The 121,896-nt window shown below is 48.7% G+C and overlaps 8 protein-coding genes across 19 annotated transcripts in view; 6 read left to right on the forward strand and 2 right to left on the reverse strand.

Moving 5' to 3' along the window:
- The window catches only part of SLC22A7 (solute carrier family 22 member 7), a gene marked incomplete at both ends in the record, with an annotated part of 18,218 nt that extends 7,122 nt beyond the window's left edge, over positions 1–11,096 (forward strand). Inside the window, 7 exons of the mRNA XM_082048917.1 lie at positions 1,028–1,196; positions 5,006–5,123; positions 7,435–7,544; positions 7,632–7,846; positions 8,337–8,445; positions 9,917–10,123; positions 11,033–11,096. Of these exons, the coding sequence (XP_081905043.1) occupies positions 1,028–1,196; positions 5,006–5,123; positions 7,435–7,544; positions 7,632–7,846; positions 8,337–8,445; positions 9,917–10,123; positions 11,033–11,096 (992 nt within the window). The remainder of the gene's footprint in view (positions 1–1,027; positions 1,197–5,005; positions 5,124–7,434; positions 7,545–7,631; positions 7,847–8,336; positions 8,446–9,916; positions 10,124–11,032) is intronic.
- An 8,067-nt stretch (positions 11,097–19,163) lies between these two features.
- Positions 19,164–40,883, forward strand: TTL (tubulin tyrosine ligase). 2 transcript variants are annotated; one of them, XM_082049644.1, is made up of 7 exons: positions 19,164–19,522; positions 25,222–25,300; positions 30,414–30,646; positions 34,657–34,792; positions 34,888–35,157; positions 36,134–36,277; positions 40,542–40,883. In XM_082049644.1, exons 1-7 carry the CDS (start codon positions 19,366–19,368, stop codon positions 40,657–40,659), a joined length of 1,137 nt encoding a protein of 378 aa, XP_081905770.1. In that variant the 5' UTR covers positions 19,164–19,365; the 3' UTR covers positions 40,660–40,883. The 2 variants fall into 2 exon arrangements, with proteins under 2 accessions (XP_081905770.1, XP_081905771.1); XM_082049645.1 differs by lacking the exon at positions 25,222–25,300.
- Positions 40,884–45,203: 4,320 nt separating this feature from the next.
- POLR1B (RNA polymerase I subunit B) lies at positions 45,204–67,199 on the forward strand. The gene is made up of 15 exons (XM_082048827.1): positions 45,204–45,351; positions 45,436–45,603; positions 49,370–49,516; positions 50,503–50,635; positions 51,653–51,789; positions 53,537–53,760; positions 56,060–56,231; positions 57,886–58,057; positions 58,531–58,812; positions 59,682–59,815; positions 60,247–60,417; positions 61,013–61,169; positions 62,742–62,938; positions 63,353–63,606; positions 65,472–67,199. Exons 1-15 carry the CDS (start codon positions 45,220–45,222, stop codon positions 66,352–66,354), a joined length of 3,363 nt encoding a protein of 1,120 aa, XP_081904953.1. The 5' UTR covers positions 45,204–45,219; the 3' UTR covers positions 66,355–67,199.
- A 322-nt stretch (positions 67,200–67,521) lies between these two features.
- PTCRA (pre T cell antigen receptor alpha) lies at positions 67,522–71,118 on the forward strand. Of its 3 annotated transcripts, none has more exons than XR_014183718.1 (5): positions 67,522–67,708; positions 67,860–68,248; positions 68,376–68,417; positions 68,789–68,920; positions 70,320–71,118. XR_014183718.1 is itself a non-coding variant. In XM_082049150.1 (5 exons), exons 1-4 carry the CDS (start codon positions 67,648–67,650, stop codon positions 68,896–68,898), a joined length of 525 nt encoding a protein of 174 aa, XP_081905276.1. In that variant the 5' UTR covers positions 67,522–67,647; the 3' UTR covers positions 68,899–68,920; positions 70,320–71,118. The 3 variants fall into 3 exon arrangements, 1 of the variants encoding a protein (XP_081905276.1); XM_082049150.1 differs by having other exon boundaries at positions 67,860–68,171; XR_014183719.1 differs by lacking the exon at positions 68,376–68,417.
- Positions 69,148–73,619, forward strand: CNPY3 (canopy FGF signaling regulator 3). Its single transcript, XM_082049149.1, has 6 exons — positions 69,148–69,618; positions 71,778–71,901; positions 72,080–72,176; positions 72,592–72,714; positions 72,896–73,013; positions 73,129–73,619. The coding sequence occupies exons 1-6, from the start codon at positions 69,468–69,470 to the stop codon at positions 73,335–73,337; spliced, it is 822 nt and encodes a 273-aa protein (XP_081905275.1). The 5' UTR covers positions 69,148–69,467; the 3' UTR covers positions 73,338–73,619.
- Positions 73,620–73,891: 272 nt separating this feature from the next.
- LOC309438157 (glycine N-methyltransferase-like) lies at positions 73,892–76,173 on the forward strand. Of its 2 annotated transcripts, none has more exons than XM_082049147.1 (6): positions 73,892–74,146; positions 74,294–74,421; positions 74,783–74,896; positions 75,380–75,522; positions 75,667–75,788; positions 75,885–76,173. In XM_082049147.1, exons 1-6 carry the CDS (start codon positions 73,941–73,943, stop codon positions 76,054–76,056), a joined length of 885 nt encoding a protein of 294 aa, XP_081905273.1. In that variant the 5' UTR covers positions 73,892–73,940; the 3' UTR covers positions 76,057–76,173. The 2 variants fall into 2 exon arrangements, with proteins under 2 accessions (XP_081905273.1, XP_081905274.1); XM_082049148.1 differs by having other exon boundaries at positions 75,639–75,788; positions 75,885–76,022.
- Positions 76,174–77,440: 1,267 nt separating this feature from the next.
- On the reverse strand, positions 77,441–94,468 carry PEX6 (peroxisomal biogenesis factor 6). Of its 8 annotated transcripts, none has more exons than XM_082049135.1 (17): positions 93,752–94,468; positions 92,980–93,140; positions 92,097–92,180; positions 90,744–90,846; positions 90,413–90,549; positions 90,217–90,328; positions 87,105–87,313; positions 86,388–86,580; positions 85,935–86,011; positions 85,708–85,840; positions 83,057–83,262; positions 82,903–82,964; positions 82,349–82,457; positions 80,859–80,975; positions 80,036–80,113; positions 78,788–78,927; positions 77,441–78,094 (listed from the first exon to the last, which is right to left on the reverse strand). In XM_082049135.1, the coding sequence occupies exons 1-17, from the start codon at positions 94,208–94,210 to the stop codon at positions 77,958–77,960; spliced, it is 2,517 nt and encodes an 838-aa protein (XP_081905261.1). In that variant the 5' UTR covers positions 94,211–94,468; the 3' UTR covers positions 77,441–77,957. The 8 variants fall into 8 exon arrangements, 6 of the variants coding, with proteins under 6 accessions (XP_081905261.1, XP_081905258.1, XP_081905257.1 ...); XM_082049132.1 differs by having other exon boundaries at positions 93,470–94,468; XM_082049131.1 differs by having other exon boundaries at positions 80,859–80,927; positions 93,239–94,468.
- A 4,502-nt stretch (positions 94,469–98,970) lies between these two features.
- VSX1 (visual system homeobox 1) lies at positions 98,971–103,035 on the reverse strand (the record flags this gene model as incomplete). The annotated part of the gene is made up of 5 exons (XM_082049128.1): positions 98,971–100,152; positions 100,741–100,921; positions 101,824–101,947; positions 102,195–102,273; positions 102,675–103,035. 5 exons carry the CDS (start codon positions 103,033–103,035, stop codon positions 99,881–99,883), a joined length of 1,017 nt encoding a protein of 338 aa, XP_081905254.1. The 3' UTR covers positions 98,971–99,880.
- Between the last annotated feature and the right edge of the window lie 18,861 nt (positions 103,036–121,896).

Consider the following 121,896-nt stretch of genomic DNA (forward strand, 5'->3'; position numbering starts at 1 on the left):
GCAGGGTGTTTCTACCTCCCCAGTCTTGAGTTTGCTTACAATTGTTTCCATATGTGCCCAATCTTTATTTTTAGAAGAGATGAAGGGAAAGAACCACACATACATGCACAAAAACAAACAAACAAACAAAACAAAACAAAACCCAAACAAACAAAAACAGAGCTAGGCAAAACTGATGCTGAAAAATTTAGGAAATTATATAATCAAAACAAGCTCCAAACTTCAGTGTACCACAGAGAGCTCTGGATTAGTTTTGTAGATACAGTTGGGACATACTAGGCAAGGCTCATTGTACCCAAGAGCAAGTTACGGGTGCAGCAAAATTTTCCAGGATTTTTGCAGATACAGCCAAAATCAAGCTAAAATGGCTTCAGTACTGGAAAAGTCCACACAAGACCTGACAAATCCCAAGGCCTGCTATGTTTTTTTGTTGTTATAAAGGTTGATGCCTGCAAGACCAAGTAGAGCTTGGGAGGGACATTTCTGATTGTTAGAGGTTGTAGGAAGATGACCAGAGCTATGGAGGAAAACTGGCTTCCAGTTCACACACAAAAACAAGGAGACGACCATCTATTCTGGCTTTACATGTATCTACTCCAGGTAGATTCCACATGGATGACAATTCATCTGAAGAGATTTCTTCAATCTGGAATAATGAATGAGCAGAGGAATGGGAAACTGTGCAGGCAAGATTTTTAGAGAAAAAAAATCTGTTTGATGAAGAAGACTATTTGAATGCTACTGAATAGGATTTTTAAAAAAGTATCACCTGAGGTGTTTTTAACATTGTTTCTTACTATATGTCCAGTATTTCTTATTTATGGCTTTATTTTTGTTGCTTACAGCTTTGCAAGAGGCTAGGTATTGCAGATGAACATTTTTAAAGTGTCAGATGTTGGTCAAACAGTGGAATTCTCACAGAGATGACCAGAGATGTTACCTCATGTTGCTTTTGTTAAAAAGCCCTGCAGACACTTTTCTGGAGAAGTCCTCTGTATCCCAGCTCAACACTGCCTCCCTCTTGCAGGGATGGAGTGGGTGGACACACAGCACCGCACCTTCTCTGGGATCCTGACTAGCACCTTCTGGAGCATTGGGAACATGCTGCTGGCCATGGTGGCATACTTGGTGCGAGAATGGCACTGGTTATTAGTAGCCGTAACGGGACCCTGTCTTCTGAGCTTTGTCTGCCTATGGTGAGTGCAGTGACCTGCAACCAGATGGCTGGTGGGGATGGGAGCAGGCTGGGATTTGCCTCCTCTGCTCTGAGAGCATAGCAAATGTTGCATAACTAATCACAGCATCACAGAATGGTTGAGGTTGGAAGGTACCTCTGGAGATCACCTAGTCCAACCCACCTGCTAAAGAATGTTCACCTACAGCAGATCACACAGGAATGAGTCTAGGCTGCTTTTGAATGTCTCCAGAGAAGGCGATGCCACAACCTCTCCGGGCAGCCCACTCCAGTGCTTCATCATCCTCAAAGTGAAGAAGTTTCTCCTTGTGTTTAGATGGAACATCCTATGTTTCAGTCCGTGCCTGTTGCCCCTCATCTTATCATCTGGCCCCAAAAGAGTTTGGTCCCATCTTCTTGACACCAACCCTTGAGATATTTATGAGCATGAATAAGGTCCCATCTCAGCCTTCTCTTCTCCAGGATGAAGAGACCCACCTCTTTCAGTCTTTTTTCATAAGAAAGATGTTCCAGACCACTAATTATATTTGTAGGTCTCTGCTGGATTCCCCTCAGTAATTCCTTGTCCTTCTTAAACTGTGGACCCCAGAACTGGACACTACTCCCCAGATGTGGCCTCACCAGGGCAGAGTAGAGGGGGAGAAGAACCTCTCTTGACCTACTGGTCACACTCTTCCTAATATACCCCAGGACACCATTAGCCTTCATGACCATAAGGGCACACTGCTGGTTTATTGTCAACCCATTTTCTACCAGGACTCTCGAGCCCTTCTCTGCAATGCTGCTTTCCAACAGGTCCTCATCCTAGAATCAGATCCAGCAACCCCAAGAAGAGCAGGCCTCCTCTGTGTCCCACCCTTGGATTGCCCAGGCATGGTAGCTCTTGAAAAATAGAGTGGCTTGGGTTTCATCTCCTCACCTCCAACAAGGCCAGGAGCCAAGGTCTCACCACAGCTTTGGGGACAAGGAGAAGGCAGGACTGGGCCAGGCATTTGGGGGACAGGTTGCATTTCTGTCCGTACCTTATTGGGGAGGTTACCTTTGTCACCAGTTTTTCCATATGAGCCAATGACATTTGCAAAGCAGGTCAGGAGCATTTACCTCTGTGCTTTCCATTGCCATTCTCAGCTGTGTATCCATCCTGATGGACCAAATACATTCTCTTTCTGTGGGCTATTTCCCTCCTGTAGCTGTATTTAAGAAACACCTGACATCTCCTAAGCATGACAATGGGAGAGGGTTCATTTAATCAAAGAAACTGATTTTCCTTTTTGTTTTTTTAACATGTTGTAACACAGAATAGAATATAGGATGGATTCACTGATCCTGTGACTGTAATGTGAAGTGTACTGGATCAACTTATCTGATGATCCAAAGCAGTCCTTTGTATAAGAAGCTCCATTTCCTGGATGGACAAAAGTCCTGTGTTGCAATAAGCATGCAGGTATTCCCACAATTGCCTCTTTGAAAACATTCAGAAATGGAGATCTGAGGTGTCCCCTACCTTATGGTGGTGGTTTAGTGCCTCTTGGACAATGGTGTGGTGCTGCACCACACTGCAAAAATCACAGACGTGACTCTCAGGTCAATGGGTAGCTCTTGCTGGAAACCATGCAGAATAAGCTCTGATTGTTAGACACACACGCCCAAAAATCATATGCATAATTGCTGAGCATAAAGAGTGATATCTGAATGCTAAAAGTGCCTTTCAGCTGCCATCAAATAAGCTTCCAGAGACTATGGTTTTCCTGCTTCCTAAGTCTGTCCATCAGCATGAAGCAGCAGGTTAAATAGCTGCACAGATCTAGCACAAAAATCTTAAATAATACTTATGAAGAATGGGATATAAACTGATGTTGTTAATCAATGGCTCAAAAAAGATATGTGGTTTCACTGGTGATGAGGATTTTCTGGCAAAAGTAACAGCTGATATTTCACCGTACAAGTGCAATACAACAAAAATATGTGTTCTGCTGACTTTTTTAGTTTGAGTTGTTTTGCTCTTTTTCTAGGACTACAAGCCATAAAAAATGGAGTCCCGTGAAGTGCTGAAATTCACAGATACGTTTGGATCCACCTTTCCCACAATAGCTGTTGGGATTTTTTTTCTCTTATGTTAATGCCTTTAATGGAGATTAGTTTTCCAACAAGTCATACTGTAGTTTGATCAAACTTCAAGCACCCAAGAGGTGGATAATAGAAGTCCCTAAGGTGTGGAATCAAAAACTAATTCAGCACACTTTGTAGATACTGTTGACAAAATGTCAGAACTGAGTTGAGAATTTAGACAACCAAATGACATAATATTATACTCTGGGTGTGGTGGTAATAAGTGCAAAATGTCATATTTCATTCTTTATATTTCCCAAGGTTCACTGGGTGCCTTATGGGAAGGCCTCAAAAAACTTTCCAGAAAAACAGTTCTGCAAATGTTTTTTATCTACACCTCCTTTTGAGCTACTGCTTGAATAGTGACAGCAGTTGTTCTTTAGTTTTATTGTAATCTGATTTAGGGCACATTAATCACCAACAGCTTACAGGGATCTGGTCTTGGACTGCTCCAGTGGGAGACTCCAGTGAGAGATTTTGATAACTGTGTGACCTCAGTAGACATCATACCCATATTCAAGGTTGTAATCTTTCCACTGACTGAAAGTCTCCTCTCAGGGGACAGACTTGGGTAGCAGAAGGTAACCACTGTGGGAAATTTCCAATGTCTTCTAGGCTCTCATCCTGACAGCTTCTGGCCTGGGAAACTCTGGGCCAAACAGGGTCATGTAGCAATGAATTGCAACCAGATGCGAGATGAGAAAGAAGTCCAAGGAGAGGGAGTGGCAGATGCTAGCTTATGACAAGTGCTGGGTCTTTTGCTGGAATAGACAGAAAAATAAAAGTCACAGAACTCCTACCCTACGCAAGTCTGCTAAGCAGACCTCTCTAGAGCTGCTACTTAGCTCTAGAGCAGCTCAATGAGTAACATAGATACTTCTCTGGGGGTCACAGCCACAATGATTTAGGCCCCAGCTGACTGTCTTGTGCAGAAGGCTTTGATTATTGTGAAAAACAAACCATTTTAGCAATTAACAAAGTAAGTATAGAGCCCATTAAATCCTTTCTACATAGTAATTTTTTATATCACAGAACCATGGAATGGCTTGGGATGGAAGGCACCATAAAGATCATCTAGTTCCAAGCCCCCTGCCATGGGCAGGGACACCTTTCACCAGACCAGGTTGCTCAAAGCCCCATCCAACCTGGCCTTGAACACTTCCAGGGATGGGGCATCCACAGCTTCTCTGGGCAGCCTGTTCCAGTGCCTCACCACCTTCATGGCAAATAATTTATTTATTATATCTAACCTAAATCTACCATCTTTTAGTTTAAAGCAATTATCCCTTGTGCTGTAATTACACATCCTTGTAAAAAGTCCCTCTCCAGCTTTCCTATAGGCACCCTTTAGGTACTGGACAAAGTTTAAAGAGTCCCAAAAAGCACGAAACACTCTGGGGCCAATTTTAATTGAGGAGTGTTTGCAACTTCAACCTGCTCAGAAAATTTAAGATTTGATCAAAGGTCTCATGATAAAAATTTTGGCTAGACATACTTCAGTTAGCACACTGTACTCCTTTAAGGGTAGAAGAGCATGTATTTGTAACAAGGGTCTCCCATTACTCTTATTTTCATGCACCTCATTTGCTATTTTTAGCTGGGGTTGAAGTCTCATAGAGGAGACTCTTTGGCCAGGGCCATGCATGTAGGGGGGAAAACAAGGAGCACCAACAGGAACACTGTTTTCTCTCCTCATACCAGGTGGGTCCCTGAGTCTGCCCGGTGGCTGATTGCCAACAGCAAAGTGAAACAAGCTCATAGGCATCTGCTTAGATGTGCAAGAATGAATGGAAGGAAAGACTTCACTGTCTCACCCGAGGTGAGGAACTGAAGATACAGACATGCTCTTCCTCTCCCATTTTCTTTCCCTTCACTTCTATTTGATATCTGAAACAATGGTCACCTTGCAGTGTGAACTGTGTGGCACTATGGTCCACAGGGTGCCGTGCTCCATTTTACTCTAGAAAGCAGCTACATCCACTCCTAGAGAGAAAACAGCAGCTCAGCACCCAAAGGCCAGAAATTCCCTTCATTAAGTGGAGTGTCTTTCCATTCATTATTGCCATGACGAGTGTTAAAGAAATGTTCTTGACCCTAGGTTTCCTGTAGGATAGTCTTCTCAGATGTCTGTGCTTAAAAACTGTAATTTAATAAAAAAATGTAAAAAGCAAGTTACAGCAAAGAAACAGTCTGGACTGGGTGCCTCTCCAGGGAAGGGACCCTGAGACAAAAGAGGTTCGGGCTTTTAAACCCATAGTTTCCTTCCAGGATTTGACCAGGACCCAGGCTGAAACTTGTAAGCTGCCAACTCTAATGGCAGAGTTTGTGCTGGAAGCCCTTGGTGCCTGAGAGAAGATAGAAAAGAAGACAATCCAAGTATACAGTTTTTGAGAAACATATCCTTGGTTTCAAACTCTCTGGGTCCATCCATTATTTCTGCCTAGGTATGGTAGCCCAAAGAGCATTTCTTAAGGTGAAATTCCTATATCCTTGTAAGAAGCAGTTCTGATTCTCAACAAGGCTATAGGTAGACATCTAGTCCAAGATAATCTAGTTTCTAACATTAATTTTGCCAATTGCTTCTTTAAGGCCTGGTTCATCCTTTATACTTTTCCAGGTGAAAGGGGATACCAGGGGGTGTGAAAATCCCAAGATGTCTCCAAACTGTCCATTAGTCTTTGCAGTACCCTTGAGGTAAAATGTCCCCCTTGGTCTGCGTCTGTATTTTCCACTATTCCGTATCTAAGAATAATTTGTTCTAAAAGATCACTTTTGCTACCACTGCCGCCATGGCAATGCTCAGAGGGAAAGCTCTTAACCACCCGGTAAGGTGATCTACCAACACTAGCAAATATTTAGTTCACCCAGCTGCAGGTAATTCCATGAAATAAACTTGAATATTTTGAAAGAGTTGTAAACTTGGACTCTGCCCTCCTGCAGGCTGCTTTCTAAGTCCCTCTTTATTTATTTTTTTACAAACCACAGATCTTTCACAAATTTGCTTGGCTATAGTATAAATTTCAGTACACCCATATTTTCATAACACTATGTCACACATTGCTTGTGTTCCCCAATGACTCTTCTGATGTAAAATTGCTAATACCTCCCTCATGGTGTGCTTATTTAACATTTCTCTACCATCTGGGAGTACCCATTTCCCATTCTGTTCCCTGGCTCCTAATTCTTGGAGGACTTCTTTTTCTTTTTCATTGAAAACTGGAATTTCTTGTGACGCCAGGACCTCAGGCGTGAGATAATTTATAGTTATTACTTCAGGTTTTAAGGCTGCTTCTCAGGTCATTTCATTTGCTAAGTGATTTGCCCTGCCACAAAAGGAGTTTCCCCCGTGATGTCCATTAATGTGTTCTACAGCCACTTCTATTGGTGACATCAGGTTACGTAACACTTGTCCAACTCGTTCTTCCTGAAGCAATTATTTCCCTTTGCTATTAATTAGAGCCCGTTCTTCCCAAATTTTCCCACCTAGCTTAGGTATAGCTGACTGCATTGTAGACCTACAGTTGTGTGAATCTCTTGCATCTCAGCTAGTGAGTAGAACTTACCAATTCTCCTGGTACTTACCCCTAATTCAGTTGCTGAAAGACTTCGTGAATAAGCACTCTCTTCTTCCTTATGGGCAGGGCACACTTCTCATTGTGTGACTGTTTCACATATTCTGTATTTATATAAACAGATGTATAAGTAATTACACTTCATATAAATGCACTCAGAATAAAGCATGCAGCTCACTGTTAGCTCCTGCCTGTGACCTGAAACAACAGCAGACAACCACCAGGGGAAGAGGCTGGAACTGGTCAATGCTGACTTTGCTAACATCATGATCTGCCGTTTTTCTGCAACCCTCCCTGCCACATGGGTTATGTCGGTAAGGCAGGAGAAGGGGCCATGGGAAGAAAAAGAGGTCTAAAACAGTAGGCAATTTATAAAGTTGTAGGAAGACATGCCTCTGATAATGTATGCCCAGAGAATGGTTCTGTAATAAGAACATATCGAAAATGCAAGGTGGAGCTGGAAATGGCAAGGGCACAGGCCTCAGCCTATCTAAGGTTTCATGTCTGTTTCCTAAATGTACAGCAGCTGAGCTATTTCCTTCTTTCCACCTCTCCCAGGCCCTCAGAAAGATGGCAACAGACAAAAAGCCAGGAGAGAGTTACTCCTACATCAGCTTGTTCAGGACACCAGTTCTGCGGAAGATCTCTCTGTGTTCTGGGTCTGTCTGGTAAGCAGTGTCACTTTGCACAGGGAAGTTGTCCTGCAGTTCCCCATCTGGATTTCCCTAATCCCCATCTCCACACACTCCTTGCAGGTTTGGTGTTGCCTTCTCTTATTACGGCATGAGCATGAACCTAACTGGCTTTGGGCTCAACATGTATCTCTCCCAGTTTGTCTTTGGCATCATTGAGATTCCAGCTAAGATGATGATGTATGTGCTGGTGAATAGAGTTGGACGACGGCAGAGTCAGGCGTGGACACTCATCCTGACCGGACTATGCATAGGAGCCAACATCATCATTCCCAAGTGTAAGCCGCTCTTCTGCTATATGCAGTAGATGCTAAAGGGGAGTTTCCATTTTGTGCGGTGCTAGAGAAGGAGAACAGTAGATCTTATCCATAGGTAACTCTGTATGGAGGTGTTCTCCTCCTAGAAGAGCAACTGTGAGACAAGGTTGCTAATGTGGGCTAGCCCTAATATCCGGTAGAAACAAATAGTCTTCAGCCACTGTGTCTAGTAAAGGTCCAGTGATGGCAAGGTGAGGCAGTTATTTTTATTATAGACATTGTCCAATAGGAAATGTTGTGAGTTTTTCTTTCATCAGTTTAGCTCCCAGTTGCGCTAATGGTTGCCAAACTTACTGAACCAGACTTTGGAGACAACAGCTCCAGGACTATGAAGCTCCTTGTTTTGTCTGTAAGAGCACTGAACCTTCTTTCTTGTAGCTGAGGCCACAAGAAGCTTCTTCCTAGAGGCTGCTTTTGACCATTGTCATAAATGTCTTTTCTTTCCTCCTAGCCTTCACCTCCTTGCGCTCTGTAATAGCCATTATGGGCAAAGGTTTATCAGAAGCTGCATTCACTGTTGTCTTCTTGTACACCTCTGAGCTCTACCCCACCGTCCTGAGGTAAGAGATGCCACTTGCCTGGGTACACAACCAGAACCTCAGTGGGATGTCATCCTCAGGCCTTCCACATCCACACAGCAGGGTGTGCTGCTGAGTAGACTGCAGGACTGATGCCTTCCTTGACTCTAGAAGCAGCAGGTTGTAGGGATTACACATACTCACAAGAAAGCTACACCTTTTTTACCTGAGTTTTGTGTGGTTAAGTTACATTGGTAGAAAGATGTACTGAAAAGAGAGGAATATTCCACATGCAAAGATTTTTGAATTCTGTAAGGCATCTGTGCTTAGTGAAGTCTTAGCTCCCTGTGATAATCTGCCAATAACTGTTAAAAGACCCCAGAACTAATAATTTGAAATATCAAGTTTTATACAGGAGACATACTTCTACGTGTTTGAAAGTCTTCTGAACATCAAATTATATTAAAGCAGGAATTAACTCGCCTTTCAGAAAAAGAGGGCTTATTTGAAATATCTGGGTAATTGTGACATAAAACCAGATTTACCATCAGCATAATTCGGCATACAGCTAACACTCATGAATGCAATTGTCCCACTGTTCTTTACGGGGTTTTTGGGTTGTTGTTTGTTTTTTTTCTTTTTGTGAAAGTCTGAAAAAAACCTCATGGATAACAGCAGGGTTTGTGGCTTACTCCACCTCTTTTCCTCCCTGCCCAGAGTACCCTTCTTTGCCATATAGTCCTTTAACTTCCACTGGTCTGTTGTACGTGGGTAATGATGCATATTTAAACTGGAGTGGGCACACTAATCTGCTCTTTTCTTCTCAGATATGTTTCTTTCTTTGCATGCTCAAAGACATTGACAAGTAAACACAAAAATGTAGGTTCCTTCTGCAGTACTTTGCATATGCACAAGTAGGTCCTCAAATCCCTCTTGTCAGTGTGAAATACTACCACTCCCTGAAAATGAGTAAGTGAAATAGGTCCCAGATCTTATTATTGGCCTCATTGTGCTCTCACAGGCTTGCAGCTACAGCAGGATCAAAAATATCTCTACTGCATGCCACCTGCCTAGAAGTACATGGGAAAAGGAGAGATTGAGGTTTGCTCTCAGCAGATCGGAGGACTTATTAGGTGATGGGTAGAAAATGCACTCAGGGTTTTAGACATTAAAAGCAGAAACAAGTTTAGAGCAGGTATTTTTAGTGTGTAACTGTAGATTCTTTCTCATAACAGACACAAACCTATTTGTCACAGCAGCTGTGGTTGCTGCCTGGGAAATATAAAATTGGAGAAATACATGAAGTAAACAAACAAATAAACAAAAACAAAACCAAAATGACAACTTAGGAAAAGCCTGGTAGGGGAAAAACCTGAGAGGAAAAAGACCTCACCACTCAGAGAAAAATAAGGGGAAAGGTCAGAGGGTTTGCACTTTTTCCCAAGGTCTGATATGAAAGAAGTACCTATCTCTCACGGTGGTCTGCATCACCATGGTGTCCTACCTTTTCCAGGCAGAATGGGATGGGGTACACCTGCTTCATGGCACGCATTGGTGGGGCTTTGGCCCCCCTCGTGTTTCTGTTGGACGAGGTATGGAGATCTCTGCCCGAGGTGACGTACTGTGGTGTAGCAGTGTGCTGTGGGTCAGTGGCCTTCCTGCTCCCGGAGACACTCAACAAGTGCCTGCCCGAGGGCATCGAGGACATCGAGAAAACACAGTAAGTCAGCTCCATCCTGCCCTGCACATATAGTCCGTCAAAAGAGGCAGGGGATCATCCTTCTCTGCTGCCTGTAATTCCCTGCCTGTGGGTGGCAGTGGAAGAGGGAGAGCCCAGTGGGTATCTGCGCTGTCAGGCTTCCTGTTCTTCTGTCCAGCAGCCCAAATGTGCCTTCTTTGCACATCTTGGCTTGGGGAAGAGTGGCTACAAAGCTGCCTGGAAGAAAAGGAACTATGGCTGTTGGTCAACAGTAGCTGAACATGAGCCAGCAGTGTGCCCAGGTGGCCAAAAAGGCCAACAGCATCCTGGCTTGTATCAATAACAGTGTGGCCAGCAGGATTAGGAAAGCAATCGTCCCCCTGTGCTCGGCACGGGTGATGCTGCACCTCGAATACCGTGTTCAGTTTTGGGCCACTTGCTACAAGAAAGACATTGAAGTACTAGAGAGAGTTCAGAGGAGGATGATGAAGTTTGTGAAGAGTCTGGAGCACAAGACTGATGAGAAACAGTTGAGGGAACTGGGGCTGTTCAGCCTGGAGAAAAGGAGGCTGGGGGGAGACCTTATCGCTGTCTACAATTACCTGAAAGGAAGTTGTAGCATGAAGGGTGTTGGTCTCTTCTCCCAAGTAGCAAGTGATAGGATGAGAAGAAATGTCCTGAAGTTGCACTAGGGGAGGTTCAGATTGGATATCAGGGAACATTTCTTCCGGAAAAGGGTTGTCAGGCATTGGAACAGGCTGCCCAGGGAAGTGGTAGAGTCACCATTCCTGGAGCTGTTTAAAAGACGCATAGATGAGATTCTTAGAGACGTGGTTTAGTGCTAGAGTTAGGTTAACAGTTGGACTTGATGATCTTGAGGGCCTCTTCCAACCAAAATGATTCTATGATTCTATGATTCTTTTCTTCCAGAGAGAAAGGGCTTCCACAAATCAGCGGTCCTGAGGGCATGCCACTACAGTCTCTGCTGAAGTGAGGGGACTCCGTGGGACAGCCACTGTGTAGGACTGCAAAACTAAGCTGTGCTCTGACCTGCCAATAAATGAACCTTTAGTGTTTTCCCAGTATCTCTCTGCAGGGAAGTAGGGCTGAGGACACTGGAGGAAGGAAGCAAATTACAAAACCAGCTGGAAGGAGCTAACCCCATGTTGTAGCATGGCCAGGAACAAGAATGCACAGGTCTAACAGGGTATGGAAATAAAGGCACCCTGGGCTAAGCTCTTGCAGTCTTTGACCTTGTTGGACTAGCAGCACCTTTCAGATCACTACACAGCTTTCCAGAAACTATAATCCATTGGTTTACATGCCACAAGAAATGCAATGCAGCAATAAAAAATACCAAGTGTGAATCACACAAAACCAAATAATTTCAAATAAATCTAACTGGATGGTGGATAAAACATATACTATAGCTACAAATATTTATTGATTTTGGAAATGGTCTGAAGGTTTTCCACAGTGAGGCTCAAAGCCAGCAAAAAGTACATGCAGGATTCTCACTGAGAATGGGACAACTGCAAGCATTTGTCCCATGTAAATAAAGAAGAAAAAAGCTTTTGTGGATTATTTAAATCAATTGTGTATGCAAGAAGTATCCTTTAAGATAAAAAAATATATAACAACAACAACAAAAACCCAAACAAACAACTAAACAAAAAATCTTGCTACAGGAACTCTTGCATGGAATATTGAATAATTTATTACTGGACTTCATTCTGCTTAATGGTCTAACACATTGATCTTAAAGTTAGGGGATGCCTTTGCCTCTTGCACTTCTGCAAACAACAGTGATGAGCCACCAAATTATTTATAAATTTGGAACCACTGACAAACAGCACTTTCCTAAACTGGGAAGAGGGAATGGCCTCAGCATCTGAGTCTCAGGCATATGACTCCCTGGGCTGTGAGGTTGTTTTAACTAAGCCATGCAAAGCCCTGTGAGGAGAACACAAACTGAGGATGCATCTGACAGCAGGTGAGGTGACTCCAGATGCAGCCTCACCATGGCAGAGTAGAGGGGCAGGATAATCTCCCTCAGCCTGCTGGTCACACTCTTCCTAATGCACCCCAGGTACAATTGGCCTTCTTGGCCACAAGGGCACATTGTTGACTCTTAGTCAACCTGTTGTCAACTAGAACTCCCAGGTCATTCTCCACAATGCTGCTTTCCAGTAGGTCCACCGTTAACCTGTACTGGTGTGTCACAGAGGCACACCAAAATTAGTTTTAGGCGGACAACAAGGTCCAAACCAGACTTTATTTTGGTTGAAAAAGTACAGCAAATCAACCAATTAGAAATGGGATTTATACAATTAGTTAGCACTCCAGTAACATAAAATAGAGGTTCACATATCAGTTGAGGAAATTATTGGGGTACAGCAAATAAGAATAATGGACATCCACAGTGTGCATGCACACACTCACAAGAAACAAAGCCAGAGCTGTCTGACTCCAGGATATTACACTCACCTGAATTAGGCAAGGACCTACACTTGCTTAAGCAGCAGGGACTTATACTTGCCTGAATGCAGCAAGGAATTATTCAAGGATATATCTAGTAAGTTATCACTCACCCACACGAGGAGGTGAGGCGCTCCCAGTCCTAGGAATTTACCTTAGATGGCGTCCCAGGCTAAGGGGACGGCTCCTGGCAGCCGACCCGTGGCTCCCAGAAGACCACGTAAAGGGAATCCTCGGCGGACAGCCCGTTTGGTAGTCTGATCAGATCTGGCTGTGGGCATTCCAGAAGCTTCTTGGCTGCTCTGCACCACCCTACTCTGGCTATGGGCACCCCAGAAGCTTCCCGGTGAAATAAATAACTTACGCTTTTTCTATGGATAAACAACGTTTAATCCAATTCCTTGTATTCCTTAAACACGTGTTCATTAGAGCATAAGCAAAACAGCACTGGGTGCGCGGGGGATTCGCTCCGCCCAACACACACTCTTTTAACAATAAGAACTGTGCTTAAATACAGTATGGTATTACATATTCATAATGACCCCAGAAACGCCTATACATATTCATAACCTTTCCCCGCTTCTGATTAAAATGAATCTCAGATAACTATTTCCATAGACCCTCCCCTGTTGCGCCTGCGCAGTGCCACTTGGTGAATTTGAGGAGGGGTCTTTGGATGAAGGCTCCTTCAGCTGCATCACAGTGAACTTTTTACCTTTGGCTCATTATGTTGAATTGACTGGGACCCAAGCTGCCAAGTCGATTGAAAACAGACTGGCGCTCCCTTTTGCTGTAAATCTTCGTTTTCTTGTCTCCTCAAGTTTACAGCTAGGTGCAGTAAAACTTCTTATTTTAGCATTCAATGGGGTTCTGTTCTTCTTAACATAAAGCTCTAAACTAAGCATTTATTGTGTGGCTAAGCCTTAAAGTGTTAGTTCGTTAGTAGGCACCCATTATATGTTTAGTTAACCCTTAAAATGTTAGTTCCCTCTGACAATATAACTTCATAAGCAAGTTTCATAACTTTTTACATAGAATTTAACCACCTTTTTCCTTTTCCAAGTTCAGAGTCCGTGCCTCATTTGGTTATACCTGTAAACATTAAACATCTTAGCACGAATCACAACTGCATTTTTCACACCGGCTTCTCTGCTGCGCCCCCCCCCCCCCCCCCCCCCCCCCGCCTCTCCTAACGACCCTGTCTAATGGACTCGGGGGTCTCACAAAAGAAGCCATTAACTGCCCCATTGAAGGAGAGGGGGATGTGTTGAAGGAGAGGGGGATGTGCATGCAACTGCCATATTGAGGGAGAGGGGGATGTGCATGCAAGTGCCACATCAGTTCTCAGGGGACTGGGGGGAGAGTGCAACTGCCACATGGTGCCTGGAGTTATTCCTCCCCAGGTGCAGGACCCTACATTTGCCACTGTTGAATTTCATCAGGTTCTTTCCTGCCCAGTCCTCTAGCCTGCCCAGGTCTCTCTGAATGGCAACACAGCCTTCTGGTGTGCCAGCCCTTCCTCCTGAAATAAATAACTTACACTTTTCCTATGGATAAACAACGTTTAATCCAATTCCTTGTATTCCTTAAACACGTGTTCATTAGAGCATAAGCAAAACAGCACTGGGTGCGCGGGGGATTCACTCCGCCCAACACGCACCCTTTTAACAATAAGAAGTGTGCTTAAATACAGTATAATATTACATATTCATAATGACCCCAGAAACGCCTATACATATTCATGACCTTCCCCGCTTTTTATTAAAATGAGTCTCAGATAACCATTTACATATTCCCCTCCTTGACCCCCCCCCCCCCTGCTGCGCCTGCGCAATGTCACTTGGTGAATTTGAGGAAGGGTCTTTAGGGGTCTTTGGATGAAGGCTCCTTCAGCTTCGTCACAGTGGACTTTTTACCTTTGGCTCATTAGAAGGAACTGGCTGGAATCCAAGCTACCAAACCAACTGGAACCAGACTGGTGCCTCCTTTTTGCTGTAAATCTTGGCTATCTTGTCTCCTCAAGGTTGCAGCTGGTGCTGTAAAACTTCTTATCTCGGCATTTAATGAAGTCCTGCCTCTTTTTTTTTTTTTAGCACAATTAGTTACATACAGCTCTAAACTAGATATTAATAATGTGGTTTAAAATGTTAGCTTGTTAGTAGGCCCTTATTATATAGTTGCTTAACCCTTAAAATGTTAGTTCCCTCTATCAATATAACTTCCTAAACAAGTTTCATAACTTTTTACATAGAACTCAACCACCTTTCCCTTTTCCAAGTTCAGAGTCCGTGCCTCATTTGGTTATACCTGTAAACATTAAACATCTTAGCACGAATCACAACTGCATTTTTCACACTCCCAGTTTGGTACCATCAGCAAATTTGCGGGGGGTGCACTCACTCTCTTCATCCAGGTCATGATGAACAGGTTGAGCAGGTCTCGACCTAATACTGACCCCTGGGGAACCCCACTAACTACAGGCCTCCAACCAGACCCTGCACCGTTGATCACAAACATCTGAGCTCTGCCATCCAGCCAGTTCATGCATCTCACCGTGCATTGATACAGCCCACACTTCCCGAGCTTGCCTGAGGTTGTGAGAGATGGTGTCAAAAGCCTTGCTGAAGTCAAAGTAGACAATGTCCACTACTCCTCCCTCATCTACCCAGCCAGTCATACCATCATAGAGGGCTATCGTGTTGGTCAAACACGATTTCCCTTTGGTAAACCCATGCTGACCACTCCTGATAACCTTCTTTTCCTCCACATACTTGGAGATGACATCCAGAATAAGTTGTTCCATCGCCTTTCCAGGGATGGAGGTGAAGCTGACTGGCCTGTAGTTTCCTGGGTCATCCTTCTTGCCCTTTTTGAAGAGTGGAGTGATGTTGGCTTTCCTTCAGTCCCCAGGCACCTATCCTGTTCTCCAAAATCTTTCAAAAATGATGAAGAGCAGCACTAACATCTGCCAACTCTCTCTCAGCATGGCCCATCCAGTTTGTCTAAACGATCTCTAACCTGATCCTCCTCAAGCAAGGGAAAGTCTTCCTTTTGCCAGACTTTCTCTCCTGTCTCTAGGGCCTGGAATTCCTGAGGGTCGGCCTTAGCAGTAAAGACAGAAGCAAAGAAGACATTTGGTAACACTGTCTTCTTTGTACCATCTGTCACCAGGGCACCCTCTTCATTCAGCAGTGGACCCACATTTTCCCTAACCTTCCTGTTGCTGCTGATGTACTTGAAGAAACCCTTCTTGTTGTGCTTGACATCCCTGGCCAGATTTACTTCGAAGTGGAGCTTGGCCTTCCTCACTGCATCCCTGAATACTCTAACAGTGTCCTTGTATTCCTCCCAGGTGGTCTGTCCCTTTTTCCACATTATATAAACACCCTTCTTCCACCTGAGTTTTGACTGGAGCTCCTCACTTATCCATGTTAGCCTTTACTCTCATTACTCTATCTCTTCCTCATAGGGATGCATTGGTCTTGAACTTGGAGGAAGTGATGTTTGAATATTAGCCAGCTCTCTTGGACCCCCTTACCTTCTAGAGCGTCATCCCATAGGATTCTTCCAACCAGGGTGTTGGAGAATGGCTGAGAGAAAAAGGGCATGAGTATAGAGATCCTCTCTATAAAGAGAGTCTCTTCTAGTTAGCATAAGTAGGCCTCAGTTAGCATGAGTTGAGCAGTGCCAGTGGATAGCACTGGCTGAGAGTGGCCTTGGTCACTCCCGGGCAAGGGCAAGTTTCAGTAAACAAGTTTCAGAAAGTTGCAACAGAGTATGAGTAAGTGTCTGAGCGTCCCACAATGGAAAGTACCGAATTTTCCGTGGAAAGTCCCAAGGGGATGGTCAGGGGAGTGGATTTATTATGTATACTAACCAATTATCACTTGACTAGTGGGCATAATTAACAGCAGGGGATGGGCTCATTATGTATGCTATCAAATCAGTATCTGATAGGTAGGCATAAGTAATAGAACCGCTATAAAAGTCTGTGCTCTGTATCAATAAATTGAAGTATGCTTATCATTCACACTGAATTGGCTGCATTTCTTCCTCCGTCGCCTCGGATCGAGAACCCACGCTGGGGTTACCCTGCCCGGCACCAGGGCCATGAAGAGGCCTAAGTTCACCCCGCTGAAGTCCATGGTTTTAGTCCTACTTCTTGTCCTGCTTCCTCCATGCAGGATCTTGAACTCCACCATCTCATGGTCGCTCCAGTCAAGACTGCACCCAACCATGACATCTCCAAACAGTTCTTTTTGGTTTGTTAGGACAAGGTCCAGCAGCACACCTCTCTTTGTCGGCTCCTCCACCATCTGTGTCAAAAAGTTGTCACCAATGATCTGTAGGAACCTCACGGACTGTGCGTACTTAGCAGATGTCAGGGTGACTGAAGTTTCCAGTGAGAACCAGAGCATGTGATTGTGACGCTACTTCCAGCTGTCTGTAGAAAGCCTCATCAACTTCCTCTTCCTGATCAGGTGGCCTGTAGTAAACACCAACAAGTGTCCCCTTTGTTAGGTTGTATGTAGCCTTCCGTGACAACATTGCAGTCCTGTGAGTTGTCCCACAACATCTCCATAAACACACATAGATGTCTAATTATTTCTTTTTATTCCCCACGCTACCTGCATTGGTGTACAGACACTTTAGAGAACTATTCAACAAGCATGCAGGTTTCTCATGAGGGGTGCAGAAAGATCTGCTGCAGCTGTGTGTACCCTTAAGGTGGTTGCATTTCTGGTTTTCATCTTGAGAGGCATCTAAGGAATATTTGTCACTGCTCTGATTGGTCTGGCATGTTCCCCAGTTGGATGTGATGGCGTGAGCATGACCACTTTGGACCCTAGCCCCAAGCTCATCAGTTTAGAGCCTCCTTCACCTCGCCCCTCTATGCTAGGTGTCTCATCTCACAGCATGTCATAGGTGAGCCTAATATCATCCCTCCTCCCATCATATCTAGTTTAAAGCCCTGTCAATGAGCCCTGCTATCTTGTGTGCAAGGACCCTCTTTCCCCTGTATGAAAGGTGAGCCACATTCAATGCAAGCAAACCTGATGCCATGTATGCCATGCCATCATCAAAAATGCCAAAATCGTGGCAGTGACACCAAGCATGGAGCCACATATTAATAGAGCACACCCGTCTGTTTCTTCTAATGTCACTGCCCACAACTGGAAGAGGAGAGGAGAAAATATCCTGTGCTGCCAATTCCCTAATCAACCATCCCAAGGCCCTGAAGTTTGCCCTTGGACTATCGGTCACAATTTCATTGCCACCCACATGGAAGACCAGTAATGGGTAGTAGTCCAAGGGCTGTACCAGGCTAGGAAGCTTCCTGGTGTTGTCCACTGGCAAGACCAAGACTGTGGCTGCCAGACTCCCACCAGGCCTGCAAGCCCATGCTGACCACAGAGCAACCAACACCTGCCTGTGCCTCCAGGTAGCAGCAGCACTTCGAGCAGACTGCGGCCCCAGGGCATTTGTGCACAGAATCATGGAATCATTTTGGTTGGAAGGGACCCTCAAGATCATTGAATCCAACCCCTAACCCAACACTGACACAAAACCTTGTACCTAAGAACCTCATCTACATTTCATCTAAACACCTCCACGGGTGGTGAGCTCTGCCACTTCCCCGGGCAGCCTGTTCCAATGCCTGACAACCCTTTTCCGGAAGAAATGTTTCCTAATATGAACCTCCCCTGGTGCAACCTGAGGACATTTCCTCTTGTGCTGTCTTGCTACTTGGGAGAAGAGACCAATACCCTCCACGCTACAACCTCCTTTCAGGTAGTTGCAGACAGTGATAAGGTCTCCCCTCAGCCTCCTTTTCTCCAGGCTAAACAGCCCTAGTTCCCTCAGTTGCTCCTCATAAGGCTTGTGCTCCAGATCCTTCACCAGCTTTGTGGCCCTTCTCTGAACTCTCTCCAGCACCTCAATGTCTTTCCTGTAGTGAGGGGCCCAAAACCAAACACAGTATTCAAGGTGTGGCCTCACCAGTGCTGAGTACAGTAGCACAATCACTTCCCTAGTCCTGCTGGCCACATTGTTCCTGATACAAGCCGGGATGCTGTTGGCCTTTTTGGCCACCTGGGCATACTGCTGGCTCATATTCAGACGGCTGTCAATCAACACCTCCAGGTCCTTTTCTTCCAGGCAGCTTTCCAGCCACTCTTCCCTGAGCCTGTAGCGCTGCCTGGGGATGTTGTGACCCAAGTGCAGGACCAGCACTTGGCCTTGTTTAACCTTACTCAACTGGCGCCCAGGGATGGCTGCTGGGTAGAGGCGGCAGCTGTAGGCCCACATTCTGTGTAGCTCTGCACCCTGCAAGGGGCTGAGCGCCAGGGAAGCACCGAGGGGCCAGCAGCAGTGCTCATACAGAGCCCGTGCGGACGCCGCGGCCCGCTGTGCAAGCACGGCCGCAACGGTGTGCCAGAGACGGCCCCGGCACACTGTGGGGGTGCACACAGGCGAGTAGCGACGCGGCACAAACCCCGGAGTACGCTTGGAGACGAGGAGGGCACAGCTGCCCCGCCCCCGGCCGGCCTCCGTGACGTCACTACCTGTCGGGGGGTGGTTCTGCTTCCGGAAACGCCCCCTCACCTCCTTCAGGGCAGGTTCGGGCCGTCGGTGCTGGGGGCGGTGGCCCTGGCCATGCGGAGCCGGGCCGGACTGCGGCGGCCGCGCAGGGCCGTGCCTGGGCTGTGGCGGGACACCATGGGCCTGGGGCGTCCTTCGCGCTGCCGGGGGTAGGATGGGGTGTTCCCCCTTTCCCCGTCGCCATGTACACCTTCGTGGTGCGGGACGAGGGCAGCAGCGTGTACGCCGAGGTGAGCCGGCTGCTCCTTGCCAGCGGGCAGTGGCGGCGCCTACGGAGGGACAACCCCCGCTTCAACCTGATGCTGGGCGAGAGGAACCGGCTTCCCTTCGGCAGACTGGGTAAGGATCCCTCACGGCCGGCCCCGACACCCCCCACACCCACCTGCAGTCCAGGGCTGCGGCTGTACCCTTCCGGCCTCGGGTCCTCCTGCCGCAGGGTGGGTTTCACCCGCGGCTCGCCGGACATGGGGGCCGTGGGTGGGGCGTGCCCCGGCGGAGTCCCCCGCAGTTTGGGACGGCGTGCCCCCCCGCCTCTGTCACCGGGCCTCCGGCTGGCAGCTGATCGTGTGCTAGGCTCCCTGTCGCAGGGACACGGCGGCCTCCCTAACCTACATCGCCCAGAACAAAAGGTGGGAACCGGGGGGCTCCTTGGAAGCCGCTTCCCGGCTTCCGTCAGGGCGCTCTGCAGAAAGTGACGTGGCCCGGGGACCGGTTGTTGCTTCCGGGGACTGCTGCCACCAGCCAGGGCTCGAAGGATCCTCCTCCCGAGCTTACGGAGGATGGTTTCACCGATGCCTCCCAAAGTACGTCGTCCAGCTCAGGCGCTGTGCCGTGGCACAGCAGCGGGGGCGGGGAGGGCAGAAGGCACCCGATGACCCCCCTCACCTGTCGCAGATTCTCAGGATCCTAGCGCCCCCGGGTGCAGTCTCCACCTCCCAGCCTGCCTTGTCCTGCAGCAACGCACTTGGGGCTGTTTCCACTGTTGCAGGAGACTCCAGTCACCCAGCGTGGATTTGTGGGGAACACAGTGGCACCAGTGGCATCCCCTGCCTGCCACAGGGCAGGGATGTTGCAGTGCTGAGCATGCATGTTAGTTTCTATAGTTTGGGACAGGTGAGGGGACAGGTCTAAACCAAGCACACTCAAACCCTGACACCAGAGCTAAGTCTGGTAGGGATGTACCTCTGCAGGGGTTTGGTGGGGGTAACAACATTCCTAGCCCCTGCTTGGAGCAGGGTGACATTCCAGAGGCTCTGTGTATGTATGTAGGGCTAGGACAATGCCCCACACCCCCTCACAGCTTTTTTGTCTTTGCCTGATGCCCTCTGTTTCGCTGTCAACACAAAGGGCCTTGAGATCTTCCCTGTGCAGATTTGTCTCCTGCCTGTCCCATAGCAAGCAGGGCTGTAAACACAGCCACCCCAGCCCCACCAGGTGGGAATGAGCCTAAGAGCAGGGAAGCAGAGTGCCACACGCTACCTGTGAGCAGGGAGAGCCAAGCCAGGCGCTGGCAGTGCTGCAGGGCGTGGCATGGAGCAGAGATGTACCATCACTGCCAATGGCTGGGGACAAGCTGACAGGAGCCGCAAGGCTGGCAGGGCTCCCCATGCATGGTATCAGCTGCTGGGCTGGCTCCTGTCACCAGGCCTGTCAGCAGTGTGTTTCTCTCCTGTGATCCTGCAGGACAGAGAGGACCCTCCTGGCCTTCCTCCCTGCCCTTCGCCCTGGTTTCTTCCATCCTGGGGTGATTTTGCAGCACTGCTGCTGGATGCAGAAACGTTGAAGCAGGAGGAGCCCCTTGCTCTAGCAGCAGGATGGCTTTTGCAGCTCCTCTCTTGCAGTGGAGACCCAGCATTGCTGGATCACCACTGACTGCAAATCACCATCTCCACCACTTCCACCCTTGTCTCCACGTGTGTTCGTGAGTGGAAAGTCCCCATCACATGGCAATGCCATCTGGTCACCTCCCAGCGCTGGGGTGTCTACAGCAAGCAGAGAAACACCAGGAGAGGCTTAAGCAGCAAGGATGCTTGCATACACTATAGCCAGGCACTGCAAGCAGACCTGTGCTTTAATGTGGCCAGCAGGCAGGATCTGTGAGCATCGGTCTTCACTGCAGAACAAGAACAAGCAAAGTTCTTTGATGGAGTGGGCCTCCACAGCACGTCCAGCCATGGTGGCTTGTGGCCATCTCTTATCATCTTGTGGCCAACCCCTACCATTCTTGAAAAGAGCCCAGGGTGATGGAAAGGCTTTAGTGAGCTCTTCAGCATGTGTTGCCATGCAATACCCAAAAATTCAAACCTTTTCTCACAGCCATGACATGTCTATGACCAGTGGAGAGGTACTACGCTTTGGCACGAACTTCTTTAACCCATCCTTGTATATAGTAGGAGCTGGTTGCCTGAATTCAGCAGATTCAGACCAAAAATAACATGGTTATTTTGGTACATCTTCCAAAAAGCTTTCTCTTCTCTGTTACATCTTCCTAAAGCTGTCCTCCTGAGCAACTGTTGCATCACAGCTGGCTTGGTGCGGTTTTCCTAAAGGCTCTACTCAGTGGAAGTAGACATTAATTCAGGGAACTGAAGGGATTTGCATTACTCAGGGGCTAAGCTGGATCATTTAATGTGGGAGAGGGATAGAAATGGGGACTCTTTCCAGCTGCAGGAACTTCTGTTGCTCTCATCAATACTCTGATTCTTGGGGGAATCATGCCCTTAAGCAGTGAGTGTCTGCATCTTATCTAATGGAAAAGCAGTTTGTGCTAAGGGAAGGAGGAACAGGCTGCAGGGGCTTCATGGTGCAGAAGACACTGGACTATGCTCTGCCAGCCATGGGAGGATCACCAGTTTGTTCAGTGCCTTGGCAGCTTTTTAACCCTGCAAAATGCATGGTGCAGACCTCACAACATGCCCGAGAACCTGTTCCCCTTCTTGCCTTGTGGTCCCTCCTTGCTGACCACCAGACTCCACATTGCAGCCCACTGCTCCGTGTAGATGTTCAGGAAAGCAGCAGAGATGTGCCTCCCTGTGGATCAGATTTATTAGGTTGGTGCGAAAGTAATTGCAGTTTCAGTCCATGAATATTATAACCATGAATCATTATAACTAGGCTCAAACACATCTTTAGCAATCAAAATAGAAACCATTGCAATCAACACATTTTTGCCAATGAGAATGACCTTTTTGGGGCATTTGGCTTTTGGAAGTGCTTGGGAGGTTCTTCTTGATTCAGCCACTGAGCTCATCGTTGCCAGTTGTCGTATGCAATCCACTTATCATCACATGTCACAATCTGACCAAGAAATGATTCATTGCTGTCGTGCAGAATTAGAGAAGACAACACTTCAAAACAAAGATTTTTTGGATTTTCAGTCAGCTCATGAGGCACCCACTTATTGAGCTTTTTCACCTTTCCAATTTGTGTCAAATGCCAAATGACCATAGAATGGTTGACGTTGAGATTTTCAGCAACTTCTCATGTAGCTGTAAGAGGATCAGCTTTGATGGTTGCTGTCAATTGGTTGTTGTCAACTTCCAGTGGCTGGCTACTACACTACTCATCTTCAAGGCTCTCGTCTCCTTTGTGAAAATTCTTGAACCACCACTGCACTGTAAGTTCATTAGCAATTCCTGGGCTAAATGCATTGTTGATGTTGCAAGTTGTCTCTGCTGCTTTATGACCTATTTTGAACCAAAATAAGAAAATCACTTGAATTTGCTTTTTATGGAAATAAATATAAAATTAACAGCAAGTCACAGTAGCAAAAAAAAAACATAAAGTGAGAAAAGCGAATTAAAATTGTGTATAACATATTCACATTTATTTAACAATGTATTGCAATATCAGACAGCAAATTTCAAAAATGCAAAAACTGCAGTTCCTTTTGCACCAACTGGATATCCAACAGCAGTGGTTTCAAAGCAGGTTTCAGCTTTCCCGTCCTCTTCCTTTCACCAGCCCCATTTCTCTGTCACTGGTGACAGGGTGGAATGACCACTGCAGGGCAGAGCCTGCCCAGAGTGGTGGGATCTCCTTCTGTACCTCAGTTCCTCCAGGGGCCAAGCAAAATCAGTAAACTGGAGACAGAAGGAAATTTGACATTTTTTCATAATTTCTTTCAGTAAATAAGTGCCTGGCAGTGCTGGCTATACACTGAAGTGCCTGAGCTTACAGATCATTTCTGGAAGATGGTTTTCAGCTATCTTATATTTAAAGATTTGTGAATAAAATAGTGATCCAGGTCAGGGCTTTGACTTGAGGATTGAAATAGTTGTTCACTTTCTGTGATCTTGCAGCTGCCTGGTCTTCAAGGTAATGTTTGCTCCAGGCCTTTTTTCCTAGGCAAACACCAGAGAGAATAACTAAAACTCTTGAATTCTTTTTCAGGGTCTAAATCACTCCCACAAGTTTTGTTTTTTTTTTTTTAAAAAAAAAAAGACAAGGTGAAAGTAACTGCTGTGCTTGGGGGGTCCCTCTAGTCCTAGATAATTTAAAACCAGAGCAGTTTTCCATCAGGTTTTTCCTGTCAATGCTCTTGTCAGCTCTTGCTACCGGTGACACAGGTATCACCCCAGGCATCACTTGCCTCTTGCTCATCCACCATCAGCTGCACTGGTTGTTTGGGAGAGGCTGTACGATGTTGTCCAGATCTGAGTTACCCTTTGGACAACTGCTGATGTGCTGTGCCCTCCAGAGCAGTTCCAACTGAGCACAAGTGTTCATGTACTGTGAGAGGGTGAAGGAAGGCAGGCTGTGGTGTGAAGTCCAGTATTAGTAAGGAGATACCCATCTATTTGGCACTCTGGTACTTGTGAGGCTACAGTTGGATACTCGGACCAGTTTGGGATTATTCTAGTACAAGAAAGGCATAGACTAGACACCCTGGTGTGACTTCAGCAGGTGCCATCAGGATATTTAGGAGGACACATGATGGCAGTCAAGCACTGGGACTCGGACCTGTAGAAGCAGTAGGATCTTCATCCTTAGAGCTACTCAGACTTTGAACAAGAGGTTGGTGCAGAGAACCCGAAAGGTCCCTTCCCACCCCAACTATATAAAAGAGCTTGCAGCAGACTGCCAGAAGGAAGCAAGACTCCACATCTTTTAATGTTTGCCAGTGTTTTGTGATATGATATCAGGCCTGACAGGGAATATTGCTGTACATGAAAAAAAAAAAAGCAACGCTCTTTCCTAAGCTGTAATCATAGAATCATAGAATCATTTTGGTTGGGAAAGACCTCTAAAATCATTGAGTCCAACCGTTAACCCAACACTGCCAAGTCCACCATTACACCTTGTCCCTAAGAACCTCATGTACATTTCATTTAAACACCTCCAGGGATGGTGACTCCACCACGTCCCTGGTCTGCCCATTCCAATGCCTGACAACCCTTTCCCGGAAGAAATTTTTCCTAATATCCAATCTGAACCTCCCCTGGTACAACTTGAGGCCATTTCTTCTCATCCTATCACTTCACACCTGGGAGAAGAGCACCCTTCATGCTATAACCTCCTTTCAGGTAGGTCTAGACAGCAATAAGGTCTCCCCTCAGCCTCCTTTTCTCCAGGTTAAACAGCCCCCGTTCCCTCAGCCGCTCTTGATAAAACTTGTGCTCCAGGCCCCTCACCAGCTTCATTACTCTTCTCTGAACTCGCTCCAGTAATGTTTGTATCATGGTGTGCTTCCCTGCATCATGCTACTGCATGTAAGAATAACTGAAATCTTTGTTTTTAAAAACTGCTACCAGCAAATGGAAAACATTTCTGGGTGGCACTGCCAGTTCCCAGTATGAATTAGGAAATTATTATTTTCCTTTGGAAAACTGAAGTGTAAGATTCAAAACAGACTTCGGCAAATGCATGGTTTTTCGTAACTTAAAGAAAGGAAACATGGGAGACAGCACAAGCTTAGAGCCTGTTTCTGTGATGCTGGGCAAGGAAATGGCCTGCTTTCTTTTCTCAGCTACACAGGACCCTTGCACCAAGCAGATTCATTGAGAAGTTTGTTTGACCTCTTTGTTTCCCCTTTTTAGGCCATGAGCCTGGACTTGTGCAGCTGGTGAATTACTACAGGGGAGCAGACAAGCTGTGCCGCAAAGCATCTCTGGTGAAGTAAGAGATTCATTGAAATGTTACATGGGATTGACAGAAATTTTTCTTCTAACGGTTACTCAGTGTTGAACCTGTTCTGAGGGTATTTCACAGAACAGCTGCTCTGGGGGAGTCCGAGCATGTGCTGTCTTCAGACTCCTCTGCTGGTCTCTGCAGCTATCTGTGTGCACAAAGGCCTCTTTAAAACTTCAGGGGAAATGCCATTTCAACTGAATTACATCTGCTTGAAAACATGGAGTGTATCGAATCAGATTAGAGCCAAACCAAAAGAAAAAAATCCTATCTTTTTCCTTGCAGACATTTAATTAAAGCCTTTTATTTTCTGTTTTGTACTGAGATGGGACACTAGTATGCCTTTAGCTAATCAGATTTGTTGGTCAAACAAATGCTTGAAGACATCTCCAGGAACACCTCTGGGAGTTATTTCTGCTTGACCAGCTGTGGCAGGGTCTCCTGGGAAAAGATCGATGAGCTTTCATTGCAGATAAGCCTTGTCTCTGTGTAAACTCTGTGGTCATTAAGGGGATCTTCATGTCAGAGATCTTGATCTCCTTGAAGCATTTGATTCCACATTAGTGTCTCACAGAATCACAGAATGTTAAGGATTGAAAGGGACCTCAAAAGATCATCTAGTACAATCCCCCTACCAGAGCAGGAACACCTAGATGAGGTTACACAGGAATGCGTCCAGGTGGGTTTTGAATGTCTCCAGAGAAGGAGACTCTACAACCTTCCTCGGCATGTGTTCCAGTGTTCTGTCACCCTCATTGAGAAGAAATTTCTTCTTAAATTTAAGTGGAACCTCTTGTGTTCCAGTTTGAACCCATTACCCCTTGTTTTACCATTGGTTGTCACCGAGAAGAGCCTGGCTCCATCCTTGTGACACTCACCCTTTTATATATTTGTAAACACTAATAAGGTCACCCCTCAGTCTCCTCTTCTCCAAACTAAAGAGACCCAGCTCCCTCAGCCTTTCCTCATAAGGGAGATGCTCCACTCCCTTAATAATCTTTGTGGCTCTGTGCTAGACTCTCTCCAGCAGTTCCCTGTCCTTCTTGAACTGAGGGACCCAGAACTGGACACAATATTCCAGGTGTGGTCTCACCAGGGCAGAGTAGAGGGGAAGGAGAACCTCTCTGGATCTACTAACCATCCCCCTTGTAATACACCCCAGGATGCCATTGGCCTTCTTGGCCACAAGGGCACAGTGCTGGCTCATGGTCATCCTGCTGTCCACCAGGTCTCCCAGGTCCCTTTCCCCTACACTGCTCTCTAATAGGTCATTCCCCAACTTATACTGGAAACTAGGGTTGTTCCTGCCCAGATATAAGACTCTACATTTGCTCTTGTTATATTTTATTAAATTTTTCCCCTCCCAACTCTCCAGCCTGTCCAGGTCTCGCTGGATGACAGCACAGCCTTCTGATGTATCAGCCAGTCCTCCCAGTTTGATGTCATCAGCAAACTTGCTGATAGAACACTCTATTCCCTCATCCAAATCATTTAAGAATATATTGAATAATACTGGCCTCAGTACTGACCCTTGAGGCACTCCACTAGATACAGGCCTCCAACTAGACTCTGCCCCATTGACCACGACTCTCTGGCTTCTTTCCTTCAGCCAGTTCACAGTTCACCTCACTGCCCGATCATCCAGACCACACTTCCTCAGTTTAGCTGTGAGGATGCTGTGGGAGACTGTGTCAATGGCTTTACTGAAATCAAGATAGACCACTGTCCTGGTTTTGTTAAAAACAAGACCAGTTCTCTTTTAGTGATTTTTCTTACAGCTAAGTTCTTATAGGTGGCTGTACTTTTCTGAGCTTTAGCCTGCATATTTTTCCCAGGATGCTGTACTTGGTGCTGATAAGAGACCAATGGAATGCTGAAGAAGCTCATATTTAGATTTATTAATTTGGTAGCTAAGAAAGACTGATAAGTTTTCCCACTTTCCGTTGTGAGAGGGGCATGTTTGAGGAGGGGTGGATGGAACAGGTGACTAGAACTAACCAACGGAAGTATTCCATCCCATAATCGTCATTCCCCCTATATAAGAGGGTGATCATGAGGGTCACGCTCTCTTCGACCATGGCCGGCATCTAGAGAGGCCCCTGTCTGTCTGCCTGTGATCTACAGGCCTCAGGCCCTGCATCCTGCAACCAGGTTCCGGTTTGCTGTGAAGTCCCGCCCGTGACTTCCGGGGGCCTGAGCTGCACCTGCTGGAGCCGCCAGCTCCGCACACCCAGCTCCTGCTGCTGGAGTGATGCCAACACCACATCGAGCATTTGAGATTGGTTTTGTATATTTTGTATATATATTCTCTATTTATTAGTAGCATTAGTAAAACCCTTTAAAAGTCTCCAACTTGAAGTCTAAGTCTCTCTTCCTTTTCCCTGATCTTACTTACCATCTTTCCGTTCTAAAGGAAAGGGGTGGCGAGAGGTAGAGGGGATAACAGGGAGCGTCTGCCACAATTTATTGACGTCTTGCCTTAAACTGTAACAAACACATCCACTGCTTTACCATCATCTATCCACCTGGTTATGTCCTCATAAAAGGCTATGAGGTTGGTCAAGCATGACTTCCCCTTGGTGAAGCCATGTTGACTGCCCCTAATCACCCTCTTATCCTTGATATGTCTTGAGTTGGCACCAAGGATAAGTTGTTCCATCACCTTCCCAGGAATGGAGGTGAGGCTGACCGGTCTATAGTTACCCGGGTCCTCCTTCTTGCCCTTTTTGAAGACTGGATTGAGATTTGCTTTCCTCCAGTCCTCAGGCACCTCTCCCGTTTCCCAAGACGTGGCAAAGATGATGGAGCGTGGTCTAGCAATGACTTCAGCCAGCTCCCTCAGCACCCGCAGGTGCATCCCATCCAGACCCATGGATTTATGGATGTCCAGATTGCTTGACTGCTCCCTAACCCAGTCCTCATCAACCAAGGCAGACTCCTCCATTGTCCTGACTTCCTCTGGGGCCTCAGGGGTACAGGGCTCCTCAGGACAGCCCCCGGCAGTATAGACAGAGACAAAGAAGGCATTCAGTAACTCTGCCTTCTCTGTATCTTCTGTCACCAGGGCACCCACCTCATTCATCAGTGGGCATACATTGCCTCTAGTGTTAGTTTTATCTGCCACATATTTGAAAAAGCTCTTTCTGTTGTCCTGGACCCTTCTAGCCAGGTTTAATTCTAAGGAGGCCTTAGCTTTCCTAGTTGCCTCCGTACATCCTCTGACAACAGCCTTATATTCTTCCCAACTGGCCAGCCCTTCCTTCCACGATCTGTAAACTTTCCTCTTCCACTTGAGCTTACCCAGCAGTTCCCTGTTTAATCATGCAGGTCTCCTGGCTCCCTTCCTTGACTTCCTACATGTCGGGATGCTCCGATCTTGAGCTTGGAAGAAGCAGTCCCTGAATGCTAACCAACTATCTTGGACCTCTTCACCTTCAAGTACCCTTGCCCACAAGATTTCCCCTAGCAATTGCTTGAAAAGGCCAAAGTTGGCCCTACTGAAGTCCAGGGTTGTGATTCTGCTAAGTATTCTGTTCCTGCCACACGAGATCCTGAACTCCACCATCTCATGGTTGTTGTAGCCAAGGCAGCCCTCAACCTTTACCACTTCAGCCAGACCCTCCTTGTTAGCGAGGATGAGATCCAGCAGTGCTCCCCTCCTATTTGGCTCATCCACCATTTTCATCAGGAAGTTATCATCAAGGCACTGGAGGAACCTCCTAGACTGTGGCTGGCTAGCTGAGTAGTCCTTCCAGCAAACATCAGGGAAGTTAAAATCCCCCACGACAAGCAGGGCCTGTGACTGCGAGGCTGCTCTCAGCTGCCTGTAGAAGGCCTCATCAACTTCCTCACCCTGATCTGGTGGCCTGTAATAGACACCCACAACAGTATTACCCCTGCCAGCCTGCCCCTTAATTCTCACCCACAGACTCTCAACTCGCTCCTCATCTGCTCCTGGACAGTACTCAATACATTGTAGTTGCTCTCTCACGTAAAGAGCAACTCCACCACCTTGCCTTGCTGCCCTGTCTTTGCTGAAAAGGACATAGCCATCCATGACCACATTCCAGTCATGTGAGCTGTCCCATCATGTCTCTGTAATTGTAATCCCCTGCCCGAACACATGTTTCTAACTCCTCCTGCTTATTCCCCCTGCTGCATGCATTGGTGTACAGGCATTTCAGGGAGTGAGCTGAGCACACTGATTTCACCCTAGGGGGATGGGAGGCCTCCCGGTCTTCATCAGTTCTACAGTGCTGCCTCACTGGTGCAAGCCCATCTGCCACCCCTCTCGTACTGATGCAGTCCTCCAGAGTCTGTGTTCTCTTCTGGGGTCTTGCATTCCCCTGCAAAGAATCTGGTCCCAAGTGTTTTCTTTACAGTGGTGATGTTGTTTGTCAGGAACTAGCAGAGTATTTTTTAAAAAGGCACTCATGGCACTCCCCAGCTGTGTTTCTCTGTGGCTCATGGTCTAGAGGCAGTGCTGAAAGTGCTTGCACACCTGTTTTTCTTTGCTGACGCTTAGCTGACCTTTCTAACTGTAGGGTCAACCATACATTGAGCTGCTTATGAACACAAGGGACTGCAAATTACATTCCTCAAGGCTCCCAGGGTGTCACTGTCTGACTGACATTTCAACAGAGGCACAAATGCACAGAGAGAGTCAGCAATTCATGAGCTCTGCTCTTGGCCTTACACGAATGAGCATTCAGAGAGGCAGGCAGCAACCTTGACTCTGAAAAACAGGCCTGGGCTCTGCTAAAAGGAGATCACTGGCATCAGTAGACATTACTGGTAGACGAGATGCTCTGTCATGGAAACTTCTCTACTGTTTATTTCATGATACCCATAGTATCCACAAAATATTTAACAAAAGCATGCCGGTCTGGTTTGGCTGCAGGTTGGGCTTGCTGTGATATCTTTAGGAAAACCCTGATTTCAAGGGTCTACGGAAAATATAATAATTTAGCACGGACTATCTGCAAGTTGGTATTCTTTACGAAGCAAAAGAGCCCAGTTATTGATGATATTTACTTATTAAATTACGTCCATGCAGGTGGGGACACACTCAAGATTAACAGCCTATCTCTCTTTTACCCAGGCTAATCAAGACAAGCCCTGAACTATCAGAGTCCTGCACGTGGTTCCCCGAGTCGTATGTGATTTACCCAACAAACTTGAGGACCACCGTGGCTCCGGCACAGAATGGAATTTGCCATCTCATAAACAACACAAGGACAGATGAGCGGGAAGTCTTCTTGGCAGCTTACAACAGGCGGCGGGACGGCAAAGAGGGCAATGTGTGGATCGCCAAGTCCTCAGCTGGTGCCAAAGGTTCATTCTCCAGCAAAATGAGCCACCTTCTCGTTATTCCTTACTCTTGATCGGTAGAGTCCTGGGGTTTAGCTGAGGCCAGCTTATATATAGTGTATCTATGAAGGGCTTCACCTACCAACATCATTCCAGTCAAGCCAGCACAGGGCTCTCCTTTGTCTGCTTGGTGGCATGAGGCTTCTAACAAGCACTGTAACATGCACATGTTACCTAGAACATGGTTGGCAGTGAAATGACTCCTACTTTCCTACTTATGCTCTTCAAAATAATGGGAAAATTTGTTGCAGGGAGAAGGCAGCAGGGAGCAGCAGGCGAGGGGAATGTGGAGAGCAGGAGATAACAGGGAGCAGAACAGGAGGATATGGGGAGGAGGACAGCAGCAAGGGCTAGGAGCCCAGCTCTCCATGGTGCAGTTAAGCTTGCTTTCACCTGGGCAGAAATATCGCTGTTTATCTTTGAACCAAACCCAGGTGCCTGCCTAACTATGGTTGCGCTGAGAGACTGGCTGAGCAGCCGTGAGCTCAGTGCATCGAAATTACACCCAAGCCTCAGGGGAAGGTACCAGAGCAAAGAACAGCAATGCAGTGTCTGTATGTCCCTTTCATTTGAATGAGGCAATAGATACCTAAGTGATAATATGTCCTTCCTTGTTCCAGGGTCATTGCATTGCTCACTCTACATAAATAATGAGCTAATAGATGAGGTAGCTGGACACAGCTATAGATGTAATGCTTTGGTGCAAAAGTAATTGTGGTTTTTGCATTGTTGAAATTTGCCATTTGGTATTGCAATACATTCTTAAATAAATGTGGAAATGTTATACATCATTTTAATTTGCTTTTCTCACTTTATGTTTTTTTGATACTGACTTGTTACTTGATGTTCATTTTATATTTAGACTATGCAATGTTAGACAAAAAGCAAATTCAAGTGATTTTCTTATTCAAGTTCAAAATGGGTCGTAAAGCGGCAGAGACAACTCACAACATCAACACCACCTTTGGCAACGTTTCACAAAGAAGATGAGAGCCTTGAAGATGGAGAGCCTAGAAGCCAGCCATTGGAAGTTGAAAACAACCAATTGACAGCAACCATCAAAGCTGATCCTCTTACAATTACATTAGAAGTTGCTGAAAACCTCAACATTAACCATTCTACAGTCATTTGGCATTTGACGTAAATTGGAAAGGTGAAGAAGCTCAATAAGTAGGTGCCTCATGACTGAAAATCCAAAAAATTGTTTTGAAGTGTTATCTTCTCTTATTCTACACAACAGCAATGAACCATTTCTCAATCAGATTGTGACGTGTGATGATAAGTACATGACAACCGGCAATAATGAGCTCAGTTGCTGAATCAAGAAGAACCTCCCAAACACTTCCAAAGCCAAACTTGCCCATAAAAAAGGTCATGATAACTGTCTGGTGCTCTGCTGCTGGTCTGATCCACTACAGCTTTCTGAATCCTGGCAAAGCCATTACACCTGAGAAGCATGCTCAGCAAATCAGTGAGAAGCACCAAAAACTGCAAAGCCTGCAGCCGGCATTGGTCAACAGAAAGGGCGTGATTTTTCTCCACAAGGCCTGACCACTCATCCACCATTTTTGCCTGATCTCTTGCCAACTGACTACCCCTTCTTCATGCATCTCAACAACTTTTTGCATGGAAAATGCTTCCACAACTATCAGGATGTGGAAAATGCTTTCCAAGAGTTTGTGGAATCCCAAAGCACATTTTGATGCTATAGGAATAAACAAACTTATTTCTCATTGGCAAAAATGTGTTGATTATAATGGTTCTTATTTTGGTTGATAAAGATATTTTTGAGCCTAGTTATAATGTTTTAAAATTCATGGCCCAAAACTGCAATTACTTTTGCACCAACGTAATATTTGCTGTCTTTCAGTTATGACAGTATCATGGGCACATTATCAGAAATCGCTTTATGAAATCTTGCCTTGCCATGTGTGCAGACCCCAGGCTGCAGAGCCCAGCTTGGGGAAGGTCCTGATCTTTTCGAAGAGAACAAGCCTGCATGTATTACTCACATTTGCAGAGTCACTTTTGATGCAGTCTTACAAAAATCAGCAGGGAATGTGAAAGCCAGAGGTGGTTGCAGGCAGGCTGCATAATAAAACTGGCTTCCTTCACTGCTCAGCTCTCTTGGCTGTGTTAGCAAGAAGCATCAGATCAGTGCGCTTAATTTTCATCAGGGAGGAAGGGGAGATGAGTGTTTTGTTATGCTAGTGAGGGAATGTGTTTCTGTGTAGTATAACTGTCTGGCAAAGAATCAATCTGAGCAATTGAAAGGGCATTACTGTGTTTTGCTGCAGGATGGGAAGGTTTAAACTCTCCACATACTTTATTCGATTGTGATGCCATCTTTTCTGCATTAGAGTGCACTAACCTTTCAGGTTCATCAGTGTGCTGCAGAACTCAAGCTAAGAATTAAAGTGGAAAGCAGAGCCTCATGTTAATCTTCTAGAGGGAAGTTATAATGTCTGGGGATTACTTCTGATGAAGAAGCAAGCTTGTCAAAGTTAATTGCTGAGGCAGATCCAGCTGAGGCACAGCCCCTGACTTGGGATAGGTCTACTGGAGGCTTGGGTGTCCATCAGTAAAAGGAAGATGAAAGCTTTAGGATGTCCTGACTTAAAAGTTGAGAGGTTGCTCAACTGTGGCTAGGGGTTTTGATGTTTTCTTTGAGAGAGGGTACAGCTGCCCCACATAAACTGCTTTGCTACCTCCCCAGGTTGCTGACTAGGTGCACAGTTCAGCTAACCTTCCCCTTGATTCACCATCTGTCCAGTGCAGAATGAATGCCTGCTGATCTTCCCACTGCAGGGGCTTTACTGGCTTACAGAGATATTGTTTCTCTTCTCCTCCCAGTGCACAGCCCTTTGATTGTTCTAATGCAAGTTTCTGCCTGGCTCTGCTCTGATCAGAGGACTAAAAATCTTGTCCCCTGCATAAAACATGGATGAGGAAGATACTTCTGATGAAAGTATTTCCTTTCAGTGGAGGACGCTAGAAAGGATAGGGGGCCAGTGGTCCTGGGAAGCTGTGCCTCACAGGTGTGCAAAGCATGGAGCATTGAAAAAAGTACCTGCAGGGCTGTGCCAACAGCAACCTTCAGAAGTCACGGCCAGGACTGTTTTCCATGGGATGACTCTATCAAACCCTCCATGTGCTCCAAACCTGTGTTCTTCCCCTGCTGCTCCCTTGTTTCTTTCCACTCGGTGTTTCCTCAAAAAAAGTTAGTACAAAATTAAGACTGAGTCATCAGCTTTTGTACAAAAAGGTAACTAAAGGCCTGAAGACTGAACATAGTGCCAGAGAAGTGTTAGATAATTTTACCTGAGTTGGTTTATCCCTCATGTGGCACTGTGCCACCCCTTAATCAAATCCCAGAAGGATAGTTTCTCTTTTCATTGCTCTGCAACAGTGGTTTCATATCTGGACTCTTGCTTCAGCCAAAATGTGGCAGTATTTAAAAGGCACAGCTATCTTTAATGAAGAGCTTCCACAGCAGGGGAAAACACAGACCACATGGATTAATGTTTTGAAACAGTTCTTTTCCTAATTCAGCAATTATTTTAACAGTAACTTAAAGGAGCTCACTAAGCAGGGCAACATGCACAAGTGTGCATGTGTGAATGCCTTTGGCAACCAAAGGAGCTAGGCAAGGGGAGAAAGTCTGAGTCTGGGATAAAAAAAAAACCAAAATCCTCTCTCCCCAAATAAAAAGTTTTTAAAATAAGAAAAATCTCAGGTACCCTTGGTTCCCGTTTGCGTTGGCTCCAGTTACTGGGGAGCCAGAGGCCCCATGGTGCGATAACAGGGAGAACCCTCTGCAGATTCACCACCTGACCCTGAGCAAACATGACACCACTTGGGCATGTCGCCTGGCTTTTTGGGCGAGTGAGCTATGGTCTACTTGGGCCCTGAAAGAACTCCAGCAAAGGTAGGAGGATCCTCTGCCTAACTTGTCTTCATCTTTCTGTGCTCAGGGGAAGGGATCTTGATTTCTTCAGAGGCTGCAGAGCTTCTGGACTTCATCGATGAGCAGGGGCAAGTGCATGTGATTCAGAAATACCTGGAGAAGCCTCTGCTTTTAGAGCCAGGGCATCGCAAGTTTGACATCAGGTAACCTTTTCTGCTTCTGTAGTAATATCAGTTTTCATTTTCGTGCTGTTTCTTTTTAAGCCACTGAGACTAGAGTTTGTTTTCTTGCCTCTCAGGAGCTGGGTTCTCGTGGATCATCAATATAATATCTACCTCTACAGAGAGGGTGTCCTGCGGACCTCTTCCGAACCGTATAACAGCGCTAATTTCCAGGACAAAACCTGCCACTTAACCAATCACTGCATTCAGAAGGAATATTCCAAAAACTACGGGCGTTATGAGGAAGGGAATGAAATGTTCTTTGAGGAGTTCAACCAGTATCTGATGGATGCTCTGAACACAACGCTTGAGAACAGCATCTTACTGCAAATCAAACACATAATAAGGTAGCCACTGCCTAATGTGTAGGGAAATTTAACCCTTCAGTTACAGGGAATGTTTATGGACACATCTGGGAAAGCAGGCAGACCAACAAGGGAAGGGTATCAGTTGCATGGATCAGGGGTTGCAACTCAGAGATAAATTTAAGATAAAGCCATAAACACTCCAATGTCATTGCTCACTGAAAATGGACCCCAGTGTATGCTGTTCTTTCAAGGGTCAATGTGTCTGCATTTTGCCTGCTGTGGCTGGAGAAGGGTGGAGTGAGATCACTCAGTAAGGGAAGGTCAAAAGACAGGGCTGGGGGAGGTTGAGGTTAAAAAAAGTTATAAAGTGTAAGAGGGGAAGTGAAACAGGACTCAGGTCTGCAGGATCTCACTGCCTCCCCCACCATCAGCAAGCAGCAGCACATGTCATTGGTGTAGGTCGTCTTACTCAGAACACAAAGTGCCTGGTGAGAGATCTCAGAGATCACAGTGCTGCAGAGAATCCAGGTCTTGACAAAGTGATCCTTTATGGTGGAATTCACTTTGCAAGTACCTTGTTGTTGTTACACCAAAAAGACGTGACACGATCTTTGATGGCCTCAAAGGCAGATGAGCTCTCAATGGCCATTCCTTGGGGACCTGCTGCAGCCCTTTGTGGCTCTGTCTTCTGCTCCAGGCACATCATCTTTTTCGACTTGCCTAATCCAGTAGCGGGGGTGGATGCTGCTCTCCAGCTCTTTGGGAGTTAACTCAGGGGTGTCCCCAGGTGTATTTTGATGGCTGCACAATCTCATTTGGAGGTATTTGTTTACCATGATGTGTATTGGATATAGCTTGTAATTTGTGGCAGTCCCAGGGCAACAGGAGACCCCTCCACTTAACTGCACTATGCACGTGCCTTCAGAAGCTGCAGTACAACAGATATGTCCACAGTGCAACAAATATATCCACAGGGCTTTTAATCTTGGGTTTCTGATTTTTTTGCCGTTCACAGAAGCTGCCTTATGTGTATAGAGCCTGCAATCAGCACAAAGCATCTTCACTACCAGAGCTTCCAGCTCTTTGGCTTTGACTTCATGGTGGATGAGGAGCTGAAGGTCTGGCTGATAGAAGTCAATGGGGCCCCAGCCTGTGCCCAGTGAGTAACCAGTTTCTGTCATACCCTTACGATCACAGATTCACAGAATGTTAAGGATTGGAAGGGACCTCGAAAGATCATCTAGTACAATCCCCCTACCAGAGCAGGAACACCTAGATGAGGTTACACAGGAATGCGTCCAGGTGGGTTTTGAATGTCTCCAGAGAAGGAGACTCCACAACCTTCCTCGGCATGTGTTCCAGTGTCTATCACCCTCATTGAGAAGAAGTTTCTTCTCAAATTTAAGTGGAACCTCTTGTGTTCCAGTTTGAACCCATTACCTCTTGTCTTACCATTGGTTGTCACTGAGAAGAGCCTGGCTCCATCCTTGTGACACTCACCCTTTATATATTTGTAAACACTAATAAGGTCACCCCTCAGTCTCCTCTTCTCCAAACTAAAGAGACCCAGCTCCCTCAGCCTTTCCTCATAAGGGAGATGCTCCACTCCCTTAATAATCTTCATGGCTCTGCGCTGGACTCTCTCCAGCAGTTCCCTGTCCTTCTTGAACTGAGGGACCCAGAACTGGACACAATATTCCAGGTGTGGTCTCACCAGGGCAGAGTAGAGGGGAAGGAGAACCTCTCTGGATCTACTAACCACCCCCCTTGTAATACACCCCAGGATGCCATTGGCCTTCTTGGCCACAAGGGCACAGTGCTGGCTCATGGTCATCCTGCTGTCCACCAGGACTCCCAGGTCCCTTTCCCCTACACTGCTCTCTAACAGGTTGTTCCCCAACTTATACTGGAAACTGGGGTTGTTCTTGCCCAGATGCAAGACTCTACATTTGCCCTTGTTATATTTCATTAAATTTTTCCCCTCCCAACTCTCCAGCCTGTCCAGGTCTCGCTGGATGGCAGCACAGCCTTCTGGCATTAAAGCCACTCCTACCAGCTTGGTGTCATCAGCAAACTTGCTGACAGTGCACTCTGTTCCCTCAGCCAAGTCGTTGATATACTGAATAGTACCAGTTGCAGTACTGACCCTTGAGGCACTCCACTAGATACAGGCCTCCAACTAGACTCTGCCCCATTGACCACGACTCTCTGGCTTCTTTCTTTCAGCCAGTTCACAGTTCACCTCACTGCCCGATCGTCCAGACCACACTTCCTCAGTTTAGCTGTGAGGATGCTGTGGGAGACTGTGTCAGTGGCTGTACTGAAGACAAGATAGACCACTGTCCTGGTTTTGTTAAAAACAAGACCAGTTCTCTTTTAGTGATTTTTCTTACAGCTAAGTTCTTATAGGTGGCTGTACTTTTCTGAACTTTAGCCTGCATATTTCTCCTAGGATGCTGTACTTGGTGCTGATAAGAGACCAATGGAATGCTGAAGAAGCTCATATTTAGATTTATTAATTTGGTAGCTAAGAAAGACTGATAAGTTTTCCCACGTTCCGTTGTGAGAGGGGCATGTTTGAGGAGGGGTGGATGGAACAGGTGACTAGAACTAACCAACGGAAGTATTCCATCCCATAATCGTCATTCCCCCTATATAAGAGGGTGATCATGAGGGTCACGCTCTCTTCGACCATGGCCGGCATCTAGAGAGGCCCCTGTCTGTCTGCCTGTGATCTACAGGCCTCAGGCCCTGCCACACAAGATCCTGAACTCCACCATCTCATGGTGGTTGTAGCCAAGGCAGCCCTCAACCTTTACCACTTCAACCATACCCTCCTTGTTAGCGAGGATGAGATCCAGCAGTGCTCCCCTCCTATTTGGCTCATCCACCATTTTCATCAGGAAGTTATCATCAAGGCACTGGAGGAACCTCCTAGACTGTGGCTGGCTAGCTGAGTAGTCCTTCCAGCAAACATCAGGGAAGTTAAAATCCCCCACGACAAGCAGGGCCTGTGACTGCGAGGCTGCTCTCAGCTGCCTGTAGAAGGCCTCATCAACTTCCTCACCCTGATCTGGTGGCCTGTAATAGACACCCACAACAGTATTACCCCTGCCAGCCTGCCCCTTAATTCTCACCCACAGACTCTCAACTCGCTCCTCATCTGCTCCTGGACAGTACTCAATACATTGTAGTTGCTCTCTCACGTAAAGAGCAACTCCACCACCTTGCCTTGCTGCCCTGTCTTTGCTGAAAAGGACATAGCCATCCATGACCACATTCCAGTCATGTGAGCTGTCCCATCATGTCTCTGTAATTGTAATCCCCTGCCCGAACACATGTTTCTAACTCCTCCTGCTTATTCCCCCTGCTGCATGCATTGGTGTACAGGCATTTCAGGGAGTGAGCTGAGCACACTGATTTCACCCTAGGGGGATGGGAGGCCTCCCGGTCTTCATCAGTTCTACAGTGCTGCCTCACTGGTGCAAGCCCAGCTACAACCCCATCCCCTTTTGAATCTCGTTTGAAACTCTTCAGATGAGTCCTGCTAATTCCTGTTCCATCATCCTTTTGGCCAGGAAGCCACTATTCACTTGCCTCTCCCATATGGCTGTGTCCCAGCTCCAAGTGAAAAAGGTAGAAGGAAGTGAACAGCAGGGGAGTTGGCTAGCCCATACCTGACACTGCTCTAAATGCCAGTTGATTTAAGTTCATTGCTCCTGTCCCCATGTTTGGTATACCCCGGTTTCTTTCCCATGTGAGATAGGGCACTAACCTCAGTTTTTGGACAAATGGGTTTGAACATAACTTGGATCATTTTTATTGACATTATTGAGTTGAAGTTATGTTGCAGAATTAAGGCTTTGGGGGTCAGGTGGTTTCTTAATCTCTCTTATGGAGCCATTTGTGGCTGTTTTTTAACTGAACACATGATAAATGAGTAGTGTCATGGACAGCAGCTGGAAGTGAGTGACTGATTTTGCAGGCAGCAGGACCTCAGAGAACACTGTGGATGCTGAAGATGCTGGATCAAAGCCCCCGCCAACCCCAGGGAGGCTGGGACAAACAAACAGCCGTGGCCATGAACATCTCTGCATAGGCACAGTGGGAGGTGCTGTATTATGTGATTGAAACAACTGCAGGAGACTAGAAATCTTTGCTAAATGGGAATCTGTGTTATATACAAGCCCAGCAAAACAGAACAGGCTGTACATCACTACATTAGAATTAGATTAGATTGGATGTAAATTAAATTAAATTAAATTAGGTCATCACTAACAGTTGACAAAAAAATACAGGTCAAACCTACCAGACAGCCTGTTCAGCAGCCTTTTCAGGGCTTCAGGAGCTTTCTGTGTCCAGGATGCCCTGTTCACTACATGCAACGTGCTGTGATACTGCTTTGCATGTCTTTGTTTTGCCATATGGTTAGAATTTAACTGTTGCTGGATGGATTTGGGTTGCAGCAATGCCCTGTTTGCTTTGTGCTCTGTGGGCACTTGGAAGCCATCAAAAGCAGCTGAGGTAGATTTTGGTTATTTGTGGCTTCTCCTCCTCAAGGTTATTCTAATTTATAGCATCCATACCACACAGTTCTCATTTTAGAGATAAAAATTGGCTGCTGAAAGAAGTAACATTCTCAGGAGCTGAAAAAGTGCCTTACTTGTCATGTAGACCCAACTACAAAAGGTGAAAGACAATCCTAGTATGGACTATGTTGATACTAAAAATGTCCCAGATGCCAGCATGATCAGGGAGGTGACAGGTGTATTTCCTTCAGCAGAAAGTCAAGCTATTGTTAACTCATTTCTCAAACACCTTGTCTCTCTTCTCCCTAATCCTGCTTTATTTGAGTGTGCCATGGAGAAACACATACCCCACTTCTGGAGGGTCCTGTGAAGTATCTGTGCCTGGTCACAAGCTCATGTGCACAGCTGCACCTCAGCGCAGCATTTCATCAAATTGTGAACACATCAGAGCAGTCCCTCTGGGGCACATCCCCATGTGAAGAGGGTTCAGTGTGATAATCACGACTCCCTGAGTTGGAAGGCCGGTACAGGGGGTGCTCAACTGTTGTCTGCCCCCGTGCATCTTGCCATGACTCAGTTCTGGGGCCTGAGAGTGTGGAGACTTTCCTCAGGAACCTGTTCTGACAGTAAACTTAGGTAATGGGTTTTGTGGTCCTGTCCTGCGGAGAGCAATATTGGGAATGGGAGTACCATTTAAAAAGATGTTTGCTGGGGTAGGTGGAGAGGAGATGGAAGAGAAGCCACCTTCCTCCTGTTTGCCACTCTGGAGCTACCTGTAATGGGAGCAGGATCTTGTAGATCCTTCTGGGAAAATGCATGTCTATGTAAAAATCGTTTGGGGGCCAGCTGGTTTGTCCTGCCTGGGCATCTGATTCTCTCTCTCTCTTCTCTTAGGAAGCTGTATGCAGAGCTCTGCCAAGGAATTGTGGATGTAGCCATCTCTAGCGTTTTCCCCCTCAATGACACTGGGCAGAAGACAAACCAGCCATCATCGATCTTCATCAAGCTGTGATGACAACAAGAATGCCTCTGCTGTGCACAGGGAGAGACTGCACCCCTAGGGTCAGCACAGTTCAGTGGCTTCTCTCAGTACCATGCCAAAAAGTGGGACAGGCGTCTTATTTTCTGGAAAATCATGGGGAAGAATCAACAAAACAGGTATCAACACAGAGCTGCAATGATCCAGAGCTGCTCAGACAACTCTGCCTGCATTCACTAAAATTCACTTCAGAAACAGCTCGTGTGACTTTGGTATCTGAAACAAATCTCTCTGGGAGAACAACAAAATAACCCTAAAATGAAGCCCCAACAGGGATACTATAATACTGTATTAGCTCCTCCTTTTCTATAGAGATAACATTGGGCTTTTTAAGGAAATGGAGCAAAAAGTACAATGATCTTCTGGGGCATCATGACTGGGAAGTTATCCTCCTGCTGTGTTTCTTCTTTCCTCACCTACTCCATCATTAGTGCCTTAGCTCAGCTCTTAATAGGTGACTCCTTTCCTTTGTTCTTGCTTTGTTACATATAATAGAAAGGAGCAAGCTCTCTTGCATCGCAGGATGCCTGAAACCAGGAACACTGAGAATCCAGTTTCCTTAGGTCATTTTCCAAGTTGGTTGGCTGAACACCCAGACAATGGCTGGCAAAAGGGTGCTGAACTGCAGGTGATGAATTAACTCAAACAAGGAAGACAATTTTGTTTATATATAGCTATCCCTTTTCCTAATGAGATTTGGGTCAGTGTCCATCCCAGTCTGATGCAGTTGGTTTCTGTTTAAAGGAGATAGAGACACCCCCTTGGGGCTCACTGGCAGGCTACAGGATTTCTAGCATCACTTCTGTGCTGTGTTTCAAATAGCAGAACTTTAATCTCCTCAGTTTCTTCTGAGACACTGCAGCAAATTTACGCTCTTCTCTCAGCTTTTACCTTCATGCATTTGAGGCTTGAACCTGAAACCTTTCAACCCAAATTTTTATCCCATTTGATCCAGCCAATATTATCCTCCTCATTTGACAAACACTGAAATTTTCTGCCCTGAACACAGTCCACAGCTCGGTCCCAGCTGTGAGGGAGGTGGGTGAGGTTTTAGAAACAAGGTGTGCCACACAGCTGGGAAGGCAGGTGTTTTTTGAGGAAGGGGAGGTTAAATTCTTTGAGGTCCCTGAATTTCAGAGCTAACATCTACTCTGAGTATAACCTAAATCCCTGGCATATCGCCCAGCCTGTGAAGTGTATCTGCATTTTCAGTATGAGCCCAGAAAATCCCTCCTAAGCTAGAGCTCTTTGGAGGGCACAGTGGCACTTGTAACAGCAGTGAGTTTTGGGCGGGTGGGGGAGGCCCTGCTGCCTCTGGTAGGGAGATATGTTTGTCACCTAAATAAACTGGTTCCTGTTCCCAAAACAAGCAAACAAGAAGAGATTGTGGAGGTTACAAGTTTCTGGCTGCCTGTGTGTAATAGAAAGTGAATCAAGCAGTGGGATTTCTGCATCCCTTAGAAGATCCTAGTGCTTTGGTGTATTAATCTCTGCTTGTGATGGAGATTTCAAAGGCCTTCATGCCAGCAGATAATCCTCACACCTTTCTGTAGGCGGGACTGAAGTGCCCAGGCATCCTTGGAGTGATTAATTTTGATTGTGCAGTCATGGGATGATCATTCATTGTTACATGCTGTGAATCCACAAGTGGCACCATTTCACAGTGGGCCACTAAAATCCAGGACTGATCCGAGTGCTTAGCAAAACCACATGGGAGCATTGCAGAGAGGGCACATCCCAAAGAACCACACAAGCACCTCTGAAGTTTTCAATGCCCCAAAAGGCAGCATGAATCTGTCTGCGGGGGATGTGGTGGGTGCAGGGTGCACTGGCGCATGCTGAGAAATGACAGGGAGCAGTGAGAAATGACAGGAACTGTGAGAAAACAGGACTCTGGCTTTGTTCCATTGTGCTGCAAGTGCTGGCGGGTGGCTTCACTTCCAGTGAGACTGTGAATACCAGGTCTGGTCTTGGGATCTGGGCCTTGTGGGTGTTCAGAAGAGAGACCATGAATGCGTCAGTTTGTGAGATGGGAAGCACTGACCGATAAGCTGGAAGACAGGTGTGGAGGAAGGACTGTTTGGGTATTTTAACCTTAAGATAGCACACAGGTATCAACATTTCACTGCAGGCCAGGTAAAGCATAATGGTAACACTCCAAGGCAAAACGTACTTTGTAATGGTTGTTATTCAACTTGCACCACGTCTCCTTTGGCATTTTCACATGTTAGGTCATGTCAGCTTATTTTTACACCTTTTTGCCCAGCAAAGGGAAGATCTAATAGCAACTGCCCTGAGGTGACAGAGGAGACGTTGGGCTCTCACAAGCTCTAGGGCAGATGAGAACAGAGCGCAAAGTGAAAAGAGAAAATTTTCCCCATCATAATGAAATGAGAAGTTCTCATGTTCTGGGGTGCCAGACCCATCCTTCTTTTCCCCTCAAAAGGGAAATTAAACTGAATCACCCACTTACTGCACAGTAATGTGAGATTCCTGCTGATGTAGTGGGATAAGGGCAAGAAAGCTGTCTGGATGCAGGCAAAAGCCATGTGCCCGATTGGAGGACCTGGTACCACTGGAAGGAGCAGTGACTCGGGAACCTCTGCCTGACTCCGAGGCCTTTTCATCCCCTTTTGCCACTACACAATCTGGGGTGAAAAATCAGCAGCTGGCCGTTTTTGCTGCTCAGCTGAAAGTGGGGCTTCAACTTGATGGCAGAGCCATGACCATAGACAATGCAGTTATTCATACCCTGCCTTTTCAGCTGGGCTTAGGGGAGATAGTGATTCAGGGATGTTTTAATCATTGGTTTGTTTGCTGAATTATTCAGAAATAAGCAACATCCTCTGGAGGAAAACAGCAGGTATCGTGTGTATTTAGCATGTGCTCTCAAAGTGCTTCCCAAGGTAAAGCACAGGAGGTAGATGGTGAAGGACAGACAGCACAGTGCCTAAGGTCTTGCTCAAAATATTAGCTATGAGGTGGAGATGAGGAGGTGTGTATGCCTGAGGCCTAAGCATTGCAGCTGTGAGTGTACCTTGCAAGTGATGCTCACAAGGTCTTATGAGACTTTTTTTTAGGCATACACAACAATAAATGTTTTCTAGCTTACTTCAGCTAAAAGGACAATAGAAAAGGTCTTACTCTCTTTCCTGAGCTTTCACGAAGGATGGTGCTGTGTTTCCAGGTGACACCTAGCATATTGCAGAATGTCTCTAGTCTTAGTTGTATCCCTTCATGTCAGCCATGAAAAATTTCAGGCCCAGGTGCTCTGGCTGCATTTTCCAGCAGGGTGTGGTCCTGCTGGGCTGTAGGTTTCAGGTAATTCCCATGTGGCTTGTCATATACCAGGTTAGTCGTGATTATCGTGCAACAGCTGTTGTGCTCCTGCCAAAATCCAGTGGCTGGCCACAGCCCACGGAAAATGCTGGAGAAGTCTAAGAAAGGGTCAAAAGCTGCTTCATGCAGGTGGCCTGGCTTCTCAGCCCTGCTGTGACCAGCACCCTTCAGGACTGCTTGCATGTCACTGCTCCCAGGATTTCTTGTTCTCCACAAGCAGCTCTCCCCCGAGAAGAGCAACAGTGTGCCATACGTAGGTTCATAATCATGTCTTGGAGTCCATTATGGCAGCCCTCAGAAAACCTTGGTGTTGAGACGACAGTGGTTATGTATGGTGCTGCCAAGCTGGGAGCCTGACAGGCTCTGTATCATGTCCCCGACTCTGGATTGTGTCCTCATCTGCCTTCACGTCAGCATGTACATGCAGGCCATCAGATGCCTGAGCTAGTGGATCTCTGGTGACCCTATCCACATCTCTCCTAAACCACCATTAAAACATGCAAACCTCATAGCCTGCAGTGTTTCCTTGGGGCAGCGGGCCCTCAGGGTGGCAGGTCCCCCAGAAAACCTACCTGTGGGTACCTGTCGTGAGTGTCCCTTTGCCACGTGGGACTGCGGGAGCTGCCCAGCCCAACAGAGAAGGTTTCCTCACCTTCAGGTGACAAATGCAAAATGGCATGGCACAAGGGGCACCGGCTTCACATTCCAGTGGTGTCCCAGCACTGGTGTGAGCTGGGGGAGTGGGGAGACTGTTTTGGAGCCTAGGGGTGTGGAGGTGGCAGGGAGTGATATGGGGGGGGGGGGTTGTCAAATCTTCCCTATCCCTGCTGGGGTGCACGTCTCTTTGGAAGGGTTGGGCCCTGGCAAACACGGGTACAGATGGCTGGGGACACGGTGCTGGGAGTCCCTGCTAGGGGGAGCACAGCTCTGGGGAGCGTGGCTGGGAGGCACAAGGCGAGCACAAGGCTGGGGGAGGCCGTGGGTCACAGTCCCAGGAGTGGCACTGAGGCGCGTGCCAGGGGCGCGCGGGCCGGTGCCGGGGCGGCCCGGCACACACGTGCTCTCCGCACATGGCAGCGAGCGCTGCAGCGCCTCCCTCCGGCGGCGCGGCAAGCCCTGCACGCGGTCCGGCGCCGCGTGCCCCCGCCCCCGCCGCTTCCCGTGAGGCGGTGCGCGGTGCGGCGTGGGGCTGGCATGGCGGGACGCGGCGGGGATCCGCACCGGCTGCGGCCGCCGGGGCGCGGCGGGGCCCGGCGGGATCTGACCGCCGCCCACATCGAGTCCTTCAACTACGCCGTCAGCGAGGGTGTCTACCGCGCCGTGCAGGTTTGGGGGGCGGAACGGGGGGGGTAGGAGTGGCGAGGCCAGTTTCCGCCATCTCCCCGTGGTGTTTCTTGCGTGCCGTTGCAGGATCTCTCCCCGGTGGAGTTCGTGCTGAAGGACAGCCGGGTGACTTTGGCAGTGGCGGGGGTGTCCATCGCTCCCCCCGCCGTGCCGGCGGGGACGGTGTGCCAGGAGAGGAGGGTGTTCCCAGCCGAGTGCCGCGGCCTCCGCAGCACCTACCGCGGCCGGATCGCTGTAAGTGGCCCCCACGTCGCTGCACCTGTGGGCAGCAGAGCCAGCTGAGCCCCTCCCGCATTTTTCTGTGCGCTTTGGTTAAAAACCCCGTCCCGGCTTCATCTGCCGTGGGGTGGTTTCTGAGAGGTCTGTCCCTCGTGGAATGTGTGGTGTCGGTGAACGATGAGCTCACTGTGGAAACTTCCTTTCAAACCGAGTTCCCTACAGCTCCCACCTCTGCTGCCCTCCTTTTCCTCGGGACCACAGCTGTGTTATTTGCTCTGCTGTCAGACTTGCCTTGCAGTCAGCCAGACAGCTCTGAAGACCTTGGACACAGACCTGTGTCATCCCAGAGACCATGACTTGGTGGTCCTTGTGGGTTTCTTCCAACGCAGGACATTCTGTGACTCTATGAAATCTTGTTTCTGCAGGAATCCAGGTTTCAAAAGCAGTGTTGCTCCAGTACAGAATTCCAGAATTATAAATCCCTCTTGTTCACATCATATGTTCATAATTTTTCTGAATTGCTCTTAAATTTGCCTAGAGAAGAAGCAGCATCCCCAGCAAATATTTTCCTTTGCACTGTGACAGGATTGCGCAGCCATTGCTGTTTTCTGTTCAAATGGTGTAATTGTGTCTGAACTGTACATTTGTATGAGGCACCAGGTGTGAGGGAATGCTTGCTTGCAGTTTCAAGTTTTTTTTTCTTTGTCCAAAGCATTACAACTGACAGTGATAAAAGCAACTGTAAGTGCTGTATCTTACCTGAACGTGAAAGTAGGGAAGTTGCAGATTCTTCACAGCTGTTTTCCCAGTGGCTCTTGGTTTATCGTGAGCTAGAGATGCTTTTATTTTTCATACTTGAATTATTTCCCATCTTTTTTCGAGCATTTGTTTGCTTAAGGATTTTTTGAACCTGTGTAAATGTCGGGAACAAAACATTTTTCTCTGCCTTGTGTGAGAAGGTGTTGCTTTGTGCTTGGGACAGGTTGGTTGGTTTCTCCCACTCCCTGCCCTTGCACAGCAGCATGTAATAATTCTGTTTCCACTGTTCTGCCTTTACCCATGTACCCCTCCCTCAGATTCTTGCTGCAGGTCTTGCTTAATCAGGGTGAGAAATGAGCCCTTGTCTGCTGAGCAGCTGCTCCTACAGAAGCCACTTTGTACCTTTAGTCATTGCTGAAGCTGGAGACCAAGAATCACAGAATGTCAGGGATTTGAAGGGACCTCAAAAGATCACCTAGTCCAATCCCCCTGCCAGAGCAGGAACACCTACATGAGGTTACACAGGAATGTGTCCAGGTGGGTTTTGAATGTCTCCAGAGCAGAAGACGCCACAACCTCCCTGGGCAGCCTGTTCCAGTGTTCTGTCACCCTCACCGTGAAGAAGTTCTTTCTCATATTTAAGTGGAACCTCTTGTGTTCCAGTTTATACCCATTGCCCCTTGTCTTACCATTGGTTGTCACTGAGAAGAGCCTGGCTCCATCCTTGTGACACTCACCCTTTACATATTTATAAACATTAATGAGGTCACCCCTCAGTCTCCTCTTCTCCAAACTAAAGAGACCCAGCTCCCTCAGCCTTTCCTCATAAGGGAGATGCTCCACTCCCTTAATAATCTTCATGGCTCTGTGCTGGACTCTCTCCAGCAGTTCCCTGTCCTTCTTGAACTGAGGGACCCAGAACTGGACACAATATTCCAGGTGTGGTCTCACCAGGGCAGAGTAGAGGGGAAGGAGAACCTCTCTGGATCTACTAACCACCCCCCTTGTAATACACCCCAGGATGCCATTGGCCTTCTTGGCCACAAGGGCACAGTGCTGGCTCATGGTCTTCCTGCTGTCCACCAGGACTCCCAGGTCCCTTTCCCCTACACTGCTCTCTAACAGGTTGTTCCCCAACTTATACTGGAAACTGGGGTTGTTCTTGCCCAGATGCAAGACTCTACATTTGCCCTTGTTATATTTCATTAAATTTTTCCCCTCCCAACTCTCCAGCCTGTCCAGGTCTCGCTGGATGGCAGCACAGCCTTCTGGCATTAAAGCCACTCCTACCAGCTTGGTGTCATCAGCAAACTTGCTGACAGTGCACTCTGTTCCCTCAGCCAAGTCGTTGATATACTGAATAGTACCAGTTGCAGTACTGACCCTTGAGGCACTCCACTAGATACAGGCCTCCAACTAGACTCTGCCCCATTGACCACGACTCTCTGGCTTCTTTCTTTCAGCCAGTTCACAGTTCACCTCACTGCCCGATCGTCCAGACCACACTTCCTCAGTTTAGCTGTGAGGATGCTGTGGGAGACTGTGTCAGTGGCTGTACTGAAGGCAAGATAGACCACATCCACTGCTTTACCATCATCTATCCACCTTGTTATGTCCTCATAAAAGGCTATGAGGTTGGTCAAGCATGACTTCCCCTTGGTGAAGCCATGTTGACTGCCCCTAATCACCCTCTTATCCTTGATATGTCTTGAGTTGGCACCAAGGATAAGTTGTTCCATCACCTTCCCAGGGATGGAGGTGAGGCTGACCGGTCTATAGTTACCCGGGTCCTCCTTCTTGCCCTTTTTGAAGACTGGATTGAGATTTGCTTTCCTCCAGTCCTCAGGCACCTCTCCCGTTTCCCAAGACATGGCAAAGATGATGGAGAGTGGTCTAGCAATGACTTCAGCCAGCTCCCTCAGCACCCGCAGGTGCATCCCATCCAGACCCATGGATTTATGGATGTCCAGATTGCTTGACTGCTCCCTAACCCAGTCCTCATCAACCAAGGCAGACTCCTCCATTGTCCTGACTTCCTCTGGGGCCTCAGGGGTACAGGGCTCCTCAGGACAGCCCCCGGCAGTATAGACAGAGACAAAGAAGGCATTCAGTATCTCTGCCTTTTCTGTATCTTCTGTCACCAGGGCACTCACCTCATTCATCAGTGGGCGTACATTGCCTCTAGTGTTAGTTTTATCTGCCATGTGTTTGAAAAAGTTCTTTCTTTTGTCCTTGACCATGCAGAGGTCTCGGTGTAAGGCTGTACCATGGATCTAGAAGGTCACAGTAACATATACCTCTTCTAGTAGTTTCTAAGACTCAATTTACTCATTTAGCTGTTGCCGGGTGTTGAACTGATGTCTTTGTATTGCAATGCCCGTGTTTCTTTACTGCATGGCAGCAGCTCTTTTAAAGCCAGTAATTTTCCGTATAAATTGCAGTTGTTTGCTCCCACATTTTATCACCTTGTTTCTTACAGTCAAGGGGTCCTTCTGTAGACCCACAACCAGATCTTGTTTCGTAAATAAATTATTTTCTTTCACACCCACTTTTCCTTCTCACTTTTCGGATCAGTTCTGAACGTGGCAAGTGAACAAGTCTTTCGAAAGGTCTCTGCAGGCTTGTAGTGTGAATGTCCTTGCATTGAGCAGCTTCTGTTTTCTTCAACTTTTTCATTTAGCTGTTTGTTAACGTCTGAGGTTTCCTTTCATATCCTATGGCTGCCTTTTTTACTTAGGCTGCTCTGTTGAAGGGTCTGGAAGGCAAAGTAGACTCTACTAGCAGCTTCTTTACCTAGTTCTAGACTTGTATGATTTTATTCTGTAAACCCACGTTGACTGTTTTCCGTGGAGTAATCTTTATGCATGTATCTACTAGTTCTGCTTTTTATTATCATTATTACCATTTTGCAGTGATAGCATTTTGTTGAACAGATTGTCGTTATATTAAATGTACGGTTAATATAGCAGGAAAGATTAAAAGGGCAATTTAATGTGCTCACTGTTTGCATTGTGTCATTTAGGCTGATGTCAGCTGGCTGGTGAATGACGTGCCCCAAGGGACTATTAAACAGCCTCTGGGGTATATTCCAATCATGGTGAAGTCCAAGTTGTGCAACCTCTATAATCTTTCTCCACAAGAGCTCATACAGCATCATGAGGAGGAAGAGGTAACAGGGATTTTGTGGGTCAGGAAAATCTACATTTTACATGAGCAGTATCTCAGGCCAGCTTGTCTTTACAGAACTGGAGCATTTATGTTTTGTTTCAAGTTTAACTTGTTATTTTCTCTGTATGTACCCTATTTATGGTGGCTTCATACAGCACCTTGAAAAGTTTGCAGTCACAGCTATCTTTGGATACAGGGATCTGTTTGGTGCCGGTACCGACAGTTCCAGTATACGACTTCTCAACTGCTAACCAGCAGCTGAGGCTATGCAGCTATGAGTATGCCTCTGTGGAGAGAAAAGTTTGGAGAACAGGCACTGAAAGAGGTGTTTTCATTCTTGGTTGTCTCCTGAAGCTTTTTCCTCTTTTCCCCAGTACCGTCAGCTGTGGGGATTTGAATACAGATTTATTTAGTGCTGTATTTTGCACTCACAGAGTGAGCAAACTATGAAAGAAGAATATACAATGGCATACTATTGCTGTCCCCCTAGTGTCCCACTTGTACCTTCATTCATAGTATTACTTGCTGTTGAAACACTTTTTTGTCTAATGGCGTACAGTTTAGGGAGCTATAAATTTATTTGTGTTAAGCTTGTATGTCACTAGAAAGAGGTTTTCTGCACTGAAGAACCCTCTGGTTTATAAACTCAAAATGAGAACTGCAAAGTATTTATTAAAAAAATAGTTATTGAGAGCTCTTCAGAGCCATTCAGTCAATCACAAAGGGTTGTTTGTTTGGTTTTTTTTTTCTTTAGATTGTGGAACATGCATCCCTTCCCTTGCACTGTATGTTACATTTAGACTTAATAATCACTGGCAAGGACTGCAGCCTTCCCAAATGCAGTGCTGAAACATATGTCTTGCTATGGGTTTCATAGTTAAAACATTAAATACTTGTTAACATAAAATACAGGCATTTTTGTATTTTACTTAAAATGCTGGCTTACTAATTTCTAAGCATGTTATTTTTTTTCCCTTGTTCTGCCAGGAAATGGGAGGCTACTTTATAATCAATGGCTTAGAAAAAGTTGTTAGGATGCTGATTATGCCCAGGCGAAATATCCCTCTTGCAATGGAGAGACACAAATGGAAAAACAGAGGCCCTGGTTTCACAGAGTATGGTAAGCTGAACAGTTTCCTGTGGCATCCTGCTAGTAACTACTTGAGGACAAACAGGAGTGAACATCTATAGGTGACTTTTGGTAGTTTGTTTTGATGTAGATCTTATATAATGTTTATATTTTTTACTACATATAAAAATGAAGGGTCAGCACCACCAGAACAGTACAAGCGTCAGGCTGATGCTGGCATTGTGGGAGCTGCCTGAGCTGCCCAGGGTGAGTGAGGAGATTGTATTCCAGGCCTTGCAGTATGTCACCTTATGTTATGTGGAAGGTGTAACGAAAAACCCTACTTTCAGTACAAGTCAGTGTAAACTGCTGAACTTGTTTAATTGGATTTGTTTATCCATACTTCATATTAGCAGATTGAATTTACATGAAGCAGATTAACTAGATTCCTGGCTGTCCTTGTCATGTATACTGAGTAAAATGAGTTTAAAACTGAGCAGAAAAGTTGCAGTTTTAAACTTCAATGTTACCAACTGCTGATTTGACTGGACTGTGGTGCTTGAGCACACACTGTCATTCCACATTAATTTAGAAGCAGTGCCAGTTTAAACAGTCTCATTTGTTTTATTTTTTGTTGACCTGCAGTGGATAGCACAGGACAGGACCGGAAAACACTGCTTCAGCAGTTACCACCCAAACACAGATATGTGAAAACTTGACCTAGAGTGCTATTAGGAAGAGTACTTCTGTGTTGCTGTATCTTACGACCTAAGGTTACAGACAGGATAGTTAAAGTTTGGGGCTTTCCTTTTCTTAAAATCTGTATGCATCTTCCAAGCCTCTCAGCAAGTGTGCTGAGACAATTGTCCACTAGGAAATGCATTAAGCTGGTGTATTTATTTCAAGTGGGAGATTGATGCAGAAACTAGTGATCTGCTTCGTGTTGAGACAGGAAATACTGAAGTTTCTCCCGTGAATTCTCTCAGACCTGCTTGGACACATTACAGCAATGCACCCAATTGGTTTTGTAGAGCTCATGTTGGTCTTTGCTTGTCTTAATTTTTGCAGGAGTAGTGATGCACTGCGTTAAGGATGAGCACACTGCAATAAACATGAACCTTCACTACTTGGAAAATGGTTGTGTCATGCTGAACTTCATTTTTCAGAAAGAGTTATTCTTCCTTCCCTTGGGATTTGCTCTGAAGGTAAACAACTTATGCTCATGCTTTCTGAACGAAATAATTACAGAAGTTTTGCTAAGCATTTTTAAGTCATGAAAGGAAGCTTATTCCATATTTTCAGTCATTCTTATACTGGCTGAAGAACTGTAGTCCAAACCAGGCCTTTGCCTGTAATGTAGCACTTCACTGCAGCAGAGGACGTGTGTGCAGGGTCAAGAGGGGTGGGGAGAGTTACTCAATGGTTTCATTGGTTTTGCTATTGAATGCTCTGGATATATAGCTCTCAGAGGCTGTTAGAGTTTGTCACCTAATGTGAAAGACGTCGTGAATCTTTTTAAAATAGAATGATACGTCAGTGTTAAGTGAGTAAACAACATTAGTTGTTAATGTCAGGTTGTCCTATCTGAAAGTAAACCAGTGAACTGGCTTTTTTTTTTTTAAGGAGAAAAATAAAATGTTGTTTCTGATTGGAACAGGAAGCAATGAAGATCTGGAAGGATCTATGTGAGCACATTTGATGGTCGTAAACTTTGGATAGCAGGCTAAGGTTTTACCTGAGCCAAGACTTAAAATTCTCCTCTAAAATCATGTTTTCTCCAGTAGCAGAGCCTGGGTACTTCAGCCGTGTATTTTACCTGCAGCAGCTAAGTGTTGGAGCAGGTTGGAGGCCCATGACACTACATGGTGGAAACATGATATATATCAGCCTCAGTAAATTTGTATCTTCTTCTTTCAGCCTGCTGTATTCACATTGCTGTTGCACAATGCATTTCACTTTTTCTTCAACAGTTTCAACAAAAGCAGTTAGCAAAAGCAGCTGATTACCTGTTTGTTTAATATGACTTTCTGGTAGCTCATTAGATCTCAGGATAAGCAGGCCGTGTTGCATGAAGTTCAGATTCTTCCATAAGTAGTCACTCTGTGGTTTTACATCCCCTCTTGCATCAATCAGGCTTCTGTTCTGGCTGTAATTCTGGTTTCTTCTTGCTGTGTAATCATCCCAGTGCTCTCCTCTGTTGGACAAGGGGCAGGGCATGTGCTGGCTACTTCCAAATTGTATATATCATGATTACCAAGCACTACATTGCCTCCCATAAATAAATCTTCCTTAGCATCTTTTTCATGCAGCCTTCAATCTTTCCTGAACTTTTTGGAGCCTACTTAAATGTGGTTAACAAATAATTCACTTAAAGATGAGGCACATTTGTCAGTAAATACAGAAGTAATTGGTGGACAACATATTTGCTTAACCCCGACTTAAACAGATAGAAAACCATTATAACACCAAGAGTTAAGAATATTGGATTCAAGTGTGAGCTTTAGTATATGAAGTGCTGAAACTAAAGTGAATTTGTTCTAATAGCTTTCATCAAAAGGCTAAATTGCCTTTGGGTTTGCATGAGCAGCTTGAGACAATGGTGAATTAAATTCATGTTTCTAAGTGAGCTCATTCTGTAAATATATTAGTAAATCCTAAATTAGTAAATACCTAAACAAGAGAAGCCTATTAGTTTAGAGGGTGCAAGTTTGTTTTTTTCCAAGAGTTTCATTGGATTGGTAGTACTTGTGATCATCATCAGGGTATAAACATCCCCTGTGTTACTCTCTGAACACCTCAACCCCACAGTATTTTTCAGTTTGCATGGTGGAAGGTTATTTCCAGAGCACCGAAAACCTAAATCACTGGAGTTCCCTAGATATTTTGATGTATATTATGGACAGATATTACTATGACTTTGTTTTTCTGATCTCATACACTTCTGTATTTCAGGCATTAGTGAATTTCCCAGACTACCAGATTGTTGAAGAGTTGGTCAAAGGAAAGGAAGGTGATACCTTTTACGTGAACTGCATTACTGAGATGATGAGAGCGGTAGTGGATGCAGGCTGTTTGACACAGGAAAATGTCCTCGAATACCTGGGAAAGAGCTTCAGAATAAAACTTAACCTTCCTGAGTGGTACAGTGATGAACAGGCTGCAGATTTCATTTTGAAGTATGTATGCATACGTGTAGGAGTTTGTGATTCAGTGTAATTGTGTTGGAATTATAGGCAGAATTAAGAGTACTCACCATATTACATCACACTTTGTTATGGTTTTCACATGCACTTATGAAAAGATAGCCAGTGTCTAGTTTTTGATGGGACCCTAGGATATTATGATAATCAGTATTTGTGGTGTTGAGGAATATGTATTTTAATGGATTGACAGAAGTATCCCCAAAATGGTTTCAGGAGAGGGTATTAGTTGTTATTTAGATGTGATTTTCTGACATATTTGCTAAAGGAAGAGAAGGTTAAAGCTAGGTCTGTGACTGCTCAAGGTTTTATCTGTTGAGCAGAAATACTGCCGTTTGTGGAATTTCATCAGTTCCACACAGTTGTTGGCAACTATGATGGGAATTACATTTATCTTTTAAAATGGTAGAAACTGGATGTTTTTAAATATTTTTTTTATTCCATGGAATAAGTTAGAAAGGAATGGAAGAGCTGGCTTTGAGACTGTCAGTGTGACAGCATCTATCTGAATAATTTATTTTGCTGGTAAAATATGTGTTTGCTATTTGAGAAGTTTTCTTAGAACATGAAAAGGATCCTTTGGGATGCCCAAGTCCTTGAGTACTTATAAATAGGGGGTGGTCTGGCTGGAAAAATAAAGGCGGGTGCCTCAGAGGGGCACTTGAAAGTCCACTCACAGAGCTTTGTACTGAGAAGTATGAATGGATAATTTCAAGTTGGAATTACTCTGATTTGCTTATTTATAAATATTCTGGTGGGCAGTTTGGTCGGTTTCCTCTGTTATGTTCTGTACACCTTATTTTCCTCAACTGAGGAGGCAGAAGAGGAGGAACACTGAAAACATTAATTGGGACATACTCTGTATGTAAGAGTGCTGGAACTGCAATTTTTCTGGACAGAACTTGCCTTCAGAGTTTTGTCTTGCTTTGCAGTGAAGTTGTGAAGCTTCAGTAGAGTTCAGTAGAGTTCAATTTCCAGTTGAAAGCTGGAAATACCCTTGAGTGCTGATGGAGATGTTTGTGCTTCTGTCTTGGAAACTAAGTGATCTCAAGTCTCTTGGAAAGCAGTTGATCAGCTTTAGTGGAAATTAGGTGTAGCTTTCCTTTTTATTGTGCTAGACTGTTGTTCAGCCCACAGTTTTCCACATATGTGTTGGTAGCAGTGGAGATTTAGATTTTCTGTGGCAGGACACAGAAAGTGGCAGGACACTGAGAGTGTTAACACAAGTGTTTCATGGTTTGCTGCTAGCTTCCAGCTCAGATTTTAGGTGAGGTGCATGTATGTGTATATGTGTGTGTATATGATTGGAGTCATAGCTACTGTAAAATAACATGCAAAGCTCGTTTGTTGACTGGTCCTGACTCAAATATCTGTTTACCTAAACTGTATACTTATAGAGACATCTAACATGGGAGTGTGTAAAATCAATCTTTCAAAGTTTTCACCTTAATCTAATCAGCCAGGTGTATCCTTGTACTGGTTTTGGCTGGGGTAGGGTTGATTTTCTTCATAGTAGCTGGTATGGGGCTTTTTGAATTTGTGCTGAAAACAGTGTTGATAATACAGGGATGTTTTTGTTATTGCTGAGCAGGGCTCACACAGAGTCAAGGACTTTTAGCGAATGGGCTGTGGGTGTACAAGGAGCTGGGAGGAGACACAGCCAGGACAGCTGACCCCAACTGACCAAAGGGGTATTTGAGACCATATGACATCATGCTGAGCTTATAAAGCTTGTGGAAGAAGGAGGAAGGAGGGGATGTCTGGATTGATGGTGTTTGTCTTCCCAAGTAACAGTTATGTGTGTTAGAACCCTGCTTTCCTGGAGATGGCTGAACACCTGCCTGTCCATGGGAAACCGTGAATGAATTCCTTGTTTTGCTTTGCTTGTGTCCACAGCTTTTGCTTTACCATGTCTTTATCTCAGCCCACAAGTTTTCTCACTTTTACCCTTTCAGTTCTCTCCCCGATCCCACCAGGGGGGCTGAGTGAGCAGCTCTGTGGTGCTGAGTTGCTGGCTGGGGTTAAACCACCACAGTCCTTTACAAAACTAGCCCCTTAAGATGACGAGTTGATTGTTTTTTCAGTTCGGTCTCTGGGGTTTTTTTTATTATTATTTGTTAGAATTATCATGTAATACTAACGACAGCTGGAAAAGCTTGTGCCTTGTCAGGCTTTTTAACCAAAAAAATTGGTTTGCGATTATTTGGGAGAAACTTTAAGAACAGCTAGCATGAAAAGATGGTGTTATTTGTCCACCTTCTTTCTCTTCCTTCAGCAAGTGTATCTGCATCCACCTGACAAACAGAACTGAGAAGTTCTACCTGCTCTGTATGATGACCCGCAAGCTGTATGCTTTTGCCAAAGGGGAGTGCATGGAGGATAATCCAGACAGCCTGATGAATCAAGAAGTGCTTACCCCAGGACAGCTTTTCCTTATGTTCTTAAAGGTAAAGTCTTAAGGAGTTTAAGCTCGTGAGTGTAGTGGTCATCCAGTCAAGACCCCACAGTGCCCATGGGGATGAAAGAAGAGCAGGAGCCAGGCTGAAGAGTGGTGAGCCTGGATATGCTATGAAGGCTGAGAGAGTGCTGGATGTAGTGTAACCAGCCAGTGTAGTTGAGGAAGGCTTGGCTATCTCAGTATAGTGTACTAAATATGTTGCAGAAAAGCCTGTACAAAACCTGGAATAGAGCATTTCATAGGTGTCCAGAGAAAATGCAAGTGCCCCAATGAGAGTGGGAATCTGATGAAGTAGGAATACTGATCCTTCTGGTGTTTGAAGAGGGATTTGAAGCAGCATTCTTCTGTTGGATCAATTGATACAGGAGTGGTAAACATCTGCCTTGTGATGTTGCTGCTGTTTCACATGACAAGTGTACAAGAAAACAACTGCCCTCTCCATCTTCCAAAAGTGAAGATTCATGATGTTGTCATCACTCTCTCATCTTTAAATTCCTTTATGGATCAGGAAGTTTATAGCATGCTTCTGACTTAAGCAGTTAATTTATTACTGGTGAGGAAAATAATGCAGTTCCCTAATCTATTCAAATTCAATATGAATTTGATTTATTTATAGGGATTCCTCATTTTAGGATTCTGGGAGGAAATTATTCCTGTTCAGAATCTTGACTATCCCATTAAAATCATTGTGGAATAGTAGTTCCTATCCCCAAGTAAAGATACTGCCCTGAGTTACTGGATAATTATTTTTAACCTTTCTTTTCCATTTTAGACAAAATTTTCTATAGCATTGTTTTGTTGAAAGACTGCTAAAACCTCTCTACTTCTTGAGTGGTTTCAGTACATTTATAAATAAAGTAAAATAAAAAGTGAGTTCTGTGAAGCATTTTAGTGCTATGTGGAACTGCCACCAGGCACCATAAGAGGTTGATTTCCTGCCTGTCCCTGTCAGATCACCAGGGAAGTGAGTTAATAGTGCCTTTTTTTTGAATGCAAAGATCCCAAATAGACTAGAGTATACAGTAGACACAGTGTGGCTGCACACAGTGGATTTTTACTAAGAGTTCAAAGTGTTGTTGGGTATCTTATGTCCTTTTTTTTTTTGTGTGTGTGTAGTATCTTAAGATCAGGGCAGTGATAAAATTACAGTTATAATGAAAATCCAGTCCACTATCTCAGATTGTCTCAGCAACATTTAAATAACGTGTGTCCATGGCCTTCAAGTTTTGCTATCTAAACTTAACTTCATAATGTGGCTTTACTTTGCCACTGTTTTTAGCAGGCTAATCAGTGGAGTTATTCTTGTGGTCAGATTATAGGTACAATTTCAGTTTTGGGTTTTGTTTGTTCTTTATGAAGTTCTGTTGTACTTCATTTGCCAGACTCCTCACCAGTCTGGGTGATAGTGATTACTAAGCTGTTGAATCGGTATTTTCCTCACAGGTCTGTGTTGATGTGATACTGTCAGCATTTTGATAAAATTAAGTCAGTGTGGGAAATATGGCTGGAAAACTGTCAGTTAATTAAAAGCTGTTTATCCTGCTGATTTCAGAGGATTTCTGTAGTACATGCAACTAATGCGAATTTCTAATTTGAGGCCCTATTTTCCTGTTTTAAATTTAAATCTTGCTTTTAAACCGTAGGAGAGGCTTGAAAGCTGGTTGCAATCTGTTAAGTTCGTTTTGGAGAAAAGAGCAGAAAAGGCAGATATCAGCATAAATGCAGACGGCTTGGTGAAGGCATTCAGCCTGGCAACAGACCTTACCAAGCCATTTGAATATCTTCTTGCAACTGGTAACCTGCGATCTAAAACCGGTAAATCTTCAGGCTCAAGAAGCCTTTTTTTTTTTTTCCTGCTAAACAGAATAAGAAGTAACATAAAACTTAGCTCTTAGCTGAAAACAACTGCTTGTATGCAGGCATTGTACACTGTAATTGAATTAATGAAAGTGGTTTGAGGAAAAGGATAGTTGAGGAAAAAGTCACAGAATTTCAGTAAAAAGTACCAGCTGCAAATCCCCAAGTCACTTCACTGAGAATGACTTTCATGTGTTCTAAAAGGAGTTTGATTTTAAGCAAGATTTTGGAATTTAAAGTGTCTATGCATCTTACAGATCACTAAGTTGCCTGTGCACACGCAACAGCACATTTGCCTTCTGTTATTGGGATCCTATGTGAGCATCTTTAGGGCCTGTCAGTGGAAAAAATAAGAAGCTGCCTTGTAACATCATCCTTTATTTGTTAAAGCTGGACAACATCCTGACATAAATCTCCATTTTGTTCCCAAGGCCTGGGCATGTTACAGGACAGTGGTCTGTGTGTGGTGGGAGACAAGCTGAATTTCATTCGCTACCTTTCCCACTTTCGCTGCATACATAGAGGAGCAGCATTTTCCCAGATGAGAACAACAACTGTCCGCAAACTGCTACCTGAATCCTGGGGATTCCTGTGCCCTGTGGACACCCCAGATGGAGAACCCTGCGGTCTGATGAACCACATGACAGCTGTGTGTGAAATAGTGACAGAGATGGTGCCCATGACAGACATTCCACCTTTATTATGTTCCTTAGGTATGTTTTACTGGCTATTTAACTTAATGAAGCAATTCCTTTTACCTTTCTGCCCTGCAAACCTATATCTGGGAAAGGTTCTCCAGATAACATCACTGTACACTGTTGAGAAGGTAAAATCGAGTTAAACTTGTACTTACTGTGCTTCTGCATAGTGTTAAGCAGCACATTGCTTATACAGACTTGTCAACATTTTGGAGAGTGTGAAGTTCCATGTAAATGTATTTTAGCTGTGTGCTCTAGAGTGAAGATGTTCAGTTAAGCAAAAGAAATTGCACAGTACACGCTCTAAGAAACTGGACCAAGCAGTGACCTTCTAATGCTGCTGGTGACTTCAATTAAACTGTAGCTCACTTGCGGTTACAACAATAATCACAGAATGTTAGGGATTGGAAGGGATCTCTGGAGATCATCTAGTCCAGTCCCCCTGCCAGAGCAGAAACACCTGATCAGGTTACACAGGAATGTGTCCAGGCGGGTCTTGAATGACTCCACAGCCTGTTGCAGTGCTCTGGCACCCTCACCGTGAAGGAGTTTCTTCTCATATTTAAGTGGAACCTCCTGTGTTCCAGTTTGCACCTATTGCCGCTTGTCTTATCATTGGTTGTCACTGAGAAGAGCCTGGCTCCATCCTCCTGATGATAAAAGTGGGAATCCTTATTTCAATGTGAAAAATGGGGAGGGGAATGGCATTCTTAGTTGTGCAGGTTTTATATTTTCCATTAAGTAATCTACACTTTTGCCCTGTAGGCCTGAATTTTGATGTCTTAGAAAGCTTTTTGTTGTGGATTGAGGCTTTCTGCAGAAATAACTGATGTGTTTTGTATGCTTTTTTGACTGTTCCTTCAACCAACTCCCTCTTCTCACAGGTGTCACCCCCATTAATGTGACTCCAAGCAAGCCTTACGCCGAGTGTTACAGAGTTCTGTTGGATGGCTCCGTGGTGGGCTGGGTAGAGTGGGACCTGGCTCCTGAGATTGCAGAAACCCTCCGCCGTTTCAAGGTTGCCTTGTTTAAAATGCTTCTTAGCTAAACATCCTCAATATGCAGTGGTCAAAAACATGCATGTTTGGATCTTTCTTAAACTTCCATTTATTTTTTTTAATCTGACCCAGTAAATTGTCTGTGGCTGTACATTAGTATTAGAGTACGCTTTTCTGGTTTTTCTTGTTTATATCCATATATTGGGTCTGTTGGTTTATGAAGTCATCATTGTTCAAATAACTTTTTTTTCTTGAAAAAGGTAAGATAGCCATATTCTGTCCTTTTCCTGGTTGAGATTTTTCTAGAAGTATTTTAAAAATATATTCTCCACCATTTTGTATTAGTAAGTACACATGTGGTTGGCATTTTTGTTGTCTACACTGTTGGATGCATCTTAAGTAAACCAGTGTTGGTTTGTGTTTCTAAATTGATATTTCTTTGCACAAACAGATAACACAAGAGAAGAGGTTTCCTGCACGGGCAGAAGTTGTCCTTATCCCAATGACAGGAAAACCCAGCCTGTATCCTGGGTTGTTCATTTTTACTACCCCTTGCCGGATGGTGCGGCCTGTCAGAAACCTGTTCTATGGAAGGAAAGAGTGGATTGGTACACTGGAACAGGTGGGGTTTGCATCTTTCCTTTATAAAGTGCTGACTATTACAGAGGTACCCAGCATCAAAAACAGTGCTTTGGAAAATATTTGTGAAAGGATCTGAGGATAGGACATAGGGGTGGCTTGTGTTGAAGGGCTAGAATAAGTGGCAAAAGGACTTTCTACTTGTTTTTGTGGTAAATGGATTGTAGGGATCTTTTTGAGATATTGAAATCTGCTCTCAGTATTAACTTAGTGAAGCTTTTGAGGCGAGTCCTGTGTGTACTGTCTCATGTTCCATTGAGTTCTCCAGATTGCTTATGGGCAGCAAAGAAGTGGATTCCCAGGGAACTTGATAATTTAGAAAAATTAAAATGGGAGACAGGAAGGAGGATGTGTTAGTGCAGTTTTGTATTTCCAGACTTGCTTTCCTTGCACGTGGTCTGTGATTGTGATAGGTAGTTTAACAGCTGTCTGTTATTTTTCTTGTCTGCTAATACACTAAGGTACAATCACCACAGCTAAAACTGAAATGGATAAGAAGACACCAGAGGTGGCTTGTTTTGCTTCCTTCCCTTTCAAAGAAGGGAGCAAATGAGAATTGTCCAATTTGATGCTTGCAGGTGTTCATGAATGTGGCCTCACTGGAGTCAGAGGTGGTGCCTGAAATGACCACTCACCAGGAGCTCTTCCCTCACAGCATTCTCAGTGTGGTGGCAAACCTCATCCCTTTCTCTGACCACAACCAAAGTCCACGAAACATGTACCAGTGCCAGATGGGTAAGTGCTATAGTACCTAATACTGCAAGGGAGAGGGGAAAAAAATCTCTCACATGTGTATTCCAGTGTGTATTCCCACAATCCCAAGTAAGAGCTCTTGCCAGACATTGTTTCAACATTGAAGTTGATTAACAGCCATTCTTTGTTTTTTCCCTCCCCAGAATTTCCCATAGTGAGGCCAAAAAGCACTTGCTTTTGATTATTTAGAAAAAATAAAATGGGAGACAGGAAGGAGGATGTGTTAGTGCAGTTTTGTATTTCCAGACTTGCTTTCCTTGCAGTTGGTCTGTGATTGTGATAAGTAGTTTAACAGCTGTCTGTTATTTTTCTTGTCTGCTAATACACTAAGGTACAGACAACCACCACAGCTAAAACTGAAATGGATAAGAAGACACCAGAGGTGGCTTGTTTTGCTTCCTTCCCTTTAAAAGAGGGGAGCAAATGAGAATTGTCCAATATATTGCTTGCAGGTGTTCATGAATGTGGCCTCACTGGAGTAAGAGGTGGTGCCTGAAATGACCACTCAGCAGGAACCTGCCAAAGTGTGCTGCACCAGCTGTTTGTGATGTTAGTCTCTGACAGCTGTGCTTCCAACAGTGCCCTCATCCCCACAACAGACAAAGGTTAACCTGCTTCTGACTGGTAGCTATGGGAGATGCTCTGCAGTAGTTAGTGTGAGGTTTCTTTGCCACCTGTTTTCAGTGAGTGACTGCTGTCTTAACACTGCAGCTGTTGAGAGGACACTTGCTAAGCACCTGTTGCAAGATAGTAATACAGCACTGTGACAGCAGTTTTGGCTTTTTTTAATGACAACTATTTAACAAAGATTTAAATTTATTTATTTAGTTAGTTATCTGAAAGAAGTTGGAATGGAGTATGTACATGAGGTTTCAATCAGCTGAGGTGTAAGTGATATGCAAGAACTTTATATTGAATAAAAACAGGCTAAGAGAAAGTGTGTGAGTAAGAACTTGAAGAGAGCAAGTCTCTTTACCTCAATACCATCATTAGTATATTATATGGGGTGTTTCAAAAAGATGGACCTAATTTCAATTTCTTTGAAATTCAGTCCATCTTTTTGAAACATCCTGTATTTGTGACAATCATTTTTCATCAGAAAGATGACCTTAAAATGCTACCACTTTTTCCTACTTTTCTGAAAGTACAAATGTGACTGTGTTCAAAACTTGTTCGTCTTGCCAATATATTTAGATTGCAGAAGCAAGCGCTTTTTGGCCTCACTCTGGGAAATTCTGGGGAGGGAAAAAACAAAGAAAGAAACCAAAACAGAATAAAAAAAACCCAAAACACACTATACCAGCCTTATTGGATAGCTTGAAATTGCAGAAAAGACGCAAAATTACAAACAGTCCTTATGAAGCACTATGAAAGGAATTGAGTGTTGTGGTTCACAGAAACTTTTGTAGAATTATTAAATTCCAAGTGTTTTAAGATTGATAATCTCACTAAATTGTAAGTATTTCCAGCTTTCTTCTTAACAAGATAAATGAGGATGAAACACAGATTAACTTTGAATTGATCCTGAATAAATCCAACTTTTTTTCTTTATAGGAAAGCAAACCATGGGATTCCCAGTTTATAACTACAAGGATCGCTCAGATAACAAGCTGTACCACCTTCATACTCCCCAGAGCCCTCTGGTGCGGCCCAGCATGTATGACTGTTATGGTATGGACAGCTATCCAGTTGGCACCAATTCAATTGTGGCTGTCATCTCCTACAGCGGCTATGACATGGAAGATGCAATGGTAAGCCACCAAAAGGAGGAATCCTGCTGTCCTGTAAGAGAATTTGGTGTGGGGGACTGAGAAGAAGGGTGGTACCTAGCTGAGAAGAGCCCATTTTCTGCTTCTGCTAGTCCACAGACTCTGCTAGGGCAGATATAGGGGTACAGCAGTTACATGTTGTTACCACAGGTAATGCTGGAGAAACTGAGCATAACTCTGGAGGTACTGAGCATAAAGCTGAGCTCCCTTGCACAAAGCAGCGGGCTTTCAGCATTGAAAAACATGGGGGTTGCAGGAGGTTTGGACTTTTTAGAATGGTGGGAAGCTTCATTTAGGAAGGTAATGTTAGAAGTTAAGAATCAGATTGGAATGGAAGTGCTTTCTTTGTTGAAGTTATTGGCAAGTCTTTAACAGGCCTTCATTTCTTCTTTATAGATTGTCAACAAATCTTCCTGGCAGAGAGGGTTTGCCTATGGAAGTGTTATCAAGATGGAGAGCATTGACCTTTCCCTTAAAGCCAGCAGGGCAGGCGACAATTTGGTATTTGGCATCAGGCCTGGTGATCTGAATATTACAGCGAAGTTGGATGCTGATGGACTGCCTTTTGTTGGCTCTATGCTACAGCCTGGGGACCCCTTCTACAGCTTTATGAACCTCAACACAGGGGAAACCTTCACTGTCTACTATACGTAAGTTTGGCTTGTCCCTCCTGTCTCCACACGCCCAGTGGTGAGCACTCTGAGATCAGTTAGCCTTGAGGAGCTGCAGTATCTTTTCCTCAAGGTGTTCTCTTTTCTCCTCCTGTGATAGTGTCCATGTCTTGACAGAGAGAGCATGAAGTTCACATTGTAGGTGACTCCCATGCACATATCACATTTTTTCTCAAAGCCAGTGTATGCTGCAAAGCCTGACTTACCCCAGGAGGAGAATCTCAGGCCAGTAAAAAGAGCGAGCTTGCAGAAATGTTTTGCTGTCTCCCAAGAACTAACTGTTCCTCTGCCCATCCGCTGCCCACGTTTTCTGTAGTTTTTTGTTAATTGACTTGCATAACGTGTTCTGTCTAAAAATCCTGAAGAAACCATAACAAAGTGTGTGGTCCCAGACACTTGCCAGAAAACCTTGCAAGCAAAGTTGTTACAGGATTAGGGATTCAAAGTGCATTTTTGTTAGCATTGTAGCTTCCAAACTGCTAGAATATAAAAATGTGTCAACTACACCCCTCTGTCCCCCTGGCATATTTCGAGGATAAGTTGTGTAAGATTTTTTGAACTTCAGTTGAAAAAGAAAAGGCTTGCTGAGGCTTCCATTAAAATCCTCTTAATTATTTCATGAAAGGGAAGCAAAAACATTGACAAAACCTGATAACATTTATATGCATCCTGCACTTCCAGCTGTCCGTACAACTTCAGGCCTTACCTGTGTCTCTCTACATCATTGACATAGTGAGTATAGTCCTGTGTAGTTATTCACATTGTGGTTTGTGAAGCACTTGGGTAACAGTAACCAGCATTACTGGGGAAGCTATTTTTTATTACTCTATAACAGATGGTGCCTTAGGTGCACTGGGAGACTGCTGTGGACTCATAGAATTAGTCATCCTGTTTGTGGAGCAGGGTAAGAGATGTGGCATGTGGTAGTGAGGATCTGTCAGATCACCCTTGTCCTTGCAGTCGTGGAGCCCTCTCTGACCCTCTCACCCAGCGCTCCTGCTCCCCAGCTCTCTCATGCCAGCCTGGCCTTCGTTTAGGTTCCTTATCCAAGTAGACATTTTACCTCTCTCCCATTCAGCTTTTGTTCATTCTTGGTCCAAATCGGGTAATTGTTTAGTTTCCTACAGAGCAATGAGGTTCCCAGCTCTCAGTGTTGGCTCCTGCCCTGTTTGCCCCAGAGACCCAGGACCCTTCTGAGGGAATTCTGCCTACTGTCCTAAATCCTGCATGCACTGTTAGAGCTTATGCATGGCTTAGAAGAGCCAGGAGGACGGAAGCTTTGACTTCAAAGTTTGAACAAGCTTGGAAGAGGCTTATGAAGCACAGTTTTCTCTCTCTTGGCACACACTGTGCCCTCCCTTTCTGCTCTGAGCTTTCCTCTCTGCTTTGCACTAAACCTCATTCTTTATTTTGGTGTCCCACCAAGATGGTGTGAATTTTTGGGGGTAGCAAGAAAGACTGCTACCTTAAAACAAATGGCACTGGGATACAGTTTGTCAGATAAAGTGTGATATAGATGAACCAGGTTTAAATTATCTTTATTTTAAACCACAGGTGGCACATTACTTAATCACCTGAAAGTTGTAGCTGTGCTTCTAGTATTAGAAAAAGTAAATGAATGGCACTTGTGTGATGCCATTTTAATGCTTCCTTGCCCTAATTCATAAGCAGTCTGATTTCCCTCACTACTGAATGATATTGTTCCAAGAACAGTGTTGTTCCCCAGCTGTCCCAAGGCATTTTATGAGACTTATGGTTTGTTTTTTTCCTTTGTTTCCCTTACCTAGCTAAAAATCATTAGCACACCTAATGCCTTTGCTGTGATTGTTTTTCCACTTACACAGGAATAAGGAAGTTGGTATTGTTGACAACATCAGGGTATGCAGCAATGATCGTGGCACTGGGAAATTCAAGAAGGCTTGCATCACTGTGAGGGTTCCCCGAAATCCAACTGTTGGGGACAAATTTGCCAGCCGTCATGGACAGAAAGGCATCCTAAGCCAGCTCTGGCCAGTTGAGGATATGCCATTCACAGAGGATGGGATGGTTCCAGACATACTCTTCAACCCCCACGGCTTTCCCTCCCGTATGACCATCGGGATGTTAATTGAGAGCATGGCGGGGAAGTCAGCAGCGCTGCATGGTGTCTCCTATGACGCCACTCCCTTCACCTTCACGGAGAAGAACTCCGCTTTGAAATACTTCGGTGAGACTTTGGTGAGCGCGGGTTATAACTTCTTTGGGACAGAAAAGATGTACAGTGGCATCAGCGGCCTGGAGCTGGAGGCAGAGATCTTTGTGGGAGTGGTGTATTATCAGCGCTTGCGCCACATGGTCTCAGACAAGTTCCAGGTGAGGACAACAGGGCCTCGAGACTCTGTCACCAACCAGCCTGTCAAGGGGAGGAATGTGGAAGGTGGGATTCGCTTCGGTGAGATGGAGCGTGACGCTTTGCTGGCTCATGGCACGTCTTTCTTGCTGCAAGACCGCCTGTTCAATTGTTCCGATGGCTCCGTAGCTTATGTCTGCATGAGCTGTGGCAGCATGACATCTCCTGTGCTGGAGAAACCACTGCACTCCTACGCTGTGGCAAGCAACAGGAGATACTCCTGCTCTGTCTGCAGTGAGGTGGACAAGATCGAGGTTGTCCCTGTGCCACATGTCTTCCGTTACTTTGTGGCAGAGCTGGCAGCCATGAACATAAAAACAAAGCTGAATGTGGAGTAGCTCTGTCCTCGGGCATGGCGATGCTGCTGCTGGGAGGGAGGAAGCACATGTCAGTTCTGCCTTTGCCCCCAGCAAGTTTCAACTGTTAAGTCAGTTCTCAGCTTCTTCAAAAGTTTGCAAGATTAATTTGATGTTTGTATTGAGACAGGACGGTCGCCAAGCTGTACGGTGAGGAAATGCGGCAGTGTTGAAGTTTGTTTGCACTTCCTAAAGGATCACTAGCTATTGAGATGTGGTGTACGGAAATCAAGCAATATCACTGCTCCCATGGGGCTGCAGGGTTGAGAGCAGTGGGGGTTCTTCATTCTCCAAGTGCTGGCTGTGGCTACAAAGATGAAGAGGTCATAAAACAGCATGAAGTGAATGCTGGAAATGACCAAAAAAAATTATTTTTGCAAGAAAAATCCTTGCAAAACATATGCCTTAATGATGGGTACATGTTAAAGTGATTGGACACCTTTGTTTTATTTCAATACATATTCCTTGAAACTTATGAAGAAGGAGGCGCAAAGTTCTAATTGCAAGAGACTAAGGGGACTGAGCCACGCCTGTCCTGGGAGCGCCTGGTGTTCATCCCACAGCGGTGGGTTTTTTTGGTGCGTTTGCCTCAAGCAGCAGCAACCAGCGCGCGTTCCGGCACTGATCCCGCCCTGCGCTCAGCTTCCTCCAGCGCCGTAAAGTGCGGACGTCGTGGTGCGGAGCTTGCCGTGTCACTCTGCATATATCTGGTTCCCTGCAGCGGAACCCCCCGCGGTGGATGCTCGTCCCCTCCCGCGGGCACCCGCGGCGGCCCGGCCAAGCAGCAGCTTTATGCTTCTTGTTAAGAGTTCTTTTGTACGTTTCTACATTACCTGTCTCCAGAGCCGTGCTGGGCGCGGGGGGACTCTGGCAAGGGCTGGCCGGGGCAGCTCTCCCAGGGCTTGGCGGGAGGCGGTGGGGCTGGCCCCCGTGGGCGACGCGAAGGGGTGCCGCACGCCCGGCGGTTCTCGCTCGCTCCGCACCAGCCGCAGCACTTCGGCGAAGGAGGGAGCGGGTGGCGGCGGGGCCGGTGCCGGCTCCATGGCGCGGCCGGGGCGGGAGCACCAGGAAGGCGGAGCGGGACGGGCCGTACCATTGGAGGGGAGACAGACGGTCCCGCAGCTGCGGGAGGGGGGAGGCGGGGGACATCAGAGACACCGCCGGTGCCAGGCCCATCCTCTCAGCCCCCGGGGCCGCCCCGCCGTGACACTACGTGCTGGGCGACGCAGCTGGCGGCGGCAGTTGGGGGCTGAGCCCTCAGCAGCTCCAGGAGCTATGGCTGACACAGAGGTTCCCTGGCTGCTGCTGGCTGCTGCTGCGCTCCTGCTCCTGCCCTGTGAGTACCCCCGGGAGGGACAGGGACAGCCCCGAGGGGCGGGAGGGCTGGGTGCCATCCAGCCTGGGTGCAAAGGCTGAGCTGGCAGCTGTGGTGGGTGCAACATCCAGGGGACATAGTGCCTCTAACCCCTGTACCCCCCCCCCCCCAGCTAGCAGGCCTGCCGGACCACTGCCCACCCTGGCCCCACCACTGAGCATGGTGGTGGCTGGGCAGCTCCGGCAGCTGGTGGTCTGTGTGGTGAGCGACCTGGCCCCCAGCTCCAGCCATGCTGTCTGGATCTCCGATGGGAATGGCAGCGCCCTGCAGTCCTTTGTCTATGGGACATCCCAGGAAGATGGTGGCACCGTCTGCACCATCTCTCTCCTCCCCGATGAGCCCCTGGCTGAAGGGAACCTCGCCTGCCATGTGGGGCCCAACGGGACCTCCCCAGCCCACAGCTCCAGCCCCATCCACATCATGGGTATGGCCCCACTGCCACCCACTGCCTTGCCTGCTGCTGCCCAGCCTGGTGGGGGCTCTGGAGCCAGCGGGGAGCAGGTGTGAAGCCCTGTGAGTCAACGTTGCTGCCTCAACCAGCAGGCACAGGAAGGGGTTTGTGGCTGGCCCTGCCATACACCTGGCACCGGGCTGCTGCTGCCTCCCCAGCTGCTCTTTCATCCCACAGGCAATGAGGAGGCAGCAGAGCTGTGTCCCAGCAGTATGGCTGGTGAGTCTCTGGGCCCTGCTGTGCTGGGAATATTATTTGCCAGGGAGCAAACTGTGCTGGGCTCCTGGTAGGGCCCCTGCTGGGGCTGTACTGTGGTTGGCATGTGTCTTCACAGTGTCGAGGGGATGAAGATCTGTCTCTGCAGGGAGGATGGGGAAGGTGGGTCAGAGCCAGCCTGCTCTCAGGGATGGTATTGAGGGTGACATGAGGTGTCTGGGGATGTGTGAGGTTGACAGACACCCACAATGGGACCCAGGGAACCTGTTGGGCCTGAAGTCTTGGGGACAGTCCCCTCAACATGGCCCGCCTGGAAGGGACGTGGGGGCAGCAGGGTGCCTGTGGCAGGCATCACCCTGTCCCCTCTGTTGCAGTGCCACCAGCCCGTGCCTCAGCAGCTCTGCTCGTGGCCATGCGGGTGGTGCTGCTGAAGGCTGCACTTTCTGATGCTCTGCTCACCGCCATCCTCCTTGCCCAGAGCTGAGGCGCAGGCACAGTCCCAAGGGGTAAGTCCTCCTGGTTTGCCCTGGGAGTGCAGAGGGCACCTGAAATACTCTGAAGGTGGGGGAGACCCCCAAACACAGGATGGAGGGAGAGACTCAGTGTTGTTTGGGAATGCAGGGGGGAACCCCGTGTGGGTGGGGAAGAAAGAGGGGCTGCCATGTTTTTGTGAGTGGAAGGGACCAGGAATTATCTGAGGGTGGGAAAAGACCCCAAGTTATCCAGGAGTAGGGATGAGACCCCGAATTATCTGGGGGGTAAGGGCAGGGCCCCAGATCTCCAGAGCAGGGAGGGGTCCTGGAACGCTCCGTGGGCGGTCGGTGGTCGCGGAAGGGACGTCGGGGGGCGGGGACACGCACAGCACGCCCCCGCCTCTCAGCACCGGGGCCACGTGCGCGACCGCCGCTGTCACGTGGGGGCTCATTGAGACGACCCGGAGGTGATTGTACGGCAGCCGGGCAGGACCGCTCGGGTTGGCTAGCGGCGGGCAGGCGGAGATTGGCTGGGCGAGCCACGCGCGCCGCGGGGATTAGCCGGCGCCGCGCGGTTGCTATGGTTACCCGGCGGGGGGGGCGGGCGCTCCTGGAAGTGCGGGGCGGAAGCGGAGCCATGGCGTCGGTAGCGCTGCTGCTGCTGGCGGCGGCGGCGGCGATGGCGGGAGACGACGACTCGGACTGGGTGCGGCTGCCCAGCAAGTGCGAGGGTGAGTGAGGCCGGGAGTGGGTGGGCCCGAGTCCCCGGGCGAAGCTGCGGTGATGGCCACTGCCGCCTGCTGGCTGCTCGGGCCAGGGGGTTACTGGTGCGGAGTCTGCGGCCGCAGCCCGAGACATAGAAACACAGAATGTCCTGAGTTGGAAGGGACCCACAAGGATAATCGAGTCCAGCTCTTGTTCCTGCATAGGACAACCACACAGTTCACACCACGTGTCTGAGAGTGTCGTCCAGTCTCTTTTTGAACACTGTCAAGCTTGGAGCCGTGATGCCTCCCTGAGGAGCCTGTTCCAGTGCTCAAACACCCTCTGGTGGAGCATGACTGTGCCCCTGCGGGCTGCCCCTCTGCCTGCTGCTGCCTGACCTCACAGCCCCACAGGGGCGCTTTGCTGTGTGCCTGCAGTGGAGTGGACCCTCCCCGGTGTGTCCCTGTTTGCGGCCGCCTTCTATCCTTCTGTAGGTGAAAGGTTTAGGGGTGCTCTGGCAGTCACTGCTGTCTCCAGTAGGCACTAATCGCCTGGTGGTTCGTTGCTGGGGTTGGTCATCTCTGCCGCTCACAGTTCAGCCTCAGTGATGCTTCCTCCCTGAGCAGCCCCTTGATTAACAAGCAATCATAGGCTTCACAGGCAGTCCAGGGCTGGTCATGATACACCTTTGCTGTCTGCTGTAGTTTCCTCTGTCTTTGCTGTGCAGGGACATGTGGAGCTTGACAGCAAAGAGAAAAGGATGAACTGAAACTCCAGACCTCTCTGCGAAGCTTTTCCTGACAGGGAAGCAGCTCTGGAGACACTGATGTCCAAGCTGTGCTGTGGCACCTGTATAACCTCAGAGAAGCATCGTAGTGAGCACTGACCACATGCTGCTCCTCATGCCCAGGCTTGGAACCTGTGTCAGCATGCAGTGATAGCCATGGACAGCATCTGGATAACTGGACCTGGCAGTGAGTGCACCTGGCATGTGCGGGGGATGCTGCAGCAGGTGTTGTGTGGAGAGGGAAGTCCTCAAGGCCCGAATCCAGAGGGGCTGCAGGAAGAAGCACTTGTCCCACCTGAGAAGTAGCTGCAGTCACCTCAAGCCCCTGGTGCCAGCAGAGGAAGGAAAGTGCAGGATGTGTGCACAGGCCTCTTGGCATGTGCACGCCAGCCCTAGAGAAGCCACCTCGCTCTTCTCCTGCCTGTGGTACATCTCTGCTCATGTCATTGCCTGGGAGAAGATGTGGTGGCTCATCACTGTCCAACCATTCCTGCTGGGGCTTGGACCTTCTCCCGAAGCAGGGCTTGAAGAAGAGGTGGCAAACAGGAGCCTGCAGCACAGGACAAAGTCCATCAGCCTCTCAGGACCGTGGCTTTTTGGGAGGAAGGACCACATCATGCCTGGCTTCCATCCTTCCGTATTTCCACATATTTAGTCCCTGAGATATTTCTCTTCTGCTCTATGTTTTTATAGCTCTGTAAGACTGTTACAGAAGAAATAAAGCTTTTATTTACTTTTGTTTCCGTATGGTTTTTTTTTAGTTCTATAAAAGAAAACGTGTTCTGTTATAAAGCTGTTGGTACTGTCATCTCTGCTGCAGGCAGTGCCCCACACAGTGTTCCTGGAGCTGAGAGCCCTTCATGCGGTGGCACAGTCTGTAGCCAGCATCTTTTCCCACCACCCAGCTGCTCCATCTCCAACACAGCCTCCAGATATCCAGAGCACTGGAAGAATTGTTACCGGGTGGGATATGCTGGTGTCATGAGGAGGAGCTGTGACCTGTGTTACAAAAAGACCCCATCCTCTTCCAGGAGGAACCGAGTAGCTGGTGGTGCGGAGGCAGAGGTTTCAGTGGCTGTGAAGCGGTGCTGTGGGGAAACGTGCAGGCAGAACTGGCGCCATCTGCCGTCCTAGCTGTGCCATAGCAGCTGGCTGCGTGCACGTACAGACACCTAAGCATTGATTTAGGTGTTCCTGCATCAAGGCATCTCTAGTGGAAACAGTTGAGCCATTCCTGGTTACTTCAATGGCCAAGGTTTCTGTTTTCTGCTCACAGCAGCTCCAGCATGCCCAAATCCCTGTGTTTGTTTGTGCTGCCTTCCAGTCCCCCGGTGCTGTATCATGCTTCCCATCAGAGCAGAAAAACCCTCTCACCTGCCTCTGCTTTCTTTCCTGCAGTGTGCAAGTATGTGGCAGTGGAGCTGAAATCTGCTTTTGAGGAGACCAGCAAGACCAAGGAGGTGATTGACACCAAGTACGGCTTCCTGGACGGGAAGGGCTCTGCCGTCAAGTACACGCAGTCGTAAGTGAGAGGGCTTGTGGGGTGACCAGGGCAGCCGGGGTGTGCTCCTTCTGTTTAGGGGAGCCTGGGAACTGCAGAGCACTCCCCCATGGTGGCAGCTGGGCTGAGGCCTCACTCTGTGCCCTGGCTGTTCTTGGGTGGCAGTGCTGAACCTGAGCCCTCCCTCCTCTCCGTGTAGGGACATACGATTAATCGAGGTGACGGAGAATATCTGCAAGCGGCTTTTGGATTACAACCTGCACAAGGAGCGGAGTGGCAGTAACAGATTTGCAAAGGTGAAGGCTGTCCTCCAATCCCCTGCTTCTAGGCATCCCTCACTCACCCCTGCACTGCCAGGGCACTGAACTGGGGTTCATTCTTCCCATCCCCTGCTAGTGCCCAGCCTGCAAGGCGTGCTGTCCCAAGTCAGGTGTGTGGCACCATCCTTGGGGGTGGGCAGGCCCCTGCCCTTGCCTGCACAGATGGATGCCTGGCACACATCTTCCTGTTGTTTTTGAGAGCAGGTTTGCAGAGAGGCACTCTCTGCCACTTGAACTCCTTCCTAGTAACATTGATGCCCCAGGAACCCTGATTTTGGCTGGCTTGCATGTACCTGCATCCATGGGCAGGGTTGTGGGGCCAGTGTTGGGAGGGGAGAGCAGGAGCCCAGCAGGAAGAGCACCGTTTCAGCAGACAGCACTGCTTCCCCAGGGCATGTCAGAGACATTCGAGACCCTGCACAACCTGGTGCACAAGGGAGTCAAGGTGGTGATGGACATCCCCTATGAGCTGTGGAACGAGACCTCTGCTGAGGTGGCTGACCTCAAAAAGCAGGTACTTGGCCTGGTGGGACTGGCACTTGGCAGTGGCTGTGGCGTTGTGGGCTGGAACACAGGGGGAGAGAGGGTCTGGAGGTGCACTGCCAGGAACAGGCATGTCAGCAGATCCTGCTGCCCTGTTCTTGGTCATGCCCTGGCAGCATGCAGCTGGAGCTGGGCTATCCTCTCTATGCTAGTGTGATGTGCTGGTGGAAGAGTATGAAGATGTGATCGAAGACTGGTACAGGCACCACCAGACAGAAGATCTCTCCCAGTTTCTCTGTGCTAACCACGTGCTAAAAGGGAAGGACACAAGTAAGTCCTGCTACAGCCAGGGGCAGCATAGGGAAGCTGAGGTGGGTGGGGGAGCCCTGCCAGGGCACCGAGAGCACTGCTTCTCCCTTAGGGCCCCCTCTACCTTTCTCTCTAGGCTGCCTGGCAGAGAAGTGGACTGGCAAGAAGGGTGACTTGGCAAGCGTGAGGGAGAAGCAGAGCAAGAAAAAGAACAGGAAGAAGAAGAAGGGCCAGAAGGATGAGAGCAAGGGAGCTGCTGCCCTCCCAGCTGTAGAGGAGGCCCTGGAGGAGAGTGGGATCCAGGAGGAGGCTCCGCTCACCCACAGCCCGGTCGATGAGCTGTAGGCATGCAGCCGCAGCCTCTGGGGCCACCCACTTGGGGGTTCTCACCCTGCCATGTCTTGCAGGTACCAAAGGAAAAGGGACTTGTGTCACGGCATGAGCGACCCTGGGGAGGCCAGAGCAGCCAGCTCAGATTTGCCAGCGATCTTGCGAGCAGGGGGTGGCACGGAACTGCCAACCCAACAGCTCCAGGAGGCCACGGGTGCTGCCCCGCTGCCAGCTCTTCGTCCTGCCCGTGCTGCCCACACCCTGACAGGACTGTAAATAAAGACGTTTTCCCCAGAACCGTTGCCGCTGCCGGCCCTGCTTCACCGGCGGTGCGGAGGCAGGCGCGGCTCCGGCCCCGGCCCACCGGGGAAGCAGATGCGCTTCCATCGGCCTGGGGCGCTGCGGGCGGGCAGGCCCCGCCCCTTTTGCGGCCCCGCCCTCGCCGCCACGTAGGGGCGTGGAAGGAGGGGGCTGTGGAAGCGGAGATTGGTGGGTCTTTAGGGGGCGGAGGAGGCGCGGATTGGTGGAGTGGCTGGCAGGGGTGGGGCTTGGAGTCGGGGGTCGGGGGCGCGGCGCGGCGCAGTGAGGCCGGAGCGGGGCCGGGGTCGCGTCGGCGGGATGGTGGACAGCGTCTATCGGACGCGGTCGCTGGGGGTAGCGGCGGAGGGGTTACCGGACCAGTACGCGGATGGGCGGGCGGCCCGCGTGTGGCAGCTGTACATTGGGGACACGCGCGGCCGCACGGCCGAGTACCGCAGCTGGCTCCTGGCGCTGCTCCGCCAGCACCGCTGCCGCTCTGTCCTCGACGTGGCCTGCGGCACCGGGTGAGGCACCGCGCCCCGCGCCCGCCCGCCTCCCAGGTTCTCCCCACGCCGGGGCTAACCTGAGCCCGTCCCCGGCACCCCCTTCTCCGCCACAAGCACTACGGGCCCCTCGCCTGCCCTCGGCTCCGCTGACAGCTGTTTCCCCAGGGTGGACTCCATCATGCTGCTCGAGGAAGGCTTCCAGGTGACCAGCGTCGACGCCAGCGACAAGATGCTAAAGTATGCGCTGAAGGAGCGCTGGGAGCGGCGCAAGGAGGAGCCCTTCGACCGATGGGGTGCGGGGGTTGTGGGTCTGGGAGGGACGTAGACGCCAGCCCTCGGCACTGGGGACCTCTGCCCTGAACCCCTCCCGCGGCCCCCCCCTGCCCCGGGTGTCCTGTCCCTGACACCGTGCTGTGCTCAGGCCCCTGGCATGGGTGTCACTGGCCAGGCGGCCGTGCTGCAGGGACAGGGAGGGAGTTGCTGGTAGCAGCTGCTCGGCAAGCCTAAGCCATGGCCCTCACTTGTCTGCTGGCCCCAGGCTGGATCCACCACCTGCAGAGGCCAAGTTAGGGCTGGGTGATGCTGGGGTGGGGTCCTACATGCAGGGAGGCTGTTAGGTTGTCCCTGCCCTGATCCAGTCCCCTGTGCTGCCAGTCATCGAAGAGGCCAACTGGCTCACCTTGGAAAAGGACCTGGAGAAGCCAGGGGACGGGTTTGACGCAGTCATCTGTCTGGGCAACTCCTTTGCACACCTGCCTGACTTCAAAGGTGAGTTGGGGGGGGGGAGGGTGTGAAGGGGATGTGGATACCTGTGTACACAGTCTTCCAGCAGGCTGAGAATGTGCCCTAACTCATGACATAAGTAGGGCAGAGGATTACTCCCAGTGGAGTTGCTGTGTCATGGCATGTCTCCAGGGAGTCTGAGAACATGCCCTAGTTCGTGACATGAGTGGGGCCATTAGGTTATGGGGTGATGGAGCTGTGTGCATCTATGTCATATCTCTGGCAAAGTTGGAGACACACCCAGACTTGCGCTTCAAGTGGGTTGGTGGGTTCCTCATGCGGCATACTATGCCTCAGTAAGGCTGAGAACATGCCTGAGCTCATATCATGGGTGGGGCTGTGGGTTCACCAAGCTGAGACTGGGGTTGAAGGTGGTGGGGGCAGCTGTGTGTATGGGTGAGATGGGGCCTCATTGGCTGTGCCATGTGGTACAGCCAGTGCCCGGAGACACCATGGTTTCCTGCCCAGGGGACCAGAGTGACCACAAGCTGGCCCTGAGGAATATTGCCAGCATGGTGCGGCCCGGGGGTGTCCTGGTCATTGACCACCGCAACTATGATCACATTCTGGCCACAGGCTGTGCACCGCCTGGCAAGAACATCTACTATAAGGTGGGTGGCTGTCAGAACCAGCAACATCTCACACCCCTTTGCCCCAACCCCTGGCCACAAGCGAGGCCAGATGGAGCAGGGCTGTGCCCAGGCTTGGGCCCACCCCATCTCCTCAGGACACAGACATCCTCTTGTGGTCTCCAGAGCGACTTAACCAAGGACATCACCACCTCAGTGCTGCTGGTAAACAACAAGGCACACATGGTGACCCTGGACTACACGGTGCAGGTCCCCCCTACTGAAGTAGGGGCAGCCCCAGAGCTGAGGTGAGAGGGGCCACAGGGGTGGCTCACAGCATGGGGTGGGGTGCCTGGCACTGTACCCTGCTGTTCCCCTGCCTCACCATTGTTGCCTTCTTGCAGCACATTTCGGCTCTCATACTACCCGCACCGGCTGGAGGCCTTCACAGCCCTGCTAAAATGTGCCTTCCAGGGGAAGTGCCAGCACAGCGTCCTGGGTGACTTCCAGCCCTACATCCCAGGGCAAGCCCATGTTCCCTGCTACTTCATCCACGTTGTGAAGAAGACAGCCTGAGGGGACTGTGGAGATGGGACTATGGGACTGCTACAAGCAGCTCTGGGGACAAGCGTGGAGCTGGGGACATTGCTGGGAGGTGCCTGGAAGCCCTCTCCCCTTAATGAAGAGCACTCTTGAGAGTTACTGGAGCCTGTGGTCCGTGTGTCCATGTCTGGGTAGGGAATAGGGTCAGGGGGATGGCTGCAGCCACCTCAGGACTCCCAGGGAAGGCAGTGCCCAGCCTGGGGGGAGCATGGGATGCGTGCAGGCACAGTTTCACCTCCAAGCCCCTAGCTGCAGGTGCCAGTCATTCCTGTGGTGTGGGGCTTGGGACTCTACTTGAAGCAGAGGCAAAGGGGGGCTGGCTGCTGGGTGATTGCACATCCCTGCTGAGCGCCCTGCAGCACCACTCACAGGAGTGTACTGCAAACAGTGTTCTCCCTTGCACACCACCCACCCAACAGGTGCTGACACCTTGACACCCCTCAGCACCCCTGGTGGGGCTCCCAGGGTGGGGAGACTCCACACATCCCTCCTCAGTACTTTGTTGCAGCTTCCTCCTTGCCTGCTCTGGGGAAGAGGTGGGGGGCCAGCTGCAGCTGGAAGAGCAGGGCTGGAAACACGCATCAGCTAGGGCTTCATGCTTCCAATGCCTGCAGCTGCTGAAGCTGTCCACGACAGCCACAGTTGACTCAGGGATGCAGCTGCCAGTAGCTGTGGTGCAGGCAGCAGCAGGGCAAAGCACTGACCTGACAGGCTAGGGCACACACAGACTGCCCATAAGCCACACCAGCAGCTGCAGGGACTGGGCAGAGGCAGCTGCTGGCCAGCTGGCTGCCACACATGGCTCAGTAGTAGATTTGTCATCCTTTGCAAAGGCTGGGAATCGGGTCAGATGTGACTGTGCTGGCAGCTGCTGTGAGGCTGCAAAGGGAGGTGAGACAGGACTTCAGGGGGTCTGGGCCAATGCGTAGTTGGCCCAGATGGCAGCTCTGGGCTGCTTCAGCCAAGAGTTGAGTATTTCTGAGCCTGAAGCACTCCCTCTCCCTGTGACAGGTCTTTCCCAGTATCTGATGGGAATGGCCTTTGCTGCCCCTTGTCTGCATTGCCTCTTGTCCTGTCACCCAGTGCCTCCAGGAAGAACTGGGCTCCCTCTACAGAGGCAGCTCAGCTCCCAGCTGAACAAACCCCACTCGCTTGGCCTTTCCTCATCTGCCATGGGCTCCAGCCATTCTGGCAACTTTTGCTGGACAAGGGTGGCCCTAGTGGTCTTCACAGGTGTGCTCCCCCATCTATCTGCAGGACACTGGATTCTTTGCAACACTCAGCATGTGCAGGGGCTTACGGGGACCTTCCCAAACACACAGACACCATCAGCAAGCAAAGACTGGAGGCCAGGAAGTGAATACCTAGTGCCAAAAACCTGTATTTATTCAGAAAGACCATGTCAAGCTAAGGCCAGGTGCAGCAGCTGTATCCTGCTGCCCTCTGGCCAATACCCCTTACTGGGGCCTGACCACCTCAACAAGCAACTGCCTCCAGCCCACCTCTTTTTTTCCAAACTGGGTGCAGTTTGGGTCTTGCTCCTCCACCAATGTTCTATCACGTATGGAGACACTTCTACATTGCCCGCAATCATGAGACTCGGCTTCCTCCCTGTGGGGAAGTCATCCCAGGATGCTCCCAGTAGCCAGAAAGGGCTCTCCAAGATGTGGACTGTTACAGAAGCCACCATCAACTTGGCTAAGCTTCCACCAGGCTTTGGCTCAATAAACTGCACAGCCACTTCTTCATCCAAGCTCAAAAGAATGGGGCCCAGAAGACATCAGAGAAGAGCAGGTGAGTGCCATTTGTGCTTGGTCTCTTGCACCCCTAACACATCCTCCCCATCACTCCTCCACTCCCAGCTCTGCTGACCATTAGCAGGCAGCAAACTTCTGCTGGATGAGTCTGTACTTGGCCAGCTCCAGCTCAGAGACTGACGGCTGCAACCTGGCAGCAGCCTGCAGGAAATCTTCCATGGTCAGGATCAGCACAGAGCTCTCGGTATCCAGCCCTGCAGGAGAGAACGCAGGAAAATGCTGAGAGGGAAGTGCAGGAGTGGCTGGCAAGATCCAACAGCCCCCTCTCCAGAAACCTGCGACTGGAAGAAAAACCTGTCTCCTTCCCCCTGAGGCCACGCATTGGAGGTGAAGATGATCACATCTGCAGAACCTGCCAGCCTGCCAGTAACCCAGCAGTCAGACACGGAATCGTATTAATAGAATAGTTTGGGTCAGAAAGGACCTTCAAAAGTCATCTAGTCCATTCCCCTGCAATGAGCAGAGACATCTTCAACTAGATCAGGTTGCTCAGAGCCCCGTCCAGCCTGGCCTTCAATGTTTCCAGGGATGGGGCATCTACCACCTCTCTGGGCAACCTGTGCCACTGTTTCACCACCCTCACTGGAAAAAAATTCTTCCTCGTGTCTAGCCTGAACCTCCCCTCCTTTAGTTTAAAACCATTACCCCTTGTCCTATCACAACAGGCCCTGCTAAAGAGCCTGTCCCTATCTTTCTTGTAGGCCCTTTTGAAGTACTGAAAGGCCACAATAACGTTTCCCCGGAGCCTTCTCTTATCCAGGCTGACATGGTCCCAAAGCCACTGAGGCTTCTTTCACAAAGTTCAGTTACCCACAGTGGTAATTCTCCTTCCTGCCCCTGTGCTGGGCTTCCCTAACACACAGGACAAGTAGGGGCTGGGCTCCTACCTTCCTCAATCCATTCTACTTTGCGTTTGACAGCGCACATCATGGCATCTGAGCACAGGGCGTAGATGTCTGCTCCTGTTAGCTGAGCTGGGCATTTTTCTAGGATGGTGGTGAGATTCACGGAAGGATCCAGTTTAAACCTGCCAAGAGAGAAAAAAAAATCAAAGGGGTTGGTTCATTTGAATTTATTTCAACGCAGTCACTTCTCTTCAAAACATCCCCACAGCAAGGTGTTCTTCTGCTAAGAAGGATCAAAGGCAACTTCAAGTTCTCGGAGAAATTATGTGTTCCACATGCCTGGGAACAGCCTACAGCCCGGGCTGGTTAATAACATGTTTAATTACAGACAATACAAACCACTGTAACACCAAACCATCTCATCAGAGCCATGCTGCAGACAGTGAGCCTCCCTCAAGCTGGATGGGGCTTCGAACCTGATCTAGGGGGGTTGGACTAGATGACCTTTGATGGTCCTTTCTAACCCAAACTATTGTATGATTCAGCACAAACAGCAGCATGGTGCTGGAGAACATGACTGCCAAGGCACATGGAATGAAAAGATACTCACAGCCAGCCTGCTACCTTATCAAAGGCAGCAGCAATCACCGCTATCCATGACAGAAAGTCCCTGCATAGGCAGATTCACAGCTGCTCACCCAGCTGTGGTGGGTGGTACCTCTGCATGTGAATTGCAGGGCTCGCTTTTCTCCCTCCCTCAGGAGCTCAGAGCAGCTGAGGAAACAGCCAAACCCTGCTGCTTGGTGATCCCACACAACCAGTGATCAGAAAAACACATAGAACACAGGCTAAACAACCCTGTGGCATCGCAGGAGAGGCAGTGAGGCAAATGGACCTGCAAACAGCAGGAGATACACTAGGGGAGCTCCTGCAGGAAGGAAGTGGGAGCCTCCTGCCATATTGGTGCACTGCAGTTTCACCACACTGTTAAGATCTGGCTGAGCTTCTCAAGGAGAGCATGTGGGCACAGTGACTGGAAAACTCGGCCAATCCCTCCACCTGGACAGACAGGTGAGCCGCTCCTATCTTGTCAGAAAACGAGCCCCAGTTCTGCTTCTGGAAGTTGCCCCATCCTCTTCCCCGACCTTGCTGACTGTGGGTCAGTGACTCAGGTGCTCCCCAGGGCTGAGACATGAAGCCAAGCTGGAGCACACTATGCATCAAGCCCAGGAAGGCTGCAACCCACTGGAGGGTGGTGGAAGGCTGCTGCAAGAGCACAGGGTCACTCACCTCCTGGTGATGGCACCCAGCACCTGCAGCTGCGACTCTCGGTCTTCGTTTATACCCACATAGACCAGCTTGTCAAACCTGTCAGCAGAGAGAATCACAGAATGGTATGGGTGGGAAGTGACCTCTGGAGATCATCTAGTCCAATCCACCTGCTGAAGCAGGTTCACCCAGAGCAGATTGCATAGGAATGTGTCCAGGTGAGTCTTGAGTGTCTCCAGAGAAGGAGACTCCACAATCTCAGTTGAGAACAGGCCAAGACAAACTTGGCAGTGGTGCTCAGCTCTGTGTACCATAGACTGAAGGGCGGCCCTGGGGCAGCTCCTTTTGCTGCCAAGTTTGTGGGTGATACAAAGCTTCAAACAGTCAATGTGCTGGAGACCGGGCTGCTCCTCAGAGGGACTAGGGTAGGCTGGAGAAACGGGCTTACAGGAACCATGTGAGGTCCAACAGCAGCAGATACAAAGTCCTGCCCCAGGATAAGCAAGGCCCAGGTGAGAGGATAGGCTGGGGTCCAGCTCTGCAGAACAGGCCCTGGGGGTCCAACTCCTCCCACCAGTTTGGTGCCAAGGCAGGTCCCTTATTGCCCTGCTCTGCTGCTGGGGCAACAACCAAAGCAATGGGGGATAACAAGCAGTGGTATCTTGTGCTGCTGCTACAGCCATAAGCACTGGCCTCCTCTTGGCTTCCTATCTCCCCCGCAAGCCAGAGGGCTTCAGGAAAAGTCTCTGTGGAGGGAACAAGGTGGGGACACAGTCCAGGTCATCAGTGACTAAGGAACTCCAGGGAACTACCCTGGAGCAAGGCAGGGTAGGACACAACATACCTGCCCGGCCGAAGCAGAGCTGGGTCCAGGAGGTCAGGCCTGTTTGTAGCTCCAATGACAAATACGTCCCTGGTGGAATGAAGGCCATCAAGCTCAGCCAGAAGCTGTGAGACAACTCTGCAAGAAGCAAGACAGGATGCTCACAACTAGGCCTTGGCAAGTCACCCACTGTCACCCTCAGCCACCACACGAAAAGAGGAATAAGCAAAGCCACAAGGAGATCCGTGTCTTGGACTTCAGCTCATATTTCTCTTCCCTGAAGAGCCCTGACTGGGTTCTGGAATCACCTGAAGTGGCCAACAAGTTCCAAACCCAGCCCCTTCCAGAGCTGCTGGTTTGTGTGTGTGAAAATGTATGCTGGGGGCATATGGTGCCACTGGAAGACTCTACAGAACCCTTCACAGATGGAGAGGAAGACTGGATTGTCACTATCAGTTTAGCAGAAAACGTCTGGGGGAAATGTGCACTTGGAACTTACAGCCCAGAAGGCAAATAGTATCTTGGGCTGCATCAAAAGGAACGTGGCCAGCAAGTCAAGGGAGGTGATTCTGCCCCCTCTGCTCTGCTCTGGTGAAACCCCACGTGGAGTCCTGTGTCCAGCTCTGGAGCCTTCAGTACAGGAAAGACAGGGACCTGTTGGAGAGGGGCCAGAGGAGGCCACAAAACTGATCAGAGGGCGGGAACAGCTCTGCTGTGAGGACAGGCTGAGAGAGTTGGGGTTGTTCAGCCTGGAGAAGAGAAGGCTCTGGGGAAACGTTATTGTGGCCTTTCAGTACTTGAAAAGAGCCTGTAAGAAAGATGGGGAGAGGCTTTTTAGTAGGGCCTGTTGCGATACAACAAGGGGTAATGGTTTTAAACTAAAGGAGGGGAGATTCAGGCTAGACGTAAGGAAGAAACCTTTTACAGTGTGGGTGGTGAAACAGTGGCACAGGTTGCCCAGAGAGGTGGTAGATGCCCCATCCCTAGAAACATTGAAGGCCAGGCTGGAGGGAGCTCTGAGCAACCTGATCTGTTTGAAGATGTCCCTGCTCATGACAGAGCCTTGGACTAGATGAGCTTTGGAAGTCCATTCCAACCCAAACTACTCCATGATTCTATGATTCTAAATAATCCTGGTTTTGGGTATCTCCAATCTGTAGATACTTCTACCAGAGGCAGCTGACAGGTTTCCCAAGGCAAAGAAACAGCAGCTAACAGGAAGAGAGCATGGCAGGGGTGTGACAGATGATCATGGAGAGGCCAAAGGGAGCAGTTGTCATGTCTTAACCAAATGTTTGCACAACAAGCTTGAGCAATCGGCTATCTGTGGCAATGCAAACAGCAGTACTGATGTCCAGAGAGAGGAGACAGCCCATGGAAAAACATTGAAGAGAGCAGGGAGAGAAAAAGTAAAGAGTTGGGATGTGGACTCTGCCTCGCAGGGCAATGTGTGCATCCCCCCAGCTGAAGCACGTATGCTGCTCTCCCAAGGACACGTGGTGCTCACTTACCTGTCCATGATGCCCCCTGAATCTCCGCTCCGCCCACGACTGGGGGCCAGGGAATCCAGTTCATCAAAGAAGATAATGCAGGGAACAGCTGCTCTGGCTTTGGCAAAGACTGGGAGGAGACAACACAACAGATGAGAAAGACCCAGAGGAGCAGTCAACAGCAACAGGACCTGCTATATCACCAGCATGGAAGAGCTCAGGATGGAAACCAGCTGCCGACTGCCTCACTACCATTAACTGCTCGTGCTTGAGAGCCTCAGTGGGAACAGGGACAGGCAGCATCCAGCACAATGGGCCCCGAGGCTCATCTGTGTCTCTGAAGGGCTGCTGTCCCATCAGGAACACCAGAGAGAAGGGTGACAGGACCAGAGAGAGCACAAGGGGAAGCTGCAGCAAGGCAGGGAATAGACTGGGCATAGGAGAGTTGGGTTCATGTCCCTGCTGGCAGCTGTGGATCAGAGTTGGGAAGAAGGGTTTAAGCACTCCCTCCTTCCCTCCAGCACCACAGAAAAGCCCCATCTTTCCCCACACAGCAGCAGGATGCATCTGCTCACCATTACGCACATTCTCCTCGCTTTGCCCAACATACATGTTGATGAGCTCTGGCCCTTTGACACTGTGGGGCAGGGGGAAGAAGAAGCCAGTTAGAGCATGGCTATCCACTACCAGGAGAAGGTCAGTCCCACTGCATGACCCCGTATTCCTCACCTAAGGAATGTCATGGCGCATGTGGTTGCCACAGCTTTTGCCAGCAAGGTCTTCCCTGTCCCCGGAGGCCCGTACAGCAGCAGACCAGAGCGGCACAGACCCAGTGAGAGCAGCTCTGGGTGCTCCAGGGGCAACTGGATAGTGTCCACGATATCCTTCTTCGCCTCTTGGAGCCCACCAACATCCTGCCAGGACACAGAGGGGATCTACCAAGAGAGGGAGAGTGCTGTCAGCACTTGTTCCTGAGCCCCAAGCAGGCCTGGCCAGCTCTTGCTTCAGTGATGACCAGCCCCTTGTGCCATCAGCTGTGTCTGGAGGAAATCAGCCCAGCCATCCCTGCTTAGGGATCCCCCAGCATCCACATTTCTCCTTTCTTGAGCTTTGCAGTTGGGAAAACCAACTGCACATGTCCCCAGGCAAGCTGCACTCGCAGCATGCCACCTCATCTCCATTCCACCATTGCACATTATATCACCTGTCAGCAAAAATACCCTGAGGAAAGGATCTGCCAGGGTTGCCTGCAGCTTTGTGGGGAGAGAGCCCTGCTGCAAAAAGCCCTTGGGAACCATGAGGTAAGGTAAAAAATTTTTTTTAAAAGGGAAAAAATAAAAAAAAAAAAAGGAAAAAAAGGCAGGGGGTGGTGGGAGAAGGGGAGAAAAATGAAAAAAAGAGCTACTTGTGTTCAGGGCACCTTGTCTCCCAGGGCCAGTGAGACCATGCAAGAGCTTCACATCAGACTGACAAAACCTGGGTTACTGGGAAACTCTGTCGGATGAAGCAGAATGTGAGAGAGAGACATCCTGGAGGACACTTCACAGAAAACCATCTGCTTTTGAAAGAGGAGATATAAGAACAAAGTCCATGGATGCTTTCAAGAAATAGACAGGGATGGGCTCAACTGCAAATATGCAAGGGGTCATTATGAAGAGAAGACAGCAAACTTGAGAGGGGTGAACCATGCCACTTTTGTTATTTTCTGCTGAGCAAAACAATCTTGGAGGATGTTGCTGCTCTGCTCACAGCTTTAGAAATAGCAGCAATGCCAGTGTCTGCATGACAGATCCTCCTGGGAGTAAGAGCTGCCCTCCCGGGAATGACCAGACAGCAAAGCTCCAAAACACTTCCCTGCCATTACTGGCTGCATGGAAAACAGGTGCCAACAAAACGGGGAGTTTAAAAATAGGACAGAGCAAAATTCTTTCCCCCTCGGGCAATTTGGCTTTGCTACTTGAGATGATGTTATCTCATGATATTTTTCCAGCTGTCCAGCAAGTCCACCAGGAAATTCAGGTCAGACAAGACACAGATTACCATTAAAAAAAAAAAAAATCTTTTAAAGCAAAAGACTCTCCTCCTTCAGTGTCCATGAATGGAAGAGTTACCATCTCCCCTGCACTCTTGCTTATATTGCCTCCCTAGAAAAAACTCTACAGACAACAGCACGGGAGCTGGAAAAGTGCAGCAAGGTTGTTTTCAGAGTTGTTTTCATTGTTAAGTCTAGGATGTGTTGCAGACACTGCTTAGAAACTGGAGGTTTAAAATCAGTTCTCTCTAGGAGGCTCAAGCTGTAACTGCAAAAAAACGTGTGGCTAACCAGAGAATGCAAACGGGGAGGGAATTGAAAGTTTTGTAAGTTGAGAGTACCCAGGTCTGCTAATAGGCTTTCTGAACTGCCAGCCAACTACTAAGAAATTGATAAAGGACTGTAAAATACAAACAAAATTAGCTCTCATACACACAGCTTGCTGCCAAGCATGCTCTATAGTTGTTGTCTTATAGCAAATGTGGCATACACACTTCAAATCAGAGCTCATTTCAGTCTCTAGTAAATTTATGAATGAGGTGCCAGAGTAGCTCCTGGATGATGACACCAGCAGGGTATAACCCTGCTAGAGCAGGACTGCAAGTGGGTGGCTGGGGAAGGCACCAGAATAATTGCTCCAAGGTCAATGTTTCTCATCCTGTGCTAAGCTCAGTCATTCGCACTCAAGGGAGTGAAGAAGAGGCTCTGATCACTTCATTTGGTCCTAACGCATTACCCAGCAAAAACAGTCACTCCAGATTCTGCTTCCCTGGGTGCTGAGCTGCCACGGGCAGATCAAGCCCCTCCTGAGATGCTGGCTCTGCTGTTTTTTCTGACACCCCATGTCCCTTTCCCTGAAAAAAACACACCTCTTCAAACTGCCTGGCTGTCAGAAAAGCCTGTGCCAGCTCGAGCAGCATCCAAGGCCATGGATCAAGTATAAGGCTTCCCACACATGTGGGGAAAATTTCTCACCAGCTTGTGCCCCTCTGTTCCCATACACCAGGTGGCTGGAGAGATCTCAGACATGCAGCCAGCCTGTAGTTGCCTTTGTCTCTTGAAAGTCTGAGCTACGCAGCTGGCACTCCTCTGGCACTCATCCACTGAGTCATCTCCAATTAGAGCAGCAAGGGCTTCCCTGACTGAATTCAAAGCCAAGAGGGTGAAAAGCACTCATGGGGGAAATCTCACAGTGGGACTGCTTCCCACCCAAGGCTGGGGGAATACGTGGAAGGACACAGGAGGAAGTGACATTCAAGAGCACAGCACCAAATGAGATCTGCGACAGCTGTCTTGAGCCATACAACTTTAGAGAACCAATTCCCTCTCCTCTTCCCCAGTGTCCTACCTTCGGGGCTCCCACTGCCTGTGAATGGGTGTTGTGCAGCTGGTCCAACGCAAAACTAAAATCCTCCTCAAGCACTGGGAACCCAGCAGTGCAAAAATCTCTCTCCGCTTCCTCGCTCAGTCCACCTGGAAAACTGCCAAGGAAAGAGAAGGGAAGGACTCAGGCTCTGCCCTGCTCCTGGCATTATCAGGCTGGCTGCAGCCCTTGCCCTCCCCCACCAGCACTACCTCATGGTCTGAATGCGGGTACAAGCAGCCCGGCTGCTGTGGGACAACAAGGCACAGAAATCTCCCAGCACAAACCCCTGTGAATATGGAAAAAACACCGTAAATTTAGTCCCTGACCATAGCTCCTGCTAGGCCATAAAAGGAGTATGGGGAACAATTCCTCAAAGACCTGTTCTTCGAGCTTCTGTGCCCTGGTTAAAGCCTTTAGCTTTTTTTGTTTTTTCTATCAACTTTGTCCTCTAGCGGAGCTGAGCATCAGCCAACAGCTCTGCAAAAGCTGTGCAGTACTTAAGCACTAGAAAGGTGAGTGATCTGCAGTTAAAGCTGATGTTAACCACTGAAGAAGTTGATTGAGCTGTGGGAATTACTTCCTTTCTCCATGGTCAGGTAGGAGAGGTTGGCTTGGCACTCCCAGACTGCTCAATCTCTACCTGCAGCTGTGTTTTCACTCACCGCAGTCTTGCGGGCCAGCTTAGATAGGCTCACTTCTTTGCCCAGTGGCAGACCGACAGTCAGCATACTCAGCATTGACCTCCTCTGCTCTTCTGAAGGGGCTTTGATGTTCACCTCGTGAAGGAAAGCAGTTTGCACATCTGTGGGAACATCCTGGGGCTTGCAGGTTGTGCCGATCACCAGAGCAGGGTGGCTGTTGATAAAAAGGGGCAGCGCATGGCCTCAGCTCTATGGCCTTTCCTCTGAGAAATGCACATATATTGGCCAAGGTGTCCCGCAGCCACTCTTCTCTAGCTTGCCCTTGAACTGCTTTGTGAGCTCTGTCTACAAGACAAGGCCCTTCAAATGACATCTTATTTCTTCACTTGATATCTCCCTCCCTGTGCCCCGCTACTTGTCACCAGCTTCGGGATTCTCCTGGGGTCCAGCTCCCTTCTGGGGTCCTTGTGACCCTTTGCATGCCTCACAGCCAACACGCCAGGTTTGCTCATCTGAATAACTCAGAAACCACCTTCCCAATTCCCTCTGACACTAAGCTGGAAGAACAAGGGCCTTCTGAAGTAAACGAAGCAAGTCAAGGAGAGATTCCACCAGATTAAAAATAAAACAGGGCATGTTAGCAATCAGTCACCTTGATATAACAGTGACTGCTGCCCTAGGAATGGCAGAAGCAAACAATCACCTCAGATGCCCACAGCAAAGGTGCAGGGTCCATACCTCAGCACTGGGTCTCTGTCCAGGAGCAGCTGTCTCAGAGTAGCAATGACTCTGGCGTCCTCTCCCAGCCTGTCCCAGTCTCTGCCAAGCACCTCGATGTCTTTCAGCACGAGCACACAGGGATGATACTGCTGAGCCTGGATGAAGGCCATCTGTACTTTCTCCTCTGTGGCTCCACCGGTGTCACTGCACAAGCTAACACAATCAACCTGCAAAACAGACCACATGACACAAAGGTTGCAGCAGCTGCAGCATCCTGGGGAACCCAGGACAATGTTCACTTTGCACAAAGCTTTCCACAGGCAATTCATAGTTGAAATGAGATCTAAGTGAATGTTTCCCAGAGACATAACATAGACACATTCAGGACATATTACAAATAGACATATTCAGGACTCTCTGGCATGGAAAAGTGGCTGCTTGTTGCTTTTCCGCAGGAGGTGAGGGGGGCAGGAGATTCTTGTCTGAAAGAGGTGAGGCCACAGGACCAGTCAATACAGTGGATGTCACGGCTCAACAGCCTAAGCTGGAAGGGATGGGAAGGCTGTGGAAGAGGCCAAGATGAGGAGAACAAAGTGCCTTGGAGGAACAGTACAGAGGGAGGCTCAGGAGACTGGTCAACCCAGTGCCAAACAAACTCCAAGTGTGAGAGGAAGCCAGAAGGAAAGGAAAAAAAAAAAAAAAAGAAGAAAGAAGTTAGAGGTGGCAAGAAGCCCAGACACTGTTTATAAAGCAAACACTTGATGAAGTCATCCAAAGAGAGAGAGGTGACTGGTGAACCTTTGAACAGCAGCTTGAACACTGCTGGAAAGAGGCAGTGCTGCTTCCTGGTGCTGTGAGGTTGCTCAGGGAGAGCCAAACCATTTCTGGAGTTTCCTGGGTCTCATCCTCAGAAAGCTTGGATCAGGGAGAACGCCACAGCCGCAAGAGCTGATGTAAGGGGTAAGGATGAGGATACGGAGCAAAAGAATTCCTGTGCTCCATGTGCTATAGACAAAAACAGAAGTTAGGGCCATGGCAGGCACAGCCAGATGGCAGCAGTATCTGTATGCAAGGGTAGAAGGGCAGAGAGAAAGGACAAAAAACTGTAGATCATCCAGTGGTGAAAATAACAGTGTGGAAGAATTACTGCATCCTGGTAGGAGAGCAGGCAGAACAGTCAGAGGAAGAGAAGTTAAAATGGTAATATAAACACTGCAGTGAGAAAAGGAGGGGAGACTGTAAAAGCTGGGATAGAAGAATACGATAGGAAATACCTCTGGCTCCAACAATAAGAGTGTTAGTCTTTAAAAGCAGTACACAAGGCCAAAAACAGAGCTATAGTTTTGCACATCACGCTAAAAACCACCTGCCAGGCCATGGCAGTGCCACAGTGCTCCCAAACATCCTACGGATCTGAAGGTACTGGGAAGTCTCTGCAGTCTTGTACTGGATCCCAAGAGCTATGGCACATCTGCACAAGAGCTCAGCACCACTAAGGTCATGTCCAGAAGATGAGCTATACAGCAGCTGGCCAAGGTCGTATCCACCTCCCCCACTGACCCACTGTTATGCCTTTACTTGGGTAGATAAGAACAGTTAAAGAGACTAATGTCAACTGAACAAGACCCAACTTCTAAGCAGAAGAAGAAAGCCCAAATATCCAAAACGCTTAGCTTTTTTTCTGAGTTTACGCTAAAAATACTCACAAAAAAAGGAGCAAGACTATGTTTCCCTTCCACAAAAAAGGAACCATCCATCTCTCTTCTTTCTAACTTTCTTTTTCCAAATTCTTTCAGAGTTTCAGAAACTCTCCTTGAAAAGTCACAATGTGACTTCAAATCCCCTCGCTTTTGCAAACGTAACTCTAGAGAATCAAGGAGGTTAAAGTATTTGCGGATATACCCAGACTGTCAAAATGAACAAAAGAGGTGTGCAGAAGGAAAACAGTATTTTTAACAAGTCAGTGAAGACTGCCTTGGTGCCTAGAACCTCTGGTGCTAGACAGAAACAGGGGTTACTTGACAAGTAGTGAAGTCATCCCAGCCTGTGCTAACTCTGTCCTTCACTCTAACCTGCTACAGGTTTGTGCCACTTGAATGATGCCTCATTTTCAGTGACTGCCCTTTTCCCTGCTGTTCATCTGTTTTGTCTTCCACTTATTTTTCTCAAGTCCATCTGAATATGATCTATGCAGTAGCCTCATATTGTGGCACAGTGACCCCTCATCCACTTCCACACAAAAGTAACACTTCTTATCTTCCTACCCAATTTTGACATTGTTCCCCTTTCAAAAGCCAAACACTGCTATGGAAGATTTGAGGGCTTTTTTTACTCTTGGCAGGGGGTGAGTGGTTAATGTGAACACAGTTACACGGCAGCTCTTCTACAGGCTACAAGATTTAGAACCAGATCTGGCACACATGCTGGTATCAAACCAAGGGCTGCATTTTTTTTCCTCAGCTTCCTACCCAGCTAGAGAAGACTCATCACCATCTCTGTCTCCCTTTCCAACATGCCTTCTTCCCAGCATATGCGGGGACAATTGAAAACACCCAATGCCACTGCAATTCCTGCCCTCATCACCTCTCCAGTTTTTCTCAGTATATTTTAGTTACTGTCACCCTCTGGGGTATAGCATCAACTCAGTGCCCTACCAAATGACAGGAAGTAGTCTGCTGAAATACAACTGTGTATTGCAGTATCTGTAAAGTATTGCTACATCATACTGACAGCAGTAATGGCAAACATGGGTAAATAAAGGTATAAATGCACCCCCTCCCAGGCCAAGAGACCTCTAAATTACTGATTCCAGAACACTGGAGGGTACATGCCAGAGGAAACATCTCTTCACGCTTATGCTGTCTTCCTGAGCGCCTGTTACTGGCCAGTCTCGGACACAGACCTTTAGGCTGATCCAAATGGTTACTCTGAGGTTCTGCCCACCAGCAGTCATAATCTGTGCCAGAGTGAGCTACTAAGTTCAGCGTACACAAACTCCTTTTGTCTGCATGTGCAGGTGGGGACAGCTTCTGGGTTGCAGCAGGGGCCTTGGTAGGGCTAACTTAAAGAACATTTCTGTAATCCTCTGTATATTATAAATCCACCAATCAGGTGACCATGGAGGAATTACCTTGAAGAGGTGGAGGCTGAGGCAGCTACACACAGCTCTGACAGCCATCAGTTTCCCACTGCCGCTTGGCCCTGAGAGGAGAACGCTGCCAGGCCCACTCAGTGCACTTGCCCTGTAACACAGACGTAGTTCTACCAGTGACCAGGGAGCAGGGTCCCAGCTCTCCCAGGGCTTGTTAGAAGGAATTTTAACTCACTGACTGTTGAGGTGAGGCCGAAGAGCATCACAGAGCTGCTTGACAGTATCAGAAAGTCCAGCAGGAGACAAACTGCTCCAGAACTCATGACAGTTATAGGCTGGGGCAAATGGGACAGCACTGTTGGTTGAACCCACCTGTAAGGAAGGGAAAATAGCCCTCTGTAGAACACCACTGCAGAAAAGACAGGTACCAAGTGACAAAGTCTGTCCTGAAATGCCATTTTTCAATAGCAGGAGACACAAGCCTCTACAGGCACCTTTGTCATCCATAGTGGAACCTCAGTCTCAGATCTCCTGTGCACCCTCCCTGCTCTCCACTGACATCTTACCAGATAGAGAGAAGTGTTCTGGGTGTCCACCAGGTAACCCTCAGACTGCTTGCCTTCCACCATGCCTAAAATCTTCCTGACTTTGAAGTAAAGCTCTGGCCACCTAAGGGAAAAAATAAGCAGTCTAAATTCCTGGATCAAGATGTTGAAGTCAGGAACAATACAGTTGTCAACAAGAAGACAGCTGGAAGGCACAGGTAAGCAAAGATACTCTTGCCCTCTCCCAGGACCCACATAGATCCTTTATGGACCTCGCTGTGCTGTCTGGCCAGATAGACCAAAAGGACTGTCAACAGTTACAGCTTCTACTGGTGGCTTCAGTCCACAAGTATGGCTGTACGAATCAAGCTCAAGACATTCTCTCTTCTGGCATCATTTCCTTCTCTACAACTCTGCAGAGATTCACCTACAGTGTATAAAACCTTACAATCCCCTAGGCTGCAGACTAGGACTCACCCAAATACCATGAGAGCCTTACAAGCATCCTGCTCTGGACACCCCACAGGAAAAACACTTGTTCCTACTGGCACAGTTCCAAGCTCTTTAGGTCCCATGAATTCTGCTGTCTCTCTGGCTTGCCACATGGCTAAAATATAAGTCTACAAATGAAAGACTTGTGCCTTCTGCCTCTCTCCAAGAAACAGCCTAGAAAATACTCATTGTAGCAGTGTAACAGTGTAACTGTTAAATTTTAAAATACATAGCAGAGCTGAGCAGTGTTACAACATGTCGCTGGTACATCCTGCATGAATGACTCAAGGCAATTCTTCGCACTGCACACCTTGGTTACCTGTGGCAGTTCCCTCAGTGACAGAGCTGAAGCATTTATATTAAAACCAGCCAAATCCCACTCCAAACACCTCTGCTCTCACACAAAGGTGACTTTCATTTAGCACAGAACTGTTTCAAAACAATATGATCAAAAACAAGGAAGGCAGAATTGGTGGCCAAGGAGAAACTTATTCTAACATGAAATGTAAGGGCTTAAATTCACACTTTGTCACACATTGACAAGCCCAGCTGCCACTTTGCTTTTCCTTATGTGGCACTCGCTGTCCTCATGCCACCCTTTCCTCCTCTTCATTCTTTCCCCAATTAGTTTCTCTCTTTTTCCTTTCTTCCCTCCATGACTATTTTAGGGAGCTAAGGGAGTCCTTCCTCTTAGCTGCAGCCCTCCATAATAAAAAAAAAAATATTTCCCTCTTCCCCTTAAAATAAGAGCCAGATAAACTCTCAACTCCAGGGACAGATCAGAATGGAATCAGCTGTTTTGTTTCAAGAGAGTCAATGGTGGAAAAGTATATTTTCTCCTGCAGTATCCATGCAATAGAGCCATAATTTGTTGCCACTTACCTTACAAATTTGTCTGCATTTACATCTAAAAACTCAGCATATCCAAATGTGGGAACACAGAGGATGTCTCCTTCCTGGACAAGCCTACAAAAAAAAATCAACAACAAACAAACAAACAAACAAACAAACAAACAAAAAACCACCAAAACAAAACAAAAAATGACAACAAAAAAACAAGCAACAGGGAGTTTTAACACTGAAAGAGAGTATATCATTCTGGTCATGTGTCCCCCCAACTCCATAACACATGTATTTTTATGGAAAAGAATGTAGCTGTTCACACTGACTCACTCCTTTCCTGTAAATAAAACTACAAATAGATTTGGCATGGACTAGATGTGAGAAGGTGCATCCAGACTACTAAGGGGAACCTTCTGGGAATGGTATAGAAGATAAATGCCATTAAAGAGCATTTCTTCCAGACAAAATAGCCTCCTATCCCTGGAACAGCTGAGAACAGAAAGCATTCATAGGGAAATTGAAAAGGCTTGGGGGCAGGTGGTCATAAGGTGGCAACATATCTGGTTTCCTGACCAATTGCTCAATTTCACTCAAAGCTGAAAACTTGGGTATCAACACACCCCAAAATGGAAGTTTGCAGGCAGCACTTGGGAGCCCTCAGCATTGGATGGTAAGTGAACAAGGAAGAGGACTTGAAGATTATTGCCAAAGGACAGGATAAGAGGTGACGTGTGCAAGTGTGCTTCGCTTGTAAGGAGAAGACAGTACAAGTGGATACTTTACAACTGCTTGGTGTCTGCACTAAGGTGTTGATTATGCGCATCATCAGTGTGTATCTGATCTGGGTGCAACAGACAGTGAGGGAGCATCTGACGAATACATCCCATGAAAAGAAAGGCGCTGTCCGCCCCACAGAGCTCACCGGGGCGTTTCAAAATGCTTGTAGAGCACACGGTCATAACCTCCCCGGGCGCTGTAGGCCGGCGAGCAGACAATCTCCAGGCTCAGCTCTTTGGCGAAGGGGGGTACGGACAGCACCGACCGGCTGCTTTTCCCCTCCGCGGCGCCGGACCGTTCGTACCTCTGTGGAGGGGAAAAGGCGCACCGTGAGACCCCAGGGCTTTCACTCCCCTGGTCCAGAGGCCTCCGCGTCCCCCAGCGGTGCCCGGCCCCCGGCTCACCCGCAGGCGCAGGTGTGCGGCGGCGGCGGGGTCGCAGCCCAGGTTGAAGGCCAGGGCGGGGGCCAGCAGAACGGCGCCGTCTGCCCCGCCGTGGCGAGCGGCCCGCGGGTACTCCCAAGGCGGCGGCCGTGCCAACAGCGCCGCCAGGTGCTCGCGAGCCGCCCCCTCGGCGCCCACCCTCACCCACTCCCCCTGGAAGAGCCCCAGCGCCAGTAGCCCGCGTCGGCTCACCCACACCTCCGCCCCGCCGCCGCCCGCCCCGCCGGCGAGGGCCACCCGGAGCAGCGGCACCGCCGCGACCTCCCCGCCGGGCCTGTCCACGGCAAAGCGAGAAACGACGGGCGGCGCGGAGAGGCGCCGGCAGGGGGCGCCGCCGGCCGCGGGCTCGCGCGGCGGCGGGGGGGGGGCGAAGGCGATGTGCGTGCCATTGCCCAGCAACCCTTGGAGCGCCGGCCGCGCTTCCAGCACCACCGGTCCCGGCCTCGGCCCCGGCAGCGCCTCCCCCCGCCGTACCAGCACCGCACCGGCCGCCGGCTGCCCCGGCCGGCCCGCCGCCCCCAGCAGCACCCAGGCCAGCGCCGGCGGGCGGCGCACCGGCCACACAGCCACCCGCCGACCGGCCGCCAGCCCCAGCCGCCGCAGCAAAGGCCCGCGCAGCCACAGCTCCGCGCCCCGCCGGCCGCCCGCCTCCAGTGCCACGGCGCTCAGCAGCACGGCCTGCGCCCCGCCGCGCCCCGCCGGCCGCACCGCTAGCACCAGCCCGCCGCCCCGCCCGCGCAGCGCCGCACATAGCGGTGGCGGCGCCAGCAGCAGCGCGGTGGCCGGCGCCAGGTCCGCCGGCAGGGCGTCAAGCGGCCGTAGCACTGCCACCGCCATACGGCCTCCCGGCGACGGCAGTCGAGCGGCTCTAGAGGACGCGGTGCGCAGGCGCAGGGCAGCCCGCCGTGCCTCCTCACGCTCAGCCAAGGCCATAGAGTGGCAGCGCAGAGCGGTCCCGTGGGGCTAGGGACCATAGAGTGGGAGCCGAGCGGCTGCTTTCCTTCAGCAGCGCCCCGGCTCGGTCTCGCTGCGTGCGGCGCGAGCGGCGCTGGCGGCGGCCTCATCTCCAGCAGCCCCGGTCCCCGCTGCAGTGGCACCCAGCCTCAGGGCCGGGCCTCCGTCAGGCCTCGCTCCCTGGCCCAGCTGCCGCGACCTGGGCGCAGAGCAGAGCGGTGGCATCGGCCCCGTCCTCCTCGGGCTTCAGCGGGACCGCAACCAGAGACCGCGGAAGGCGGGAAAGAGTGTGATTGGGGCCAAAATGGTGGGTGAGATGAAACAGAGAAATAAACTTAACAGCAGAGTCAGTTATACTGTTAAGCAGCATTCTTTATTTTATCAGTGCTGGGGAGCTTGGGGGATCATCCTACGTAAGTGCTCCAGCGACTGGATGCTCTTGCGTTGCTTATATTCACATAATTATTAAATATGCATTACAATTTTTGTAAATTTTGACATACATCTATACTAATACATAATTGATTATGTTAGTTATAATTGTTTCGTTTCTTACTTACAATACATCTATTAATTATTCGTTAAATATAAACTAAGCACTCTGTTTCTAGACAATATATCACTTAATCTTCTGTCTCCCTCTTGTCATGCAGAAGGATCTAAAATTTGAAAAATATCCCCTCGTTTTGCAGGTGGTCAGAAAGCATTGATCTCATGTCAATTGGCTAATGATGGCTACGTCTTTTATCACTTAATGTGATTAAGTATACATTAAGTATACTTTAGTTTAGCAGCTTCTCTTCCGAGGTCTTTGCTGGCCTGCCCTTCTGGAGCCTCACACCAGCAGAGTGGAGAATAAGAGGGAAAGGGCATGCACTCAGAGCAGAACAGGTTGCCCGCAGCAGTGCCAGTCTGCTGAGATTTTGTGGGCTGAATATGTGCACTTGGTTCATAAGGATGTGCTTGTATTGGTGTTAGTGCTGACCTAACCTTGGAGAGGAGCAGTCTAGGGGAAGTCTCTGACAGCACGTGTGCCCACTGCCAGAACCTACCTTGCTCTGGGGAAGGGACTGCTTGTTGTATACCAAGTGCCTCTTCATGCTCCAGGAAGTGAGTAATGAAAAACAAACTCCCAAAGGATTCTTTAATTCTGCATCCAAACATGCCTGCCTGTTGCCCCACAGGTGGACTGGGGTGTGTTGGCCTGAGGGGAAGGAATTTAGTCTGGAGAAAAGGAGGCTGAGGGGAGACCTTGTTGCTGTCTGCAGCTACCTGAAAGGAGGCTGTAGCATGGAGGGTCTTGGTCTTTTCTCCCAAGTAGCAAGTGATAGGACAAGAGGAAATGGCCTCAAGTTGCACCAGGGGAGGTTTCGATTGGATATGAAGAAAAATTTCTTCCTGGAAAGGATTGTCAGGTGTTGGAACAGGCTGCCCAGGGAAGTGGTGGAGTCACCATCCCTGGAGGTGTTTAAAAGGCATTTAGATGAGGTTCTTAGGGATATGGTTTAATGCTAGAGTTAGATGATGTTATGGTTGGACTCAATGATCCTGAGGGTGTCTTCCAACCAAAATGATTCTATGGTTGCCTCTAGCACTCCAGCCAGCTTTTTCTGTTCCTGGGCTGCACTCTGTGTCCCATCAGCCGGCTCCACACGAGGGAGCACTTAGAAAACGTTTGTGTCCCTTCCTAACCTCCCAGTCTGAAAATCAAACCAGCGGCTTGGGAGGAGCAGCTGAGACAAAATGCCCATTCGAAATGAGTATTACTAAGCTGTACAGAAATGGCACCGTGAAGTTGCTTCTGCAAGTGCAGCTTTGCGGCCTTCTCCATTCTGGCCTGCTTTGGACCCATCGCTGAGACAGCACCACCACCTCCTTGCAACCCTCAGACAGGCATGCCTGACAGTCAGCCTTCAATCCTGTAAAAGTTGAGAGACATGCCAAAATAATCTAATTTTATTCTTTCCTTTTCTCTTCTATGATTGGTTTAGCAGATTGCTTAAGTCCCTGGCTAGCACTTTATATATGGCACTGTGTAAACATCTGGTGTGCCAGAGCAACTGGCAGCCGAGATGAACTGAAGTGAGCGTGTGGCAGCTCTGGCTGCTGAAGAGTGGCTTTGATGGTACCAACTGCTCTTGGCCAAGCCTCATCAAAGGGATCTTCTGCCTGAGCAAACCCAGCCTTTGTGGCTGAGGGACCCACAGGGCCCCTCACAGAGGGAAGATCATGCCAGCCAGGCACTGGTGTAATCACTGAGATGGCTGCTGCGTCTGACATGGGCAGCCCCACTGCAGCAGTGGAGATGTGAGCAAGTGGCAGCCATTGCCTCAAGTCAGGGTTTCTTCTGTTGAAACCAGCCTTGGCCTGAACCAGCACTGTCAGGACCCATGGCTGTGTTTGGCTACCACAAATCTCATGATGGATCAAATCTGAAGGAACAAGAAGAAGAATGTGCTGCCCTACTCTTACTGCTGCTACAACAGTGACATATGGAAGACAACAAATACTTCCCTACTAGGCTTAGGGCAGGCAGCCAAGAGGCAAGTGACTGTCCCTGCTCCCAGGATTGCCCCACCAGATCATGCCACCAACTCCTGGCGGCAACCAGGAGCTGAGCCTTGGGCAGTGGCTGTCATCCATCAGCACCTCCCTTTGCTTGAACCTCCCTGGGCTCCCACTCTGTGAACAGAGCAATAGGGGTACATATGAACCCCAGCTTGCCTTACTGCATGCCAGTTACTTCCTGGTACACAAAAAGTGCCTCAGGCCAGCAGCCCTCCCTGGAACTCCTCCGTCACAGTGTGAGGTGAGAGCTGGGAGCCCATCAGGCACTAACAGGAGAGTTGTCTGTGGGAACGGCAGGACGTGTGGTTCTAGCCACCTGGATGATAAAGGAAGATTAATAGTAACATGACCATCTGGACTAATAATACTAACATGATTAAATCATGGCAATTAGTCAAAACATAAAGGGCCTTGGACAGGGTATACAGAAGTATGCTTTTTATGAACGTAAGGAGTGATAGCCCAGGCCAGTGAGAATGATATCTCGGGTTGGAAAACCACCCCCCTATGTATGACATGTGAATGTTGGGCCTGGGCCTGTGTGTCTGGAATAACAGTTTTTGAAAAAACATCCTGTCTAACCTCTTGGTCCAGGCCTGTATCTGTAAACCTATAAACTGAGAACTGTTAATTAAAGAGAGCTCAGGTAGGCTCATCTCTGCCTGGCTCTGCTCTCACTGCTAACAAGAACTCTATGTGTGTGCATCTCTGTCTGTGTCTCCATGTGAGTCATTCTCAGTCGCTGCAGTTATCTGCACCTCGCATGGGTCTGGGGCTGTGGTGTTTCCCCTTATATCAGTTGTGGCAGAGGCACACTTGCTTTTGCAGTGCTGCACCCAGCGCAAGGCAAAGAGCCAGGCCATCTGCACACAGGCAGGGTGACAAAAAAAAAAAATTGCAGGCATCCAATGCCAGCATGGCACAGACCAAATAAAAGGTTTGCAGATGCTGCTCAGGCAGGATTAGGCCTCCAATGTGCTAAATCTCGGCTCTCAGTGAGCCTAATTGCTGCTGCAATAAGTCCTGGCTGGTCCTTTCCTGAACCACATTCCCCATGCCCCCCCGTCAACCATTTTTTTTTGCTGCAAAGCTTGTATTTGCTATGCATATGTTCCCACCAGCCCAGTAGGGCCTGGCTGAGTGGAGGAGGGGAAAGGCAGAAAATCTGCAGATGACACTTCTATTGCTCTGCTTTTCCCAGCCAGCATCCCACCTCTCTCCTGCTGCCCAGCATGGGCTGTGGCTCCCTGTTTGCAAGGAGCCAGGCCCAGCAGCAGAGACAGGGACAGGTGACAGCATCCTTACATGGCCACACACCCCCTGAGCTGTATTAGGAATTTTTTGATAATTTTCCTTTATGCTTTGGCTGGTAGATTAAACTGGAGGTGTCCAATGAGAGCTGTCGCAGTGTGTGTGGGGGCTAGTTTAGCGCAGCCATGAGATGAGGACCCATCGCAGCCAGGAGTTTTGAAGTTGGATGGCCACAATATCCTTGTGCCTCACTGCGGGTGCTTGTGCAGTTAGAACCCCACAGCTGCTGTGTGTGCCCCCCTAGGAGGCAAAAGGTACCCGCAAATGTACCTCCCACTTTGTGTTCAACTGACCCAAGTGAGCAGCTGCTCCTTGTATTTAACCACAAGAGACATGGGGGCACAGGGCCCAACTCTGTACCTTCCAAAGCAGCAGGATCAGCAGGAGGAGGAGAGCACTGCATAGACACTTGAGAGGCAGAGCACGTTTCCTGCTGTCAGGGCAGAAGACATTTCAGTGAGCAGTACTGAAGAGGATTTTCAGCCACCCATGGGAGAACGGAGCCACTTTCTCCCTATGACTTCACTCAGGAACTGGCTGAGTGCTCTGGTTTGGACCACCTTCTAACCCATCAGCCATGGTCTGGCTCTTTGGCTGGCATGAATCAATCACCTGCTGGCAGGTGTAGGCCACTGGATTCATTTCTTCATTTCTGGGGAGAGACACAAGGGCTTCACTTTGCCCCCTTGGAACAAGCACACTGCCTCAGCAGAGCTCTCCAGCCCAGTTTAGGCATGAGTCTGCAAAGGATCTGCTCAAAGCTAGCAGCTACCACAAGATGTGCCAACATAAGGTACAAATTGCAATGCAGAGCATGAAAACCAAAGATACACCACAATTTTATTTATGGATGTGTAATAAATAAATGGTGGACAAAACAGGAAGAGCCACATTCAAAAATCCAGATCACTAAAGTGCTTTTAGACATAAATATAGGGTGACCAAGAAATAGCTCTGACATTAACACTTTTTATAGACAATTACAAAACATTTTCTTATCTCAGTTCACAAAATTGTTTCATTGCTCCAGGGTACTATGGCTTTGTTTTCCAAAAGGTCTGTTCTGTTATGCATAGCGTGGCAGATAACATTCAAGAGTGTATAAAATCTTTGCATGAAAAAAAAATGTCTTTACCCCATTCTGCCCAATACGAGTTAAGGAAGCCACACAGTGTAAATAAGGCTGCATTGGCAGGACCAGATCCTCAGGAGGTATAAACTGGTGCATCTGTCAGGTTACACCAGCTTGAGGATGAACCCCACCATCTTTAAAAACTCTGCTGCTCCTTGGGGTGGAAGAACTGTGTGTTCAAAGCAGAGGGCCTTGTCCCATGGGCGCTGTGCAGCGGTGGAAGTGCTTGGAGAAGGCATCTGTAAACTCCTGCACTGTCTTTGCACCCACATGTTTGAGAAGGGAGCGACTCCTCTTGCATTGCTGTGCTTTGTGCTCCTGCCTACTCAGGAAAGCATTTGCAGCCCTGAGGGGAAGGGTGGTTCTTCCCCAGCAGCTGTATGTGATTACCACAATGCTGGTTCATGTTCTTGCTGCTCTTGACCCTGCTGAGACACCTCTCCCACCCTCCACCCTGGCTCTGCTGAGAAATGAACAGCTTGAAAGTGAGGGGACAAAGAGATGTGTGTGCTCCGTTTTACAATGCCCCGATTTAAGATAAAAGATCTATTATTTAAGAAAAAATATATATGTATCAATAAATATTATTAGCTTGCCAGGAAGCTGTGATGTCTGTCCTTCTCTGAGGCAGCTCAAACTCAGTGGTCCCTGTCCTTCTGCTCCATGGGTGGGTCTCCGTTGACACACTGCCTCAGTATGCCCCTCTTCTCGTGTTTGGCTGTCCTGGAGAGGTCAATGGCTGTGTCCTCTGAATCTTTTGCAGGGCCAAGCGTGTCGGAGCCCCTCTGGGAACTGGCCTGCTTCCCAGTGAGCTCCTCCTTCTCCTCCTCCTGCTCCACTTGCCAGCCATCTGCCAGCTTCTCTTGGCTCTCTGCCTTCCTGCTCACCTCCATGGACTTTTTGTGCATGCCTTGCAGAGGGGAGAGAGCAAAGCTAAGGGCACTAGTTGCTTGTTTCTGCCCAGGACCACCTGCTGCCTTCCTGCTGCTTCACTCAGCTCTCACTTGCATCCTAAGGAACAGCTAGCTACGAGCCTTTCCTGAGCCAGAGCCCTGCCACCTGCTCTCTGCTGCCTGAGAGGATTGGTCTGTACCTTCCCTGCACCAGGGAAGACTTACAGGGAGAGGAGTGCTGCCATGGCACATCCCAGCCTGGATTCTGAGTGCCACTTCAGTGTAGGACCATGTATGAGGTAGCATCTTCAGTTGGGGGGAGAGTGATGACTTCCTAGACACCCTGCAGCTCCCACAGTGGCTGCTAGCAACTATAGAGTGATACCTAACCACATGCAGGCACCTGTATTACACCGCAGTAAAAGGGTTTTCCCCTTCCCAGCTGCTGTTTACAAGGCGGGAGTGGAAAAGCCAGGGCTCTTGGCAGCCTGCATACAGCTCAAGGCTGAGACTCCATTCTTTTCTGAGAAAAGCCATACAAAAGAGGAAGGGCCACTTGCTCTGCAGCTGTTCCCTGACCCCTCCATCCCCAAGCTCCCACTTACCCAGCAGCCATGGGGCACAGGATCCCACTAGCCCGCTCTTGGCAGAGTTGATGATGGACTCAGGCAGAGGGATGGAATGCCTCACCATGGCCCCATAGAGTCCATATTCAGCCATCACACTGCTCCGGCCCCAGCATTTCTCCCGCTTCCGCCACTTGGCTCTTCGGTTCTGAAACCAAACCTTCAGGGGTAACAGCCAGGAGAGCACAGAGGGGTGGGATTGTCGAGGAGACGGCCCCCGTGGCGAGGCATCCAGGGCCCGTTGGGCACAGGGAAGTGTGTGTCCAGGGCAAAGGGGCAGCCGCAGGGGTGCATGGAGGGGTTTGAGTGTGTGAGCGCAAGGTGTGGACATGCAGGTGATATTGGGAGGGTGACCAGGGCAGTATGTGGGGAAGTGGGTTGAAGGAGGGTACACACATGGGTGTCAAGTGAAAGAGGGGAGGAAGGGAGTGAGAGGGACCACACGTTACATGAGGCTGATCGTGATACTGGAGCCAGAAGTCACCCTGAGCTCTGCCTGCCCACAGAGCCTCTCTGCTGCCTTTGTACAGAGCACCAACTTGTCCAGAAAAAAGGGTCCATAATGCAGTTACCGATGATGACAGAGGGTGCTCAGGTCCATCTCCCCACCCCCTTCCTGCATTCTAAGGGGTGTAGGCACAACCTGGCTGCTGCCTCATTCTTAAGCCAATGAGCTGCTCCACAGTGGGCCAGGATCAGGCCCTGAAGTACCATGCGTCCCTCAAAGAAACAAGCTAGCGAATAAGCTAGTGGGACACAGCTTGGCCCAGCAGCTCCTGAATTGCCCTCAGCTCCTGCCTGAGTTGGGTCTCTGGGAGCCAGAGCCAAGCTATATGCAGCAAGCAGCTGCCAGAGCCAGATCAGTCCCCTGTTTCTGCATTTCCATTTGGAGCCTCTTCAGTGCCAGGGGCATGGAAGCTGAGCCACTCCCTGCAAGTGCCCTGCAGCATCTCAGTACCACCACGTTTCCACCACCAGCACTCACTGGGCATAGGGCAAGGGACAGCCGGGTGCTGGCAGCCAGCAGATGCCACAGAAGAGAGGACCGTTGCAGCCACCTACCTGTATTCTGTCCTCTGGCAGCTCTGTCTTCATGGCCAGCATCTCCCGGGCATAGACGTCAGGGTAGTGAGCTTCGTTGAAAGCCTTCTCCAGCTCCTCCAGCTGGTGAGCTGTGAACACCGTCCTGCCGAGAGGAGAAAGCATCCTGTGACACAGTCCAGACCTTTATGGCAAGCAGTGGGGCTGGCAGCCCCCTCCCCGCTGAAGTTTTCCTCCTGAAAATCCTCCCCCCACCCCCAGCTGCAGCCCTTCTCTTTCTTTACTCCCTTGAGGACATCCACCGCCACAGCCTAGGGACTAGAGGGACAGCAGGAGTCTGGTGGCAGCAGCGAGGATGTGACAATGGGGACAGCTCCAGTCTCGGGCTTTACCTGTGCCGGCGTTTCTTCCTCTTGGTCTGGGAGGTGGACATCTTCAGGTCGCTGGCGTCCCCAGACAGGCTGTCCTTATCTGGCAACAGCATGCAGGAGGGGAAAAGTCACGCTCCCGGTGGGAGCCGGGGGACCAAACCCAACTCCCAAAACCACGGCTCCAGCTGCCCGCGGGGAGCGGGCCGGGGAAGGGGTCCCCTCCCGCAGCAACCGGCGGCATCAGGACCGCGGCTGAGCCCGGAGCACCGCACCAGTAACGCCATCCCGGGGCAGGGGGTCGGAGCCCACCCTTGCCAAGATGTCGGAGGGATGGCAGCCCGGAGGGACAGGGAGCGCGGGACCGATCCCGGGCCGGCGGGAGGATGCTCGCCGCCGCCGCCGTGTGCCTGGGGCCGCAGGTATGAGGCAGCCCCTGCAGCGGCTCCGGCCGGGGGTCCCCGTGCACAGGTGAGCGGCCACCCCTGCCCCGGCCCCGCTCACCGGAGATGTTTTCCTTGTGGCGACGGGCAGCGGGCGGTGGCCCGGGGGGCGGGCGGGGGCCGCGGGCGGGCAACAGCGGCAGCGGGGAGGGCAGCAGGCACGAGGCGCCCGGCCCCCCCAGGCCGCACAGCAGCCCCAGTCCCAGCGCCCCGCCGCCCTCGTAGCCGGCGGCGGCAGCGGCGGGGGGGCCAGGGGGCGGCTGCAGCTCGGCCTCCAGCCCCAGCAGGTCGGTGATGGCGAAGCCTTTGGCCCGCAGCCCCGCGCCGCCGGGCCGCACCGTCGCCCCGGGTGCCACCGGTACTGGCACCGCCACCGGCCCCGCCGCCGTGCGTCCCCCCGACGGCTCCGCCCGGCCCGGCATCGCCGCCGCCGCCTCGCCCGGCCCGGAGCGGGCACCGCGGTCCACCGCCCTTTTTATCGCCCCGCCGCCGGCCCCGGCTCCAATCACACCCCAGGTCGCCCGGGGGGCGCTCCCAATCCCCGGATTAACGGCCACTGGCCCCCCCGCCGCACCGGACCCGCGCCCCTCCCCTGTCTCCCCCCGGCGCCCTCTCCCGCTGTCCCTCCCTCCCCTCCCCTCGGCCCCCGCCCCTCGATCCTCCCCATCAGCTGGCCGGGTCCTCTGCGATCCCCACGGGCCCCTTCCTCGGCTCCCCTTCGGTCTTTCTCAGTCCCTACCCAGGACCCTCTCAGCCCTCCCTGCCCCTGTTCGCGGCCATCTGGCTCCCCCATAAACCCCCCTCACATATCCGTGGATTCCCACCCCGGGTCTTCTCCCAGGACCCCACTGCTATGTCCTCATGTCACTTCCTCGTGTCTCCTCTTCCAGGGCCCTGCAGTGCCCACTCCAGCTCCCCTCCCCAGTATCCCCATCCTACCCCATGGCCTGTCAGCCCCATGTCCCAGACAGGGCATCCCATTGGGCTGCTCTGTCCCTCTGCTCAGCACCTTGGGGATGGGGATGGCCAGGGGCTGTGGAGCAGGACCTTCCCTGACCCCAGGTGTCCTGCTGCCAGGGCTGAGGCCACCTTGAGGTGTCTGGCTTCTGTGTTCTCTTTTGCTCCCAGATTCTTGCACCTGGGCTGCAATCTTTTTCCCCCTTCCCTTCATCTGTTGATGGAAACGATTTACAACCAGCTTACACAGGCAGCCTGATCTGGGCCCTCGCTGGACGTTCAGATTAACCAAGGGTCCTTCTGATAAAGATAATTACAAGGGGACTCCGCATTAACTTTGCATTATTAAAGAAAGACCCAAATCTCCCCTCGCAAGCTGTTCCCAGGATTAGCAGAACAATAACTTTCATTTAGGATAATTGCCATGGCTGGCACTGGAGGCTTGCAGTGGGGGACCCTCTTTACCATCATGTTTTGCAACACGAAAGGCAAACACATGCAAGGGGAGCAGAAGGCGGGGGCATGGTTGCACTCCCAAAGCCACCAAGCAATTCAGGTCTCCATATGCATGGAATGCAGGGATGCTTAGCACATCTCCACCCAGGGCTGCATCCCGTCCAGGGCCAGGGCTTCCCAGGGTCCCCTTGTGCACCTTCTCCAACTTCTCCAGAGTGGTTTTGCTGCATTTTTGCTGGAATTGGAGACTTTCACTGCTAGGCAGGGAGGATCTGCCACAGTAATTAGACGCCATAATCCGGTCACCACCCACAACAAATTTCCTGTTCGAGCAGATATTAGTGGATAAAACCCTAATTTTTGACGTTGCCCCAGAATCAGCTTGATTTCAGCAGTTTACATTCAGGCTGAGCTGTTGGAAGAGATGATGAAGCCTTAAATATGCATATGGCCTAGGCATTTGGAAACTTTGGGGATAAAGCGCATATAATTGTTCCTAATCAGTTTATGAAACATAAAAGCTCAAACCCAAGAGAAAGCCGATAGATGCAGAAATGGAAATAGCGATTAAATCTCCCCACACTGGCGAGGTGGCCTGGATACAGCGCTGCTGCCCAGGGCAGAGGGTGGCTGTGGCAGTGCCATGGGGGACGGGGAATGTGGTCACTCCTGGGATGGGGCTGCAGGACAGGGCTGGGGGATACATGGGCTGCCACCACCAGCTCCCCCAGTTGTGCTGGAGAGGGGCATATCCTCCAGTCCTTTGGACAATAAATCAGTTAAGGGATATGTTGATATATGCTCATCAGATAGGATTAGCTGGGATTAGACTAATCAGTAAATGTTTCTCTGCTCATTATTTTCCAGGGAAGATTTTCAGCTGATTCTCCGACGCTGAAAGATTATTAATCGCTTAAAAAGCAGAACATCAAACATCGCCCCTTGCTCTAATTTCCCCAGGGTTTGCCAGCCGCCCCCACCCCTCATGGGCAGGACACCTGCATCAGCCGGCCCAGCAGCCCCAGGGTGCCCCAGCACCCAGCCCTTCCAGGAGGGCTCTGGTCAGGGCAGACAGAGGCCACAGTACACCAGCCCCAGTGCAGACCTGTGTCCCACGTGTGGGTGCAGCCCACAGCCAATACTGGCACACCCCTGTCCCCTGCTCCCTGCTACACTTTACAGGACTGGGTGGCACAGGGAGATGGGACAGTCCCAAAGATATCCCTTCCTCCCTGTGGCTGCTCTAGCACTATGTCATGTACCCACCATGCCCTGTAGCACTCTGTGGGATGGCATCGTGAGGTCACACAGGATGGGCCAGGTGCCTGGGGCTGTCTCCTTCAGACACCAGGGACAAGCCTTGCAAGTCCTTGAGAAATTACAGATACATGCAACATTTTGGCAGACCCTCCTCAGCCAATGATGGTCCCAAACCAGCAGCTGGAGGGTTTTTGGGGCCTTGTCTTTGCAGGGATGTGAGACTTAGGGAAATGTCAGAAGTATGTTCACTTATCTTGCAATGACCTGCTGTAGTGATGAGGAAGGGGAGGCAAGGAGAAGGTGTTGAAGGGCCTGGTTTAGGGGATTAGTAATGGGATAAGACAGCTTTCACCTCCCTGGTTTAGATATGAATCAGGTCAATAATAAAGGACCATCTGACAGTTTCAGGCATCTCAGGGTGGAAGAGACTGTGGTGCTCCAGGATGGATGGAGAACCTCTTTCTGAAAGCCCAGCTCCTGCAGCACACCCACTCGTTGGACTCACACCAGCAGTCACAGAGTGGCACTCCCTGCCAAATCCCTGCCACACACCCGCATCCTCTCCTGACAACCTGGTGCAGGAGCAAGACTGGAGCCTGATCCCCAGGGATGATGTCAAAACCACAGCCCTTGGGTGCCTGCTCTGCAGGGCAAGCTCAGGTGGTTGTCTAGTGGCCATGGTGGACCTTGCATGGGTATGAGGTGGCTCAGGAGTGGAGTGCATTGGGGAGAGCAACCAGCCAAAAGCAACGCAGGCAACTTGGCAAGGGTAGAAGACCAAGGTGAAGGTTCCTGCCTCAATAAGTGTGGAGAGAAGAAAAAGGGATTTTCTTCTGCCACCTCTGTGTCCTGCTGGGAGCACAAGGAAGTGGTGGCTGTTGTGAAAATATTGCCTCTGACACACAGGTAAAATGGATCAAGAAACAGCACATTGGTGGGGAGACAGCAGCAAAGACGGGGGTGTTGCAGTGAGGCACATCTGTATTTCAACAAACTAAATACCCACCTCTGAGTCACAGGTGGGCTTCCTCCTTGTGATGTGGTTCATGAGACTTTCATCAGCCTGGAGCCAGGGCTGAGTGGTGGGTTATGTGTGTGGTTCTGGCCAGTTAGGAGTAGATATATGTAATGGCCAAATATCCTCCATTTGGGCGTGATGGACGTTGTCTACCTTGACTTCAGCAAGGCTTTTGACACCGTCCCTCACAACCTCCTCATAGGCAAGGTCAGGAAGTGTGGGCTGGATGAATGCATGGTGAGATGGATCATGAACTGGCTGGATGGAAGAGCTTAGAGGGTTGTGACCAACAGTGCAGAGTCTGGTTGGAGGCCTGTAGTTAATGGTGTTCCCCAAGGGTCAGTATTATGTTGAGTCCTGTTCAACCTGTTCATCAATGACCTGAATGAAGAGACTGAGTACACCCTCAGCAAGCTTGCTGATGATACCAAACTGGGAGGAAGGGCTGACACGCCAGAAGGCTGTGCTGCTGTTCAGTGTGGCCTGGACAGGCTGGAAGACTGGGCAGGGAAGAACCTGATGAAATTAAACAAGGGCAAGTGTAGGGTCCTGCAGCTGGGGAGGAATAACCCCAGGCACCAGTACAGGTTAGGGGTGGACCTGCTGGAAAGCAGCCCTGCAAAGAAGGACTTTTGGGAGTTCTAGTCGACAACAGGTTGACAATCAGTTAACAATGTGCCCCTGTGGCCAAGAAGGCCAACTGTATGCTGGGATGCATTAGGAAGAGTGTGACCAAAAGGTCAAGGGCGGTTATCCTCCCCCTCTACTCTGCCCTGGTGAGGCCCATCTGGAGTACTGCATCCAGCTCTGGGCTCCCCAGTTTAAGAAGGACAAGGAATTACTGGAGGGAGTCCAGTGGTGGGCTACAAATATGATGAGGGGCCTGAAGCATCTTTCTTATGAAAAGAGAGTGAGAGAGCTGGGTCTGTTCAACCTGGAGAAGAGAAGGCTGAGAGGGGATCTCATCAACATTTATAAATATCTCAAGCGTGGATGTCAAGAGGATGGGACCAGACTCCTTTTAGTGGTGCCCAGCGATAGGATGAGGGGCAATGGGCACAGACTGAAGCACACGAGGGTCCATCTGAATATGAGGAGAAACTTATTTACCTTGAGGGCAACAGAGCACTGGAACAGACTGCCCAGAGAGGTCGTGGAGTCTCCTTCTCTGGAGACATTCAAAACCCACCTGGACATGATTCTATGCAATCTGCTCTGGGTGAACGTGCTTTAGCAGGTGGGTTGGACTAGATGATCTCCAGAGGTCCCTTCCAACCCTAACCATCTTGTGATTCTGTGATTTGCAGGGACAGATGGCATGGCTGGATTAAACAAATGGCAAAATCTGTGCTCCCAGCACTGTCAGGCTGCAAAAAGTTATTTGATTCTAGCCCAAGTTTATGTGGGTGAAGTAAAGTGTTTGCAGGGTTAGTGCAGCCACGGCTGGCCATGCATGCCACCTGCTCCATGCTGTAGCATTGGCAGATGAGCTTACTACAAGCGCATTGGCAGCCCTAATTTGGCACCGGAGGGGGGGGTCCCTTTCCAAGTCCCACTCTGCTCCACATGCCCCAGAGACATCCCTACTAATTCCTCTGCACAGATTTCTGTCTTAAAGCATTTGCCTTTGATTAAAACCAGAAGAGCAGTCACAGTTTAAGTGCAGTTAAGTGGAGCAAACCATGTGCTGATGCACAGGGCTCTCACATCTGGAGTGTCACAGATTTAATCAAACTGCTGGGAAGTGCTGCACACAGACAGCTGTCACAAAGGCTTGGGACCCATCTCCTAATTAATTTCTAGCCAAGCACAGGGCAAACAAATGATCATCAAGGTGCTACACCTACAACTGTGACTAGAGGCATGACGGGCAATTGGTTAGCAAGCAGAGCTCACCCCGTGTATCTCCAGGAGCTATAGGTGATGTAGCCTATGGAAAGCCCTGTGCTTGCTCATAGGGAGGAGACTGGGGCTTCTCCCAGAGGTGTAAACCCTGAGGTGATATATGGGAACACGAGGGACACGATGTTCAGGAAGAAACCCAGGTGGAGCAGGCACAAGAGCTGTAGCTCTGAATTCTGGCTGCTCCTTTGTCTGGTGCTTTTTGCTTCCACTCCACTTCGTTGTTGTTTTCTAGTTCCATTTACCTGCCCATCTCACACCGCCTCTCGATAACCCCCTCTTGTCCTATAGAGGGTGTGTGAGGTGGGACACAGCCCTCCCTGGGGATGCTTTGCCTGGTGGTACCCAGGGCCTCATGCCTGCCATAGGTCCTGGGCAAACTCCACTTGCTTCTGCAGCCTTCTGCAAAATCTAGGCAACAGCAAAGCAGAGCAGGTCCAGATTCAGTTCCCCTTGGTGTTCATTCACAGCTTATTAAAGCTAAATGAAATTACTACCGGAGCTGGGTCTATGTGGGTGCTTGGAAGTCCTGGGTGCATGGCACAGCTAGGCTGGGAATATCCAACTGTGGGGAGCCCCACACTAGTTGATGGACTGTACACCCCAATTAGCCCCACAAAGGAGCTATTATTCCTCCGCACTATGCCTGTCTGATTATCTTATTATATTTTGATCATTCCTCCAAAATGTGCTAATTAAACAGAAATCATCGAGTCAATTAGAGAAACAATCATTAAAGCAGAAAAGAAAATAGAATATCAGCAGAAGAAAAGCAGCTGTGAGGCTCCCAAGCACGCACAATAGCTGCCACATTCATTAAAGCAGCATCTCCCAAGAGAGGGGTAGACATTGTCCTGCTTTGGTACATGCCCTGGAAATGAAACTTCCCAAGTGATGGAGTCATTCCAAAGCAGTTGAGTCAGATGTATGTATATATATATATATATATATATGTATGTGTGTATATTTATATATATATTTTTTTATATATTTTTTTTTAATGGAAAAACAGCATTTTACCACCACTTCAGGTTTCTTTCACATTTGAGATAGCAGAGAATTTTTTGTTCCCAAGAAGGTCCCGACCCAAGGACAATGAAAACCCCCTGGAAGATTTTTAATGACCTTAGTGAGTTTTGAACTGAACTTAGATTCTTAACTTCCAATCTGGAAGACTGTCAGCCAGTTTCTTCATTCAGATGTTTGGCCTTCAATCAGATAATGAGATGAAATGAAAATAAGTTAAAATAAATTGAAGGCTAGCAAGGTCTTTCAGAATATCTCCACTGACATACACAGTTTTAGCATTTGCCACCTAGATATGGAGGCTTGGGGGAACTCACCATGCTTTAGCCTGGAGGATCATAGAATCATAGAACAGAATCATGGAATCATAGAATAGTTTGGGTTGGAAGGGACCTTCAAAGCTCATCTAGTCCAAGGCTCTGTCATGAGCAGGGACATCTTCAAACAGATCAGGTTGCTCAGAGCCCCCTCCAGCCTGGCCTTGAATGTTTCCAGGGATGGGGCATCTACCACCTCTCTGGGCAACCTGTGCCACTGTTTCACCACACTCACTGTAAAAAAATTCTTCCTCATGTCTAGCCTGAATCTACCCTCCTTTAGTTTAAAACCATCACCCCTTGTCCTATTGCAACAGGTCCTGCTAAAAAGTCTGTCCCCATCTTTGTTATAGGACCCTTTGAAGTACTGAAAGGCCACAATAAGGTCTCCCTGGAGCCTTCTCTTCTCTGGGCTGAGCATCCCCAGCTCTCTCAGCCTGTCCTCACAGCAGAGCTGTTCCAGCCCTCTGATCATTTTTGTGTCCCTCCTCTGGCCCCTCTCCAACAAGTCCATGTCTTTCCTGTACTGAGGGCTCCAGAGCTGGACACAGGACTCCAGGTGGGGTCTCACCAGAGCAGAGCAGAGGGGTAGAATCACCTCCCTTGACTTGCTGGCCACGTTCCTTTTGATGCAGCCCAAGATATGATTTGCCTTCTGGGCTGGAAGTGCACGTTGCCGGCTCATGTACAATCTTTCATCCACCAGTATCACCAAGTCCTCTGCAGGGCTGCTCTCAATCCCTTCATCTCCCAGCCTGCATTGACACCAGGGGTTGCCCCAGCTCAGTCGCAGGACCTTGCACTTGGCCTTCTTGAAACTCATGAGGTTTGCATGGGCCCACTTCTCAAGCTGTTGGCAGTGATGGGCAGATGCTGTGTGAGCTATGTGGAACGAGCAGGGGGAAGGGACCTGCCCATGGCCAGGCAGCATGACAAGCAAATCTGGGAGCCAAATCTTGCTGGATCCTAGTACAGGCATCTTATCCAGGTGCCGTGGGCACTACTGCAGCTCTACATTCCCTCTGGGTGTAACATCATAAAATATCCCAACCTGTGGCAGACTCATTGGTTGCTTCCATGGGACATCTTGGCTTGCCTCCAGAACTCCAGTCTCCTGATGTGGCTGGCCTTCAGATACCAAGCAACATGCTGGGGAATAGAGCATGCCTCACCTCACCATCAGCAAGAAGTGTTAGAAAAACTCAGGGACAACCAGGTTGATTTAGAAGCCACTAGTCCCCAGAGGTAAAGGAACAATGGAGAGATGCCTGGGCTGCAAATCACAGAATCGCAGAATAGTTAACACTCTTCCTAATGCATCCCAGGATATAGTTGGCCTTCTTGGCCACAAGGGCACATTGTTGACTGACTGTCAACCTGTTGTTGACCAGAACTCCTAAGTCCTTCTCTGCAGAGCTGCTTTCCAGCAGGTCCACCCCTAACCTGTACTGGTGCCTGGGGTTATTCCTCCCCAGCTGCAGGACCCTACACTTGCCCTTGTTTAATTTCATCAGGTTCTTCCCTGCCCAGTCTTCCAGCCTGTCCAAGTCTCGCTGAATGGCAGCACAGCCTTCTGGTGTGTCAGTCCTTCCTCCCAGTTTGGTACCATCAGCAAATTTGCTGAGGGTGTACTCAGTCTCTTCATTCAGGTCATTGATGAACAGGTTGAACAGGACTCAACATAATACTGACCCTTGGGAAACACCATTAACTACAGGCCTCCAACCAGAGTCTGCACCGTTGATCACAACCCTGTGAGCTCTACCATCCAGCCAGTTCATCACAGAATCACAGAATGTTTGGGATTGGAAAGGACCTCAAAATATCATCTGGTACAATCCCCCTGCCAGAGGTGTCCAGGCGTGTTTTGAATGTCTCCAGAGAAGGAGACTCCACAACCTCCCTGGGCAGCCTATTCCAGTGTTCTGTTACCCTCACTGAGAAGAAGTTTCTTCTCAAATTTAAGTGGAACCTCTTGTGTTCCAGTTTGAACCCATTTCCTTGTCCTGCCATTGGTTGTCACTGAGAAGAGCCTGTCTCCATCCTCATGACACTCACCCTTTACATATTTATATACATTAATGAGGTCACCCCCAGTCTCCTCCAAGCTAAAGAGACCCAGCTCCCTCAGCCTTTCCTCATAAGGGAGATGCTCCACTCCCTTAATCATCTTTGTTGCTCTGTGCTGGACTCTCTCCAGCAGTTCCCTGTCCTTCTTGAACTGAGGGGCCCAGAACTGGACACAATATTCCAGGTATGGTCTCGCCAGGGCAGAATAGACAGGAAGGAGAACCTCTCTTGACGTACTAGCCACCCCCCTTCTAATACACCCCAGGATGATCCATCTCACCGTGCATTCATCCAGCCCACACTTCCCGAGCTTGCCTATGAGAAGGTTGTGAGAGATGGTGTCAAAAGCCTTGCTGAAGTCAAGGTAGACAACATCCACTGCTCTTCCCTCATCTACCCAGCCAGTCATACCATCATCAAAGGCTATCGGCTTGGTCAAATATGATTTCCCTTTGGTTAACCCATGCTGACTACTCCTGATAACCTTCTTTTCCTCCACATGCTTGGAGATGACATCCAGAATGAGCAGTTTCATCACCTTTCCAGGGATGGAGGTGAGGCCGACTGGTGTGTAGTTTCCTGGGTCGTGCTTCTTGCCCTCTTTGAAGAGTGCAGTGACGCTGGCTTTCCTCCAATCCTCAGGTACCTCTCCTTTTCTCCAAGACCTTTAAAAGATGATGGAGAGTCCCTTAGCTATAACATCTGCCAACTCTCTCAGCACTCATGGGTGCATTCCAACAGGGCCCATGGATTTGTGGATGTCCAGTTTGTCTAAACGATCTCTAACCTGATCCTCCTCAAGCAAGGGAAACTCTTCCTTTTGCCACACTTTGTCTCCTACGTCTAGGGTCTGGGATTTCTGAGGGCCAGTCTTAGCATCTGTCACCAGGGCACCCTCCTCATTCAGCAGTGGTCCTACATTTCCCCTAAACTTCCTGTTGCTGTTGATGTACTTGAAGGAGCCCTTCTTGTTGTCTTTGATGTCCCTGGCCAGATTTACTTCCAAGTGGAGCTTGGCCTTCCTCACCACATCTCTGCATACTCTAACAGCCCCCTTATATTCCTCCCAGGTGGTCTGTCCCGTTTCCACATTACATAAAGATCCTTCTCCCACCTGAGTTTTGACTGGAGCTCCTTATCCATGACAGCCTCTTACTCCCTTTACATGATTTCTTCCTCGTAGGGATGCAATGGTCCTTGAGAGACCTGGCTGCTCCTTTGGTGACTTGAAGGTTGATTTTTTGCCCTGACTTTCCTCTTCTCCACTTCACAGCCTCTTTCCCTCCCAGACCCCTCTACCCACCCACCCCGCAAACCACTCTATTTTTCTCTAAGTGCCTGTCTAGTGCTCATTGTCACAACATCTGAACCTCTCTGCATTTTCTTCTTTCTGCTGCCTCCCATGGCCTTCCTAGTGCCCCATCGAGGGGAATGGTGAGTCCCCAGGCAGCACTTTCTCCATGATCATAACCAGTACCTCGCCAGAAACAAGCCTCCCACGACAAATACATCCCTTCCCACTTCCCTGCCCTGACCTGCAGCAAGCTGGAAGCAAGTGGCTGGCCCTGGAGGCACAGGGAAATCCAGGAAAACACACAAAATATTGATTACAGTATTTCTAGTATATCTCTGTTGGGTGTAGAGAAAGGGGGATTTCACTTTATTCTGACTTCAAAGTGATGCAGAGACCAGCTCAGCTCTAGGTGAAGGTGTTGCCTAAGCATTTGCATTTCCAAATCAGTTCAACCATGCCTAACTGTAGGCATGATGCTATGAGACCTGACAGAATTACTTCTCCTTTAATTTATCTCCAAGTTTGCTATCTGAGTGCTGTGCCATATGATATTGATTTTTAGCTTGGTATGACAGCACTTGCCATGAAAGAAGCTAACCTAATTAAAGCAGAGGACACCATGCACACAGGCAACTACTCTCACTCTTCCCTTTAATACCATTTTCTGTATCAGCTCTCCTGAATGCAAACAGGTGATGAAATGCGGTGCCTCTGCTTGAAGGTGAATTTAAAGGTTTTGTCTGTGCAAAGAGGTCCAGGTCCCATTCTCAGCAGTGGCCTCAGCTTGCAACGTGGCTCAGGATCTGCTGGGACAAGCGATACCCTAGTGTTGCCCAGCTCTCTCCTCTCTACAGGTGAACAGGGAGATGGTGTTGGCAGAAGAGCTAGAAGATTTTGGAGCATGTCTTCCCAACACAAAGCAATGTCTCAATTTCTTTTCAGACAGTACAGATAGTTCATTAATGAATTTCACAGCCCCTTCCCCTCACAGTTAAGCACTGGACTCCCAAGAGACATAAACTAAGGTCTTTTAGCTAAAGAGACTGATACGTGGCTGTCTCACACAGCCCATCTGGTATTACACAAGCAAATGACCCTTTAACAAAGCAATCCTCTCCCAAACATACCATCTAAAGGACCTACAGAAATAACATAAAAATAAAATCAAATATATTCCCATCCATGCATTCTCTTTCTCATATGAGCAGAGGCATATGTGCTTGGCTCCCTCACCTTTGCAGGCAATCACACTATTTGATGTTAGAAATACAGATATAAGAGGCAGGGTTCCCATAGCTCATTTCACCCATTTTACTTGATCCTGCAGGAGAGCACTTCATGCCCAGCTTCCCACTATGCTCTCAGGGATGCATTTTCTGCACTCTTACACTACATTCTGCAATTTTCTTTTTGGATGCAGAAAGAGCAGTTTTCAATCTGCACGGACTCCTTGCTGCCTGTGTCTCCTTCCATAGCTCAGCACTGCTCTCACCAATGTCACTCCTGAGCCATCTTCTCCTCTCCTTCCTTTTTCTTCATCTCTTTCATTGGCAGCACCTAGTTGTAAAATGTGTAAAATGTTGTTGTGGGATTAATTTTTCCTGTAACAAAGGACAGATTTTAGCACAAAGGACTTTCCAGCTTTCCTACCAGCTCCTGACCTTTGCTTTGACATGATTCCTCCAACATGGTCAAGGTGGCCCCTGGTGTCAAAAAGGAACATATTGTCCAAAATGAGCAGATTGAATGTTGCCAACAATGAACAGTTACTTAGTCACCTCAAATAAGGACTAATATTATTGGTATTGTCACACTCAGGGAAAAAAGGAGGAAAAGGATTAAGAGAAAGAAATAAACCTCTCCCTTGAGGGATCATTGTCTGCAGTCTTCCCTTTCAGCTCGAGGTTTGGCTGGATTTTGAAGGTGGAATAAACTTATTTTCTTCCTATTTGGCAATGGTAGGAAAGGCTTTTGTTTCCTTTTGCTTGATACCTAAAAAGGTTCTAGTTTCACTGGTGTAGGGATGCCCAGTTAGCAGTTTCCTTCAGCATTCCCCTGCTCACCATTCTTTGCATCTCCTGCAGTGCTCAGCCAGCCAAAGCACCCTTCAGCCTCCTGGGAGCTGAATGCATGGTGGTGGTAGCAGAAAACCTAGAGAACACTCTTCCCTCTGCTCTTGTCGCCATGCCCAGCCCAGGGCAGAAAAACTTCTGCTCCAGGTCCATTTAGGGTTGCTCACTGCCCCAGGCCAGCAGAGAATCTTTGAGGGTGGATGCAGCCCATCTGGGAGGGGACCCATTGCTGTGGGTGTGCTGCCCCACTTCCCCATATTTCTGTTGGCCATCCCATCACCATAATGATCTGGAGCACACCTGAGCAGGTTACATGTGTCTCCCCTCCTAGCTGGGAGTCCATGGCCCATCTTTCCTTTTTTTTAAGTAACCCTCCACTTTGTTCTTTACCCAGAGGGTGGTAGAGCACTGGAACAGGCTCCCCAGGGAGGTGGTCATGGCCCCAATCCTGACAGTGTTCAAGAAGAAATTGGATAACACCCCCAGACACATGGTGTGAACTTTGGGCTTGTCCTATGCAGGAGTTGGACTCAATGATCTTTGTGGGTCCCTTCCAACTCAGAACATTCTATGATCCTATGATTTGTTTCTTTAGCTCATGAGAGGAGATGTGACGAAGAGCCTCGTGGCCGCGTGCAACAGCTGACTGTTCATTTGTTTGGTGAAGGAGATGCTCGGGTTGGTGGAAAGCCCTGAGAGTGAACCGGCATGAACCGGCTGATGTATGATGCACATCGAGCCATGGGGCAGCCATCTCCAGGAACAAACTGAGAAAAGAGGCGATTAGTCAGCCCCTCATCAGCACAGCAGGAGTGGTTCAAGGGGAAAGAAAAGCCAAGCCCTGGTGGTAATGACATTTTTCCACATGGGTAAATGCATTAATCTGTGACAAACAACACCAGGCTGTGCCTTTGCCCCTGGTGCAGAGGAGGAGGGACAGGAGAGCTTCCCCGTGCAAGATGTTAGAGGTAGAAGTTTCCCAGCTTCCCTGCACAAAGCTGGATTTATGTGGCATACGGGACTCCAAGTATGTGCCTCCAGCCCTTGCTGAAACCACAGTCCAGGTCTTACCCAGGGACAGACTTCCCAGCAGGTGACATGAGCTCCTCCTTAAAGGTAAGTGCAATGCAGGCAAGCCTCATACACAATCCCATCCCGCGTCCTCAGAAAGTTCTGTTGAGTTGAAAAGCAGGGTAGAGAACACTCAAGCAAAGCTTGATAGCATAGCTACCCTGGGCTAGCAAGCACGTCTCTGCTTGTTCAGCACACTCCTTTGGGCTAGAGCCATCAGGAAATGGATCCTGATGGTTGTTTAATTGCCCAGCTGGACTGTAGCCTGGGACCTGGTTTATTCCAGCTTCCTGCAGTCGCATGGCTGTGCCATGGGCGTAGCAGGGTGGGACCAGGTCTCCCAGCAGCAATAGTGAGCATAAAGGAAGATTTATTCCCTTTGTGACAGGCCTCTTCATCCATGAGACAGTGTTTGTAGATGCCTTGGCAAGCCAGGAGCTGTGCATGAGGAAAGGACCTGCGGCTAAACCCAGGGAAGGCATCACGCTTGTCCCTGACTCAGCACCTACCTCACCCACCACATCACATGGGATTGTTTTTCTTTCCTTTTTAACAGCAAAATGGCACTTCAGGTAGTGACATTTCACCTAGAAAGCTCCAATTCAAGGCAAAGAACCTCAAACTGACTGATTAAGGCAAAGCACCCTATCCATCTGATGTGAGCTGCAATGGTCAAAGGGCTTTTGTCACTTGCCTCTTACCACCCTCTCTTTTTTTTGATACTCTCTTCTGTTCACTTTTGCACAGGAGCAAGTGGACCCCACTGCAAAGCAGACCCCAGCTGCCCTGAGCATGGTGGCACCCCACCACACTGCCTGGCCAGAGCAAATTCCCCACCATGCCAGCAAGCAAATACCAGGCACAGGCATCAGATGTGCCTCTCATCCCAGCGTCTCTCACTCCTCCTTGCTGACTTTCCAGCCCGCAGAAGTGGCTCAGATTTTCCTGAGCAAAATCTAATCAGTCCTGTGTAAAAAAACTGAGGGGGAAAGAAAAGCCCCGATCATATTTTTAAATAATACCAAAAAGCTGTAAGTATTTGGTCGGCCTGTTTGTTCTTACTGCCTGGGATCAGCCCGATTATTCAGGGATTCATTTTTATTTCTAATTTTTTTTTCTCTTTTAACAGCTGCACATTAATAAAAACTCCATTTATTGGAGGATTTGGCTGGGATTGCTATAATAAAATAGAAGGATTTGTGCTGGGCACTAAAAGAACTCTCTGCAAAAAGTAGTATTTTTCCAGTGATTAGGAGCACCAGAACATATTGTTTTGCTGTGTAGCCCCGTCACAGCCATGGACGGTGACAGATGTCTTGTGTTAATGTTGAATGATTAAATGCCATTCCTGAAGCCACTCCCTAGTTGTGTAGCACAGTGCTGCTTCACCCACACAATCTGGCTTCAGTCTGTTCCCTTAGTCAAGAGCATCCTGCCTTGCTGACTGTTAGGAAGCCCCCATCACAACCCAGGCTGCCCAAGCCCAGCCTACATCCTGCCAGTGTTGGGATATCAGCCTTTCAGCTACCCTCTAAAGATGAAGCCCATCATCATAACAACTCAAAGATGGAGGATGCAGCCAGTGGAAGCAGAGAGACAAGTAAAGCTCCTGAGCTTTTCATCCTCTCCTGGTGTCCTTCACCCACACCACTAGTAAGGGCAGATTTGGTGGGAAACATGAAGCTAGCTCAAAATGTCACTATTTCCTGCTCTATCCACTGCTCTGCTAAAAGAGGTGATATGTCCTATAAGGACAGGCTGAGAGAGTTTGGGTTGTTCATCCTGGAGAAGAGAAGGCTCCAGGGAGACCTTATTGTGGCCTTTCAGTACTTCAAAGGGTCCTATAACAAAGATGGGGACAGACTTTTTAGCAGGACCTGTTGTAATAGGACAAGCGGTAATGATTTTAAACTAAAGGAGGGCAGATTCAGGCCAGACACGAGGAGGAAATTTTTTACAGTGAGTGTGGTGAAACACTGGCACAGGTTGCCCAGAGAGGTGGTAGATACCCCATCCCTGAAAACATTCAAGGTCATGCTGGTTGGGGCCCTGAGCAACCTGATCTAGTTGAAGATGTCCACGCTTATTGCAGGGGCTTGGACTAGATGAGCTTTGAAGGTCCCTTCCAACCCAAACTATTCCATGATTCTGTGATTCTATGATTCTATTCTATCCATAGGCCACTGCTTGGGTCAGCAGGGTCTGCCTTGACCACATTTTGAACCATTGCGTTTGAGCAGGGGAAAAAAATCCCAATCAGAGGTGTCTACACAGCCATGTCAAGCTGCACTGGAGGGCTCCACAAGCCCTCTAGGACTGATTCACTTGCCTTCCAAGGTCCCCCACCCAACCCCTTTCACTTCTTTCTTCTGCTAAATGACTAGAGCCCACAAAACACATCCTGTTTTGCCCAGAACTGGGTAGGTAACTCAACTCTGGGAAAAAAGAAAAAAAGAGCCTCTGCCCAGGAGGAGAAGATGGGCAGGCCAACAGTGAAGTGGAAATGGTGGTTCACTGAAATTTAGCAAACAGCGATGCTCCTCTTATAGAATCCTGCTCTAGCCCCAGCAAACAGAAAGATACTCAGAGAGACGCATGCACGCACACACACAGATCCTTCATCAGAACATCTGTATCCTCTGGAAGCATGTTGTCTTTGCAAAACTATTATCTGTTTGGCATCTGTTGCAATGACCCACTCAGGCGACAAGTTGTGCACACATCACTTTTGACCCATGTGCGCACATGAGACATCCGAGTCCCAACTTCACACAGAGGACAAATCAGGTTGTTTCCCCAAATAGTGCTGATGTAGTTGGGGGGAAGGGAGGGGGTGTCTGGGGAAAATCTGCCTGTTCACATGCATTCACACAAGTTGTTACAAGTCCTGTCAGTCAAGGAGACAACATGGAAGGTGACACTTCAACAAGCTAGGAGGTGCACAAAGACGTTAAGGAGGGGTATTGGGAATCCAAGCCAAGATAGTGGGACTGCACCCATTCATGCCATCTGCAAACAGCACCCTTCTGCCCACTTCTGGTCCCTCCAACCACCCCTCTCCATGTCCCCAATGGGGGTGATGTCCCCCCTCAACCCAGGACCAAGTTCCACCGAAGACACTGGCCACTGGGCTGCAGCAACCTGGCTGCGCAAGGCAGATCCTCTGCAAAGCTTGAGGAAGCAGGAGGGCAAGGTGCTGTCAAACAGCAAAAGGTCCAAATTGATGTCTTTCTGCCACCTATCCTTCAAAAATATATGAAACGTGCTGTCACTCACTAGTCCATCAGCCTGACAGGTCAAGTAAAAGCAGGTTGCCCACTCGCTTTCACTTCTCCTCCAGCCTAATCTCTGTGCTAAATTACAAGTTGATAATGGGTTCCCATTAATTATTGATTTTCCAGATAATACTTGTTAAAGTAGAATTAACGCTATTGTTTCTGAACAAATACTGCCCAAATACTGTGTTTAGCGGGCTTGTAATCAGCTTTACCCACTTCTTCTCTAATCTGATTGAAGCAGATTTCCTACCAAATCTTTTTTATCATTTTGTTGATATTAAAAGGTCACATATTTATGCCTGCCCAGAAGTTTAATTTAAGTTACTGTAATTGATTATCATTATGTGTTCATGCACGAACCGCAGAACGCTGGTGGATGCAACTTTAATTTAGACTGGGAATGAAAAACCAGGGAGGAACCTGAAGTACACTTTTTATGGCATCCAGTGAGTGATGTTGGGCATTGTACATTTCAGCTTATTTTCCCAAGCCTTATATTATGATTCTGTTCATCATAATGCCTTTTGACCTGCTGCATTTACTCCATCATAATTATCCTTTAATACTCTTATGAATGAACTTTTAGCCTATCTTGCGTTAATTCTCAGAACAAGCAAAGCACACACGTAACAAACAAAGCCATCTAAATAAAGTGTTTAACCCTTTTGATGGCTTTCCCTGAGTATTCAAAGGTGGGCTATGCGTTTAAGAGGTAGGTGGCTTCCCCACACGTGGTGCAGAGTGAGTCATGGCATTTCAGCCCCTTTTCAAGCCAAGCCCCATTAAATGACTCTCTGAAAAGCAAAAGCAATTAATTAAAACCAGAGCAAAACTAGATGCAAGAGTACCACAGAGCAGCCTGGGATTTCTCTAGTGTTGGGTAGCCACCCAGGCTGAAAGGCACACAGGACCTGAGATGAGCTAGTTAGAGAGGGAAGGTGGAGGCAACTTGTCTCAAGCACTTGAGAAGCTTCAATTCCATTTCCCACTCAGCCACAAGCTCTCAGTGAGCCCTTGGACAACTCAGCTCTCTAGGACATGGAGGGAATACATCTGTCTGTCCTGTATACCTGCACCTTGGAGCAGAGACTCATAACACAGCCATCAAAAAGCTCATAGTACTAAAAACTGCTTCATCTTCCACCTTCTTTCTCCTCCATGGCCATGTGCAAGCCAAGGGTTGTTCCATTTACTGTTATTTCAGAGTTTGGCACATAATCACATCTCAGTTGTGGTCTCAGCAAAAGTTTCTATAAATACAAATATTCCAGGAATACAGCATCTGGGGAGCACAAAGATCAACACTGTTTTGCAGCTGTAGCTGGGTGCAAGCGAGACCCTGCAGACTGGACTGGAGACACCATCTGCCAGCAGAGTCCTCCTTGTCCTTCATAACCCAAAAGGGATAAGAGTCTCTGATACTCCCAGTGGCTTGGACTCCTGCCACTGACCCAGCATGCCAGACTCTCTCAAACTCTTCTGCAGATGGCAAAGCTGCAGCCCATCTCTGCTGTAACCTGATTTCCCTTGATCCACCTCGCGACGAGCAGGAGGGAGGTGGCAGTGATCAGCACCTGCCTCCCAAGGTGGGAGACAAACCCCTGGGCACCCACAACCCAGACAGCCCTGCTTGCCCTGCATTTCTGAACATTCCAGGTGAGGTGTCACCTCCTTGGCAGAAGATGCCTACTGCTGCTAGCGATGCAATTGCAGCTCCTCTTGCCACAGTCACTCCACTCGCCTTACTGACGTTATTTAATATTAGCACAACAAGAAAAGGTCCCTTTCCCAAAGAGTTTGCTAAACCCGGACACACAAGGGCAGAGAAATGGAACATTATTTTCCGCAAAGAAGCTGAGACACAGAAGTTAAAGACCAGATTCAATACAGGCTTTACCTGCCTGGGGCTCAGGCTTTGAGGGATTACATGCAACTCAGCAAACCTTACACACCTTCTCAGCAGCTGGTCAATGGGCAGCCCAAGCAGCTGTACCTTTTCCCAGGACATACGGCAATGAGGCACAGCTAGGAATGGGTATGGGTGGACGCTTCAACCACCAAGGCGTTGTCCTGGAATGGCTCCACATACAGCAGGGACTTATCTGCTTCAGCATTTCCTTCCCTGCACACATCCTGCACCTGCCTGTTCCAAAGGTGAACTGCTTTCATTTTCCATCGGTTCATCAGAGAGAATCTCATCTGCATAATTCAGAGGTAGTTAGAGGACAACTCATTAGAAACAATTCTTAAGATCCTTTTACAGATGGGGTAAACTCTGCAACTTGACAGTGAAAATTAAACAGATTTTCATGGAAATTTGATGACGTTCAGTGAAAGGCTGTTAGTGTGCATAATGAGAAAATACCTAGTTCTCCCAAAGAAGATCTTATGCCCATAAGTGCATCTACAATAACCTGGAAGGGTTAGATTATAGCTAGTAATGTCATGCAGACCTCTAAAGAAGATTAACTCAGGAGTTGCGTTATTAAAGGTGTACTGTTCGTGAGTCTAACTCCACTACAGCGATAGACACTAAACAGTACTACAAAAGTTAACAGCCCC

The sequence above is a fragment of the Streptopelia decaocto genome (genome assembly GCF_964273445.1).
Source record: "Streptopelia decaocto genome assembly, chromosome: 3".
NCBI lineage: Eukaryota > Metazoa > Chordata > Aves > Columbiformes > Columbidae > Streptopelia > Streptopelia decaocto.

Bases quoted from the DNA above. Each gene is read 5' to 3' on its own strand.
- PEX6 (XM_082049130.1), bottom strand. From the start codon at position 94,210: ATGGCCTTGGCTGAGCGTGAGGAGGCACGGCGGGCTGCCCTGCGCCTG. The intron at 92,181-92,979 runs GTGAGCTCTGTG...TTTTTTTTGTAG, and splicing joins AAGCATTTTGAAACGCCCCG to GCTTGTCCAGGAAGGAGACA. The intron at 86,012-86,387 runs GTGAGTGAAAAC...CCATATTCACAG, and splicing joins AGCTGGCCCGCAAGACTGCG to GGGTTTGTGCTGGGAGATTT.
- TTL (XM_082049644.1), top strand. From the start codon at position 19,366: ATGTACACCTTCGTGGTGCGGGACGAGGGCAGCAGCGTGTACGCCGAG. The intron at 25,301-30,413 runs GTAAGAGATTCA...TCTTTTACCCAG, and splicing joins CGCAAAGCATCTCTGGTGAA to GCTAATCAAGACAAGCCCTG. The intron at 35,158-36,133 runs GTAGCCACTGCC...TGCCGTTCACAG, and splicing joins CAAATCAAACACATAATAAG to AAGCTGCCTTATGTGTATAG.
- POLR1B (XM_082048827.1), top strand. From the start codon at position 45,220: ATGGCGGGACGCGGCGGGGATCCGCACCGGCTGCGGCCGCCGGGGCGC. The intron at 45,352-45,435 runs GTTTGGGGGGCG...GTGCCGTTGCAG, and splicing joins GTGTCTACCGCGCCGTGCAG to GATCTCTCCCCGGTGGAGTT. The intron at 61,170-62,741 runs GTAAGTGCTATA...TTTTCTTTATAG, and splicing joins CATGTACCAGTGCCAGATGG to GAAAGCAAACCATGGGATTC.
- LOC309438157 (XM_082049147.1), top strand. From the start codon at position 73,941: ATGGTGGACAGCGTCTATCGGACGCGGTCGCTGGGGGTAGCGGCGGAG. The intron at 74,897-75,379 runs GTGAGTTGGGGG...TTTCCTGCCCAG, and splicing joins ACACCTGCCTGACTTCAAAG to GGGACCAGAGTGACCACAAG. The intron at 75,523-75,666 runs GTGGGTGGCTGT...TGTGGTCTCCAG, and splicing joins GCAAGAACATCTACTATAAG to AGCGACTTAACCAAGGACAT.
- CNPY3 (XM_082049149.1), top strand. From the start codon at position 69,468: ATGGTTACCCGGCGGGGGGGGCGGGCGCTCCTGGAAGTGCGGGGCGGA. The intron at 69,619-71,777 runs GTGAGTGAGGCC...TCTTTCCTGCAG, and splicing joins GCTGCCCAGCAAGTGCGAGG to TGTGCAAGTATGTGGCAGTG. The intron at 71,902-72,079 runs GTAAGTGAGAGG...CTCTCCGTGTAG, and splicing joins GCCGTCAAGTACACGCAGTC to GGACATACGATTAATCGAGG.
- PTCRA (XM_082049150.1), top strand. From the start codon at position 67,648: ATGGCTGACACAGAGGTTCCCTGGCTGCTGCTGGCTGCTGCTGCGCTC. The intron at 68,172-68,375 runs GTATGGCCCCAC...TTCATCCCACAG, and splicing joins CAGCCCCATCCACATCATGG to GCAATGAGGAGGCAGCAGAG. The intron at 68,418-68,788 runs GTGAGTCTCTGG...CCTCTGTTGCAG, and splicing joins GTGTCCCAGCAGTATGGCTG to TGCCACCAGCCCGTGCCTCA.